The sequence below is a fragment of the Uloborus diversus genome, chromosome 8, assembly GCF_026930045.1.
Source record: "Uloborus diversus isolate 005 chromosome 8, Udiv.v.3.1, whole genome shotgun sequence".
Taxonomy (NCBI): domain Eukaryota; kingdom Metazoa; phylum Arthropoda; class Arachnida; order Araneae; family Uloboridae; genus Uloborus; species Uloborus diversus.
In genome coordinates this window covers 55,998,648-56,142,826 of record NC_072738.1, presented here as the reverse complement: position 1 = coordinate 56,142,826, position 144,179 = coordinate 55,998,648, and the positions used below count along the sequence as shown (strand labels likewise).

The following is a 144,179-nucleotide window of genomic DNA, read 5'->3' as shown; positions in this document are numbered from 1 at the left end:
TTTGTTAAAGGCTTTGTTCTTAAAGAATCGTGTTCGGAAGAAATGAGAACGAAGAGCATCAAAATTAGCAGCATCTGATAAAGCACCACCTAATCTGCATCGGCCGGGAATCGAACCCGGGTCGCCAGCTTGGGAGGCGAGCATTCTGCCGCTGAACCACCGATGCGACGTCAGCGGTTTGTTAAAGGCTTTGTTCTTAAAGAAATGAGAACAGCGAGAATAGGACATCAAAATGAGCATCATCTGATAAAGCACCACCTAATCTGCATCGGCCGGGAATCGAACCCGGGTCGCACGCTTTGGAGGCGAGCATTCTGCCACTGAACCACCGAAGCGACGTCAGCGGTTTATTAAAGGCTTTGTTCTTAAAGAATCGTGTTCAGAAGAAATGAGAACGAAGAGCATAGGGCATCAAAATGAGCATCATCTGATAAAGCATCACCTAATCTGCATCGGCCGGGAATCGAACCCGGGTCGCACGCTTGGGAGGTGAGCATTCTGCCACTGAACCACCGATGTGACGTCAGCGGTTTGTTAAAGGCTTTGTTCTTAAAGAATCGTGTTCAGAAGAAATTTGAACGAAGAGCATTGGGCATCAAAATGAGCATCATCTGATAAAGCATAACCTAATCTGCATCGGCCGGGAATCGAACCCGGGTCGCACGCTTGGGAGGCGAGCATTCTGCCACTGAACCACCGATGCGACGTCAGCGGTTTATTAATGGCTTTGTTCTTAAAGAATCGTGTTCAAAAGAAATGAGAACGAAGAGCATTGGGCATCAAAATGAGCATCATCTGATAAAGCATAACCTAATCTGCATCGGCCGGGAATCGAACCCGGGTCGCACGCTTGGGAGGTGAGCATTCTGCCTCTGAACCACCGATGTGACGTCAGCGGTTTGTTAAAGGCTTTGTTCTTAAAGAATCGTGTTCAGAAGAAATGAGAACGAAGAGCATCAAAATTAGCAGCATCTGATAAAGCACCACCGAATCTGCATCTGCCGGGAATCGAACCCGGGTCGCCCGCTTGGGAGGCGAGCATTCTGCCACTGAACCACCGATGCGACGTCAGCGGTTTATTAAAGGCTTTGTTCTTAAAGAAATGAGAACAGCGAGAATAGGACATCAAAATGAGCAGCACCCGATAAAAAACCACTAATCAGCATCGGCCGAGAATCGAACCCGGGTCGGCCGCGTGGGAGGGGAGCATTCTGCCACTGAACCACCGATGCGACGTCAGCGGTTTGTTAAAGGCTTTGTTCTTAAATAATCGTGTTCGGAAGAAATGAGAACGAAGAACATCAAAATTAGCAGCATCTGATAAAACACCACCTAACCTGCATCTGCCGGTAATCGAACCCGGGTCGCCCGCTTGGGAGGCGAGCATTCTGCCGCTGAACCACCGATGCGACGTCAGCGGTTTGTTAAAGACTTTGTTCTTAAAGAAATGAGAACAGCGAGAATAGGAAATCAAAATGAGCAGCACCCGATAAAGCACCACCTAATCTGCATCGGCCGGGAATCGAACCCGGGTCGCACGCTTGGGAGGCGAGCATTCTGCCACTGAAACACCGATGCGACGTCAGCGGTTTATTAAAGGCTTTGTTCTTGAAGAATCGTGTTCAGAAGAAATGAGAACGAAGAGCATAGGGCATCAAAATGAGCATCATCTGATAACGCACCACCTAATCTGCATCGGCCGGGAATCGAACCCGGGTCGCACGCTAGGGAGGCGAGAATTCTGCCACTGAACCACCGATGTGACGTCAGCGGTTTGTTAAAGGCTTTGTTCTTGAAGAATCGTGCTCAGAAGAAATGAGAACGAAGAGCATAGGGCAGCAAAAAGAGCATCATCTGATAAAGCACAACCCAATCTGCATCGGCCGGGAATCGAACCCGGGTCGCACGCTTGGGAGGCGAGCATTCTGCCACTGAACCACCGAAGCGACGTCAGCGGTTTATTAAAGGCTTTGTTCTTAAAGAATCGTGTTCAGAAGAAATGAGAACGAAGAGCATAGGGCATCAAAATGAGCATCATCTGATAAAGCATCACCTAATCTGCATCGGCCGGGAATCGAACCCGGGTCGCACGCTTGGGAGGTGAGCATTCTGCCTCTGAACCACCGATGTGACGTCAGCGGTTTGTTAAAGGCTTTGTTCTTAAAGAATCGTGTTCAGAAGAAATGAGAACGAAGAGCATTGGGCATCAAAATGAGCATCATCTGATAAAGCATCACCTAATCTGCATCGGCCGGGAATCGAACCCGGGTCACACGCTTGGGAGGCGAGCATTCTGCCACTGAACCACCGATGCGACGTCAGCGGTTTATTAAAGGCTTTGTTCTTAAAGAATCGTGTTCAGAAGAAATGAGAACGAAGAGCATAGGGCATCAAAATGAGCATCATCTGATAAAGCATCACCTAATCTGCATCGGCCGGGAATCGAACCCGGGTCGCACGCTTGGGAGGTGAGCATTCTGCCACTGAACCACCGATGTGACGTCAGCGGTTTGTTAAAGGCTTTGTTCTTAAAGAATCGTGTTCAGAAGAAATTTGAACGAAGAGCATTGGGCACCAAAATGAGCATCATCTGATAAAGCATAACCTAATCTGCATCGGCCGGGAATCGAACCCGGGTCGCACGCTTGGGTGGCGAGGATTCTGCCACTGAACCACCGATGCGACATCAGCGGTTAATTAAAGGCTTTGTTCTTAAAGAATCGTGTTCAAAAGAAATGAGAACGAAGAGCATTGGGCATCAAAATGAGCATCATCTGATAAAGCATAACCTAATCTGCATCGGCCGGGAATCGAACCCGGGTCGCACGCTTGGGAGGTGAGCATTCTGCCTCTGAACCACCGATGTGACGTCAGCGGTTTGTTAAAGGCTTTGTTCTTAAAGAATCGTGTTCAAAAGAAATGAGAACGAAGAGCATTGGGCATCAAAATGAGCATCATCTGATAAAGCATCACCTAATCTGCATCGGCCGGGAATCGAACCCGGGTCGCACGCTTGGGAGGCGAGCATTATGCCACTAAACCACAGATGCGACGACAGAGGTTTATTAAAGGCTTTGTTCTTAAAGAATCGTGTTCAGAAGAAATGAGAACGAAGAGCATCAAAATGAGCATCATCTGATAACGCACCACCTAATCTGCATCGACGGGGAATCGAACCCGGGTCGCCCGATTGGGAGGCGAGCATTCTGCCACTGAACCACCGATGCGACGTCAGCGGTTTATTGAAGACTTTGTTCTTAAAGAATCGGGTTCAGAAGAAATGAGAACGAAGAGCATAGGGTATCAAAATGAGCATCATCAGATAAAGCACCACCTAATCTGCATCGGCCGGGAATCGAACCCGGGTCGCCCGCTTGGGAGGCGAGCATTCTGCCACTGAACCACCGATGCGACAACAACGGTTTATTAAAGACTTTGTTCTTAAAGAATCTTCTTCGGAAGAAATGAGAACGAAGAGCATAGGGCATCAAAATGAGCAGCATCTGGTAAAGCACCACCTAAACTGAATTGGCCCGGAATTGAACCCGGGACGCACGCTTGGGAGGGGAGTATTCTGCCACTGAACCACCGATGCGACGTCAGCGGCTTGTTAAAGGCTTGGTCTTAAAGAATCGTGTTCAGAAGAAATGAGAACAGCGAGAATAGGACATCAAAATGAGCACTACCCGATAAAGCACCACCTTATCTGCATCGGCCAAAAATCGAACCCGGGTCGCCCGCTTGGGAGGCGAGCATTCTGCCACTGAACCACCATTGCGACGTCAGCGGTTTATTAAAGGCTTTGTTCTTGAAGAATCGTGTTCAGAAGAAATGAGAACGAAGAGCATAGGGCATCAAAATGAGCATCATCTGATAATGCACCACCTAATCTGCATCGGCCGGGAATCAAACCCGGGTCGCACGCTTGGGAGGCGAGCATTCTGCCACTGAACCACCGATGCGACGTCAGCGGTTTATTAAAGGCTTTGTTCTTGAAGAATCGTGTTCAGAAGAAATGAGAACGAAGAGCATAGGACATCAAAATGAGCAGCACCCGATAAAGCACCACCTTATCTGCATCGGCCAAAAATCGAACCCGGGTCGCCCGCTTGGGAGGCGAGCATTCTGCCACTGAACCACCGATGCGACGTCAGCGGTTTGTTAAAGGCTTTGTTCTTAAAAAATCGTGTTCGGAAGAAATGAGAACGAAGAGCATCAAAATGAACATCATCTGATAAAGCACCACCTGATCTGCATCGGCCGGGAATCGAACCCGGGTCGCCTGCTTGGGAGGCGAGCATTCTGCCACTGAACCACCGATGCGACGTCAGCGCTTTGTTAAAGGCTTTGTTCTTATAGTCCAGTCATTTAAGCTTAAATTAGGTAAGAATCTCGGAATTCGAGAAACCCAGCTGTAAGTCTGTAAATACTTGTATATTGACACCCTAAAAGTTGCCTCAAAACCTACATATGGTAGGGTGTACGCAACTGTTAAATTTCAAGGTCAAAGGCCACAAAAATCGGTTTTTTGCGCTTTTTTTTTTTTTTTTTTTTGTAAATATCTCATTTCCTATGGGTTTTTTGCTGTTTGTATTTATTATCAATATTGTAAAATACAAAATTCTCTACAAATTTTGTTTAAAAATTTTTTTTATACGGTAAATCGTTTTCGAGATAGAGGGCGGAGAGAGCGCGGTCACAGGATCACTTCAGGACAACCGGTGCCTCTGGTCGAAAACGCGCCATATATGGTTGATGAACTATCGATAAATCAATGATTATAAATATTTGTCAATTTTTATTATCTATTGTATGCTTTTTAAAAAGGGAAAAAATTCATTTTTAAAAGATTTTGAGAAACTGACAAATTTGGATGAACTAGCTGCAGCATTTGAGGAAGAAAATATTTCGGCCCAGAGATTATTAGAGAGTGGAACAAAAACTTTACTGGCAGTCTATAATGCTCCGAAATCTGTGAAAAGTCTCGATCATCTTCGTTAGATGCATTACGTCAAGTCTACAAAACTTAATAAACTTTTGCAGCTTTCATATATTCGACCAACAAGTGCAGCTTCTCATCAACATTTCAAACGTGTATATTATCAAGTTTAAACTTGGTCAGGGCATGATTTGGAACCCCAGGTATGGGGCTAAGGCAATGCGAAACGATTTTCTGGAGCCTATCATGACAATTTTACCACCTGCTTCAGAAGATTTGCTAAATAAAAATAAAACCTTATAAAACTAGGGTTTTCTGCAACTGCAAGAGTGGTTGTGATTCGCGATGCGGATGCAGGAAAGCGGACTTGCAATACTCTTTAGCGTGTGGCCAATGTAATGGGCAAGCTTGTCTCAATGCTCTACCATATCAGAGCAACAATAACGAAGATGGAACCTTTGACCCCGAAATCATGGAAGAACTTGAGACAAATGTCGTTGAAGACGATAATGAAGACCAGTTTGAAATTTACCAGCAGCCGGAAGACGACGAAGAAGAGGAAGAAGATGATCAAAATTATAAATTGTATCTTTTGTACCCTTTATTCCATTTTTTTACTTTTAACAAAAATAAATGTATTAAATGATATTTTTTAATAAAAAGAATAATTCATAATTTATTTGCTTTTTTTTCATCATGTAAGAAGTTATTAATATTAATTAGGTTGAAATTCAAATATAATTCCTATATTTTCATTAACAATTCTGCAATTACACGGGCAGGTAAGTGTTGTAAAGTAAATTAATACTGAATAAAAAGTGGATAGGTTAGGAAAAAATGATAAAATATAATATAATAGTTAATAAAAATTGACAAATATTTATAATCATTGATTTATCGGTAGTTCATCAACTATATATGCCGCTTTTTCGATCAGAGGCACCGGTTGACCTGAAGTGATCCTGTGACCGCGCGCTCTCCGCCCTCTATCTCGAAAACGATTTACCGTATAAAAAAATTTTTTATACAAAATTTGTAGAGAATTTTGTATTCTACAATATTGATAATAAATACAAACAGTAAAAAACCCATAGGAAATGAGATATTTACAAAAAAAAAAGCGCAAAAAACCGATTTTTGTGACCTTTGACCTTGAAATTTAACAGTTGCGTACACCCTACCATATGTAGGTTTTGAGGCAACTTTTAGGGTGTCAATATACAAGTATTTACAGACTTACAGCTGGGTATCTCGAATTCCGAGGTGAATTTACTATAATGACTGGACTATTAAAGATTCGTGTTCAGAAGAAATGAGAACGAAGAGCATAGGGCATCAAAATGAGCATCATCTGATAAAGCACCACCTAATCTGCATCGGCCTTGAATCGAACCCGGGTCGCCCGCTTGGGAGGCGAGCATTCTGCCGCTGAACCACCGATGCGACGTCAGCGGTTTGTTAAAGGCTTTGTTCTTATAGTCCAGTCATTTAAGCTTAAAACTTAAATGACTGGCTGTTTCCAATATAATAGCTTAATGGCCAAATAATGCCTTTGTTCAAAAATAGTGCTGGGAAAAATGAGGATGACGAGTAGAGCCTTTTCTTGGGAGGTGAACACTTAACCATTGAATTTTGGATTTAATTTAAAAAGTCATCAAAGGCTATTAAAATTTTCTCATTGAATCTAAGGTTTCTGACAGACGGATACTGCTTCGTATAGTTAAATTCAAGGCTTGCATACAAGAAAGTAATTTTTAGAGGATCCAAGTCAGTTCCTAGTGCTACTTATAAACAAATACCGGGAAGATAAAGAAAGTTCAAGTGACACTTGTATGGTTTTTAAAGTTCTTTTCACTTTCATAAGCAAATATTAAAATCAATTTTTAGTTTCTGTCTGAACAATGATAAACGCAGAAAAAGGATTTTCTTTTTTCAATACGAAAAAATTCTTAAATTATGGTGAGTGTGTCAACCGTTAAATACGGTGAAATTGGTTTCCTATAGGGTAGTGTAAGTTTTATTTTTTGTGTCATCAGGTCAATCTTCTGCTTTGTCCTTACTAAACCAAAAAAAAAAAAAAAAAAAATTACAGACATTCCCGTTTTCTCATTGCGCATGCCGTTTTCTTTTGTATAATGTTTTATTTTTCTTTAGTTTGTTATCCATGTTCATTACGGTTTTCCGTTTCCCCCTTCTCCTAGTTTTACTAAATGCCCTGCTCTAAAAATACAGCGTTCGGAAAAAAGTGAATGAACAGCATGACATCCGAAGGAGCAATATTTGATACAACCCCACCCAAAAGCTTCATCGGACGAAAATAAAACCTGGATCTCCCACTGGGAAGGCGAGCATTCTGCCATTTTAACCACCGATGCGACGAAAAAGATTAAAATTGCCCGAAATCATTATATATCCTCAATCGTAAATTAAAATTAATAAAATGCTCAATTCGTGGGCTGAACACTACATCTTGTTAACTTGAAGTTAGGAAAAATAGAGTGTCTCAGTTTTATTAAATCTTTTTCGTTAAAATAGAAGACATAAATACCTCTTATTATTTAAAATTTAGAAATTTTAGTTTAAAAACAATAAAACCAAGTCTTCACATTTCCCCCAAATCGTAGAGAAACATTCATTTTTGAAATTTTCTTCGAAACAGTGGAAAAAAAAAAAAACTCAATTGCAGTTACTTTGTTTTGGTCGTAGCTAGATAATATAGACGCAAGCGTGCACGGCGTGCGCCGATACATTTGATGCTGTGCAGATATATTTGCTGTAGAAATGTGCATTCACTGAAAATTGTTAATAATATCCATATTAAACACTGATTAATTTTCAAAATTTGAAGATAAATTAATGAAAAATGCTAATTTTTACTTTCTCGAATACATGATTGAAAGCAAAAGGCATTTTCCTAATAAAAGTTTTACCTACCCACTGCATCTTGATTTCCATTCCTACAGATATAGCCCAGTAAATTTAGGATTTTTCGCACCACAAATTTATAATTCTGAACTATTTTTAGAATTAGTTAATCATAGCATGTAGAGTAAATCCTAAAAAGTCCCCTAAGATCCCATGTGAGCTTCCATCCAAAATGGCGGATCAAAGATGACCGCCTAGTAGTTTTTGTTTTCCTTATAACTCGGTCAAAAATAAAGATTTTTCAGTTCTAAAAAAAACCTGTATGCTCTAAAAGTAATACTGTTTCGATATATACTCTAAAATCACCAATAAAAAATTTTAAACAATTGTTTTGATATCAAAAACTAAAATTTCTATTTTCTACTTAATATGCAGCAGGACGAAAAAGTTACTAAAATAAAATTTTTTTTATTGTATTCTTTTTAAAATATGAACTGCAAAATGATTGATATATTCCATTTATTGAATAATCAAGTAGCTTTTATTCCATTTCTGAAAGAAATCTTGCTATTTCTAGCTTTGGATTGAGAATATGATAAGAGAAAAAAAGTGACCTTATAATGAATTTTCAAAAAAATTGCAGAATATCATTTATTTAGTACTTTAAAAATTGACACATAATATCTTTTTGAAAAGCATGTAAAATATATAAAAAGAAGATAATAATATCAGTAAAAATCTACAGAAAAAAAAGCATCAACTTTCAATATCATCATCCTCATCTTCGAAATTGTGCACAGAAGTTGAATTTTTACATGTTTCAAATAACAATGCATGCAAAACTTGGAACGTTAAAGGTCTGCGTTTTCATTGGCATCTAGATCACACTCTCACATAATTACTGTTAATTTGTAGTCACAAAACATTAAATGCGGAATTCCTCCGGAAGCTTCGGGAAGTGACAAAGCATTGTGAACAATCCACCTCCTTTCATAACACAGCCAACTTTAATTGGATTCTTGTTTTTCTTAAGCCACTGTTGTACTATTGGATAAACACAAAATGGATGCTGTGAAGCAACTGCACTTGTGGGTGGAAGAGTTGCCAAGCTTTAAATTTTGAAGAAGAAGTTTTGGCTACTTAATTATTATAGCAGTTTCATCGTAAGATGTCTAGAGAATTAAGTGTTACTCCCATCAAAAAGATGTTTCAGCAACACTTCTACAATCTGGGTGACCTTTTCTGGATGGACCAGGCTGAAAATTACTGATATGTGAGATCAGAGAAAGCAGTTTGAGATTTTCCTTCAGCAACTTGAAAGCTCAAATTTACCCTTTCTGAATATAGCTGACGTGGAGTCGGAGTCACATCCTGTGGCTGCGTGGAGCAAAAGAAGAGGATCCTTCAAGGGACCGAAGGATTCTTGTACTTTTAATATATTGTAACATTTTTCTTTGTATTAAATTGGTTTGGGGGTAAAAAATACAGTGATGTTAAAGGCATACCTCTTTCACTTAGAATCGAGAGCAGATCTGTATCAGTACCTATTACTGCGACTGGTCTGGAGCTGTTCTGGCATGTTTTTATCGCAACTAAGCAAATTAATACATTGGCATCCTTATCCACTTGCACAACAGTCATTCCTCCTAATCGGAAGTATTCCATAATAATTTGAATTAATCTTGTTTTGTTCTCAGAATTCCGCAAAAAGTTAGTCTATAAAGTTGTTCAAACTACATTTTCTTCAAAAAGCAGTAGTCTCAGACATTTATTTCGAAAATGTCTTTGATTCTTCCCAATGTTAGTTAGTAATGCATCAGCGTATCCATTAAAAACCACTGCTTCACATAAAAAGAAGTTTTTCTGAAGACACCTGAAGTATTTGAGGAATATGTCTGTTTATTATAGGTCTGACTCGTCCCAAGGCAATGAGTGCATAAGAAATCCTTCATCTCTACTGGATAAAGAGATTGGTGGTGGGTGGCTTAACAAAATGCTCTACTAATTCAATGATGGCTGCCACGATTGTGTTTTATCCTTTCACAGAGAAACCCAACCAAAAAGTGAGGGTAGTTGAGGGATTAATTCACATTTGAGATATCTCGTAAATCATCGTTTGATTTGAAAACAGCAGTATCCTGGTCAAAACCTGTGGAAGACTGAACAAAACGCTCATTTCTTAATAATATTCCCTTTTTTCTTCTGAAGTTTAACTTCCCCAAAAGAACTTTCTAAAATTGAAGGCAGTGATCTTTCAACGACATTTTTTCCATTGTCACATAATTGTATGGAAACATAATGTAAAAAAAAATCACTCTTGAGTAACTATTTGCAACCTAAAATGTACAAAAAATACCATTTTGAGATAACAGTGATTTTTTTTATTAAAAAAAAAGAAGTTTTGAACGATTTTTGTCGAATTTCTATCGTTGCAGTGAGTTTTTTTTTTTTTTTTTTTTTTTTTTTTAATTCATTTAATATTACAAAAGGAATTTGGTGCCACTTTGCAATTTATGGTTGTTTCAGACAGCTAAACAGATCAGCATTAAATTTTCATACCGAAAATTTTGCATTTCAGACAAAAAACACAGTTCAGGGGAAGCTGCTGTACCCACGGGCGGTTGTACCTACGTACGTTGGTCGGGAAATTCCAGGTATTGTTGAGAGGGATCCTAATTGGGGTTCAACTTGTGCGTCACAACCCTCTCCGATATCCCAGAAAGTTTCAACGCTATCAAACGAACATTTAAGATTCTATCACATTTTTTCAGTTTTAGTAGGATCTAAGTAAAAGAAAAAAACATGAACAATTTCTTGTTTTTTACTTCGTCGTAGATTGCATTATTCATTTTTGTTGTAGGTATCATGATTCCCTATATTTTAAAGGTTTTGTTTCTGATTTTTAATGTTGTAAAACTGAGGTCTTATCGATGTGAATGCTTTGAAAAACCAAAATGGCATGCCATTGTACCCAAGGACACACAACCATGTGTACCCACGAACAGCAATTTTTATTCTCCTTGGGTCACACCTGAGTCATCTTACAATGTGAAGTACCTCAAAATGGTGCCAAAATTTGCTTTTAACAATGAAGATGAATTTGAAGTACGACTTGAAAATATAGTGTTGAAGTTAACCACCACACCTGTTGTAGGATCTACAGAGCGTCAATCCCACCTGTTTTTATTTGAAGTCAACTTTTCTAGATTTTTTTTTTTTTTTTTGGTTTAATCTAAACTGAGTTTTTTTTGTGATGGGTTAATTTTGGTTAAAGGTTTCAATTTGCATATAAACTGAAGTTATTATGTAAGTACATAGAGAGTCATGCTATCATGAATCTAGTTATGTTTTTGTTTAAAAACATATTAATTATTCATAACATCATTAACTCTCTTAAGACTTGTAACTTTTTAAAAGAATTCACTGGCGTTAAAAATTAAGGAAAATTGAAAAGAATTGAAAAAAAAAACCTTCGATTACTTTTTAAAGTTTAATTTCTGTTGGATATGTTATTTAACGTTATTTCCAATGGATGTTTGAAATATTTCAATATAAAAGAGCTTATGAAAACGCATTGAGTATAAATTAGTTTCTCAGACCTATTTATATATTATTGTTTTATATGTCTATGGGTACAAAGGCACCTGTCCGCGAGGTGAACAAATTGTTTTTGAGAGGTTGATTTTTTTTTTTTTTTTTTTTTTTTTTGAGGTTGAAAGCTTTGAGAAATTTACCTGACAAAAATTGTTAAATTAGATGATAATTTGTAGTATCTGCCAGAAAACTTTTCCGATCGATTATCCATTCCCAGAGACCAGCAAAAACTGAAAAGTAAATTTTGTCCGTGGGTACAGCAGCTTCCCCTACAGATCATATATGTTTATAATTTTTTATGGGGAAATGTCGGTAAAACACAAGCACCAATTCAATCATACATAGAATTTTTTTGAAACTGAAAAATAACAACTATTGACTAATGTATGAGGGAAAATATTTTTTAAAAAATACCCCAAAAAATGTTTAAAAAATATTTATTTTAATAGCTTATTTTAATAGCTGCTGCATGTTACATGGAACACAGAAATTTCAGTTTTTGGTGTCAAAACAAGTGTTAGAAATTTTTATTGGTTATTTTAAGTTATGTATCGGAACAATATTACTTCTAGAGCCTGCGGTTTTTTTTTTCTTTTTTTTTTCTTTCACAACTGAAATTTTTTTTTATTTTTGACCGAGTTATAAAGAAAACAAAAAGTACTAAGCGGCCATTTTTGATCTGCCATTTTGGATAGAAGCTCACATGGGAACTAAGGGGACTTTTCAGGATTTGTTCTACACATGTTCAGGAACTAATCCTGAAAAATTCAGCTAATTATGCCTTTGTGGCGCATCGACCCTATTTTTGACCTAAATTTACTTGGCTAATAGTTTATATTTTTATCTCACTGTGGTATTTATTCATTCCACGGACTATTCTTACAGAAATAATTTGGGATGTGTTTCTTTTCTGGCAAGCTGTTGGGTTTCATTAGGGAATTTAAACTAAAATCGGGAATTCTCAAAATGTTTGTATCAATACATTTTAACCTTTTCACCGCCATATTTTTGAAAGTTATTTTGACCTTCCGCGCGAGATGCTGGGTTTCTATTGTATCGATATGAAAACATTTTCGTTTACTGAAAATATTTTTAACATTCTTTTCAATTTTATTTTCAAACATTATTTGACTGCTTTGGCAGTTAAGAAAGATGAAAATATCCTCAAATATATGATCGTGAAATGGGTTGTTTTTATAATCTGTGTTCACTAGAAATGCTACATGCATACATAAAATGGGCGCAATATATAGACTTAGCCACACATATTTCACATACATTATTGTCCAAGTCCTTGTTTATAAAAATTAGTAACTTAAAATTAGTAACTAACACCCATGATGGGGAGGAGGGTGCATATGACGCGAACTTAAGAGAGTGAAATTTTTAGGACGTAGTGTTGAAAAGGATTTTTTATTTCATTTTGAGGGAAGGGGGTGCACCACTGCCCTCGGGGGGATGGACATCCCGGAAAAATCAAACCATTTGTAGAATAAATACCCGTTTTAAATCTACAGCATCTTCAAAGTTCGTTTTCCTTAACTTGAAAGGTTTTTTTTTTTGTGATGAAAAGCAATCTTGCTTTAGAACAGCGTTTCCCAACCAGTGGTTTGCGAACCCCTGGTGGTTCACGAAAGATATAAAGGGTTTTCGCGAAAATGATATTGTGATGGAGGAAATTTAACATGTTCGTTTGAGATGAAGTCTCAAGCTCAAGCGTTTTTTGTTCATCATTTATTCATTTGTCTCTGTCACATTCGATACGTTTTGGATACAAATGTTAGAAAAATTACTGACATTCAATTTTGTAAATTTCAAGAGTTAAATGCGTCATTACAAGGCATGGGTTTTTACAATTTTCGTTGAGCATGATAGAATTGAGCCCGTATCGGAAAAATTCTACTTTTGAACGCAATATACACTGCTAGACATTAAAAATACAACACCAAGAAGAAATGGTCAGAAAGTGATGAAATTTGGAAAAAAGGACAGAAACAGCAAGGAATAATAAATGATCTTAATTTCAAAACGATAGGCAGAATACAGAGCGAGAACGGCGTCGACTCAGTAGGATGTAGGACCACCGCGGATAGCGATACACGAAGAAACACGTCTAGACAGAGAGTCAATAAGGGTGCGGATGGTGTCCAGAGGGATGGCTCTCCATTCCCTTTCAACCATTTGCCACAGTTCGTCTTCTGAACGAGGCAGAGACAAAGTCTGCAAACGACGTCCAATAAAACGCACACATGTTCGATTGGTGACAGGTCAGGAGAATATGGTGGCCAGGGAAGCATCTGTGTGCTTTGGAAAGCATGTTGGCAGATGCGAGCACTGTGTGGTCGGGCGTTATCCTGCTTAAAAATTGCATTAGGTAGCCCTTGAAGGTAAGGGATTGCCACCGGCCGCAGCACATTATCCAAGTATCGTTGGGCCGTCATAGTGCCCTGAATACGAACTAGAGGTGATATGGAATTGTACGCAATTGCGCCTCAAACCATTATGCCACGTTGTCGTGCGGTGGGACGTTCCACAGTTACTGCCGGATTAGATCTGTCTCCACGTCGACGCCACACATGTATGCGGCGGCTATCACTGCATAAACAGAATCGGGATTCATCTGAGAACACGATCGCCATTCTGTCATCCACGTCGCTCAGGTCCGGCACCATACTAAACGTTGCTGTATATATTGTGGGGTCAATGGCAGTCTTCTTAGCGGACGCCGTGATTGCAGACCATGTGTGACCAAACGACGGGAAATGGTTCTGGTTGACACGGGACACATTCAGAGTATCTTGAACCTGCTGCAGAATTGAGGAACAAGTGACTTGTGGGTCTGCTAATGCTTGTCGGTGGATGCGTCGATCCACGCGTTCTGACGTCACTCTAGCTGCCCCTGCACCCCTCAATCTTGTCACATTTCGTTGTTCCAACCATCTTCGGCACAGCCGATGCACCGTGCTCGCATCCATGTGGATATCAGCTCCGATTTGATGTACGGAACTCCCTCCCCTTTTCAGTCAGATCACCATACCCCTCGTAAAATCGTCTATCTGTTGGAAGTGCCTTCGTTGACGGCGGCCTTTCATTCTCTCGTGTTACACGTATCCTCTAAGACAAAAACAAAATTTCTTATATAATTCTCCAGTCAGAAATAACGACACGAATATTGCCCATTCTGCAAGTTCCGTCCCTTATATCTTACTTCACGTGCGTCGGAGAGTTGTACATTTCACATCATTTACATAGCTCGGTGATGTACGTCTACTCTAAAATTTGCATAAATTTCTGAACACTTCTTCTTGGTGTTGCATTTTCAATGTCGAGCAGTGTATTTCTTTCAATGGAAGCATGTCAATGCTTCAATTTTCTCCGTTTGATTGGAAAATTCGATTGAACTTGATAGAAACATTATTATGGATCATATGAGAGCGTTTGAAACATCTTAACTTTATTGTCCATGTTTAGTTTCTTCACCATTTGAGTGTGATGAAGAGCTATCACGCTTCGCCGAAAATGCGAGTGACACAATAAGTGCAATGGCGCTGCTGCTCATTGTTATAGTGATGTAATCACTTTGCAGCAAATTCCTCCCCATTCGTACGTCGTAAAAAAAAATTTACGAAATTTAAAAAGGAAATTTTGCGCTCTCTAAAAAAGGAACTCATGAATCTTGCGCAGAAAAACTCTCGTGTAATAAACGAGCATAAAAATACAGGGTGTCCGAAAAGTCCTTGACACATTTTAAAAATTCATAGAAAAGCAACAAATAGTCGTATCAATATGCGGTTTGAACTATAATACTTCGCATGTTCAAGATTTTTTTACGACAGCGTGAAAAAAAAGGAAAAAAAGAAAAATGGAAAAAAAAAGGAAAAGTAATTATTTGTAGTTTACGTAGACAGATGCATCGTCACAGAAACAAATTCTTACTGTGACGGTAGTGATTATTTATATCTACAATATTTTCTTTTCCTTTTTAGCCTACTTTCCCAGTAAAAGTCAGAAAAGAAGAAAAAAGCATGAAAGAAGGCTTAATGCATCTTAAAAATATCGCGAAAAACAAAAAAAAAAGTCAAAAATAAATAAAATAATTAAATAAATATTGAAAAATTAAAAATTGGAAAGTAGGGTATTGAGATGGGGAAAAATGTCTGTCCGGTCTGTCTGTCCCCCCCCCCCCCCCAATAACTTTTGAATGAATAGTCCGATTCGAACAAACTTTTTTTTTTGCTCGAAAGATCTCGGCGAGGACACCTCATTCCCATATTTCACTTTTTGATTTGAACTATTTTTTGATCAATTTTGAACAGTTTAAAAAAACTTAACATATTAGCGCCTACGGGGAAATTCAAGGCAATTCCGAACTGCGAGGCGAATTTGCTTCAAACAAACTTTGTAGGAAAAAGCTTTTGATGAAAAACTTGTATATAAAATATCTTTTTGATTTGAACAATTTTCTGCTTAATTTTGAACAGTTCAAATCCCTTAACATTAGCACCTACGGGGAAACTGAAAGTCAATGTAGATTCCGTACTTGAAGGCGGATTTACTTCAAACAAATTTTGTTGGAATTAGCTCTTGACGCCAAACTCCAGACATCGACTCCGAGAATTTAGGGGCACTTGACTCCGACTCCGACTCCTGTGTCCGACAATTAATCGGACTCCGACTCCACGACTTCGACTCTGACTTGGTAGCTTTGGCAAAAATTTATGCACGTAGGACAAATGACTGACTCCGATTCTTAGATATTCGACTCCGACTCCTTTACCCCAAAATGAGATTGACTCCAACTCCGCAGCTGAGACTGATGGTTTTGACTGTGAAATAATTATTGTTGATCTGACTTGTTTTTATTTTTACGCTAAAGTTTTAATTTAGGTATTAAGTTTTCGGCGAATAAACTCAAAGTCATCTATGTTTCTACATAAAGATATGCGCGGACGATTTTTTTTTTTTTTTTTAGACAATGAAAATTATTTCTTTAAGTTGACATTTAATTTTTTTATTTATTTTGGTAAGTGCATTAATTCATTTAAAAAATTGTCTTTGGCAACAGGGGAAAAAGAAACGATTTTTTTTTTTTGGTATGATGTATTTATTTTAATGGAGCTTATTAATTTTAATTATTGTTTTTTCGTTTTGAAAGCTGTTGAAAAATTTTTTTTTAATGGAAAATAGTGCATTAGCTGCTTTGCTTAAAAGTTGCTTCTATTTTATTCGTTCGGTTTTTTTTTTTTTTTTTTTTTTTTTTTTTTTTTTTTTTTTAGGGATGAGTGAGGAATATTTTATTCCTAGAAATCAGCTTAAAGTATTTTAAAAATATGTTTGAAAACATTTGCGATTTTAGCTATTTTTGAGAATATTGATCAGGTACTAGAAAGTAGTATGGGTATACGGGAAAGTAGGCTCGTTTAGTTCTAGACAGAACTTCTTGTTTTTTTACAAGGCCATAAAAAAATCTTGATCCTATGAAGTATTATGGCGGAAACCGCATATTGATAAGATAAATTGTTGCTTAGCTATGAATTTTAAAATGTGTCAAGGACTTTTCGGACGCCCTGTATTTTTGTTGGTAAAATTTACCGTTTATGTAATAACTGGAGTTAATTGCAGACGATTCTACAATTTTTCGAAAACAAAATGCAATAAAAAAAAATAACTATGCATTTTATTCCGCATTTTCGAATAAGGAAAAGAAAATTCTTCAGCACTCAAACGATAAATGTATCCTTATAAAACAACTAGATTTTACTAGAAGAAAAAATATTTAGTTAATCTGAGACATTTTCTCTAAAAGATATTTTTAAAGATCATTTTTTAATTGACGGATTTAGCGTTACGAATTAATGTACTTTTGTGACAGAAAAAGACAATTTAAAATTTTTACCCCTTTTGGACGAAGTTTCTATGGGAAAAATGAATTTAAAAATGGGAAAAATGAATTAAATGTTGAACCTAATGTAACAGTGAAACTGTCAGAGAAGACATTTGAGCCTAACTTTGATATTCTTTGTTCCACAATCATTCCATTAAGAAGTTTTTCAAAGTGGCAGAAATTCAAAGAATTATCGCTGAGCTTGTTTCGTTGAATGTTTTGTAATATTTTTTAACTATCATTTTAGCTTGTAGCAATATTTGTACTTCAAAATTTTGAAATTATTATTTTGTTTCCCAAAAAAAAAATATATAAAATAAATAAATAAAAAATAAAATAAAAATAAATGTAAAAAAAATATATATTAATTTGAATTTTTGGCATCTTGAATTCAAAATTATGTTTTACGCAATCACGAGCGTGTGTGTGTATGAATGCGCGTGTGTGTTTGTGTAGGCGCATGTATATGAACGCGCGCGTGTGTGTAGGCCTTCGTGTGTGTGTGTTTGTATGTAGGCATATGTGTTTGTGTCTGTGTGCAGGCATGAGTGTGTGTATGTGTATATGTGTTTGTGTCTGTGTGCAGGCATGAGTGTGTGTATGTGTATATGTGTGTGTAGGAGTGTGTGTTTGTGTCTGTGCGCAGGCATGAGTGTGTGTAGGCGTTTGTGCGTATGCGTGTGTGTGTAGGATATGGACGCAACCTGGAGACGGTTTTTGCAAGAGGAGCAGCATCTTGAGGCCGGTCGACGCGACGGTGGTGCTGGTGGGAAAATAAAATGATAGGAATTCAAAACAGTCAAATGAGAACAATAAGCAATCGTGATTGCTCAAAAAAAAAAAAAAAAAAAATCTTGCAAATTTTACTCTGTGTAGAGGGGGGGGGGGGGGGGGGGAGGTTGTCTCTTAGTACTTGGAGCACAAGCGGTTCACTAAACTCGTACTTATTTTGGAAGGGGTTCGCAAGACAAAAAAGGTTGGGAACCGCTGCTTTAGGCAATGAAGTCTCGCCCCGCCCCCTTCAAAATTTCCAACTTTCTTAAAACACCACCCTTTTCTCCCCCGAATGCCCGGTCCCCCCCCATTCTAGAAGCCTTGTAGGATTAGATAATTCATATGCAGTAGTAAATATTTTCTGCAATTTCCAGAATTGATTCATTGGTCAGCTATAATATTATTGGGATATGTTTACATAAAAATAAAAAAAAATTCTGAATAAAATATTATTTTCTGAAAGAAGTATTGCCTTTAAATTTCAAATTAAAACATCAAAATATTCACTAATTTTAGCAAGGTTAAATCGGTTTTATTTTTGAGTTAGGAGATGTTACCTGTAATGAAATTTGATAGTCAAACCATTATGTACTCTCCGTTTACCACCTTCGTTTGAGGAAGGAATCTCGAAAGCACAAAAGCGCATTTTAACCGTACGATTTGCAACACATCCATTTCAATGAGGCGTCTTTTCGTACGAAGTCGATAACGCTCTACAACTTTGTAATTCACTTTTTCCCCTATCTCGTAGCGTTTATGAGATACGAAAGCTAACTCTGCAGCTTGCTACCAGGTGGCGGTGTTAGCAGTCCTATTCGGTAGCGAATTAATTTTTCTTAGACACCACGTTTATAAAGATAGCAGCTGCCGTTCCGAAATTAAGAGGATATAACAAGGGACTTCAGTGGGTATACTGTATAATAATTTTAAATTTTGATAACAAAAACGTAATTCGCAAAAAAAAAAAAAAATGTAGTTTTTCCAACCACTGAGTTAGACAAAGGTTCTTTTTATCTCAGCATTTATTCTGTTTAGGCTTGTCATAAGCGAGGGATTATTGGATTTTTTTTATTTCCCTGCGAATATCTTCTCTTCTTCAAAAGGGGTTGAAGCAATGAAGATCTATGCATGAAGAAGGGAGATGACCGTTTTTAATTGCCCCTAGGTATAGCTTGACTAGAGGCCTTGAAGATGGTTTTCTTAAAAGAAAGCCAGGGTCGCATCGAGATCATCCATAGACCTACAATTAATGGGAGGTTTTTGAGAGATCACGATCAACAGTGTACTTCTCCCAATTGAGGCAGTGAGCAGCGAAGGGATGTAAGTGGATATTTTCAAGTTTTGAGTGAAGCGACTTTAAAGATAACATATTAGGTAGGCTTTCATTGATTTTTTTGCTAAATCATGGCATACAGCAGCAATTACCAGGGCTACTAGTACTATCTCTTGCCCCAAGACAGAGGAGGGGCTTACCTACCATTTGTACTGGTTATCTCCAAATTTTAACACTTATATCCCTTTGCTTCTCACTGAATAAATTGGCCTTTTTAAAGTTCCAATTTTTTTTCTTATTTATCTTAGTCTTCTGTTTCCACTTAAATTCTACCAATATGGGTAGATGGTCCCTGTAAAACTGTCCACTTGATCAGTTCTATTCAGCAAACTCTATGTAAAAGCAGCATCCCCCCCCCCCTCTGCCTGGAAGGTAACCACAAGGACCTATGACAACTTTGGCTCTCTAGTTTGTTTCGTAATTTAAGAGTCTCTCGTTTTAATTTTATTTTCGGAGCGAAATGCAATACCCGGCAAAAGTGGTCAACCTACAACCTCCGTTACGAAAATATTTTGAAGTTCTAAAGAAATCTCTAGATTTTCTATAAGAAAGAAGTCTTTAGAAAAGTTATATATAGTTGTTCTATAGAATACTAGAGGCGTGCACAGAAATTTTGAGCCCGTCACAACTGACTTTTACAAGCCCCACCTGCCCCCATTTCACCCTTCATTTAAAAAAATTTGGGCAGCACTCAGACTCAGGTTTGTGCCAACAGGTGTCCTCCCCCCCCCCCCTTGAAAATACTCTCTAGAGTTCCTTTCGAAAATTCCTTCCATTTCTATAAAATATTCTTTCTTTAGGCTCTATATGATTATATGATTTTCTATAGAAAAACTTCCAAAACAGCCAAAAAAAGAAAAAGCCCATAATTCTATGTTTTTTTTAACTGATTTCATAGAAAACCGGTCCAAAATTGTATAGGATTCTATGGATAATTTTTAGAATTCTATAGAAAACTTTTGTAAGGGCTAGACATTACAAATATGTATTTTTTTCCGAGTAACTGTCATGTGCGAAATATTGTATTAAAATTTCGAATGAAAACACTAAAATTATACATTAACACTAAAAATAAAATTTCAGTTAAGTTAAAAAGGTCATACTTCTCTGTTAGGTAATGCCCCCTTGCTTACAGTTGTCTTTAAAATGCAAGTTAAGTTCTATTAAGGGGGCAGATATGTCTCCTCTGGAGCTGAAAATGGGGTGCAAATGCAGTTCTCCGTAAGTTTGTCCTGCGACGATAGTCAAGGGAAGCGACCCAGAGGCAACCAAGTGTACTTTTGGCTTCTCCACCAGCCCTACCCAATTAACCAACCTCATTCACGACATATAGTGAAGCTCTCATAAGTTGAGCACGAACCTTGACAATGTTTACTTCTGTTTTAGCCAATAGGGAAAGGTAATTAATTGCTGCTGAGTTGAGTTGGGTTACTTTTGTAGTACTTTTACAAAAACTTTGCAACAAAAATCTGCTCCAATAACAAGTTAATTTTCACTGAAATCCCCAAAAACAGGAAAACATTGTCAAAGTGACAGCTCAACTAAACAGAGCTGCATTATACTTAAATAATGTGAATGAGAAACAAATTTCAACAATCTCTACCAAAATTTCAATGACATCCCATTTTTTGACAGTTTTGATGGAAAATGGTGATTTAGATGAGATAAGTTTGTTCTAAATGCGGTTAGTTGGTTACGGCTGGTTGAGAAACCCCAATTGTACTTGGTTGGCTCTAGGATGTGTGGTTCGAGTGACTGGCATGTCCTAAGGATTGCATTTGTACGCAATTCGAGCCCCATATCCAGCACCAACGAAGACATCTCTAACCGTTTCTTAAACCCTTTGGACTCAAGGAAGTTTTTTAGTGTAAAATCCATAGGCAATACGTGGATTTTTACGTAGATATGTCTAGAAGCCATGATGCCAATCAATGCAACCAAAAAATAAATTAAAAAAAATCTAAAAAAATAAATTTGTATTTTTGCTTAATTAGTTTTTTATTGCGTGCTATCGAAGAAATATTGTAAACTGAAAAGCAGATGATAAAATATTGCTGCACAATTACAGCAGAATGCTAATATTAGGCATAACATAGCATCAAAGAAACACAAAAATAAGCCCAAATTACAAAGAATTCTGCATGTAAAAGTCGACCGTGAATGATTAGGACATTTAAATTTAAAATGAAGTCCTTAAATATTGAAAAAAAAAAAAGAAAAGAAAAACCAAGTTTTTCAAAATAGTGCTTTATATTGTTTTTGTTTTCTCTTGACTTTTGTGTGACCAGGGCTATTTCTGGAACAATTATTACTTTTAGATTTAATATTTTGAAAAAGTAACAGCTGAAAGAATGTTTTTATTGCAAACTTTTAAAAATGAATTTGAAAAAATGATTTTCTAAAGAAAAAATAGAAGAATATTTCACCACTTGTATATTGTTGTTCTAATTTTTCCAATTTTAAGATAAGCTTAGTTTTTTTTTTTCCTTTTAAGGCCTGAAATCTACACAACCATTTTTTCTAAGTTGTGCGGATTCTTGACTCGCCACTGTAATAAAAATCTCTGATTTCTTACTCCCAATAAGAGATTACACTCCGTTAAGAGAAAATGCACTTTCTGAGGGATCAAATGTATATCCTTACCAACTTCTTACAGATTCTTCAATGTAATAACGACAAATCTACTAAAAATTTTCTACTAAATATAACAGATTTTTTTTTTACTGAACACTAGTTACAATAACAAACTCAAACAGCAGGGAAAGGAGGGGACCAAATTTTTCAAACAATCTTTATTTAGAGAATGTTCAATCTCTTACATGTAGTAAAGTAACAATATCTCATTTATCTATGCACACATTTATTTACATATGACACTTATGTAGCACTTAACACTTGCAGCAAGTTTCACAGAGAAGCTTGATTTGTATACGAAAATAAGCTGCTTCGTAACAAAAACAGAAATTATGTATTCATCTTAAGTCAAACTTACAAAAGAAAAATATATTACTGAAAACACACTGAGCAATTCAGGAATGCATTTTTGTCCATAGCTAACTGATAAAGCAACTTCTAGAATGCCTAAACTGAAATCAAAACAGTATTTTTCACAATACTGGCAGACGGTTTAACAAAGACGCAGATGCACTTCTAAAAGAATAGCAGTGTAGTCAACGGGTACAGTTGAGGAAGGCATCCTTTCGCTCTTTAATTTTAATGTTTTTTAATATCATTAAATTCTTATGCATAAAAGTTCCCTAGGGTGGTTCAAAAAAACTTTTTTCAGCAAGAGTCCTGAACACCCCCTATTTTTTTTAGACTTACTAATAGTATTATGCTGCAATAGTTTTAGCTTCTTACTCAAATTTTAAGAGGGTGCTCAATGACCCCTTAATTTTACCGTTAGACGTAGCTTAGAAAATGGCACTAAGTTAGTAACATTTAATTTCCCCAGCTGTTTTTTTGTAAATAATTATTTTATTGCAATGTATATGCATATTACTCCTGTGTATTATAATATATAGCATTGTTTCTTCAGTTCAATGTATTTTTTAACCCCCTCCCCATACTTATGACGTTTGGAGGAGGGGGTTGAGCACCCTCTTTCAGTTGAAGTAGGAAGCTAAAATACTTCCAGTATATACTATCCACAAGTATAAAAATATTGAGGGGTGTCCTGTTATCCAGGAGAAATTTTTTTACATGTATTTTTGAACCATCCTATGGTTCCCTCCATCTTTTTTTCCAAGACTACATCACTGAGAATAACAAAGCATATTAAAAAAAAAAGGCACAAAATTAATAACCATAAGTTTGTACTCTACGATATATTTAAAAAAAAACTCAGAATAAATTAGTTCGTGTAATGTTTTCTAACTAGACATTAATGAAATAAAGGTTTAACAGAATTTTTGAAAATAAAACCAGACACACTTATAAAAGCCATAAATTCAGGAAAACAAACCAAACGAAGTCGGAATAATTTTTAAAATGAAATTACAAAAAGGTACATGTTCCCTCTATTTCTTTAAATTTAAAAATTAATTAATTAATTAAAAGGTGAATTTCTTCTACGTTGATGTTTACAACTCAACCAAAATTATCAATAAAAGGGGGGGTGGGGGAATGATTGTGTTTATCAAAGTACAGTTATGATAATAACTATTTCAAGACCTTTATACCTCAAGAAAAAAAACGGCAGTAATTCCACAAAAGCATTACAGATTAATGATACAATTTTATGTTCAATAAAATAAAAAGTTAGATAGGTTTGGTTTGGAACAAGTGAGTCTGATCTTATGTTTGTTCTAATATAGGACTTTTTTTTACTAAGGGCAAAAATTTAATGACTAAAGTATGAGATCTACAAAGTTAACGATAAAAAATACTGGCCGTGGAAAGACTAAATAACTATAATAATCAGAGCGGTCGATTGGGACTGAAAAGTGGGTGGGGGGAAGGGTGATTAAAAGAAATAGGACTTTTAACTGCAGCAAAGAGAGAGAGAGAGATAAGGACAAAAATTTTGCAAGGGATAATTTTGAGAGCAGATGAGTGGTAATTGATGTAAATCTAGCAACTTAACTCATGTTTTATTAAGATTTTGATGAATTTTGTACAGCCTTACAAACTTGCCTTAAAGAAACACTTACACATGAATTAGACTTACATCATTTATCCCAAAAGATTTTGAGAGTCACAAACACTTGGCAATAATTTCTTGAATAAGTATGGCTTGTTTTTTAAGTAAAATAATTCAGTTACTAATATCTAAACAGTGAATACATGACCTAAAAGTTACTGCTTGTGGTAAATGATGTTTCGTAAAAAGATGCAGCAAAGTAAAACAAATAATTATGTTCTGAAAATTTTAACATTTTTGCTTTTTTTTATAATTTTGGTTCCTAAGTTGGAAAATATAATAAATAAATGAACCATAAGTGGGGGGGGGAGGGATCGCCGCCACTGATTAATATTTGGTATTGTAGAATTTAATTTCTAAATAACATTCAAATAAATATAATGACAATGTAAAAGTTTTCTTCCAAAAGAATAAAAGGAATAAACTGTAACTTTGTGAGTGTGCTTGAAAGCAAATAGACATACAAAAAGAAATATAACTTTTATTGAGGGATAGAACAGAATATTCAATTAACCAAAATGGCACAAATGAAAACTGATATTTTTAACAATTATTAATTAAACAAGCTAAATTAAACCATTAGGCGTGTTGGAAATGTTAAAAAATCTCCCAAAAATAAAGCAATAGAATAGAAACATGCTGTACTTTTCCCTCTACACAAAAAATGTCCATTTATTCCTTTCTCTGCGCTTAAGCTTTCTGCATAAAAGATATAAAAAATGTGAAGTAGGAAGACTTGGTAGTGAGATGTTGTTTTGTAAACTTCCAAAGTTTGCTGCTGATGGATAAAACAATATGGTAAAGTTGCTTTTAATTAGGGGGGGGGGGAAACTGGCGAAGAAAAAAAAGTTCAATCGAAATCTATGCAACACCACACTTAGATAGAAACCGAGGAAGCACCTTTTACGAATGATGCTAAATTTAAAGTTCACTATTCACGAACCCGACTCCGATGAAGGTTTATGAGAGCACAAAACCAGCTTTTACAATAAAACATAAAAAAATGTTTAGTCGTAAAACAGCTGCCACATTACTTAATGAAAGAAACATTTAATTGTTAAATACAGTTTAAGGCTTTCACGGCTGGCGACAATATGAGGAGATACACATTTCCGGGCTTATTGGCCGTGGTCTAATTGGAGTAGAAATTCCAGACGTTTCGGCTTGCTTTGCTGCAGCCATCATCAGTGGTTTGATGTTTGGCGAGACTGATTCCTGGCTTCGGGGGGCTCCGGTATTTAAGCAAACTGCTGCTGGTCCTGATTGGGAGGCATTCTCAAGCCGCTGGTGGAACAAGGTTCCTGATTGGATGAGATTCAAGCCGCTGGGTGATCCTGGTACCTGATTGGTGGGTTTCACAAGCCGTGGTGGCTGCCGGTTTCTGATTGGATGTGACCACAGTATGTTTTAGACTGTTGTGGCGAGTGGATCTAAGGGCAGGTTGCCATGTTTTTGGTAAGTTGAAATTCTCCTCTTTTCTGTTGAAATTAAAGGGATGTTTGAAAATTTCTATAGCTTCGTGATGAGACGGGCAAAGTAATGAGATGTTGTAGCCAAGATTTCTGTGTCTTTAAAGGCTTGGGGGGCCTTGAGAACGCCTCCCAATCAGGACCAGCAGCAGTTTGCTTAAATACCGGAGCCACCGAAGCCAGGAATCAGTCTCACGAAACTCAAACCACTGATGATGGCTGCAGCAAAGCAAGCCGAAACGTCTGGAATTTCTACTCCATTAGACCACGGCCAATAAGGCCCGGAAATGTTATCTCCTCACATTTAATTGTTGTTGCTCAGGCAAAATAGAACTATTTTAAGCAATTTATTTGTTTTAGATACTTAAAAACGTAAAAGTTAAAGTTAGTTCAAGGTACATAGGATATTTTTGAAAGAAAATAACAATAAGTCACTGAATAAAAACATTCTAAAAGTCATATAACAAAAATTAAAATATTTCTTTTAGTTACCATGTTTAAAAAGTTAAGACAGCTGCACTTCAATCAAAAATAGCAGGCATTTAATCAAAAAGCAAATGACTTAATATAGTTTTCAGAAACAAAAATGACCTCAAATCATTTAGCTGTAAACTAATAGTAATGCAGTTAAACTATTGTATATGAGAAATTAAGATATTCACTCTGCAAATATTAACAAAACTCAGTTTTTTTTTTTTTTTTTTTTTAATGTTCAAAAGATGGTTTACAGTTTAAAAGAATGTATGTGCAAGTTTTCTTTCCAGATATAAACAAAGCAGAATGGGAACAATTGTAAGGAGTGAGGACACTACCAATCTTAACTTATTCACCAAATTCCAAGCCACGCTTACTCTTTTGACACTAGGTGGCAGGGCTGCACGGGGGTCACTCAAAACTTCCGGCGGAAGTCTTATTTGTATTGCTTCTTACGACGAATTGCTCTGTTTAGGTATCTGTAATTTGATTGAATTTTTTTAATTAATCATGAATTTCAAAGGCGCAAAATTTTCGTAAAAAGAGGGGATGTGTTCTGCTTTCGGGTACAGCAATGAGGACAGGAAGCAAATAAGATGTCAGAAATAAAGATGTTCAATTTCTAAAGGTCCTGATCGACGAATCAAAGCCAATGCTTTAAAGCGAAAGGATTGAATCTTAATGAATATTATGTAGTAAACAGACTTTGTGCGAGGTATTTATGAGCTGGAAACATTCACCTTAATTTCATCAGCTATGTATTTTTACTGTAATGTGTGAAGATCCTATATTGATCTATATTAAATTGATTATTAGAAAAACTCAACCTGAACAATTTTTTATTTGCTTCCTGCAAAGCTGAAAGTTTCCAGTGTTTTGACGGGTTTCGAACAGTTTGATTTGTGTGATTAAAATAAAGAACCACTATTCATTACATCATGAGAAAAAAACTTCCCATAGCTCGAACTATCAATAACTCGAACCATTTAGCCCGTCTCTTGGGACTTCGAGTTATTGACGAGTTATTAGGCGCTCTAATTGTAAACAAATTTAGATATTCGACAATCGGTAAACAAAACACATTAATTAAAGTTATAGTATAGTATCATAGTACAGCTAATTGGTATTACATTCAAAGCAATTTTAACGCAGGAGAAAGCACTCGGAGATTAAATTTAAATTTTGTTATCTTTCAATTTTTTTTTATGCCTATCAATCTTGCTACAGAAGCAAGTTGATTAAACAAAAAAAAAGTGATGAACAAATATGTAATAAAATATATTAAATATCAAACCTGAAAATTAGGTAGCAACTGTAATAAGTGTGTGTGAACTGAAAAGCTACAACAGGAGAATTGATTGAATATGACACCAAAACTCCCTGTCATAGCCATTCTGTGTGAACACAGTGCAGAAAAGCTTCCATCTTTAAAAAAATAGCTTCAACTTAAGAATAGGAATTACAATTCACAACGTACTTGCAATCCAGTAGATTTGTGATTCTTGAAAGCAGACTTTGTATCAACTTTATTTCTGTTTAGGAGGTATTCATAAATGCTTATCATTGAAATCGCGGTAATGATCGACAAACGAAGACTCTTTTTTTTTTCCTTATTTTCTGTATTTAAAGGATCAGGAAAATCAGATCCGTTGATCGACATTTTTTGAGAATAGCAAAGCCTATTATACTCATTTCATGCATTAAAATACGCAAAAGACATGATTCTACCTAGAACTGAAAGAAAACAAAATTGCCTGAACACTGTAAACATCAATCGTTAGCAATAGATTCGCCATCCCATCTACTAAAGGATCGGTAAGGTCACAGCCATTGAAAGATAATTTTTAACAATAACTAAGTTTGTCTTTCTTATTTAATGCATTGAAATACGCAGAAGCCATTATTCTGCTTTTTAAAGAAGCACAACAAAATCGCTTTCGCTATGAACACCTATCTCTAGCAATGGAGATTGGCGCTTAACCGGAAATAAGACTCGCTACTTCCGGTCTACGTCAGTGGTTTGTTTGTTTATTTAGGATATTTGGTGAATAAGCTTTAAAGGGCAATCAGGAACAAACTAATAAATGTTTCTCAATAACTTGGATTGCTCTAGAAGTCAAAAACCAATACATAATTTAAAAAATACTATAATATTTTGAAATGTGTTTTCCATATGTGCGACAAATTTTAATTGACAAATATTCAATTGGTCCAAATTGTGTAATTAAAAAAAATATTTTCAAAATTAACGATATTTTAAGTATAGTGACAAAATAACTTTCTTATAAACTTAGTAAAAAATGTGTTTCAACAGCAAAGAGTGGAATAGTTGCTTAAATAACTTAAACATACTGTAAAACTATATTAATACCAAAGAAACACTGCATGGGGGGAAACAAAACTTTGAAAATGCTTCTGACACCATTCCTGTTGATTCTTAAGTGAAATGACCCCCTGAATCCAGGTATGACAATCGTTTTTCTTCACCATACACTCTTTTTGGGGATAGCTACCCCTGCATGTTTTCAGTTTTTGACAATTTTATAGCCATTACCGTATATACTCGCATATAAGTCGATCTCGCATATAAATCCACCCCTCCACTTTTAGGAGAAAAATCCTGAAAAAATTGAAAACCCACGCATACGTATAGTCTCTACTTTTGGAAAAACAAGAGCTTTTTGCTGTTAATTTTGAATTTAAACATTGTAAAAAGGAGGAAAATGAAATGTAATGAACATTTTTATGTTAAAAATTGTCCGATTTTTATTCTTTTGCACAAAAAAGGGTTCACTTTTGCGATTACGGTTTTGGTTAAGGGTTAAATTTCGCTGTTGCAATTTTTTCCCCCTGTTGCTTTTATTTTGATTTTATATCAATAAAATTTAATGCAGTAGTCATATCATATTATTTTTAAAAAATACGCAAATAATTCGTGATTATCTGTAAAATTCCCGAATAAGGCGATCCCCATACTTTTTGCATAATCGGCCATTTACTGTAATTATTTATTTTTTATTTCACATCGCCCCGAGAGCCCCCTGCTCCTGTCACTTGTCGTTACTCTTTATTTCACAGTCAGACCATGTAAAATCATAGCCAAATGCTTAAGTATTTACTTCTTTAGCATCTGCTTAAAAGGGATAGATTGAAATCAGGAAAATGTTCACGCTTTCAAATGTTTCTTTCTAAGAAAAAATCGGAAATTTCTTTGGGAATTTCTGTCTCACGTATAAGTTGACCCCCGAACTTAAAACATCATATTTTGTAATAAATTTCTCGAATTGTACGTGAGTATATACAGTACTTTGTTTTGGAGGCGAAGGTAGCATTATATTAACCATTGACATCTTTCTCAAAGGCTAAAGATCTGAAAAATTTTCAAACATGAATATTTGCAGAAAGGAGGGAGATTTATGGGGATATTCCTCTCATAATCAAAAATCCTTATTTTTCAGTGTAAAACCAGAGCATTGGTCTCACTCCTATGAGCTTCGTATACAAAAAGAATTCCTGATTGTAAAAAATGATTTAAAAAAAAAAACTTGGAAGCATTGTACATTGCATACGAGTCCCATTGCAGATCTTTAGCAGAAAAACTTCCCATATTAATTACATATCTTCAAGTTACATTCATAGCTACATCAAAGATTAAAAATGAAATTAAGTTTGTTTATAATATAGCACTAATGTTAATATATATTTCTGAGGATGCAATTGTCACAACCATTTTTTTGCACTTCTTAATAATATCAAGAATTATTATATTCAAACCAAATAATGGCTATGAAACTGTCGAAACGAGAAAAAAATGGGGAGGGGGGGGGGAGAGGCTAAACACAAAAAGTTGAAGGGTGACAGGGGAAAACATTGGTAATATTTGGAATCAGGGGGTCATTTTACATGAGATCATCAGCAAGAATGGTCTCAAACACATTTTCAAAGTCTTCTTCTTTTCATTCTTTTTTTTTTTACAGCCCAGTGCAAATAGTTATGTACAAAATGTACATAAAAATGTACATAAATGTACACAAAAATAAATATTTTACACAATCAAATAGACAAAGAGCATTATTTCGTAAGTTAAGTACTTATACAATAAAATACTGACTTTTCCTCCATCAGATTTCAAATGAATGTTACTTAACGACTTGAAAAAGTTCGATAACTATGCAGTTTGCTTAAAACAAACTACAAGGAAACAAAACCAAATACTTAAAAAAAATCATTAAGCTCATTAAACAAATTCAGTAATGGAATGAATTTAAAAATGCTCACATGAAATATTACTGCCTAAATCCAAACTGTTAAGAATAAAGGAATTGTAAATGCAAGCATATATAAGCTTAAATTCATTAATAAAAAAAGTCTAACCAGGTCAAAAATCAATCTGATTGGGGTAAATTTATCAAGTGTAAAGATGCATTATTAAGATACATAATTTAACCCATAACAAGAGGTAACTTTTCACATTAAAATGAAAAGTAGAAAATAAAATAAATAAATAAACAAGTATGGCCTTCATTGAGATTAACTAGACATGGCACAAAGCTTTTATTGAGTCATTTTTATACAAATAGTTCAAACAAAATTGTTTTCAAATGAAAAATGCTATTTCAAATTAAAAAAAATATATAGTTGAAAAAATAAACAATATATTTTATGTTTTAAGATAATGATGTATTGAACGCAGAAAAAAGAGAAAAAAAAAAAAAAAAAAAAACAAGAGCATTTAACTTAACTTGGAGCTCTTATTAACATGAAAACTATTTTTCAGAACTGTTTTCTATGATTAATGAAGTAATTAGAATTTGATTTTAGACTGAGTTCACGGCACCAATTTAAACAAATGGCTAGACCTAAAATAAATAACCCATGATTTTAAAAGCATTACAATTAATTTTTGGCTGATTTTTCTTCCTTCCAGAGATGCATTTGAAGATGATACATACATTAAAATCGGACATAATTATGACTATGATGGAATGGTAAGAAGTTTGAACAACTTCATGCTATTTAAAAACATAACTTAAGTTTTAGATTAATTTTAAACATTAATTGTAAAAATAACATAAACAATTTTAAAATAAAGATAAAAACTGTCTTTCAAAAAGGTTACAACTTAATGTGTGCAATAAACCAATGCTAAACATAATTTAGTGTTGAAAATAGAAAGAATATATATATATATATATATATATATATATATATATATATATATATATATATATATATATATATATATATATATATATATATGTATGTATTTATTTATTTGGGGCTGTACTTTCAGTCTTCTTATGTTATGAATGTCCATAAAAAATTTCAGACTTTTCTTGTTCATGAATAAATTAGCTCTGCAGCCTTTGATTATTTGTATACAAGGAAAACATAGCAAAAGTCGTTAAATAAATATTATCACAAGTTAGTAAAAACACATTTAATGTACAAATGGCAAAAACCAACACAGCACCAATAGCAGAAGCATCAACAAAATGCTAAAACTTTGAGAATTCAAATTTTTTGAACAGCACACAGATAGATGAAAATTTTTTTAAAAATGCTTTTCTTTATTACATAAAAACAAAAGCAAGAGACTGATGAAGAAATCATCTGTATAAAAGCTTTAAACTGTACAGAATGTTGTTCATAAAAAACTCTTGTGCATTCGAAGTTTCATACATACCAAGCACTACTGGGTCAACCAGTTTTGGCGAAAACCAAGCCAAAATAATGTATATCTCCTTTGTTAATTTACAATTATTCGATTCGATTCAGCATTATTGGCACACTTTAAGACTAAGGCATATGTGATTAGGTATTTTCTCATGAGCAGTAAAATATTCAAATTTTAACAAGAATTTCAAAAGAATTCTTTCCTTGGTGGAATAACCTTTTTTCCAGCCCATAGACTATTTGGAATTGTGAAGGCATCAATGGTAACAGTTAAATGCTTGGTCTGTATTTCACTAAAACACTTTCCTCCAGAGTTGTATCTGAAATAATTAATAAAGAATGTTTCAGTTATAGTGTATGGAGCATAAATCATTCAAAAATTATTTTCATTACCATATCTAAAGATTTTTTTTTTTGGGGGGGGGGGGGGGGTATAGAACTTTAAGTTGGCAACACTGTTTGATATGTGCGCCATTTTGATAGCTGTTACTTGTTTTGTGTTTAGTTAGGTTTGCCATTTCATCATGAATAGACAACAAGACAGTGCAACATGCCACAGAGCGCGTGTCACAATTGATTTATTGAAAGAAACCGGGTGAACGAATAATTTCACGTAATGGACCAGTGAATTGACCTGCAATATCATGCGATTTAACACTGCTGAACCCATATTTTGTGGCATTATGTGAAGTCTTTGGTTTACATCAATAAGCCACAGACGATTGACGTCTTGGAAGAGAATATTCACCAAGTTATCACTGATATATGGCCTCCATTGCTGCAAAAAGTGAGAAAATTGAACTTCCCAATTGAACTTTCTCCGAGCCAGCCACAGTGGCCATATGACAGAAATCATATTTAAATAAAAATGCCAAAGAATCATCTTTCAAATAAAGCAAAATTCATGGCAATTAACACCATTTAACTATGTTTTATTTGAACCTAAAGTTCTACACTTCTAAAAAAAACACCCTTTACTTTGACATTGATCTGGTTAGCTTTTAAAGGGTTAGTAAGAATTATAATAGCATAATTTAATTCAAAACAACTTAACTTGAAATGCAGAAACATGTTAGAAGTTTTTTTATTTCTTATGGATAATAAAAAATATAATTTTGCAGGGGCATTTTAAGAATTTTCCTGATAGGCAGGGCCACGCCGCACAGTGGTTCGAAACGATAAAAAAAGCGGAAAAAATTCAATAACTTTGAATATTTTCAAAAAATGCTTTGGAAAATTGTTAAAATTGTTGCATGGTAATATTTATCTTCATGCTTGCTGATCGTATTCACTGCGAAACCCCCGATTTTACGTCCCTCGAATCTACGTTTTTCCCCACATTTTACGGTTTTTATCATCAGGTTCCAGTTTTTTCCGTATACTAATAATATTAATTTAACCCGGATGGAAAGCTTGTTATTTATGAATTTCCCGCATTTTAGGTTTTTCCCTTGGCAGTTAAAAAAAGAGAAAAAATGTTTTAAAATTAAACAACGAGTTTTCTTCTGTACATTTTTAAACATAATCCGCTCTGTTGAAAGTTAATCCATGAAAACAGAAACGCTTCTGCTCCATTCGTAGCTGACCTTATGGACTTTTCGGCCGCCAATGAAGTTGAACAAGAAGAAGGGGAAACACAACTTGTCTCTTCTTTCAATACTGCATTTAAGAGCTTAATAATAGTGAAAGGGGGCTTCAGTGACCGAGCGGTCTGATTGACTACTTGACATTGGCACACTTGAGGCTCGTTTCGGTTGCATCCTCCATTCTTTGTGATGTAAATTCTTCCATGTGTTGTTTATACGTGTAATAAAAATATATCACGCGTAAGGGAGACATGGCATTCAGATTGTAGACCTCATCAAAATATAACTGTGCAATTAAGCACCAAAAGAAAGAAAGAAAGAATAGTGAAAGACTATTTTCTTTATCATAAAGACCAGGAAAAAACTTTGCAAAGTGTTCCAATCCTGGAAGATGCTGTATTTACTTTGGATTCAATAACTCATTATTACTGACTATTTTCAAACTAAACGCCCGAATTCGTTACTTAATGTGTTAGAATGATCTTAACTGGTGTGTATAATAGTGTTCTTTTCGTAAAATATCGCATTTTTACATTTTATAAGCGTCTTCGTATCAACCTTTATAACTATTTTTGTTTCCTTATCTGATTTTATCTTTTTATACATTTCTCGTATTTTACGTTTTCCCATATTTTATTTTTTTATATTTGAATTGACGTTTTCCCATATTTTATGTATTTTGTTTGATTCAGGCCTCTGAGAAATGTGAAATCGGGGTTTCTCTGTAATTCAAATTCATTTCTGCTTTTAGAGAAAAATATAAATTAAATCAGTCGTATGCCACACGCAAGGTTTATTTATTGCAATTGATACCCTCGATCAATATTTTCTCGCAATGTTGACAAACTGAAAACAGCTTTATACTAGAATGATTTCGAAAAGGAAATCAGAAATTTCAAATGTTTAATGATTTTCTAATTTCATTGTTTTATGAACAGAATGGTTATTTAACTTTTTATTTAGAATTCTGTATGAGTTTTAAAAATTTTTCTCAAAAAAAAAAAACTTTTAAAAATTTTGTCTAAAAATATGTATCTTTTTTAAAGTCAAACGGGTCCGAAAATTGTTATTTTCAGGTTACTACTGCATTGCATGTGAAATAATGCTCCAAATTAAGCCATAACAACGTAAACCTGTTTTTAAAAAATCCTGTACATTTATTGATGAATGTTTCAAAAGCCCCAACTTTCGGAAACAGTAAACAAACGTTTTTAGGCTCTCCTGCAAAGTAGTGAAACTGTGACATACGTTAGTCTGGAGCATGTCAAATTTGATGACCAATTTCTTTGATAAAAAAGCAATTAACCCCCGTCATATCATTACGAGTTATTTTCTAACTTACTATATTGGTATTCGTAAATGGCGAAGATCAAACAAAAACATCTGCCATGACTGCAGTCGCAGGTGGTCGCAGCTTAAATGTTGTTTATTTACAGGAAGGATTAAACTATTGATATATGAAAATTTTAGCTCACCGGAAGCCGCCGATAAAAGTATATTCCACAATACTTTTCATTAAATTTTTAAGAAAATAATGTTTTTTTATTTCAGGTAGTTTTCAATTTTGATGAATTTTTAATTTTTAACTATGATGTAATATGCATCCCATAAGTGAAAAACCAATCAGAAATGACTCTTATTAAATTCTAGTCCTCCTTATTGAACGTATGAATTAAAACTGAAGTATAAGGCGTACCTCCGAAAAAAAGTAAAAACATAATTGTTCAACAATTTCAGCTTATTTTTGTAAAAACGATTTTTTTTTCAAAAAACTCTTATGCAGTAAGTTACTACAACTCAAGGGCTAAGTAATAACGGCATGAAATATTTTTTATCTTAAAACTTAAAAATGGCTATTTTTCCGCCCTTGAACCACTGTGCGCCAGAGTCAAAAAGGCGCTGAGCACTGCCGATGAAAAAAGTTCCAAATGGGGGGGGGGGGGGGATTTGCAACCGAAAGATTTTTTTATCTTTCCATTAAATAAATGGTGGCAGCGAAATTATACTGCTCAATGAAACAAGTTCTCCGTTTTGATGCCTATCTAACAGGAAAATGTATTGCCTTGTAAACTGCTATTCAACAGTGCAAGCTTTTACACTGAAAATACTTGATGCTAATTAATGCCTACATTAGCATGTTTCTTTCTTCTGTGGAGCCGTGAATGCTTTTTCGGTGTGTCTCTGGTTGAACATTCAAGGCGCATCAAATTCGCTATTCCCTATTTTAGTCACTGAACTCGAAATAACTTCGAGACATGAAGTTTAAATGTACACTGTATTCCAAAACTAAATGCTTGCCATGTTCCAATTTTCAGGTATACAGAAAACCAGAGGAAAATTTTTCATCAGTTCATTACGTCTTCCAATTTGATTTATTTTTTCAAATAAAAAAATGTGAAGAGTACCACCATCATTTTGAACTATATTTGGTATGTATTAATAGTTCGTATTTTTACTTTAACGATTTAAGATATATAGTAAATCTAGTGTCAATAGGGGGTAGGGATGCACCTCGCATTGAAACCGAATGTGTTACTAAAAAGGGATTTCAGTGCATATGAAAAGTTTCCACGAGTAACATCAGTCGATTAATAAAGATTTCAACTTCCTGTATTTTACCCGTGAAGTGCTTTATGATATTCTTAATCACTTAAATAGGAAAATGTAAACATATTTCATTTCTAATGTTCTAATCTTCAAACTACAGCTTATAAAATGTCGAGGGAAAATCTTCGTTATTTTTAATAAATGTTTAAATTAAAAATTTCCATGTTGCAGATTATTAGTAAGCTAATTAAGTCCCAACCACATTTCTCTTTCTTTCATTTCCCTCCTCATTTTTTTAACCCCTATCCAAATGAGAAAAGTTCCAAAATTCCTGTTTCAAAAAATTGCCGGGACCATAACTTTACTAAAAATGGTCTGCAATTGCGTTTTTAAGACTTTAAATTCGAAAAATGTTCAGGTAGGGGACTCCTTAACCTTGTTATATCACCAAAGAATGACGAAAATTGAGTTTTTAAAATTACAATATAAATAATAAAATAAAAAAAAACCTCTGATACCTTTTTCCTAATGTCATTATGAACCTCTAAAATCCTTGTTTTTAGGACTTTCAATTCAAAACATTGGGAGGGGACGCTTATCGATCAGAAACTTCCTGAGCCCTATTACTTTTTCTAACGACAACAAGTACGGTCTATAATGGCGTTTTTAAGACATCAATTTCGGAAAATATTGGAGAGGTTCTCTGAACATTTTCTCTCCCTTTCATCTCCAAAAATCGCATAAAACTGCGCGTTTAGAACTAAATTTCGAAAAATTTCCGGTGGAGAACTCCTGGAGCCACTATTTCAAACTACTTGTATTCAAGTAATGACTGACCATATGCTAAATCAGAGGTTTTATCAGCTTTCTCTCTCTCTCTTTTTCGAACAATCTGACTCTGAGACAGCCGAAAAGTTTCAAAATTGTCTCCTAAATAGTTTAAACAAAACAGGAAAAGTTATTCTAATTCATATCTTTTTTTAATGACTGATATATGACTCTTTAATAAAAAATATTTTTTGGAGGTACCTGAAAGTATGACTCTTACGGCCATATGTTTCATATGTTCTAACATTTTAACCTAGCGCAAAATGTTTGCACATTTTTTTTTGAATAAACGTATTTTTGCCCACATTATCTTTGTTTACGAAACCTCACTTCAGGTGTTAACCATATTTTCCTCGAACGTCATTCCATAAAGGCGCTCAAAAGACATTTGCACGACGGCGGCGATCTTGCTTGGCGCGGGCCTGCTGATAGGGCATACCTTTAAAAATGACTTCTAATTTAATGCTCTTAAACTCAAAGATTTAGCATTGTGCTGTTAAACTTTAGTTGTTCCATTTTTTAAATTTTGAGACATGTTAATAACTATGTCTTCAACCTTATTTTTTCTTTTAATCAATGGATGTTTGAATCAAAATTTAGCTTTAAATGATAGGGAAAGGTGAAAACAGTGCCTAATTACTTTAATACAGTAAATAATTTCAGTAATAATACAGTAATTAATTGTTGAAAAGTTATAAAATTATTACATTTTCATGAAATGTTAATGAAATGCATGGAGATTTTGCTTTTGGTAAAATTAATTTTTAATAATATTTAATTCATTGTATCACTTTTGATATACAGTGAGTCAGTTTTTTTTCAATCAATGGATGTTTGAATCAAAATTTAGCGTTATATTATAGGGAAAGGTCGGTGAAAACAGTAATAATTTTAATACAGTGCAAATAATTTCACAACACTGCTGAAAAATTATTATATTTTCATGAAATTTTTATGAACTTTTTGAAGATTGGTTTGGTAAAATTAATTTTAAATACCATTTGATTCAATGTATCGTTTTAGATATACACTGAAATACAGATTTAAACATTTTTAAAGGGACTGGGATTTTTAAAAAAAATGTAAAATACGGAAAAACATAAAATATGTGAAGTACATGGCAGCAAAATTAGTTTCATGACCTGATGAAAAATGTATAAATGCGAGATAAACATAGATTTTGGGGGAATAAAACTGGGATTTCACAGAATTCATTTAACAAATTTCAACACATTTGATGCTTTAAAAAAAGTGTAAAAGGGAAAGGAAAGGGATTTTAAAGAAGTTATAACACATATTTGTAAACAACTGACACTTACTTATAATACCTGTCCATCATTTTATCTGTAATATTTTTTGGTCCTATACCGAACAATTTTAAAACCTCTTCCCTTTCAGGATTGTACGTATATATAGCTCTAAACTGGCATCCTGCATCTCGAAACAGTATTAAGAAATGCTTGCTTTCAGACCTGTTGATTTCCTAAAGAATAAATTGCAAAAAAAAAAACATTTTTGAATGCATGAAATCAAATAAATAATGAATAATTTAATTATGATAATAGCAATCATGCATGTTTCAATACTTAGAGATGTAAAAATGCAAAAATACATTAATCAAAGTAAATAAGCAAGTTGAATATACTGAAAGGAAAAGAAAGAACCATTTAAATGAGAAAAGACCCATAAGTGGTGCAAGTCCACGCCCCCCCCCTCCTCAAAAAAAAAAAAAAAAAAAAAAAAAAATTCTATGAAAAAAAACTATCTTTTGATTGTAGCAGGTGTCTGCTGTGTATAATAGCAAAACAATGTTGTCTTTCAGATGGCACATTTTTTTTTTTTATTCTACAGACATTTGAAGTTATTGGATGAATAAATTTGATCAAATACTCTAGTTAAAAAACCACATATAAAACTAAAAAAGTTCCATAAGTTTAAATAAAAGATTTTGAGCTTTAAGATGAAATGTCTTAGTTTTCACAATCCGTCAAATCAATCTATAAGCGAAAGTTCAGAACAGTATGCATGACAGATGTCCAGGGCATGGCACAAAAACATACATATTTTCACCAAAACACACAGCTATGTTCGTTCTCCTAAACCGAGACTTAAGTGCCAATTTGCGCATGCGTCAGGTCTGCTGTGATTTTATCAAAATAGGGAGGGAAACCCAGAAGTAAAAGGTTCAAAAACAGCAAATGCGAGCGGTAAGTGTTCATCCTCAACCTATCGCCCCTTTTTGAAATGGAATCTGTCCTCAGTGGTAGTCTTTGCTTTCGAGAACGGACAGTATTTCTTTTGATAATAACTAGAGATAAAGGGTTAAGTAAATATAATTGTTGGATACATTCCAAAAAGTCATACGCTGGCCAAGCTTGGAGTCAATTACGAGGGAATGTAATCGATTACGATTATGATTACGAGCACAAAAAAAGGAGGATTACAATTACGATTATAATCCTCTGACAAAACGTAATTATGATTACAGCAACTATCTGATTATGCAGAAAATGTAATCGATTACAATTATAATATGCCGATTATGATTTTGGTTACAATTACAGACTTATAATATATATATATATATATATATATATATATATATATATATATATATATATCATTCATTTGCATCAACAACGTAATAGTTGAAAATTATAATTTTTTAATTAATATTGAAGAGAACATTGTAACTACCGGGTAGTACTAACTTAAAGATTATTTATTTTGAATTATTGCGCTGTTGCAGGAAAAGAGCAACCCTATGAAAGATTAAAAAAAACATCTAGAAAATTCAAATTCCGTACAGTACACAACACTGCAATGACTGTACATTGTGTACAGGTATAGACACACTCTCATTCAAATGTATATACAGTGCATATTGCTTTTGACTCAGCTGTTCATTCTTTGAGAAGTGAAGAATTTCCAGCAATCTTTGAACAGGAGCTGATTATGCAAAAACTGAAAATTTTTTCAGTAGTATTATTTTTAGCAAAAGGGTACATATGAGTGCTAGATTCCTACAACTCTATAGGATCAATTGTATGATCATTTGATAAGCTATTTGCGCATGCTTTGATTTCATTCTTGAATCAATCACTTACTAAAGAAATTGCGCTTTTACAAGTACTAAAAGGTTTAAATTTAACAATCATAAAAAGTAAGATTGGGCATAACACGTTTTGCCATGGATTCCACTTTTTAGTCATAAAGCTTTTTTTTTTGCATAAATGAGTATTTTATAATAATATTGGTGTATCTAAGTTTTAACGTAGGAGTGAAGTGCAATTATTCTGATTCTCACTTTAAAAAAGTAGCATAAAAAGATAAATAAATTTCAAACTTTGTGTTAAAATAATTCCTTGATTGCAATAAAATGTAAAATTTTTTTACAAAAACTATCAATGCAAACTTTTTTCTTTCATACATACTCATTAACTAGAGATAATATCAGTTGTAAACATACAAAACATACATTTAAGAAGAAACTATGCAAGAAATTATTTTGAAAACAAAAAAAAAAAAATCTTATTCACCAGGGTTTAGATTAGATGTCATGTAGCAAAAAATAAAGGCAATACATACATAAGAGCGTTTAAAGAATCACTAAAACACAAATGCGAATTTGAGTTTTTTTTTTTTTTTTTGACAAAATCTGCTTTTAGTCATTCACTACTTTCTCATGAAAGTATAAAAAAAAAAACCAAAAGCTTGCTTTTAATTATATTACTGAACATAACCCAGCTTAGTGACTCTAGGTTTCATACAGCATGGTTTTACACAGCACAATATTGATTTTTCACATCTCATCAATCATTTTGTAACATGTAGAGCAACAAAAACTGGGAATTAAAAAAGGTCCCTTAATGAACTCCAGAATCTTTTCCTATTTTATAATCATGTTTTTCACACAGATTTAAAGAACAGCAATATTAATTTTAGCACAAAATTTGCAAAAATAATTTCAGATGTTCTTCTGGATTACCTAGAATTTTTTTATGGAAGCAAAAAGAAGAAATAACGGATTAAAAACATTCAACTAAGTTTACACACGCAATGTTTGAATGGTTTGGCGTCTTTCATCAATTAACTACTTCTTTTTTCTTGCAATTTTTGTACTGCACTTAAACGATATTTCATCCTGCATTAAGTGGCAGTCTTTCAACATTTGCTATTGATTTCTCATACAGCTTACTATTCTCTAAACTGTAGACAATGCAAAGCAGACTATGCAAAAAATTACAACGCTATTTCTCCTGATTTTGTGTTACTTTAACATGTTTTGTTTAGAAAAAGATATTTCTTTCATTTTGTTCAAAGAAAAAAAAATTAAGTTAAGAAAACTACCAAATTAGCTAATTTGGCTACTACAAACAATAATTTTAATAACATTAGGCGAAACTTTTTAAATCTCCTGAAAATTCTCCGATTTTTTAAGTTATAATTAAAATTTCTCTGAGAATTCCTTGATTTGCAGGTGTCCCAGGTTGAGTTACCACTCTGTCTAAGAGCTACATGTATATATTTTTGTAAAAGGAAAGAAACACAAAAAAATAAAATGAAGTTAAGCAAGAAAAATTTAGCCAGTTCTCAAAGATATTTACAGTGCTGTGAGAAATAAAGAAACATCAGTTAGTAACATTTACCTCTATAACTTTTTTCTTTGTGTCTGCATTAACTGCACCAGCTAATACTGTATTTATAGCATTGATAATTATATTTCGATTAGATTTAGCAGTTGGCTTCACAAACAGCTTAGGGCCGGTATAATCGCCAGCAGCCGCCGAAGAGCCATTGGAAGCTGTGTCTGAAGCACCATCACTCGATGGACCACTACCTTCTGGAAGCTGTAAATTGGTATGCCGAGGAGGAAAGAAGTGGTTTGGACTTTTTGGTCGATCATGAGATGATGCTGACGTACTGGCACTATTTAAGGAATCCAAATCAAATTCTTGCATGTCTTTCACAGAAACTAGGGGAAAAAAGGCAACTCAGTTCAAGTTTGCAAAAAAAAAAGACAGATACTTTAAGCCTCAATCTCTCAAAAATTAAAACACTTAACGAGCAAAAACCGGTACAAAGCAAACAAAACAGGGGATCAGAAGTAAAGGGGTCAGCTGTTTTCTCCCCAGGTTTTGAGAAATTAGTGTATTTACATATACGTGGGCATGGGTTTTGTTGTTTTAGGATATAATGTGCATAGAGTATGTACCCTTTGTCTCCCCACGTAAAATTTTAAAACAACCCCATTCAATATGAAACATCCTGTATTTAATCGGAAACTTAAACATTGCTACATTACATACTTTTCACCATAACAACACATGAGAGCAAATAAAGAAAGACTGCAAAAGTAAGGTGTTTTAATCTCGAAAATGTAAGACAAATTGCAAGCACCCCATAAAAATATTTAGAAGGGTGCTTGGGCACTGCAATACTTTCAAAGTTGATGCTGAAGGCACAACTAGAAGTTTGGATTATTAAGGCCCCACACTAAATATCTTGCAAATATTTCAAGAACCAGATTTTATGGTAGATAATTAAGTAGCTTTAATATAAAATGATATAAAAATACATGCTGTAACAAAACTTACCAGGAAAAATTTGTGAATTTCTTTTATTAGCTGCACTGCAGCCCATAGAAACTAAGGATGCTAAATCACTGTTCATATGTACATAAGCAGACTTTGGTCGTGGTTTGGATTCCCTCCTACAGTTCAATGATAATAAAAAAAGTTGAACAAATCAAAATCAATATAAAAACATAATTCTGAAAATGTAAGTATACAATCATCTTTTCATTCTTGAACACTGTTAATAAAAGGGGGGAAATATGAACATTTAATATTAGCAATAATATCTGATCACTTGCACAAAGTCTGAAGAAAAAAAGTGGAAAATGATTAAGATGACTAAGAACAATATTATCTGAGTTGTGATCTTTTAATAATAAGAATTGTAAAACATTGCAACTTTCTTTTCTCCTTCTTCTTTTCTTAAAATTAGAGACTTACCGAGTACTTGGTAACTACTCAATACTCGGCCAATTTGCCGAGTACTCTATAAAAATTGAATATTGTCCAAGACAAATACTAAAATTTATATTAAAAAAAAAGAGCAAGCATTATATTCTGCAATCATTTACAATTAAAATTTATAAGTCAAATTTAAAATTTGAGAATAATGAAGTTTGTAATGCTTCAATGGAATAAATCTTTATTTTAATGTCCCCAAAGTTAATAAAACTTATTTATTAAAAATTATGCAAAAAAGGTAAATATAGAAAATATGAAATTTTTATATTCAAAATGGATTTTTGCTACAAACAAAAATTAGTTATAAAAAATATAAAAATACCTTTGCTTAAAAAATAAAAGGAAATCGAACAACGTTAAAAGCACAGTGCGGGAACACTGCAGACACGTGTTTTGGCGTTACAAGGAATTCTTTTTTCAATGCACAAATAATTTTAAGGATTTAAAGGCATCCGACAAAAGTCGGATTTTTTTGTTGAATGTCTTTACATTCTTTAGCTCACATGTTATGCACTGAAAAAGACGTTCCTTGTAGGGGGGGGGGCAGAAACAACGTGTCTGCAGTGTTCCTGCACATTTCTTTCATCTGCTTTTGAAAATTATTTATGTTTGCCGGACTAGAACTATAACTGATTGGTATGTAATTTGTTTTAATTCCAACTTGATTAATCATACCTTTTATTTATTTATTTTTAATTTTAAAAATAATTTTTTTGTAAATTTTTTTAACACAAACAAAATTATTTTTATAATGCAAATTAAATTTCAGCAGGAATTTGGTTTTAAAAACTATTATATGGACAAGGAGGTCTATATTACTATTCCAATAAGTTCAAAATTCATCACATGTGTGTCGGTGGTTCTTCTTAAAACATAATTGGTACTTGTTAACTCCGCCGAGTAGTGAAAGGCCGAGTACTCGGTACTCGGCCAAGGTGCTACTCGGTACGTCTCTACTTAAACTGTAAGTTGTAATTAGCCTTAGAAATAAGTTTTATGCAATATACCTATTGCAAAGGCCAATTGATAAGCAATATGCTTTATGAATAAGTTTCATGTCATTTTGAACAACTAAAAACCTTGTTCTGTGCCTTTCTGCACTTGAGTATGAGAAATTATTTGAATTGGAACTATTTTGGATATTTTACTGCATTGCACTAAAACAACATAATTATTGGAAACAAATCAAAGAATTCTTTTAATTAAAGTAAATAAATAAATTAACAAATAATAAAAAAAGCAAAAACATGCTTTATAATAAAAATTTAGAAGATTATGTTGAAATTCATAAACGTCGTACTCATTCTAGTTAAATAATAAAATTTAGATAATGACAATTTTAATCCCATTTAATTTAAAGATCAAGTGAATTGACATAATTTTTTACATTGAAAGAACTGTCAAAAGCTCACGGTTTACTCATGTTGCAGCAATGATAATCTGAAATGTTTTCTTGCACTTTGTTTTACATTTTGACTGATAAATAATTATAAAATGAGAAATTATTAGGAAAAACTGTGGAGATGCAGATTTATTTTCATATAAAATTGCTGTTCACATCAAGTAAATATTAATAAAATTAATATCACAAGACTTTTTGTTTGAATAATTCATTAACTTATTTTTCACTTTCAAGGCAGTACCTGCTCGGACAAAACAAGTGCTTAATTTATTTTAAAAATATCCAAATGGCAAAATAGATTTAATTTAATAAATGACTCAAAAACACATTAAAACTGGAAAGATATTTTTGGAGAAACTAACAGGAATAATGTTATTTACTATAAATAACACATTATAAAATACAAACACTGCATTGGGTAACTATTTTACTATATACAGTATAACTTCGATTTAACGATTTCCTCAATTTAATAATGCATTTCACTGGTCCGGATTTGACAGCACTGAATGTCTACGTCGATTTAGCGATAGCCTTGATTTAACGATAAATTTTTCCAGTTCCTTGACAACCGTTAAATCGGGGTTACACTGTACTACTAAAAGATGCACCAGAATATGGAAGCATTTTTGAAAAAGATTTTTTTTTAAGTGACTAACAGCCATGCATAACTAGAGTTCACTGCAACTTCTGCATCCTACCTGTTTGGTTTTAAAGAAGATAATTGATTTCTAATCTCCACAACAGGTTTTGTAAAGTTGGCACTAAGTCGATTATTATTCTTCTTAACTTGATCACTGAAGATAAGGGGGTATTGGAATTATACAAAAAATTAAATAATTAAAAAATAAATAACAGCAAATAAGCATTGTAACTGAAAAAACTGTTTAAATAATGAAAATAGCATTTCAACCATTTTTCAAGCATTACTAAAATAAATTCTTATAGAAAAAATACAGATATAATCATTAAATATTGTTTTAATTTGTCTAAAAGTCTTTTTTTTTATACTTGCAGGCAAATGAAAAAGCAAAAATAAAATACAAACGAAACAAATAAAATAAACATATATAAAATAATTTGAATGAATAAGCTCATTTTTCTCAAACACCTTTTAATATTTTCCTCCATTTTTAAACAAATCTAAAAAAGTATGTTTAAAAAAAAGTTTAAAATTCAATGCACTTTGTGAAAGTTTTTAAACATAAAACCTAAATTTAAGTTACATTTTATGTCACTTTTTGATATTTCATTTTGGAAGAGTTTCCTACATTTTTCCCCTATAAAACTAAATCAACTTTATCAAAATGCAAAATAATGTACTTTTTTCCTCTATATTAAATAAAAGTACCACCAAAGAAATTGTGAAAGGATGTCTGTGGCGACCTGCTTACAAAAGACACTATAGCACCTACAACCCCGAAATTTTGTACAAAATTACTTCAAGCCCTGGGGGTTTGCACCTGGAATTTTTTATTTTAAAGTTCGAATTAGTTTTTCGGTAATTAACTTTTTTGAGCTAAACTTTTACGTATTAAAGGGATGAAAAGTCACCAGACCCTGTAACATCCTACGTGGTTGAAAGGGATCTTTTTTTCTGCATCAAATAAAGCTTGATCCGATTTTCTCAATTAATTAGAACAGCAGATATCAGGGTTTCTATTCAAGCGAAAAGTCCTAGGCTCAACTCAATTCCAGCCCAAAGGTAAAGAGCAAAATACATACTGGAGATTACAAATTTGAAAGCTCCTTTTCAAGCTTCCAAAACGGCCATTTTGCAATACTCAGGCCCCCCTTAGCTCCTATAGCTGAGCGTACAAGTTCATTTGGTACCCGGGAAAGGGATGCCCATCAAAGCACTTTTTTAAAATTTTAATATCTCGGTTATGCTTCTTTTTGTCTTCGGGTGGGAGCAAGATTGTGTTCTAACTATGAGCTCTTTATTTAAATTCTATTTTCTACGATAGGAAGAGGGAGACTCGTAATACGATTATTAATCTGATTCTCTCGAAACCGAACAATTTAAATCTTTGCGAATCAAATAAGATTGCGAAGCAATCTTCGAGAGTTGGTGAGCATCAGCAATCAGGGGAAGGAATCCCTTAGTTTTTAAAAACAAATATAAAACTTTCAGAAAACACATCCTTTTCTTTTCTGGAAAAAACAAATAAAGGCTCACAAGGGTTTTGGATTGACAAATTTCTTCACAAGCTGCCAAGCGCGTCATTCGGAACTTTTAAAGAGAAGGGGAAACTCAATGTCAATCATATCAAATTTCCAAAAACAGTCACATATGAGTAATTACATTAAGTTTTTAAAGCCAGGAATACAATCGTACCCTCCTGACCTCCAAGAAGACTGGCTTGCTAGTAATACGAAACTCTTTAGTAAATCTCCTGAAAACTCTTCAAATATATACATTCGGACCTCCAAATATCGAAGTAGTAAATTGTCGGAAAAAAATTCGATATATAGATGTTTCGATACATAGAAACGATCTTATTTTATCTTAAAAGTCTCATAAAACATTAAAATTAAAGCTAATTTACGTGTATGAAACCCATTTTGTAATAGATACTTTTTTTTCGGATTAAAAAAAAGTTAGTAATTAAAAAAATAACATAAATTACATTTTTGTGCCTTCATACATCTTCATTCTTCTCCAATTCAACTTGATCCGAAACATTAGGGGATTTTCGTTTTGACAACGTAATAGAAAGAAAAGTAAAAAATCAATCTGCTTAACTTGAATGATTTTTACTGCAGCTAAAAAGACCAGGAATGATAATCAACAGACAAAAGGGAGAACTTGAAATGGATTTTACAATGTTACTGGTTACAACTAAGATTTGAAATAAACTTGAGGGAATTTAAGAACTCCAGAACGAAACAACGATCTATCTACAAACCTCTCAACCCCAGATTCCTTATGAGTTTCGTAGCAGCCTTTAGCGAACATAATTTTCCCCCTAACCTTCATTTTTCCTGAGACAAACGGTCTAAAGTGGGAAAAAATTATACGAATGTCCCGAAAAAAAAATCCATATATAGAAACAATTTTTCTATGTAATGAACAAAGAAATTTGCTAGTATTTCGATGTACAGAAAATTTCGATATGTGGAAGTTCGATATATGGAGGTTCGACTGTATTTAGTCATTTTTGATATTGCTATTAATTTAACTAGGAAAATTAACTGAGCTATTAGTGAAAACTTTTAACATACAACATGACTTTTTGTACATAGCAGTATGTTTCGAGTGAGTAAGGAAGAAACATGCAATTATTAATCAAGGGTTGATCAGATTTATTTTAATGGCTTATTGATTTTTTTTTTCAAATTCCCTTCATTTTAACAATTTTTTAAACATTTGTTTTTGTCAATCTAGGACCGTGAAATTGAATATACAGAGTGCAATACTTGGTGACAAAATAAGGAAAATTGGAAATAAAATCAAATTTTCAAACTTGTTGCATGCAAAAGAAATGCTAACACTTAGTTAATCTAATTCAATACAAAATGCTTCTCATGCAGTTGAACATTGAATAGTATTACAAACTCAAAGCAATTTTATAAAACCTGCTTTCTAGAAATGCATGGCTGTTAACATAGTATTGGATGAGAAGGTTAAAGATGAAAACATACATGAAAGAAGTCAATGAAGAAAATACAATTCAGAATATAACAAACGTAATGTAAAAGGCATTTCAAGAAAAATGGACATGATCTCACATGGGGGGGGGGGGAACAATAACAAATGGTAATGTTGTTTACTTTCAAATAAGCATATAGCATACCATAAAAACACATATATAAGATACTGTTTAGTTATTAAAATACAGTTAACACTTGCAAAACAATATAACTTTTCAATGCATCATTCTACCTTCCCATGGTAGAATATCCGAATAATCACTTCTTATTGGCCAGTTTCAAAATATTCGCCATTTGAGAAAAAAAAATCTTCACATTTAAAAAATATTTTTATGTGAAAAATGTACCAATACAGTTATGGATGTAAAACTGAGCCACCAACATCTAAAGTAAATATATTAATAATACACAGAGGTAAAAGAAACCATCAAGAAATCGACAGAAATTTTAAACCAAAATTGCTGCATTCCTGACTCTCTTTTCATTTAAATTTCACTACAGTCAAACCTGCCTACCTCGAAAACCTGTGTATGGTGAAACCTGTGTAAGTTGACCACTTGTGGTGCACTATTTTAGTGGTAAACTTATAGAGATTGAACTATACAATATAATTCTGTGCCTAAAAATGCAGTCAACTTAGACAGGTAGTCCACTTGCAAGGGTGGTCAACTATACAGGTTTTACTGTATCTCAAAAAACTGAATATCTCAAATTTTTTTAATTTCCCATGTTTTTTCCTGCTTTTCCTGAATATTTCATGCATAAAACTTCTATTTCTCAAAGTTCAAAATTTGCTTACACGGAAATTTGAAGTATAAGCTTGTTTTCTTATCACTGTAAAAAGAACAAAAGTAGACAAGAGTAGGCTCTAAAATGAGAAATAATGGAGGACAATACACAGCTTCGGTCAGGGAGAGTGGGAGGGGAGTGACAGAGTGAAAGCAAGGTGCAGACACTGACTGGCCCACAATATTTTATTTTTTTTTGCAAAGTAAAGTGAAAGAGTAGGGGGCGGGTAGTAGAAGGAAGAACCAAAAGCAGAATTTACAGTGATTGGGAAAATAAAGAGTTGTAGCTGAAACAAAAACTGTCAATCATCAAACTTTGTTGACAGATTTTTTTTTTCATTGATATGTATTATGGTATTGCATTAAATCATTATGAACTGTTTAATTTATTTTATTTTTTGTATATTATATTTTCACTTAGCTCACTGACAGTGTACATATAGCTTGAACAACTCATAGTCGCTAGATTTAAATGCAAAGATCAAAACCTGTCTTTCTCAAAAAAAATTTCTGAACCCTTGACATTCGAGGTAGACATTGTTGTCTTATCCATAATTTAATTAGCGAACTGACCATCCGCAACTACGAGTTCCAAGAAGTTAGCTGATTTTCCAGTCTGTTTCTAACTCTTCCAGGTGTATATTGGTAAAGGATGTGGACATGCGTTTCTGTTCAAGCTGAACTCACTAAGACGTTTCCTCTTCATTGCTTTACATGATTGTGTGTCTCAAAAATGCGTGCCATCAAGCATTTTAGCTAGGGTATCCTATTATTAACCTCGATTTTTTAAAACTTTGTATATATAATGTATATATTTTACTTTATTACTGTCATTACTATTATATTTCAAAGAAAAGGGAGAAAAAGAGAAAGCCCGTCGTAGTATCTCGAGTACTCTTGCTACAACCGGTTTGCTCTTTTACATAATATGCCTTTTATTGTAACTCTTTTCGTCACTATTATATTATATTATTCCAGTTTTACATACTTAATTTCCAAAATGAAAGCCAATTTTTGGCCTTTCTTCTCATCCTCTTCTGTAAACATCGGTGGAAGAAACAAATACGCGTATTAGGTTTCACTAAGCCGTTTCTTCCTCTTTTTTGAAAATGTTGTTATTAGGCATGTTTGGCGTTACCATCAGGCATTTCAACTTGGATATATGCAACCTTTTAACCAAGAGTCTTTTTACTATAAGTATTTTTGTATATTTACTTTTCTGTTAATATTTTTATTTTATATGAGGATATATATGTAACAGTATTCTCTCTCATTAATTCCTAGTTACTTGGCCCCAATATAGCACTTTGAACCTATTAATTTTCAAGCCTTTTCCAACTTATATATATGTTTTTTTTATATATATGTGTATATATATGTATATATGTGTGTGTATGTATGTATGTATGTATATGTATATATATATATATATATATATGTATATGTGCATATATATATATATATATATATATATGTATGTGTGTGTATAGGTATGTGCGTATATGCGATATGTATATGTATTTCAAGTTTTCCCTTCAGTTTCTTTCCCTCCCCCTCAACCACCATGGTACCTTCACCGGTTAAGCTAGAAATGGCAGGTACGAAGGTATCATTGGTTTAAAATAAAAATAAAATAAAAAAATAAAACCACAATGCTCTAAATTTCTAACAACTTTTTGCATGCTTCAAAATGCAATGCAAACCATTTAACATACCTTGTCCTAGACTTTGCATGAAATTTCCCTTCTTTATGTGGAATAATTCCCTCTTTTTCAAGCTCTTCTTGTATTTTCCTTTGTCTATATTGCTCAAGGATTGCTTCCCTTCTCCGTTTTTCTTCTTCCCTCTTTTTCTCTTGGTATTCCTGCTTTTTCCTTTGAATTCAAGTTTGTGTAAGTTCTAAAAACATCCTCATACACAAAATGTATACATTTAAAGGATGATAGAATTCAAATAATTATCAGGAACTCTCTCAAAATTTCAGCTTTGACCAAAAGGCATTTTATATTTTAGAAACATTAAACTTCAGGTTTATGATTTATTAATTAATACTATTACTGTTATTATTTTTTAAACTAATTTAGTACAAATCTTTACATGTAACCAAAAATATTGATGCATTATATCTTTCTAATTTGAAATGTCAATTAATATGCATACAACAGCTAAAACTTATGACAAAGAAATGAATTCTAATTTTAAGTGATTAAGTATTTTTTCAATAATCGACTCATACAATAGTAGAGTTAGCCATTCTATGTGTCATGTACGACTGCACGCAATACGTATGTACGTAGTTCTATCTAGATATTTCCAAAATGCAAGAAATCTCAGACTTATTAGTTGGGAAACTGCTCTCCAGAGTTAATTTTACAATGATTTTTTTTTGTTTTTACAATGAGCTTCAATGAAAAAACCACAGAAATAGGGTGAAACAGGCGAAGGCTTGCTCCTCCCCAGACCCAGTACTGAAAGTTAGTAGGTCTTCACTGCTCTGCCAAGAAAAATTTTCTGCGGGAAAGTACTTTTTCCTACGCACTGTGGCAAATGATTGCTAACCAGCTGTGGCAAAATCTGTCACATTTTTAATCTGGCCCCCAGATTGAGGAGTTTTGATAAAAGAATCATCTCATACACAACACACTTTTCAGTCTTTTTTTTTTCTTTTGAAAAAGTGATAAATTCTATTTTCCCTCATATTGCCAAGCATTTGGATACACATAAAATAATATTTCATTAAAAGTAATGTTTACGTTTGAGAAGAACTACTGAATTTAAGAAATTAGCACAAGAGACAATTTGCAAAAATATTGCAGGTACATGTTTTGGGGCTGACAAGATACCAGTTTACAGATGTGAGCTGAGTAACAAATCCAAAAAGATCTCTGAAACACCTGTCTGTAATATTATTGCCACCTGTGTTTTTAGATTTATTTTCTCAATCACCACTTTTAATGACTGATTACTATGTTAATAGCATATGTAAATGTTTTGTTGCAAGTAAATGCTAAGTTATGAAAATCAAGGATTTCTCTTTTTTGAGGAATAAGATGTTCAAAACTTACATCTGCTATTAGTTTCTTTTGTTTTTTTCTCCTGTTATACAAACTATTGAATCATTTGGACAGATTATACTTATATTTTACCCTTTATTTATTGGTTTTTTAAAACACTTTTACAACATCTTATTTCTTGGTATCCATCAAGTTTTCAAAGGGAGAACAGCTCATGCTGCCATAACAACATAAATATAATTCAATCATAATCAAAATTAAGAAATACGATTAAATGAAATGCATAAATTTGGAAAGAAACAGTCAATCAGTTTTTGGAAACAACAATTTTAACTCCACAACTGGGGATTAAATATTACAAAAACACCTTTGGTGTACTGATTTTCCATTACAACAAAAGAACATTGAACAAAAATAAATGTTGGTAATCAGAATATTTCATGTGCAAACAATATTAGAACAATACCCTATAAAAATATAGGTTCTAAAATACCTCATTCAAAAATATCAGCTTAACTTTGCCAGTCATTATTACTACTTTAGCTCAAAAAGCCACACATAATAGGCAATGCAAGTAGCATGAGAAGTTTAAAAGATCATGCAGCTTAGAAGCAGCAATATGGAAAACATATAAAACAATACCTTTCTTCCTCTTTTAACCTAGCATACTCCTGCTCTTTCTGTGCTCTTTTTCTCTCATATTCAGCTTTTCTTTGAATAGATAAGTTCATAATCATTTCCTTTTTACGTGCCATTTCTGTTTCAGTATCCTATAATAGAAACAAGGAAATAAATGTTTTATTAATGTAGAAAAAAAAAACAATATTAATCAAACTAAGCATAGTGAGTTATATGCAATACACTGCACGACTTGAAAGTCAGTTGAAATGTGGAATTCCAATAATTCATACAACAATTACACACGATAGGAGTGCAACAAAAATCTAATTACAATTTAGTATTTTGACTATTGAGTTACTTTAGCAAAAAATTAGTTCTTACGTAAAATTCAGATTAAAGGAAGAAATTCTGAATTGTACAAAGTAAATGAAGCCCGAAATTTCATTTTAATAAGCATAGAAATTAGGAGGGAAAAATTTGGAGGAAGGAAAAAAGAGGAACATTGCTCAGTGTTACCATAATTCTTACCACACATTTGGTTTTAATTCAGGTGGACTTAAAATGAATTCCCATCTTCAAAGAGTCTTGATTTTTTTACTTTCCTACCTCATTTTGAAGATTTGAACAATTTAAACATGAAAAAGAGTTTAATTATTTACTTTTCATAAATGTGAGAAACATTAGCTATTTCTTTGGTTTAGTAGATCTAAGCATGTTACTTTTTTATTTCACGCATTTTTGATAGATTTCCAACATTTTTGTAGACTAATTTTTATATTGGTTACTATATTATACTTATATATTAAGATATACAGTATAACTTTGATTTTACAATACCCGATTTAACAATTTCCTCAATTTAATAATACATTCCACTGGTCTAGATTTAAGTGCACGAAATGTTGCTCCTCGATTTAATGATATGCTTGATTTCATAATAACTTTTTCCGGTCCCTTGACAATCGTTAAATAAGGGTTATATGGTATTGGTTTAGTCAAAAAGCAGGATATTCAGAGTTAAAAAGGTGGTCCTTATACCTGAAAAGATTTGCTTACATTGTTCCTCATAATTTATGCCTTATTCTGTATTTTGTTTTATGTGCCTAAAATGTGTGTACCTGAATTGTGACAGCACTGGATGTTCTAAGGATGTCTAGCTAGTGCCTATGATGTAACTGCCCCTTGTGGTTTGGTGGTTAGGGCAGCTGTCTTTCCCCCAAATAACCCAGGCTCAATCGTATGGGACGAACCTATTACATGTTCTACACTAAAACCAAACCTAGTGACACGACAGCTCATGGGAGTCAAGGCCTACTGTGTCTATCTCGGTCTTCCTGATCAAGGGCTCCGGGGTGCTAGGCAGATGTTCCGGTTAGGTCGTCAGCCGAACGAGGAACCCCCAATGTTTAGTTCCCAAGTACGCTTGGTACTCATTTTATGGACCCATTAAAGGGATGAATGGCTGAGTCAACCATACCCAACCCAGGAAAAGAACCCGGAAATATTATCCTGTGGCCAGGCAGCGCGAAGTGATACCACTGAGCCACTGCACTAGCATGTTCTACATACTGTATGACAATCCTCAGGCATCACACTAAAGGGTAAGGAAGGCTGTAAGGGAGATGTTGGAAAAAATTACCTGCAAAATTATTTGCAAATTAACTTTAAAATCCAAATGGACAGTATTACATTAACTTTTACTAGTTACAAATTTTACTGTCTGCAGACCATATACAAGTGCTAGAAAAGTAAAATAATAGTAAAAAAAAGATTTAAAGCAAAAATTAAATTACTGCTTTGAATAACTGTTTAAATTTTTGATAAGTATTGCAAACTAAATTAAATTTAAGATCTAAACACAGACAGAGCCAAACAAAGAAGCTCATAAATACAGTCAAATCTTGATACATCAAACTTTCTCATATTGGAAATTTTTGTGCATCAAACTTTTAGAAGAACTCCATGTTCAATTCATTGAAAAACTGTTTCCCTATATCAAAAAAAAAAAAAAAAAATCTATGAATTGAAATGTTTGTCAAGACTCACTGGTTGATTTTATTCCAGTTTAGACTGTTTGCATCACAAAAATTACAGTTAAGAGAAAAAGTAAATTTCGTTAACCCCACAAATCAGCTAGGATTGAGGAATGGACAAGCAAGTGGTTATTTTATTCCAGAATTCATAAAATTTTTATAGTTGTTTTCAAATTTTGGACGGAGCCTGTCCTGTAAAAAACATTTTTAAATATTTCTTTTGCCTGATGATTGTTTGTCATCCCAAAATTTGCTTATTTTCAGCGAAAATCTGTAAACATTTTCTTGCCAACAAAAAGTATAAGACGTCTGAAGCAATATGTCCAGGACTCAAATTTGCAAAAAATGTTTCTGATGAGGTTTTTTATAGACTGCATAATTTTTTAAAATTTAAACTTGTTACAAAACTGTCAAGACATTCATGGTTTTTTTTTTTTAGAAAAAAATACATTTCAGATCAATGTAATCACTGCTTAGGATTTTTTTTTCTTGACAAGTTTCTAGTATACTCAATATTATTTTTCCCTATAAATTTATTTTTCAATTCTTAACTTGCATACAATGTGATTCGCATATGGATTAGAAACAGAGTTTTAATGTAAAAAAAATTTCTTCAATTTTAATGCGCTTGAATTAATTATGACAAAATAAAGATCCCTGTATATATTGAAATTTCCATACATCAAATTTTTTCCCAGCACTCTGGTACTTCAATATATGTAAGTTTGTCTGTATTCACAACTAACAATTTGGAGAAAAAAGTTTAAAAACTTGCAATAAAATTTTATGTTGCAAAAGTTTTTACTCATTTCATGACATCTTATTCAGCTTAAGGAATTTGAAAACCCGTCTTTTTCTACAGTAAATGCAAAAATAATGAAAGAAAATTAACACTTGAAATCTGAGGGTTACATTTCATATGATAATTGCAGGATTATTGTAATGAGCTAATTTGTCAGTGAGAAATTATGTTAACAGAAATAAGATTTAATGAAAAAAAATTATATAACTTACATGTACAAAAAAGGACTTCTAAGTGAAGAAAGCAATTTTTTTTTTTTTTTTTACACATTATTCAAGAAATCTTTTCAATCTAATTCAAATGTTTAAATGTTACACAACAAACAAGTGCATCAGAATTTCATACTAGATGAAGTTAATCTGAGATTGCTCGCACGACCAAAACGAACGGGAGTGCTTGCACAGGGTATCTCATACTCGAGGATGTTTTAGTATTTTTGAGTTCAATTTTTTTTTTCAAAAAGGTTGAAAATACAAATAAGAGAAAAGAGTATAATTATAAAATACTTCTTAAAAGAATTGCATTCAATTTCTACATTTTTTAGCAAATGCATGCAAATATGGTCCATGCAAATGTTTTTGTCACATTTTTCACACACAAATTTGTTTTTTGTCTTTCATATTGTGGCTTTTAGTACAGCTTTTGTATGTTGACTTTGCTTTTTTAGCAGGGGATGCAATGTCTTCATGCTTTAGTTCAGAACTGTAGCAGAAATACTCGCGCAGGTTATGATACACCCTTAGAAGTCAACTCCAACGAAACTAATTTTAGAATGTCCCCAGTTTCTACCCCTTCAAGGTTATGACCTATGGGTCAGCTACTCAAGGAATCGTCCACTTCCAAAAAAAAGGTGGGGAGAAATTTGATTAAAAGCGAAGATGTGGGTATGTCATACCCTGTGCGAGCAATCTCGGGTTAAAAAATGTAAGTTTTTAAAAAGTTTAAAGCAGATAAATAGGTAAAAGAACAGCATAAAAATTGACAGCTGTATAACTGAGATAGCTCTGAAACTGACACATAAATGAAATAAAAAAACACTAAATTCTTATATCTTTTTGTTTTAGACTTCTAGAATTGACATATGACAAACAAAGATGCATAAAAGAGATGACACATAAATGAGATTACTGAATACTTTTGAATCAACTATTTCACATGATTGCAAAGTTAAAGAACTAATTATTAATTTGGATGATATGTGTCAAAAACCATTTTAAATGACAATTCATTTTAGATACTAATATTTCGTTACAGCAGGGCTGCCAAGAACCAAAATGGGCTGCACTAAACCATGGCCTCGGGCCATGATCATTATCGTGCCAGTCATTAATGAAAAAATAAAGGACACTGCTTTAAAAAAAAAAAAAACCGTATTTTTGCCAACTATGCTGCATGCAGACATGCACTGTACTACACTACTAAGTCGTAATAATTAAACTATTCCTAAACTTCAGCCATTTGATTTTCAAAAGAAATAATCAAGTTGAAAGAAAAATAGGCATTTTAAGTGTTGCTTCAACCTCTAAAATAATTTACAACAAGACAAATTATTTTTAAAAATTACAACAGCTAACACATGATCAGAAAACAGCATACCGGATCTGGATGCACCAAATCAGCACCAATAACAAAACCAAAAGCATTAGAATCTTCAGTAACTTCTTTTGGCACTTTTTTGTCAGATATGATTTTTGGCACCACAGAAGAATCTGAAGTGATTTTTACATTTTTAAATACTTTATGTTTTGTTTTCTTTACCTCTTTTTCAATAGGAATATAAAACCCTTTCTTCTCCTCCTTTGACTTTTTGGGGAAATAATGTTCATCACATTTAGGATCTGGAACACTAGGTAATACAATGTGAATCTCATTAGATGGTTTAGACTTTCCCGGCTTTTTTGAATAATCATTTGATATGGCAACAGTGTTTTCAGTAGGCAACATTTTGCTTGATGGGGCTATGCTTGACCGTAAATGTGAAGCAGTTTGTTTTTGATATTTTTCTGGTTTATATACTTTAGAATACAGTTCTTCAGGAGCAGGTGTACTTGTTAGATTAGAACAAGGAGGCAAAGAAAATGAAGGTTCTAAATCAGAGTTGTGATGATTGAAAGACTTGGGAGTAGATATTATACCAGATGGTTCAACAAAAATATTTCGTTTTAATAAAAATGAGGATTCATCAAAATTCAAACTAATAGGGCCCCTACTTCTCGGAGAATTCAGATCACTGTTTGATGAATTTCCATGAAGAAAGAAATGAGAACCATCATCAATACTATCTTTCATGAGGTTTTCAACCTGTTCTTGTTGAAGTGATATTCTAGAAATATCAGCCTGTAAATCTGTAAGACTAGTATTTAGCTGCTCAATAGAAGTTTGAAGATCAATGTTTATTGTGTCACTATCATCGGTAGACGCTGCTCCTAAATCATTAGCATTATCTGTTATAGTAAGTTGCTCAATTGCATCAATATGGTGAAGCCATTTTTTTTGCACACTGTCAAGATCCTCTGCAATTTCTTGCATAGACATTCTTTTCACCATAGTGGATGAGTTAGTAATTGTAGCCACAGATATTTCTTGTGGTGGTAGAAAATCAACTTCTGTTACTTCTTTGCCAGTACCACTATCAGGTGTACCAGCTTCTGCATTAGGATTCTTACTAACAGCTTGTAAGAAAGCAGTTTTTAATAGTTTTTGCCGCTGCTTTTTCCACATTAATTCCATGCGCTTTTTTTTCAATTCTATTTTTCTCTTTTTTTCCTCTAGTCTCATTTTAATATTGCACAATTGCACATTTAATAAGTTATCAACTGCTTCTGTAGGCGTTTCATGACCAGAGTCTGTCTGCGGAAAATTTGAGCTTACAGCATGTTGTTGCTGCCATGTTGTTGTGTTTGGCAAAGCAGCAAAAGTGGTTTTTTTGGCTTCAACGTCTGTCTTTTTGGTAACTGGAGATGAAGGGGTTTTCTCTTTGTCCATCATTTCTTTTTCATGAGGAGTATATACAATGTTAATGGAGTGACTACTGTTATCCCTCAATTTTGAAAGTTGTGCAAAGCTAGTAGTAGAAAAATTATTTTTAGAGTCTATATCACTTAAACAAATTCCTGAGCTCTGTGAACTTGCAGATCCTGGAATACTTTCACCAGCCTGACTTTTAGGAGAAAACTTTTCAGGACTAGCATTCCTCCATTTTTTATTCTCTGATACATTAGTGGCTGATATAGATCTTAACGGAACATCACTATTTGCAAGTTGATTATAATAATCTTCAAGGCTTTTCCGTCCTCTGCTCTGCTCTTGAACACCATTGAAGACATGGCTTCCACTGTGTAGAAGACCCTCACTAAACTTGCGAAGTCCATAGCCTGTACTTTCCCTTTGAGGAGAGTTCTGAGAAAATGCATCTGTTCTTGCATTATGGCACACATTCTTGTTTAGGCACAACTCTTCAGTACTGCGTGTAGAAGGATGAGATAGATTGCTACTGGCACTTTCTCCTTCAGCGGCAGGCCTTGTCAGTTCTTGACAAACATGCCTAAGAATGAAAGGGAAAAATTATTGTAATACAAACTATAATAGTTAATAAATTTGTACCTCAGAGCCAGACTGACGTAGGTCCGAAAATTGCGATTTTCTCTTTATTAGTGCATTGTATGTAGATGCCTATTCGGTATCGGGCAGACGTAATCTTTATATATTAAAAAAATAGTAACGTCAAAGAAATTGAGCAAGGAAGTCTGTGGCGGGTCTGAGTCCAGGACACCTCATAGCACCTACAGCCATCAAATTTAGCATGAAACTACTTCAAGTCTCGGGGGTTTGCATCTGGGCTTTTTTATTTTTGATTTTGAATTAGTTTTTTTATATAGTGAAGCACCGTTTATTCGTTTTTGAAGAGACTATGAAAAAAGCGTACAAACGAAAAAACGTATAATAGGTATAGGTTAATGTGTATTACACTTAGTAGGGATGAATTTCAAAAACGTATAAAAGAGAAACGTATAAACGGTGCTTCATTGTAATTATTTTTTTATGCTAAAATGTCACGTAAATAACCTATTAACAAGATGAAAGATTTCCCACACCCCTTAACATTGTATGTCGTTCAAAAGAGATTATTTTTCTGTGCCAAATAAAGCTTGTTCGAACTTTCTCAATTAAATAGAACAACATACATAAGGGTTTCTGTTTTAACAGAAAATCCTAGGCTCAACCCAATTCAAGTCCTTACCTAAAGAGCAAAGATATTAGTAGAGACTAGAGTGCGAGCTCGAAGAAGGGAATCCAAGCCCAAAACTGAAAACAGGATTTGGGCTTGGACTCAAGCTAAGATATTCAATTGTCAATCTCCAAACAAACATTTTCTTACTGTGAGAAAAAGAAAGGAACATTTAAATCAGTTCAATGTGAAAATTTAACAAAAAAACACCAGAAAATAAATTAACACTTATTTATAATATTTTTGTTTTTTGCAATTACTATTACAATATGTCACACAGTACTGCATTTGAAGTGGAGCATTTTGAGAAAATTTAGAAACTTCTGTTAATGAAGAACATTTGAAATAACATTTTTCCTTACCAGAGAGATCATGCCAGACTGTAGAGGCTCGGTTTTTGATACAAGAAAGTTAGTTTCCTACAGGCTCGGATTTCGATCTGAGACAATATCACCCGTGCTCAGGCGGGCTCATTTACAAGTTTTAGGGCTCGGGCGAGCTCAGCTCTCAAAAATGAGCCCGAACTCATCTCTACTAGAGACCACGAATTTGAAAGCGACTTTTCAAACGTACAAACTGCCGTTTTACAATGCTCAGGAGCCCCTAAACACCTAAAGCTCTGCAAGTTAGTACAAGTTAGTTTAAAATCCGTGAAAGGGGTGCTTTTTGTTCCAAACGGAACTCATAACACATTTTTAATCTAATTCTTTCTAATTGACGATTTAAATCTTTTTGAATCAAATAAGATTGAGAAGCAATCTTCGAGGGTTGGTGAGCTCCAGCGAGCAGAGTGGGGAGTCCCCTAGTTTTTTTAAAAAAATATTCTTTTCCAATTTTTTACTGGGGTAAAAAAAGGGAGCTTCCCTTCCTTTGCATGCGCCAGAAAAGTTATTCCTCTCTCCTGTAAAATTACCATAATGTGACTTACGTCCTTCTGGATCTGAGGTACAGAAACTACTGGATTAAATAAAATGTATAATGATTCAACATATGAAAAGTATTAATAAAATGTGACATCACTACTGAATCTATCTATTCATACAACATGAAATGGATGGTTTTGAATAAAACAAACACAAAAGTGATGAGCAGCCACAGGCTTTCGGCCAGCAAAGCTGGTCCTAGTCAAAGCATCATTAGCTAAAAGGAAGAAACAGTTGTTGATTTCCGTATCTTAATCAGTCAAAACTTTTTATGTTCAGCAGTGCAGTATGAAAAAAACAAAAAAAAACAACAGAATATAGAGTTTCATCAACAATGCCTATTTCACATAATTTTAAGGAGGCTTTTTACATTTATACAGAAGTTCAGTGAGAGTTCATTTGGCTTTATCCACTTACGAAACATATTAACATATTGGGGGTGGAGAGGGGGTTTCAAGGGGGCAAACTAGCAGGGATGCGGTGATTAATCGGTAAAAAAAAAATATTTCCCAAAATAATTTCTTTAAGCATACCTTCAACAAGAAACTGTGGTGAATACATTTGTTAACAATAAATAAGTAATTTTCTGCAAGCATTACTATAACATGTAGTATGAATGTGTGCAAAGTTAAAACAAAACAAATAGCTTAGAAAGTGCGCAAAACGGAATGACATATTAAAGGATCATCTCTTAAGTTTTTGTTAGGATACTCAAAGCAGCTTTTGATAACACATTTTTCCTCAGTTATTTTGTTCCTTACAGCTATACACATGATCCCATCATAAATTTTACAACTTACTCTATAAACTATTGCTTTTTTATTAAACAAAACATTAGTTATTATTAGATATCATTCCAGTCAAGAAAAAATACAAACATTCTTTATTATTATTATTATTTCAAACTAATGGTTGAAATAATGTCCTTCTCAATTTTTTTTTTCTGTTTTGAATAAATATACACAATACACATGTATATAATGAAACAACATTTTTCATACATCACTACTTTTCTTCTTTAGCATAGTACTTCTAGATAATCTTATAATTCTTATAACAAATAAAAGGTTTGAATTAAATGGCACCAAATAGTTAAAAAATAAATTTAAAGTGCTCATAAATTAACCTGCTGACCATAGGCAACTTCCTAATATTTTAAAATTTTTGTGTCTAGTTGACATAATGTAATTTTATTAACAATGATATGAAAATTGACTCAAAGAAATTGGATGAAATTTTGAAATTTTTTTGGGAAAATTAGGAAAGTGGAGAAACATAAACCATCTCTCAGAAATAAACTATAAACTATTTGTAAAGTTCAAATTATAAGAGAAAAACATGATGGTTAAATTAGTAGTGAAAAAAAATCATTATGGTCACTAATAGGCTCTGCCGATTAATCAACCCACTATTAACAGCCAATTAATCAGTAATTGGCCCCAATTTGCTTATCAACTACTAGGCTAAGAAATAAGACTTTCAAATTCAGATAATGATTCCAAGTTTAAAATTCTAAATATGTACACAGAAAAATTTGATAAATACCTAGGGCTTGCAGATATCGACTCTCCAGAATCTACAAAAGGTAAGTTTGGACTTTTCCACCCATTAACCAATTTAGCTGAATTTGTCCTTTGTAGTTGATTAGGTCCCAAATCTTCTGAAAAAGAAAGACCTATATATTAGTATTACAATTTAGCTTTGTCACAACACTTCACATAAATAATGTACACTTACACACCACATTAACTTCCTTATTAGAAAGATAACTTAGTTTTATATGAGCTCCAGGTCAGGTAAAAGTAATATTACAAAAAGAAATTGCTCACTTTGAAAATCAAAATATAGCTAGTTATGTAATACTATCATACACAAAATATTAAAATAAAAGCATACTTGCATGAGCATATAAATATAAATTTTCATTAAAAAGATATAAATAAAAATAGATTTAAAAAATGAATTGGAATGAAGAAAAAAGAGATTATAATTATGGCTGAAATAAAATGTTATAAGTAAAAATTATGATGCTTTGAAGATGGAATTAGAAACAGTTGCAAGAGATGTTGAGAATCATATACAGTCGAATTAGCTCATAACAAGCTCCAAGGAATTTTGACATTTGCTCGTTATAACCAACTGCTCGTAACAAAGGAGTGTGAGAAAAGAAAAATCATAAAATTCATTTCTACTTGCTGTGCATTTTGATTTCTGCACAGTGCCAAAGAAGCTGGTTAATTTGCTTTGAACTGTCTTATTGCTTCTTTCTTGCGTTATTATTTTTGAGGAATAATCATGGTTGAAAAACCTCATCATTTGCACACTTGGCTTGGAAACAGATTGAAGTTTCTCGGGATATCAAAAGCCATCGACTATTAAGAGGACTGATCAGCTTCAAATTCTTCACATTAAGTTGCTGTTATTATTGTTGCTTCCATCATCTGCATTAGCTCAAATTTGAGTTACAATATTCCTGGAAGTATATCTTGGGAAGCAATAACATTGGTGTCAACTTTTATGTAACTTTACCTTTTTGATACTTCTCTGCTCCACAAATTAAATGAAGCCCATCACTATTTGCTCCCATAATTTTTTATTTATCACGAACTTTCAATAGACTTTGGAATTTCAAAGGAATGTACCAAGCAAAAAAAAAAAAAGCTTGGCTGAAAGTCAACAGAAATATTATAAATCACAAAACTATTGCTCATTTTAAGCGAGGTTTGCTCATTTAAGCAAGTTATGCTCCTATAGACTTAGTGCAGATTGTCCCAACCAAATCTTTTTGGTTTCCTAGCTAAATACGGGCCGGTTATAAGGGAGTTTGACTGTACTTTCTCTAGCTTACAGGATAAAATGTTTTCAGAGAAAACATGCATTTTTCACAAGAATTGTCAAGGTCAATGTTTTAAGAAAATAAAATTGCAACCTTTTGAACTAATCGTTGCACATGCTTCTGAAAATTCGAATTAAAACAAAATGTTACATGCTGAGCTACTATTATAGCTAAAAAACTAGAAAATTGCCCGTCAAGAAATGACGAGTGACAATTCCTTCTACATTTGAACAAGCAATTGCCTGTTGGTGATATTTTGATAGTTGAAATTTTAACCCCAACTCCACTGGATGAACCCTTAACTCCAGTAGATAGCGCTCATTGTTGACTCCTTTTTTGTTTCTTCATTCTCCTAAAATGGCAGTCTTACCAGTAAAACATTTAAGATACCTTATCCAGTTCCGCCTCATCAAAATAAAGCTTTTCCCTGCATGTCAAACATTACCAAAAAATATTATCAAATGATCATGCCCTGGAGAGAGTTTCATTGTTGATGACATCAGGAGCATTACTTGATCATTTGCTATTATACATATGACTATAATTAATGCAACATAATGATTTTCACATCCCATTGCCATCCAAAATGTTTTTGCTTTCATTTAGACCTATTTTATTTTCCAAAACCATCGTAATTTTAAGATAAACACTATTAAGATAAAAATTAATGATAATTTTTATGAGTGGTAGTAGCTTGACTTGACTCAGAGACATAAGGATTGAAATGTTCAAGTGGGCAATGCAAAATGACAAGTGTGCAAGTTTCACTACACCACATAAAATACATGAGTTAAAGTATTGCTCAACACAAAATTATTATCGTCTTCACGGTAGACTTGCATATTAAACAAAACGAGCAAGTCTCATAGAAGCTGATACAATCGAATATAGAAATGAGTTAAAAGAAGGAGCTTTGGATTAAAAGCATGAAAATGAGAAAAAAATGCGCAAATTTTATGTCTAATTGCTATAATTAGGTACATATGTACTAGAATCAAAATCCCATGACCAATTGTCAGTTTCCATGACTTTTGAGCATTTTTTAATAAAAATCTTGATTTTTCATGACATCCTTTCGAGCATGGTCGAAACCCACAACTTTCCATAATTTGTTATAACTTGCCACCTTTTAGAAATAAGCATCCGTAAGCTTTTAGGTTAATGCTATTACCTCATCTACAAAAAAATATTTTTATTTGTTATATGCATAACAATTTAAGAAAATAGGTAAAGAGTAATGAATGCAAAATACTGATGTTTTAATGTCCTATAAGTATTTAATGAGTTGGGTAATTAGTGGGCCAAGGGTTGTCATCAGTTTTTGGAGGAAGAAATTGCAATGCGGAATGCAAGCCCCCCCCCCCCCTCCAACCCAAAAAAATAATAAAATAATTTTCCTTTTGTAATAAAATATCACATTAAAAAACATCTGTTAAAAACATAAAGTTCAAAATGTTGAGATAATTTGCACTTTTTTATGCGAAGATTCAGCTGTTGGTCGATCTAAAAAGAATTCCTGTCAACTAATTTGCGGATAAAATACTTCCAAATTGATTTTTTGCATGATACAATGTAGTGCTAGCATAGAAAGGAATTAAGTTTTTAAATTGTTCTAAATTATTTAACACTATAGAAAGACTGGTTTACTAATTAACTATTAATTTTAAGAATCCACTAAAAATTGTAAATATTATTTTAAAATAAACTTACCATTGGATAAGTTTGATTTCCTTGCTAGTGTTCTTTCATTTAACCTTTCTTTGCTACTATATGTCCTTCCTTTATTGCTAAAATTAAGAGTAAACAAAAATCAGACACAAAATAAGGGTCAAAATTGTAAACAAATCAGCTTCAAATTTAATTAAAGGATTAGTTCAGTCTGTTTGATGTACTAAAATGTTCTGTATTTAGTCTGCTTTTAAAGTATTTTCAGAGAAAGCAAGCAATCAGCAGGCTAGAAGAAATACATTACAAAGAGTTCGGACAAAAAAAAAAAAAAAAAAAAGACTAATGCAGTCAAACTTGCTTATAGCAAGCATTCTTTTAACGAGAACTCGGATTTAGTGAAGAAATCAAAAAGATTTGGTTGGTACAATATTAAATCTATGGAAACAAAACTCGCATTTAATGGGCAAACCCTGCTTAAAGCGAGCAATAATTTTGTAATTCATGAAATGTTTGTTGATTTCCTCCTCAGAAAAGATCATTCTATTTTTGGAAAAAAATCCATTAACATTTAGAACTCAATCGAAAGTTAGAGATAAGACATAAATGATGAGAACAAGTGATGATACAACCTTTTTTTTTTTTTTTGAAGTTCGTGGAGTAGAGCGGTAATATACATTTGTTGAAGAGAATGTTATTATAATTTCGGAGCTACACTCTGGAGGATATTGTAGCTAAAAGTCAAGAGAGGAAAAAAATGAAAGCAACAACCATATTGACAAATGTGAAGAATTTGAAGTTAAATAGCGCTCGACATATTGGACTCCTAAAGTGCAGAAAAAGTGCAAACTACTTTGAAGTCATGGATGCAAATGACATTTTTTTTTTTTTTTGACCCCACATTCCACAAAAACAATAACAAGAAAGAGGCAATAAAACAGTTCAAATCAAATAACCAACTTCTTTGGTAGTGCATAGAAATATAAAAATCACAAAGCAAGAAGGTATAAGTTTTTGTGTTTTTTTTCTGGTAAAAGGAGAAAATATCGCAGTCCCTTCGTGCGCGTTATAAGCGAGTTCGACTGTAATAATAACCAACATATTTCTTCAACATTGTTTGGATTTACATATACAAAATTGGTAATGTAACACAATATGGTAATTGTAAAAATAAATGTATATAATTATTACATGCGGGATATACAATACATAGCACTGTACAGGTTACAGAAAATTCCAGAAACTACAAATGATCTAAATTAACATTCCCAGAAAAAAGCAAGTTGGTGCAAATAAATCAAAATTTTCAACTCAATAGACACAGAAAAAATATGAAGAATAAAATAATAGAAATATTATAGATATTGATGAATTTGTTTCTTTCAAATACAGAAAACATGAATACATCCCTATTTCTTAATGACAGTCAACAAGATTTTTTTTTCAGGGGATCTTTGGAAGAAAAACAATCTTTAGCTTCTGTGTTTATTAACTCAATAGTGAGTCATAATATGTGACCAATAAAAATTGTGAAATCTTAAAAGCCAGGGGAAATTTTTGTTTGCCAGACAAATCCTTTCTCAGGGTTTATAGAAAAAGAGTAATCTGGATTCTGGAAGATGGTTGTTCTGAAAGAGTTTGTTGCCAAAGTATCTTCTTATTGGGACTCAGGAGTTGTTGAACCCTGGTCATAATATAACTCGAGACTGTTTGTGACTTTTTGTTTGGGACACTCATATAGGTCATAAAAATTGTAGGCATAACAAATGTTACATAACTTACTTTTGAAAAAAATCACTCAAACAGAAATATGTACAAGCTCATTAAAACATGTACAAGCTTAAAAATTATTTGCAAACAATGGGATGCAATGAAATCAATGCATCAATTGTTCATTCAAAAATATTAAGGCTGGGATTGTATCTCACCTAGATCTAATATCAGGCAAACTTGAAGTGGACCCACCATAGGAATCGGCTCTTAAATTTGGTATAGGACTACAGAGTACTTGACTTTTATGACTTGGGAAGTTGCTTAGGGACTTTGAATCTGAAAAGGAAGGTAAAAGGAAAGTTTTTTTTTTTAATTAATTTTCTAGAAAATTTTATTAATTCAAAAGTCTAACAAACAGGAAAAAATAAAGACATAATGGCACAAAAAATTTTTTGGAACATTTGTATACTGGACTCCTGGTTAGTGTTTGGAAAATATTAGTTACTCTGTATAAAACTATGCTCTTCATCCACAAATTTAATCATTTTCATGTGTTGAAATGAGTTTGTAGCTTCAATAGTCGAAATTACCATTTTATAAATTCTACAAGCAAAAGATATGCATGCATTCTTTACATAAACATCCATAAGTGAAACTCTGTATACAAGTAAATCTGCATTTGTGTAAGTCTTATCTTTTAAATAATTTTATGATTTAGTGTCTAGTTTTACAAAAAAATCGAAACAAATTTTTCAGTTTTTTAATTAATAAAATAATTTGTTTTGCAACTTTTAGAACAGAAAACTAATTTTTTCCCTGAAGTAAACCCACACACTTCTGCCATTAAGTTATAAATAAATGATCTACAAAACAATACACACCTCCCTCAATCAAGTGGGGTAGGATTAATAGATTTGAACATCTCTCAAAGCAATGCATATTTTTCAATTTCTTATTTTTACTTATTAATCTAAACACCATGGTGTGGATGTTGTCATAATGCAGAAAAAATATGACTGTTTAAGAAAACATCATACAAAATAATTTTTATAGCAGAAAAAGATGGAAAGGAATTGGAAAACTAACCAAAAAGATGTTTTTACAACTTTAATGAAGAAGCAATACATCAAATTAAAAATTTGAAAAAAAAAAAGAAAAAAAAAAAAACAAGATTAAGAAATAATAAATTTGTTGCAAAATTTTAACTTTTTATAGAAAAAAAATGTAGTGCTCTTCACTAAAAATGATAAATCTTATGCATCCTTAGTTACAGATCAAAGACTTTATAATAGCTGACAGAAAGCTTTATTCTTCAGGAAAACTCAAAGTACAAAATGAAAATTTCTATTTAAGAACCAAAAAAAAAAAAAGACAAACTTGAAATGCTTGATTTTACAGGTTTGAATTCAGTTGCTGAACTAACAACATTAGTTGCTGAACTAACATTAAATCTGTTAAAAATTTAAACCTACACGCATACAAGAAAAAAAAGAGATGCAAGCAAAAAAGTATTTAAATTAACTTTATAAGGAAAATAAATAAGTGATGATCATTTATAGTTCAGAAAGATTCTACGAAATAGCCAAGAGAAAATCACAGGTTTAGAATAGATTAAAGTAACTTTTTGAATAGTGTAATGCTGGGTAGATATATCTGTACTAGGACTGGGCGATGCATCACCAAAAACCAGTGTGCCTCCTGCATCGTTAAACGGTTTAGAATTCTTCTCTACACTGATGCATGAATACCACTCCGATGTACAGACACCGGTCCAGGGTTGCTGCAATTTTAATCTCTAATTTTAATTAGCAGTGTGCTAATCCAATCTGGTGTAACAATGAAGGTAAGAAGAGTTAGACCTTCATTTTTCTCAAAACATGTAAGAATTGCACATGTGCTCTTTGTTATAGATGAAAGATATGCTGATGAATAAATTTATAATATAGTCACTTGCCACAAAAAAGCAAAGTAGCAACACAAAATGCAACATGTATTTTGATGTTACAAGAACTGGAGTTCCTAGCACAGATGTAACACGGGTCATGGGATGATGTTAACTCATAGTGCCACCGACCCCCTTCCCCCCAAAAAACTTTATAAATGTTTTATGTTAATATGAAATTTATATATAATTTTCAGAAACAACTCAGTTCTATTTTTGTGGCATAAAAAAAATTTGGAAGACAAATATAAACTGCAAATCCATTTTATGCAAAATTTATCCTAGATTATATATGTAAATATATTTTATACTTTGTATATATTTTGTAAAACTTAAACAAGTTTAATTAAAAATAAAAATAAAACCTTACATCGTACCGTGATGCATTGCTACATCGCGATGTAATGTTGGCGATGTATCACGAAGTAGAAACTCCTACATCACCCAGCCCTAACCTGTACTAACAAGTGAATCTACATCATATGAGCAACAAAGTTGCGTTGCAACATTCTTGATATAATGATACATAATGTTAAATATTTTCAAAGTACAGAATTTTAACAAAAGACCATTTGAATAACATTAAATATGTTTCTTAAATTTCCGATCAGTAAGAACTGCTTTTAATTCATGTGAAACAATTTTTGTGAAATTAATCAAGAATAAATTAATAAAAATTCTTCTCAGAGCTAAAAATATTGCATCATAAAATAATAATTGTTATTACCAACACTATACTAATACTACTTTTTGAGGTTTTGGAATTTATACTTCGAAAATCAAAAAGTTTGCTTTATTAACATTTTTCTTTTAAACATTGATAGCTTATTTAATTCATTAAACTAAGAAACTTACTTTCTAAGGGAAGATGACTAGGTTCTTTTACAGCTGCTTTCTTTTTTAGCGTAACACAGCTCGCTCTGAAGATGCAGAACATATATAACAAATCTGAGATGAGGGCTAAAACATTTTCCTTTATAGAAGAATGAAGATAAAGAAGGTCTTCTAACGTTAAAAAAATGATTTCTTTTGGCAATACCTCAGAACAAAACTTTTTTATTAGCTGTAAATTATAAATACTGTCTCCTAAACTCATTGGATCATTCCAACATATATCTAAAAAGGAAAACAAAAGTTTAAAAATTGTTTGATAATATGAAACAACTTTGTTATAAAAATATAGAACTTATTATTAAAATAGGTACTGTTTAAGGGGGAAAATGAAAAATAAACAAAATAGTTTAAGTTTAGTTTTACCTAAAAAAAAAAACTTTAAAGCATTCACAGGTTTTTCTTTCTTTTTTTTTTAAGTTTTACTAGGGAGGCCAAAAACCACTTAGGACAAAAGAGTCAATATTAGAATTTATAGCTGCATATAAAAAAGTTAGGTGGAGTTTTTTTTTCTTAGAAACGTACATAAATGTGTATATGTTGCATTGAAAAACTGAACTGGTGAATGTCAACATTTACACAGTACATAAAGAGAAGGGAAAAAGATCAAATATTTCAACTTGCGATGTTTTATACAAAATAAGCTTTAAAAATATTATAATCATTTAAAATATTACAACTTTTTGTTTGGGAAAGGAAATATTTAACGTATGACATTGCAAGAAAAGATTTAATGTCTGACAATAAAATAAAGCAGTAACAGAAATATTGGCACCAGACAAGATTTTTGTATACTAGAATCAAGTGTGATGAATGTTATAATCTATCAATATTTCAACGTGTGAAATTACAACTTGCAATGTAATATTTCAGAAAAAGTTCTTAAAAAATGATCTAATCATTTCATACGTTACAAAAGTTTTTTTGGGAGGAAAGAAAATATTTGATGTGTGACATTAAAATAGAGCATTAACAGAAAAATTTGCCCAGGCAAGATTTTTTAAATGTTAAGAAGGGTATAATTAAACTACCTTAAATTGAAATAAGTGATGAGAATAACCATGATACATTGAGATATCAAGTCATAAAGAATTAAAGACTCTTGATTCAGAAAATACTCATAACCAATCATGAGCCCGTTGCAACAATACAAAACCTCTTGGAAAAAGGAGTAAAGATACAAAAAATTGAAGATTAACTACTAAGTACTGAAACATTAATCAGATAGAGAAAGTTTTTCTTCAAATATGAACTCTATTTTTATAGCAATTAAAGTAGAGTCCCGAAAATTCGAGTCTTAAAAGTCCAAGGCTGTATTTGATCCGAGGTATCTAGAAGTTAAAAGTTGGTGGATAATAGGAAAATACTGATATTTTTCAAGCTACAATACATTTAATGTTTATTTTAGATACAGAATGCATTTAAAAAAATATATTAGTTAAAAATTAAAATTGAGCTAATTTAAATTTTACATGAATAAATTTTATGATCAATTTATTATTTTTCAATCTATGATTTAAAAAAGATTTTTTGTTAACACAATATGCAAAATATTATACATAAACCATTTTTTCACAAAAGGCTTTTTTTGCTTCCAAATATTACAATTTTAAGAAGCATTCCTTCGAGTTATAAATGAAACTGAAATTAATAACTTTGGTTGTGTTGCAATTTTTTTACTTAACACTACCTGGGGGACCTTACCTATGGGAGTTTTTATATAATAGAGTTATTGGCAATTTTTTTACGCAAAATATTTCTCAAAATGAGCATTTCAGAGAAAAATGTTATCAGATATTCGTTTACTAAAACTTTTGTATTACTAATGCTACAGTAAATATGAGTTGATTAGATTAGATCCTATCAGCTTTAGCATATTTTTGAACACTTTAAGACACTTTCAGATCCTTTTTGGGACAGTTTTAGACAGTAAAAACCACCTTTCCTGCTAAAAACCAACTTACCTACAAAACCCCAACCCTAGTTTAAGCAAATAAAAACTTGACTTTTTTTTTTATACAAATAGAGGAAGAATTTTACACACTGAAAAAAATAGAAGCAAAAATTGGTGAAATGGCAAAATATTTTCATTCTTTAACTTAAAAAAAAAAAACTAATTACACTCAGAACAAAAACTGCTGCTCGAAATCGTGATCTATACAGAAATGTAGGGATACATTGTTTTGAAAAAGTTTTAATTTTAAAGCCTTTATTTATTTTTCTTCCAACAACTCCACATTTTAGAGCTTTCCATATAGTTCAACATTAGAAAGTAATAATTAAGCATTATTTAAAACAGTTATAAAATTAAAAATGTCAGAAATATGTGTAGAATTACCTTGCCACCTTAAGTAAGTAGGACAGTAATAACTAATAACAGCAGCAAGACAACATCCATCACTAATATCTGAAATGTCTTTTAAAATGGGGATTTTCGGTAATTTTGTCTGCTGAAAATAAAAATAGAATAAAAATACTAACTTCTAATATTATAAAATTGTTCCAAAATCACTAATCATAATACCATCTAAATATTCAACATCTGAAGATGAAAATTCTTGGCTGCCAGCAGTCAAATGGTTATTAAATCTGATCTTTAAAGTAATTTATCAAAAATTCAACTTGAAAAATATACTTAATACGATAAAAAGAGTTAAAAAATTAGAAAATTCAGTTTTCTCTCTCTTTTTTTTTTGGACAACATCACAGCTAATAACATTAAGGCGAGTATAGTTACAAAGAAAATAGGCATAGGGAATAAAATTCAAAGTTTCAGTTAGTTTTTGGGAGGGAGATTCCTCACTAAGCATTATATACCTCCATCCAGACAATTTTTACGGAAGGGATCTGTGAAATTTCGGCATGGACCCTGCCATCCTGGTCTGAATTTCAGCCCTTGAGGCAATATACTCTTATTTGATCATTAAAAGGAAAAAAAACATAAGCAAACTTTCTTTGTTCTATTATATTAAAAATACTCTTACAGTTGATTATGTGTCTCAAATTGTAACTCGATGCTTTTTCTTGTCCAACCAATGCAATGAATGTCCCGAACATTTCACTTTTACTTGAGAACTTCAAATAAATAATCAGCAATATATGTGTGTAAGTGTTTCGCGTAAGTGTGATCTACACAAAAAATCTGAAAACAAATACAATGCCAAATTTTTTTTTAAAAAAGGGCGGGGGGGGGGGGGGGGAGCATGAAATAGTATTTTACCCAAAATTAAAATACAGAGAAACAAAAAAAAAAAAAAAAAAAGAGAGAGAGAGAGAGAGAGAGAGAGAGAGAAAATACAACATTCAGGTTTGCACAAAAGAACTTTTTAAAAATAAAATACAGTAGACCCTCGTTTTACGCGGGGGTTATGTTCCCCAGAAATGCCGCGTAAATTGAAACCTAATACTAGTGTTAAATTAGGGGTTTGGTTCCGTAGATAACAAAAAAATTCATTCTAGTGATGACTAATTGTATAATAAGTTTAATGTGTACTTATATAGACTTTTATGCACAACATGCATAAAGAAAACATAAATTAATTTCGTGTTCTGTTTATAAAGAGGAGCTGGCTATGATAGTCTTTTGGCAGTCATTAAGAATTTTTCTCTGTAATTCTTTGCAGAGCTGTAACGCATCCATGATCACTTGCGTCATTTCCATGATAGAATCTTCCTTGACTAACAAATCAGAAAAATAATTTCTGTTGTCTAGGAATGGCTCAAAATTTTCAACGTGAATGTTTTTGGTTGTGTGTCACGGACATCGGTATCCTCATTGGTTTTGGCCTCCTTTGTCACTTCTAAAAGCTCTTCTTTCAGTGAGTTCTTATCTGTGTGAGTTTATTAAGTTTACTTCTGGAAAAAGCTCTGGAATCAATTGCATAAAATGTTTCCAGTGGTCCAAGCTCGATTATTAGCACGCCGAAATGCAGTTGATTATGCGTAATCTGCAATCTTCGGATTTTGAAAGAGGGGAAAGTTTTACCTGGTTGCATTGCCGCATCCACATAAAACCGAAACTAATCCACGTAAAATAAAATAAAGGTGTCAAATACAATTAAATTATACAATTCTTGAAGATATATATAAATGTTAAAATAATTTTACTACAACATATATTTAAGAACTCATCATTCCATGAATAGATGTTGATGGATTTAAATAGTATCTAAATATTATTTTTTAAGTGTTTAATACAAGAGTTTGCGCTTTTAAATTACCAAACTGCCAAATTGAAATGATAAAAGTTATCATAAAAATGTGATTTTGTCTAAATTTCAGCAAACTTTAGAGCATTCAGGTGATTGGAAGACATTAACCAATTTTAATTCTTTTTTAACCTTTTTCTTTAAAAAAATTAAAAATTATGAAGATTTCATAAAAGAAATTAATGTTATCTTGACAGGAAAAGTTTGAAATGAATAAAAATAGGCAATAATATCACTAGTGAAATTAATATTAAAAGCGAAACCCTCAGCAGTGGTTTTGTTGGTTCTTCCGAGTTTGTTTTTTACAGATCCTCAGGCAAATGGTCAAAGGAAGTTGCTTCTAGACAAAGGAAACATTATTAATCAATGAGAAGATTAAAAAATACTCTTCAGCTAATAAAACAAGGTTCAGCATTAGTCAATATGCTCAATATGTTCAGTATTTCAAGTTTGAATATGAAACAGGTGCATATACCTTATTGACCTACAAAAAACCAGGGCTGTGGAATCGGAGGGAAAACAATCGATTCTGACTGTTGGAATTTTAAATTCCCCACTTGGACTTTTTTACCCCAAAATCAGTCAGATTCCCCAATTGTGTAGAAGAAAACAGTTAGTACATTTTTAGTAATTGATTAAAACATAATACAAAAAATAAATCATAAGTGAAAAAATACCTCATCCACACTGCATTCAGATTTAATTTCCTGTTCAAGTGCTTTACAACATTTATTTATCCATAAAATACCTGCTTCTTCAGCATTTCTAGGCATCTCGCTTTTCACATCAACTACAGTAAGTTTCCTAAATTATTGAGAAATATTTGACAGGTTAGATTGGTTCTCACTAAATAAAGCTCAGAAAGTGCTACTCTCAATAAAACAAGATTTGAAATTTCTATACCTCACAACATCAACTATTTTTTCTGGAATTAAAACTTCTTTGATAAAGAGGAACATGATGCCATCAATTACAGCCATGTGAGCAGTCTAAAAACAGATTGACATATTTTATTCAAATTATTTATTCATAGGTTTTTAAATTTATATATATATATATATATATATATATATATATATATATATATATATATATATATATATATATATATATATATATATATATATACACACACACATATAGTTAAGCAAACTTTGGCAAAGGAATTTTTTTTTTCTTCATTGAAATGAAAATCATGACTTGTTAAAACTGTGTGCAAGCTCAAATCTATAAACACATTTTTATGATTGCACATTCCATGTACATCAAAAATGTAAATTTGAAATACAGTATAAGTTTGATTTAACAATTTCCTCAATTTAATGATACATATCACTGGTCCGGATTTAATTACATTGAATGTCTATGCCCCTCGATTTACGATATCCTTGATTTAACAATCACTTTTCCTAGTCTCTTGACAATTGTTAAATCAGGGTTATACTGTACTAAAATTAAAGTTACAGCTAACAATACTTGGAAACTTTTCAAAATAGTTATTGTGTGGTTTTAATTGATCTAAAATGTGAGATTTGCTTTAAAGGCATTTACTTCATTAGATTAGTTGCTACATTAAGATTAATTGTAACTAAAATTTAACCTGTATAATGTACAAGTAAAATTTAATAAATTTTAAAATGGACAAATAATGAGAGGATTAATAAGAGAAATCTGATTAAATTAAAAACAAGAAAACATCTTCAAAGTCAAAAAAACTCTTACCAATCTTATGGGGGCAGTTTGAACCAAGATTGTTTCCGTAAGCGAGGCTTCTCTTGTTTCCGTTAAACACACACCTCCTCTCAACAAAGCTTGAATTATTCCTTGATGATCAAGGTTGTGATAGTTAGGATCAGAAAAAATATTGACTAGGGCTAGGCAGTACAATTCAGCAGTGGCAAGGGAGTGAACAATCTTTGGCTTTAATCTACGGATATTCTACAAAAAATAAATATTATTACTGAATCTGGTAAATTATTTTACCATAGACATAACAAGGCATGTATGCATGAAAAATTATTAGTTATGATTTGATTCGTAAATTTTAATTTTTTAATCAAAGAAAAGCATTATTATAATGCACACTATCTGAAACAAGCAATGAATCTTCTGAAAGTGTACCTTTAATGAAATACAGTAAACTCCAGAATATCCATGACCTTTCACAATTAAAAAGAAAAAAAAAAGGATCGGCTCTGATTAATTAAAAATAGAGATGTGCACACATTTTAACTTCAGTGCAAAAACTTTTTTTTTAGACATTCCCTTTTACTTTCTTCCTCCTCCCTTTCCAAAGACGTCAAATTTCAAAGGTCCACCGAAATCTGACAAGTTGAAACCTGATTTTTAGACCTACACTAGTTACTGCTTCAGATCTACACTAATTACTGCTACTCTCTACCAGTTGGGCTGCTTTGCCGTTTTACGCAAACGTAGAGCATGTGCTAGTTGCAAGGGAAGATGTTGACTTGGCCATATTAGATTTAGGCACGGTGTTGTTTGTGATCAGGTCAAGCATGTTAAAGTAAACCGCTGGTCTTTTCATATATTTTTATTTTAAGTTGCTTTTAATGTTTTTTGTTAAAAAATAAATGTTATTGTTTTAAAGTGTTTTTTTCATATACGAATTTTCAATTAATCACTGCTAAATATTGACTAAATGATATCAGATGTCTACAGCATTTGTTAAGACAACAATAATTACTCCCTCAAATCTACACCACTTACTGATTTTTAGATCTACCGTAGTTACTGAAATCTACACTACTTACTGATTTTTAGATCTACTGTAGTTACTGAAATCTACACTACTTGCGCACATAAACGAGTGATCAGATTAGTCTTGAAAAAATTCTACTCCTCTCCCGTCTTTTTGGTGTAACCTAGTTTAATCTGTAGCAATTAATCTGTTTGTGCCATTTGCTTGCTTATATGTGTAATTTGTTTGCAATAATGAGCAATTCTTTTATAGTTTTACGTACATTTTGTACATACAGTAAATCCTGTCTACAACGATACTGTTGGGACCTAAAAAAATATTGTTATAGACAAGTTATCATTATAGACATAGACAGGTTTATTGTTATAGACAGTATCATTATACACAGGTTTCAATGTACACTGTTTTCATTTTAGCTAGACTTTGAATGTGTGCGAGTGTTATAGATCTTTTAAAGTCATTGTATACACTAACAAAAACTTTAATACTGCACTATGTTCACTGCATCATGTTTTATGTACAATACAATCATTTTTTTAAGTAAAATACACTCTTTTATCATCTTTACCCCTCCCCTAAACCTTTTTTCTGGTTATCTACGATCTTTGTTATCCGCGGTACCTGTGCCACCTAATTCTGCGGATAATCGGGAGTATGCTGTATATCGTCGCCTTAGAGCAGCAGCAAGATATCTTCGTGTTATTTCTGGAATTAGATATCTTACTATTGCTCGGAGGCAACCATATACAGCAGCCACCTACATTTGATGATCAATTTTTGAAGGCAGCAATATATTCCACTTGGGAGTGAATGTTGGGTTCTCTACAGGGCCCACAAAGACCTTTTATTGATTTTTTAAAGAAAAATTTTTAAGAAAATATTTTGGACCAATAAAAGAAGACAATTATTGGAGAATAGCTTATAACCATCAAATTTACAAAAAGTATGGTGAATTTATGAAGGCACCTCGTATTAGGTGGCTGGGCCACATATTTCGGTACGAAGATGCGTTACCCCTTCCCCACAAAAAGAGTCACCTTCTCCAACGTTGAAGGAAAACACCGAAGAGGGAGACCCCCAATCAGATGGCTGGATGGGGTAGAAAAGGACTTAAAAGTAGTAAGAGGAAACCGATGGAGAGCCATTGCATGGGATAGGGTTAGGTGGGGAAAACTTGGAGAGTCAGTCTTGGCCAGCAACTGGCTGTGGTACCAGCGAGGGAGAATATATTCCACTAAACTAGTCAAAGTGAAATGTTCTTTAGGAGAGATTGGAGAACCTACTATTTGTGACTGGTTTTCTTAAAATCAAAAAAATTTCTAGCTTTTTTTTCTCTTTACACATTAACCATGAATAGTTAAAATTTTTAAAGAATTTAGAATATTTTATACTTTTCAGGGTTTAAAGAAGAATCAGGAAACAAGTTTGTCTGATGATGTTGTTCACAGGGTTGTTTCATTTAAAACAAATGCTTTTTTATTTTTATTTTGTAAACCATGCTGGTTTTTTTCAAAAGCCAAATCTTTTCCTCCAAAATTTCACACATTATTTGAGAGCAAAAAATAAGAAGGGAGCTTACTCTGAATTACGTTGCCCAGTTTGAGTCGACTGATGCCCTGAACGTCTTAGGATTGGAAATGTGTTGTTGTAGCACCACTTACAAATAAAGAAATATGTGGTCGCCACTTTTGGCGGCTAAGATTTGATTTTTTGGTTGCCATTTTGAATGAATTCGCCAGTAGGTGACTGGCGACTGCAAACCAAGAGCTTTACTATAGCTTAATTTTCATGAGAAAAACTGTGGATAAGCAAAAGAATCGGATCTAAGCTAGACTATCCCCTCGGCAATGAAAAAAAAAAGAATCATTAAAATTAGTCCACTAAGTAAGATGCTGTGAGATGACAAAAAAAAAGTACATACCAGTATGAATTGATAACCACCTTTTTTTTTTTCAAAGTCGGTTAAAAGAAGGGGCATTTATTTTTTGTAAATGTGGTGTGGTTCATTAAAATGAATGAAACACCAATTTGCAGTTCTTTTTAACACATGCACGTTCATCCCTGTAGCTGGCTGTATATGTTTCAAAATGTTTAAACATATGTCCCCCAAGTTGAGTTAGTGAAAATGACAGGTAATTGCACTGTGCAAGCAAAAGATACAAATCATAAAATATAGAAAGCAACGTAAATCTACTCATTAAATGAAAAATGTAATATTTTATACCATTCCACGTTTATCTTAGCAAATAATTATGTACAGATTATAAATAGTTGAATTGTAACTTACATCATGGTCTCTATAAAAAGGCTCTCTTAAATCATTAGGAATATCACCGTTAAAAGCCTTTGATAGCAACCAGAGAATTGAAGCTTTTTCTTTGGCCTGAAATAAAATGTACAAAAATATTAATGTTTGCAAATTCATAAGCAAAAATTTAACTTCAAAAAATTTCATTGGCTACTTTTAAAATATTAACAATGACAATTAGGGCTGGATAATTATACCAATATTCTGCCATAAATCAATATGATATATATTTATTAAAGCAGTAACGATTTCTAGATTTCAAGTCGTCAAACAGGACTTAATTATGAACCAATTGAAATAATATGACATAGAAATCTTTACTAATAATAAAGCTCAAAGTCTCTCTGTCTGGATGTCTGTAGGATGTCATAGCGCCCAGACTGTTCGGCCTATTTTTATGAAACTTGGCACAAAGTTAGTTTGCAGCATGAGGGTGTGCACCTCGAAGCGATTTTTCGAAAATTCGGTTTTGTTTTTTTTCTATTTCAATTTTAAGAACGCTTTCCGGAACAAAATTATTATAAGATTTGACAAGTAAATTACGAAATTATTATGACGTTGAATGGGGAGAGCGAATGAACATAGCCAATTGGCCAGAAATTCATCATTCATTATTTGTAAATATACAGGCGAACCAAATGACCTTTTAATTTTCAATTACGGGCAAAGCCGTGCGGGTACCACTAGTCCATAATAATCCTTCTCAGTTCTGTATGATATATGGCAACTCTTTCAGATTTCTCAGAAGTTTTACAGATTTTCACATCTTTTTCCCATTATGAGCAAAAATCTTCAGGCTTTTTAGTGTTTTGTATGAAAGAAAAAAATGTATCTTGCCAATCACGGCATAAAAGAGACTTTTGTGAAATGTGGCTCCATGTTATAGCTATTGAGAAAGTTGATATAAAAAATCCACTATGTAGATGACGCCTGGCAAGTCTTTAGGGAATGGAACCCAAGCGAGCCTCCCCCGTTTCAATTGGGTGAATAAAACCATCAAAACATTACCGATAAAATACCAATACTATGTTAGCTTGGAAAACCACTGAACCTTCTGCCAAAAAAAACCCTTTACATCATTTATCGATACATTGGAACGAAAATATTTGAATTCGAGCACATGTACCCTTTTCGTCCCAAATCCGACCATTTCATTGATATGACTGGTGAAACGTAGATTTTGGAGTTAGGGTACAATAGGACTATTTTTTTCTGGAAATATCGGGTTTTGTAGAAATCAGAAAAAACTTCCATCTCTGAATTCATGTGCACTCCCCCTCTCAAAAAAATTACCCCCCCTAATGAAACTAAAATCCTTTTACAGGGTTCGTACTCAATTTCAGAAATAAAATGAAGGAGTTTTGAAGGAGTAAAATGAGATTTTGAAGGAGTACTAATGAGCTGTCCCTGAATGATGTCGCTCTTTTATTCATCCTGGTGGTACCAAAAGGTCATTTGGTTCGCCTGTATAGTAACAAATAATGGATGATGAATTTCTTACCAATTTTCTATGTTAATCTGCTCACCCTTGTTATGGTAATTTGCTTGTCCATATTATGGAAATTTGCTTGCCTACGTTATGATAATTAGCTTGATAAAATGCTCTTAAAACGGGGCTAGAAAAAAAATCGCTTCGAGGTGCTCACCAGTATGTTATAAACACATTTTGTGCCTAATTTCATGAAAATCGGCCGAACGGTCTAGGCTTTATGCATGCAAAAGACAGAGATCCAGAGACACAGACTTTCAGCTTTATTATTAGTAAAGATATTTGACTCCCTTCCCCTTTGTCAAAGTGTCACACTTCACTTTACTACTCCTCTTGTCACCATGTTATAATATATTGTTATAATAACTATGTAATGTCACATTTTGGTCTCTCTCTCTCTCTCTTCCTCTAGTCACAATTTAATGAACCTGTGTCTGCCTCAAGCATGACATCACTTGTGGATGTGGAGTGGATGACCCTTTTTACAATATCATAACTGCGATTTACTACACAATTTTTTTTAACACAATCACTTAAAGTAAATCTACTTATGTATTTTTAAATATTTAAATAATAATTAAACAAATTGATTTTTGCGGCTGAAAGTGAAAGAAAAGCAATATTTATAAAACTTGAAAAAATAACCAAGATCCATTTAAGCATGTTTTACTTCACTCATGAAATGTCTTAGTCATCTAATATTTTCACCTTCAACTTTTATAACTTCTATGCTCAATTTGTAAATCACATCTTTATGAAAAAATAAATATATGAAATTACTACATCAAAATTGTAATTATACCTTTGCCCTTGTGACGATCTTAAATTGTTGTCGATTGAAGTATTTTAAATCACTGTCACAGAGGAAAATTATGCAGTCTTGAACTAAAAAAGAAGGAGTTTTGAAGGAGTTAAAACCAAAATGAAGGAGTTTGAAGGGTCCTTTAGAAAAATTTCCTGAATGAAGGAGTATTGGAGGAGTTTTGAAGGAGCGTACGAACCCTGTTTTAACACACCCTTTGTAAAAATTTTAATAATTTAGTCCTGTGCAACGATCCCCCCCCTCTCCCTCATGCCTTATCCATTATTACTAAATTAAATTGCTGGAATATTTACTTATCAAGATGCTCAATGGCTTTTTTTTTTTTTTTTTTTGTAGATCTTAATAAGCAGATAATATAGCCAGGAGTGCCCCTCCCCCCTCCCCAAGTGTGATGACCCTCTCAATTTTACTGGGCATTTTAACGCAAGAAAAATCTGATTCCCAACAGAAAAAAGACTAAAATCCTTTTAAAGTAGCTCCTCTAAAAATTTCAAAGGGTAAGTCACATGCCCCCCCCCCCGGGGGATGCCACCTTTAACTATTACTGTCAGACATGAAAGTGCCAGATAGGAATAAAAGCTGAATTCAATGTGGATTGACTATTATTGCAATAAGAATGATCACATTTAGAATTAGATACATAAATCAGGATGTTATGAACTGCACTGAAAATGCTTTCAAAAATGCACAGTGAAATGAATTATTGAGACGAATTACAAATTACCGATGCGTTAAATATAAGAAAGAAAATAGAGAAGAAAAATAAATAAATTATTAAAATAAATACTAAAATGGGAAGATTACAGATAGCATATGTTAAAAAAATAGCTTTCAACTTTCAAAAGAAATTAAATGCTTGCAGGATACAAAGGATTGAACTCTCAAACATGGCGGGTCATTTTCGGCGATGCACGTGTTCGATGTTGGCATATTTCCAAAACTAATTTCTTTTTCATTTATGTGTGTTTGAAATAATGAAAATTCATTTAAACTACAGCAACTACTTTATAAAAGTTTTCTCCATTCACATTTTCAATCACAATTTCTTGACAGATTTGGATTAATCTCAGAAACACCCAAAAAACCTTTAAAAAAGCGAACTTCCGCGAAAACGCGGAAAATTTTCAGGTCATTATTCTAATATTAATTTAATGTTAGAATAGATTGCTGAAATATTTGCTTATCAAGATGTCTGACGAATTTTCTCTATTGCAAATGCTTTACTTATGTAATGTGCATTGAATTTATGTCATGTGTATCCCCTCCCCCCTCTTGCGCTGTGTAAGTAGGGCAAAACGCAAATTCTGAGGAGACGAGAACATTTAGGTACTAAACAAATTCTTTCTTCATACACAAATTCAGTGTAACATGTCTTCTGGATTATTCTTCATTTGAAAGATCTAGTTGATGAAACATTTTATCAGTCGTCCCGGCGACCTGGCACTCGGTCTTAGTCGGATCCTAGAGGAAGGCTTTAAAAATAGAGAAATTGCGAATCAAAGTTATTTCTCTATCTTCTAATTACTGTATTACTCGACCAAAACAGTTTATGTTATAAAAACAAGGCTGTATAAGAAAATCTACGGAAAATATTACACAGTAAAATCGCAGTTTTCCGGGAATTTGTGCGACTTTTTATATTGCGTTACTTTTTTTTTTACAAAACTGTGCTGTTTAGTTACAACAGTTGCAAGTTAACAAAAAGGAATGTTTCAAGTTTGCCCTCCAAAGTTTCTATATTTAAAATTTTCTACGCCAAATTTTTTCATACTTTACGTAAAAGTTTTTTAAAAATATCGAAAAATTTGCATTGATTTTCAAATTAGAAGTAGGTGAGATTGTTGGGTACATTTTTACCAGCAATACACCGACCATTCATCACATTATTATATGGGAAAGCTTTCTACAATTCAAAAAACAAGCCAAGTGTACACCTACTTAACCTACTTTTTGCGAAGTATTAAATTACGCAAGATTTTACTTATTCAAAAATTGTTTAGAACATTACTTGGGAAGCTACGTTGCTTATGAACAACATTTTTGTTGCATGTTAAAAAACTATTAGGCCCTTTCTTTTACCTCAATATATAATGTCTTATTCATATGATAACAATTAACTTAAGTTTTAGAAACAAATAATACTTTGAAAAAATAACTGTGATAACTTTTCCTCTTCAGTTTAAATAACAAGTTATGACGCAAATAAGCAGTTTTCAAAGTTGTGCATATAAATAGCTATTAAACTAGATAACTATATTTGTGTATAAATATCAGGTTCATTCAAAATAATATTTACATCGAATTTGCTTTTAAAGAAAAGAGGAAAACAACGAAACATCGCATGATGTTTTAAAAAAATCCATATTTGACAGAAGAATCGAATTCTTGAAAAATCAACATTCAAATGCTATTTACTATACACAAATGTCTGAAAATAGCAAAGTAAAGAAAAATAATTGAAATGTTAGTAAGGCGAACAAACATAATTATCTTCCTTTGATATTTCTTCATTTACTCTCTCTTTTTACTTACAACTTACGAAAAAAAGCATAAGTGCATTTATTTGTTTAACACTTTGTTTTATTTTGTGAGCCAGATAATAAAAAACTCATAAAAATTTCTTTTGATGCAAAATGCATTAAAATATTCTTTCAAAAATTTTTGGCATCATCAACCAAAATTATTAGCAGAACGAGATTTTTTGTTCAGAACAGAAATGGAGCAGCTGAAAGAAAAAAAAAAAGAAAAAAAAACCCGGAAAATCGGCGGGGGGGGGGGGGGGGCTTGCAGCTTGTATTATCGAACAACTTCGATAATACAAGCTGCAAGATAATTTAATTTCAATATGCACCAAAGTATTATGAGGTACTTTTTTCATTGAAACTAAATAAATACACAGGGCCGAATAAAATCAATAACATCAATTAGTGAAAACGTTTAATGAAAAATCTCAAATATTTTCGTTCAGTGTGTGTGCTTATATGTGAGTACACATGTACATTAATTAAAAAAATATAAAAAAATGATTTAGTGATTTATAAAAATTAAACCTTCCTTCAAAAACTGCCGAATAATTAATGGACTAATTTGGATAATTTTTGGTGCTTTGAAAACTTAAAAATCAACTATCAGTTAGAAAACAAAAAGGTCTTTTAATAGTAAAATGTTTAAGAAGGATAAAATTAATTGATACACAGAATTGAACTGTACATAGTTAACAGTGCGCTAGATAGGGGATGTCAATTCCTTTCCAATAATATGCAGATCCAGTTTCTGATTTCAGAGGGGGATTTCGTACAGTCGGACCTCCATATATCGAAGTAGCAAATTGCCGGAAAAGAAATCGATATATAGGAGTTTCGATACATAGAAACGATCTCATTTTATCCTAAAAATCTTCTAAAGCATTAAAATTAAAGCTAATTTTCGTGTATGAAATCCAATTTCTAATTTATAAGAGCATCGGATTGAATGCAAGTTAATAATTAAAAATATAACAGAAATTACATTTTTGTGCCATTATACATCTTCATTGTTCGGCAATTATTTTGATCCGCAACATAGGTGATTTTCGTTTTGACAATGTAATCGAGAGAAAAGTAAAAAATCAATCTACTTAACGTGAATGATTTTTAATGCAGCTAAAAAGACTAGGAATGATAATCAACAGACAAAAGGGATAACTTGAAACTGATTTCACAAAGTTAATGGTTACAACTAAGATTTGAAATAAACTTGAGGGAATTTAAGAACTCCAGAACGGAACAACAACCTATCTACACCCCCCTCAACCCCAGATTCCTTATGAGTTAGGTAGCAATGTTCAAATTAGTGAACATATTCCCCCCCCCCCTAACCTTCATTTTTCATGAGACAAAAAAAAAAAAAAAAAATCTACGAATGTCTCTAAAAAAATCGATGTATAGAGAATTTTTCGATGTATAGAAACAATTTTTCTATGTAATGAACACAGAAATTTGCTGGGATTTCGATATATAGAAAATTTTGATATGTGGAAATTCGATATACGGAGGTTTGACTGTATCATTAAAAAGAGGGGAGGGGTCAAAGTGAAATTTTTGGGCACAAATAGGGGGTCTCTGACGAATATTTTGAAAATAAACCCCGAAAATGCAGCTGTAGACCACTTAGACTTGGTCTCTTAGGGGAGGGGGTCATGACCTCCCCTCCACCTCGGATCACGCTGGGCTCCAATGTAAACGTTACTTCTTGAGACACCTAGTTACAGTTCTGCAGTTGGGGAGAGGGGCCGGAATATTTGGAATTTTAATTTAAAAATAACATAAAAGCAATTATATTGCTTTCAAACCACCTTTTCAGGCGAGTCACCCCAATTCCCAAGGTTAGTCCCAGAAACAATTGTTTCCAACTACAGCACTACCTCTAGTTCGGGTAAATCTAAACTGGCAGCAATGCGAAGGCTATGCAGATCCTAATCTCACCGTACAAACACTACCAGGTTCGGTTTGCCAAAACTATTGTTATAGGAACTTTTTCCCAATATAATGATGTTGCGATTCTTCACTAATACCCTTTATAACTACATTTTTATAACAAAAATAATCATCCAAACATTTTTTCTCTTTTCTTCTTTTTTTTTATTTTTTATTTTTTTAATAACAAAACATCGAAGAAACATCGAACGCAAAGCATCGATGTACGGAAAAATATCGACTGAAGTGTTAGCAAAAACACGCTACTTTGAAAACATCAACTTTGATGTCGCATCACATACAAATATTAACTTAATTATTTATGTTCTCATTGGTTTTCAGCTTGAACCAAGATGTTTTTTTCACTAGTTAGAAAAGAAAAAACATTTTTTTTAAAGGTTTTCACAAGTCTGTTAGTTTATTTGCTAAACGTAACATTCAACTAATTCTAACTAGTGTCAAGAAAATAATACATAATATAATTTTAGCTTTTTAACAGTAAAATAAGAAATAATTCTAATATTAATAACTATATTAATAATAATAATAATAAATAATAATTACCTCAGTCAAAAATCGCAAGAACCATATATACAAAAAAAAGAAAGAAAGAAAGAAAAAGCTTGTTGCAAATAATTAAATCTTGAAAATATTGAGCGTAAGTAGGCTTGCAAGATTTCTGAAATGCTCAATCGAGACACCGGACCTGCCCCCCCCCCCCCCGCCCCCTCCTTCCCTTCCAGCATTGCAAGTATTCAAGAGGGCACACAGCCTTGCTTGGTTTTTAGGGTGTTTTATGGGGCAGTTCATTCTCAAAGATATGAATACATGGTTTCTAATTATGAACCTAAAACAGGGGTACTTAGAAATGACAAAAGCAGACAAATTTCCTACATATTAATATTTACAAGTTCTTTTAGTAAGAAGAAACAATTTGAAGGACAAATAAAAATTGAACAATATTTGCATACTTTTTATTGGCTAGGACTATTTTTAAAAATTATTTTTTGGTTTTAATCTTGTTGTAAAAATTCTTACAAGCTAGTCTGATATTAATTTTACACATCAATGTTCAAAAAAGAAAGTAATTATCCTAAATATTCATTCGCAGTAAATTATTTTTAGACTTTTTTGGTCATCTACAATCTAACTTATCGTTTTCCGGGACGCGAAGAAAACCAGCCAGGACACCGGGATTTTGTCTGTAAACCGGGACGTTTGGCAAGCCAAAGTATAAGAGTCAGGATTTCTCCCCATTCCCTCTTTTTCTTTCTTTTTTTTTTTTTTTTTTTTTTTTTTTTGTAACATTTTTCAGCATCAAACGAACACGTTAAAAATATTTTAAATGTTTATAAAAGTTTAGTAGAAATGAACTTCTCACGAATTACGAACAAAAAAAAAATAAATAAATAAATAAAATAAAATAATAATAATAATAGTAAAAATAAAACTAACCATTAGCTTTAAAAGCGGGCCTTCTATCAAAATTCCCCAAATTCAAAAATTATTTTTCCACTAATATTTTCATAAAATGAATCGACTTCCTCTGATATTTTTGTCTCTTGAAATTTTTTTTTCTTCCCCAAATAGCCAAATTTTCTTATAAAATTCCCTAACTTTTTTTTTTTCTTCCCATTTTCGCTTTTTTTTTTTTTTTTGTCTTCTTTATCTTTTTATTTTTACTAATAATAAAGCTGAAAGTCTCTCTATCAGGATCTCTGTAACGTGCATAGCACCTAGACCGTTCGACCGATTTTCATGAAATTTGACAGAGAATTAATTTGTAGCATGGGGGTGTGCACCTTTAAGCGATTTTTCGAAAATAAGATTTTGTTCTTTTTTTATTTTAATTTTAAGAACATTTTCCCGAGCAAAATTATCATAAGATGGACGACTAAATTATCAAGTTATCATGATGTGGAAACGTAACGTGTTCAAACCAATTGGCGAAAAATTCATCATGCATTATTTGTAACTATACAGGGGAACCAAAATACCTTTTAATTTTCTACTACGGGCAAAGCCGTGCGGGTGCCACTAGTCATAAATACAAGAGCCTGACCGAGAGATAAGAAATAACCAAATATTTTTTTTTCTACTCGCATTTACTATTCTGCTTCTGTATGTAAATTTAAACTATGACTTGTATATATTTATATATATCCAAGAACATTCTTCATCACACTTTTTTTTGCCTGTTTCACGTATCAATTAGTTACTCACGCAGGACTATTAATGCGAATTCCGTAGCATAATATTCCACATAATGCGAAATGCGAATTCTATCAAGTTGAGCAAAGTTAAACCAACGCTGTTTGATACAAACAATGTAACTACCAGATGTCAAGACGCGAATTTAAATACGAAAAAAAAAAAATTCCGGAAGTTTTTTTTCCCCAGGTTTTCCACAAAAAATTCCCCTCAAAACCCATTTCCCCAAAATTTCCCCAGAGAGCACCAGATTTCCCCAAAATGGCGAAATTTCCCCCAATCTGGCAACACTGCCCACTAGCAAAAAAGAAGTATACTTTAGAGAATATATTTAAATCAAATTGGCGATCGTTGTAACGGAAGTTTTAGAAAGTTTACGAACTTTCATTGAAAGAACTAACGCATATGCTCGTGTATGAATTGCGCAATTAAGAGCCATTGTCTGTAAGGATCAGGCAGGTTGTGACTGTTGACATTTTTAATTTTCTTTATTTTTGCAAATGTTGTTCCTTATCATGAATGTAATGTTTGTGCAAAATATGAGCTTTGTCTGCCTTACCGTTTTTGGAAAATAAAATTTTTTAATTTAGGGGGCGTGGCACATTTTTGCGTGTTTTTCAAATTTGCAGATTTTAAAGTTCTTGTTGCTTTAAGCGCCCATATAATGACATGGATTTTTAAATTCTATACTATTATATGGTCTTCTTAGATACTATTACAGCTGTCAAATCGCTGTCACTACGAGGGCGACAGCCACAAACTCCGTTTAAAAATGACCGAAAATGAATTTTTTTACTACATTCAATGTCAATTTTCTCAAAGCGCCTTCATGATGACACCAACGTTTTTACATAAATTCCTAGATACACTTGCATACATCAAAAATATGTAATAAAATTGGTGTCACTATAAGGGCGCCAGAAGATATTTGAACTTTTATGTGACAAATTTCACAAAAATGCAAATGTTTAAAACCTAACTACTACTCTCGCCCTCATAGCAGAGATCTAAAACTAATTAAGTTTGATAACCAACATGTTCATCTAACATATGAACTAAAAAGATCGGTGTCACTCCTATTACTTTCGAAAATATAATCATTCGAAATTAGTACGTTATGGAGTTATTTAAAAAAAGACTTTTCTAGTTCGAATGGCTTTTCGCACGGTTTGTTTTGAACTTTAATATAAAATTACAGTAGTGACACCTAAAATAATATGTCTCTAATGCTTTTTATAAAAAAAAAGCTTTATAAAAAGCAATAGAAACACAGTAAATCGATATAGGTACAGATGGACGTATTGTGTAATGTGCATTATAAGCTAAAATAGTCGTACTAATATTCATATTTTTTCAACCATACTAATTTTTTTATCTTTTATTTACATTAAAAATGCAACTATTTACAACATAATGTCTTAAATAGTTATAAACATAATATATTATGTAACGAGCATTCAGAATCTGAAACATAATTTGAGGATGATGTAGACTAAAACAAAGAAAACATAAAAAATCAAATCACCCAGTTTCAGAAAGACAGTCATCTCTTATTGATATCTGGTAATTTTGTAGCACTAAAGCTTGGGAAAACATGGTATCCCGGAGAAGTAGTAGAAATTGACCATTTGCTTATCTGAATACAACTAGCCCCCTCATAGCAGAGATCTGAAACTAATTAACCAACATGTTTGTCTAACATTTGCACTAATAAAATTAGTGTCACTCCTACTACTTTTGGAAATATAATCATTCGAAGCTAGCATGTTTTGGTGTATTTTTTTCATTTATTTTTTTTTTTAATTTATTTTATTTGTTTATTTATGTATTTTGTTAATTTACTCTTATCACACCCAGATAGTGTTTTTGACCATATATTTATTTTTAATTTATTAAAAAGAATTAACGTTTAAAATAAACCAGTGGCGCACACAAGGGAGGGGTCCAGGGGGTCCGGACCCCTCCCATAGGTCTTGCTCCCCCCCCCCCCTTGATTACGATTCTATGTATTTCGTCCGTTTAATAATTTCAAACGAAGGTAACAGTAATTTCAGTTGTAATAAGTAAAAAATAAAATCTTAAAAAATTAAGATTTTTAAAAATAATGTTTATTTTTGCAACAAATTGCCTAAAACAAAAGAATGGTGATTATCAGTGGTTGGAAGTAGCGCGCTACAAGTAGCGACGCTACTGTAGTAGCTACATTTTTTTAGTAGTTTGTAGTGTAGCGCACTACTTTTTTAAAAAAGTAGAGTAGCGAGTAGTTCGCTACAAAAAAAAAAGTAGTTTGTAGCGATTTCTGGAAACTACTTTTGAATCAAGTTTAAAAAAAAACGCATTTTCAAACGAATCTGACTGGTGAAAGTCTTACGCGAGTAAAAGTTGCACCAATCAGGTTCGTAAGACTGAAAAATTCGAGCTGACCTCTAACATATAATTTTGACGTCATGTGTTGTATCTGTTTGACGCCATTACTTTGTTTGGCATAGAAACTTTCACATTTTCCCAATATTCGCCTTGAATAGAGCATGGCTTAAAAAGAAAGAAACGATTTTTTTCCCGTTTCCTGCAAACTTTGCCCGTTAAGCAAAAAGCTTTCGGTATTAATGCCATTTGCACATGCAGTCGAACTAATATTTAGTACCCAAGAAAGAAGGTGATATAAGCCCTGCGCTTCCGTTAAGAAAATTTTCGTGTAGCGGGTGAGGAAATATAAGTTCCTTTAAAATTAACTCATATAATGAAAATTTAAGTTTTTCTCTTTTGTTGATGCACTTCATCATCTAAATCAATTTTATGTATATGTATGTCTAGTCTATGTAAAATTTAAATTAAATTACGATTGGATTTATCTCAAATTCAAGTAGCCGAGTTGCTCTTCTTGAATGAAATACTACTGTCAGGAAAGGATTAAAAATTTGAAGGTTGAACTCCTTCCACTTTTAAATCCTTTCTTGCAGGGAATATTCGTGCAATTGGTAAAAAATGTTTCGATTGACGAATCGTTTCAGTAAAGGAAGAAAGAATAAATAATTTATAGCAATATTCCATGTTCAAATGAGCCAATATATCAATCTGAAAATTTTGTTAATTTTTTCATTCAATCTCAAACGGTGTGTATGTGTATGTTATTTATTTATTTAATTTTTAAAAAGTAGCGAAGTAGCGACTACATTTCAAAAGTAGTTTGTAGTTGCTACATTTTGAAAAAAGTAGTTGTAGTTGTAGTTAACTACATTTGTGCTAAAGTAGTTGTAGTTGTAGTTCGCTACAAAAAAAATGTAGTTTTTCCAACCACTGGTGATTATACATGAATACACTGTAATAACTAGGGCTCGACCGATGGCATTTTTTGGCCGATGGGCCGATGCCGATTGTTGGCCGATTGTTCAAAGATGGCCGATGGCCGATTGCCGATTGTTTTCCTCCAAATGGCCGATTGCCGATGGCCGATGCCTTTGGCCGATGGAAAAAAAAATAACGGAATTAAATTGATAAGGTTGTCAGGGATTCAAAGGATCATTTATTTATTTCACTTTGCTTCCTTTCTACACACAAGGACTTGTAATCCAAAAAAAAAAATCAAATTTCGACCTAATTTCTATTTTACGATCACCCATTTAAACTTCACAAGTTTTTTCCACACATCTGTACACGTATATGTACCAAAGAACATAAAGATGACCAAAAATATACATTTTGAACACTTCCTCATTTAATTATCGCAAGTTCTCTTGTGATGTTTTCATACACGTAAACTTGCGTCACTCAGAGACGTTATGAAATAGTAAGTTGAAAACTCATACGTGTGTAGTCTAAAATTTCGAGGACAAGCAGTATAAAACCTTACCCTGAATAGTTCACATTATCGAAGCACATCTATCTACAAAATAATCACCTTCAACGACTATGCACTTCTGCCAACGTTCGTATAGCTTTTAGAAGTACTCCTGGCAGTCATTTTTCGCAACCTACTGTAAGTAAGGCCTCTTGCGCTGCTGCTTTAACTTCATCGTGGGGAAAAAGGCGACTTTCATGTTGAGGATGCACGGTTTGATTGCTCAATGCTCTGATATGACAAACAAATAACGTAACGTTTCGTCGGACTTAGCTCCGTGTGACTCTTACCTGTTCCCAGAAAAAAAAAACATTTGCATGGACGTCGCTTTCTTCCGTCAGGAGAAGATAAAGCTGCATCATAGTAGGTTGCGAAAAAGGCTTCCAGGACTGTTCCCAAAAGTTATATGAACACTGGCAGAAGTACATAGTCCCTCAAGGTGAGCCTTTGAAGGTGGATGTGCTTCGGTAATGCGAACAATTCTGGGTAAAGTTGTATACAGCTTGTCCCTGAAATTTTGGATCGTACTACGTACAATCTAACTAGGATGTAGTTATGCTTCTCTTTTTTGACTGTTGTATGATGATAGAGGAAGAACAACAGCCAAAAAGAAAAAAAAGAAAAACAAAGACACTGTTTAATAACCAACTCATTTGTTTTTTTAAATTGAACATATAACTAAGATTTCAGCAATATTGTAATAATGTATGAATTATGCACATTATACATAGTTTAAAAACTTTAAATTATGTTGTTTAATCATTCAAAAAAAAATTAGAATAAAAATATGAAACCGTCAACAAATTACGCAATTAAAGTGGAAAGATTGCACGTAGACATTTTTTAGTCATGAAATTAAACAAAAAAAGGTAACAGATAAATTACAATGTTATATCATAATAGGAATATTTTTATACTTAAAATTTATGAATGGAAAAATTTGCATTTTTCATAAAAGCTATAACAGTGACATAAATTTTTCTGAAGAAAGAAATAGGCATGAAAAGAGTGAGGTTCTTAAAACGTTGCTACAATAAACAAACTCGATATTTACTCCCAGTTAATAATAAATGAATACATATGCTACTTGATCTGATGTTTGCACACATAATATTGAACAATTTGATTGTTTAAAATCTTTTATGAAGCACTGAAGCACTACAAACAAGTTCAAATTAAATTTTTCAATTTAACAATAATTTGCTGAAATTTAAAAAATTGCTTACTAGAAAATCCTTGAAACTTTTCTATAACTTATTATTAAAAATATGATGAAAACAAAAATAGCTTATTCATTGATTTTATAAAAATACATGAAAATAGTTACTTACAATGGAAAAAATCGATCGCTATAAATAATGCAAAAAAGATGGCGCATTACGAAATAAAGATGAATCAAGAATGAGAAATATGCAAAATGACATTTCTTGAGCAAAATAAATAATCGTTAAATTTATAAGAAATGCTTTGAACGACGAGGGAAGGATGGGGGGGGGGGGGGGTCACCCGGTGATTTTGGAGTAACTCACAACAATAAACTTCGTTCCCAACTTCGGCCTCATTTGTTTAGTTCAGAACCGTTACCACCAACGCCTCGGATGAGTTTCTGAATCGAATTCAGCACTTCCGAAGAAAAAAATTCAAAATTCCGAACTATGTCTCCATTCAAAACGTCTTTAATCAATGTCTTACATTAATGCTCTAAATTCTTCCTAAACAATAGATTAAGTTTAAAAAAAAATCTCTAATTTTATGAATGGTGTTCGTTTTAAACAACTCGGAAGTACAACTAGAGTTTAATTTCAGGAATACAGGGAGGGGAGGGGGGCAAGCAAGTGTTCTAAAAATTACCATCGGTTCAACAGGAATCCAACAAAATGGCACAAAAACCGGTTTTGCCATCTCGTATTTGCTTCCATGGTCTCCAATTCGGCAATATACACTCTATAACAAAAAAAATCGACGCATCAAGAAGCAATCATCCGATTGCTTTGAAATTTTGTATGCATGATTGTTTTGAACAGATGTGAAAATGATTAAAATTTGGTGTCCAATGAGTAAATAGTTTGATCTCCAGCGCATCGAAACTGCGCATCAAAGAGATGTATATAAAGAGCAGTTCTGCAACAGTTGTTAAAACTTTCGGTTTGAATGCGATTCAGATTACCTTTCAACAACCTAAAAATGCCTCGCCGCATGGTTTGTGCTCATTACGAGCAAACGTCAGAGTTTAAACGAGGTCATATCATTGGATTGAAAGAGGCCGGTTGGTCAAATCGGAGAATCGCTCGTCATTTGAGTCGAAGCGATGCGGTGTTCGAAGATGCTGGCAAGGATGGTTGGAAAATAGCAGAGTTCAGCGTCCGGATGTTAGCGGTCGACCTAGGGTCACAACAAATCATAGTGACAGAATGATTGTCTGATCAGCTGTCACAGCACTTTCTTCATGTCTATGAACCATCAGACATCCAACCCAAACACCAGTGTCCATCATGACCCTTTACAGATGGTTGGGACAACGAAATCAACACGAAATCTACGCTTGCGCCGACCGTTACGCCACCTGCCACTGACGCCTACATACTGACGAGCCAGATTACAGTATGCCTGGCTAGATCAGGTTGGAAGGGTGCCGACTGGGGACGTATAGTCTTTAGCGACGAATACCGCTTCCAACTGTGTCATGACGATCATCGAAGACGTGTTTGGACACACCCAGGGCAGAGGGGGGATCCTGGTTTCACTTTTGCACGCCACACTGGCCCTCAACAAGGCATTAAGGTCTCAGGTGCCATTTCCTTTGATAACTGGACCCCTTTGGTCGTAATTAGAGGTACACTTACTGCACAGTGATACGTCGACGACATCCTAAGACCTATTTCGTTGCCCTTCCTTTTTCAGTACCCTCGGCTGGTTTTCAGCAGGACAATGCCAGGTAACATACGGCATGTGTTGCTATGAACTGTCTGCAAGCTTGTCAAACTCTTCCGTGGCCAGCAAGATCGTCAGATCTCTCTCCCATCGAGCATTACTGGGATATGATGGGATGGTGATGCAAAGAATGTTGATAACCTCGTCTGACAAAATTGGAGCGAATTTGGTCGGAAATACCGCAGGACGGGAGCTTTATCGGTGTTTCCCACGTCGTGAATCCGCTTGTATCTAGGCTAGAGGCGGGTCAATACCTTACTGAACTTGTCACTGTAACTCTGACATAAATTATTCAATTGTTCTAAGAATTTAATCATTTACTATTCTGTGCATTGTCTTCCTATCCACCAATTTTCGTCTCAATCGGATCACTCCTTCTTGGTGCGTCGATTTTTTTGTGATAGAGTGTGTCACCAAATGATCGTCAGTCTGAGTCGCTATATTAGTTTTGTATTGAAATAGGTAATTAATAGCCACAAAAAATGAGTAAATAGGCTTTTTAGAACACCGATCGAAAACAAAAAGGGAAATGCACAACTGGAACGTACGCACACCCCCATATCCCAAATTTAACCTTCTACAGCTTGCCATTTTTGAGTTATGACTTATGAGAGATACATACGTACATCCAGCCGCAAGAAACAACGCAATAATTAACTTGTTTGGTACCTGAATACAGTATTAAAAACTCTTTCATGGGTGACCAAAATAGAAATTCATACTTAAGTTTAAGTAAACAATTTTATATGAAAACAATAACTCCGTTTACTTTGCATTAAAAAGTAAAACAGCAAAGGTCTATTTTTTTTCGAAAACATCGGCCAATTCCATCGGCTTTTCGATATTTTTAAGGCCGATGGGCCGATGTTTCCTGCAAGTTAGCATCGGCCGCCGATGCCGATGCCGATGGCTAAATTGTTGAACCATCGGCGCCGATGCATCGGCCAGGCCGATGCATCGGTCGAGTCCTAGTAATAACCATGTTTTTAGTTTTGTAATTACAGATTAAAATGAGATTTTATGAACTTCTATAATCATATAGTGATTCTACAATGATGAATTTGCTTTGCTTAATCATTTTTTAATTGCGAGAAAACTAAATGCTTAAATTATTTTGCATTCTGGTAATTTCTTTATGTATATTTCATTAAATAATGCTAATTATTTATTCAATAGTTTTTTTTTTACTGTTTTTTGTTCTGGATAATCGATTAAATCAAGTCAATATGTTTGACGGTATATTGGGGTGTGAGATGAGAGTGAGGTTTGGACCCTCCCCTTACAAAATTCTTGTGTGCGCCACTGACATAAACAGCTTTGGGATGTAAGATCGTCTTTATCTTGAATAGAAAATGCTCGTTTTGATATAGGTACAGGTGGATCTATTGTGCATAATATGTTTAGATCAGCGATTCCCAACCCATAGGCCGCGGCCCAGAAGTGGGCCGCGAACAGCATGTTACTGGGCCGTGGACACTGGTCAAGAATCTAAACCAAGATAAAACTTGGGGTATTAATTTCAAAATTTTTTCGAAAATTCTCTAATTAGATATACCGTCACTCAGAAACTCTCCCTTGCTCATCACAATAAGGAACTTCGGGATTAAGGATTTTCATATTTTCTAGAAACTTTCCCCTATAATTGAAGGCGAGATCTAATGAATCAGAAACTTCTTTTATGAAAATTGCCAAATAAACTAGTATTAGCTTCAAGTTAAAAATGCCTCTCCTTTGCTGAACTGCATGACTAACTATTGAATCGAGGCACTTCAGGGGCTTTTCGACAACCTACCTACTTGAATGAGACTTGTCATTGCAGTTAAAACGAACTGATGTGTGCATCACATGACTTCCTTTTACTCCAATTTAATGTCTGTTTCCCATTATTGGCAGTTTTAATATGATTCAATAGTTTACTCTCTAAATATCACCAACGGTGGCCAAATCGAAACCAGATTTAAAAATAAATAAATAAATAAATAAAATCGCCAAATTGTCGTCAAGTTGGCGACAAAACTTGGCGACCAAAAACTGGCGATATATCGCCAAGTGTCGACAAATTATAACACCACTTGAGTTTAAATCGAAATTAACAATGATTTCCCCCCCCCCTCCAAAAGGGACAAAAGATCCCCCTTTTGAGCATCCGAATGCAACCAAAAAGGAAGGTGCACAACTAGACCCCACTAGAAGTCTATGTACCAAATTTCAACTTTCTAGGACATTCCGTTCTTGAGTTATGCGACATACATACACACGTACACACATACACACATATGCACATACATACGTACATACAGACGTCACGAGAAAACTGGTTGTAATTAACTCGGGGATCGTCAAAATGGAGATTTCGGGTGTCTGTACGTTCCTGGGCACATACCCACGTGTGGTCGGGTTATAAAAAAATTCAATATTCATCTGGGGGTGAGCAAAATGGAAATTAAGGCCGATTTTTTGGGTGAATTTCTTTTCGCGAATACAATACTTCCTTTTTTGTAAAAGGAAGTAAAAATAATAATAATGTAGAAATGCATTGAATGTTGCGAATTATTTGTGACTAAAACTATCTAGTTTCAATCCAGATATCAAAGTCATTCTGAAAATTGTTCTTGTACAATATAGTTATATCTGTGGTGTGACATAAGGGGAGAAGCGGATTAACGTGTCCAGAACTCTTTTTTCAACTCACTTTCAGTCCTAATACGGTATATTATTTACATTTAAGGACAGTTATGAACCGCCCCCCCCCCCACGCACCACAGAAAGTTTTGGCTGTGCAAGTAATGTACAGTAGTTAGTGGGCCTCAATCGCGTTTTTTACGAAACTGGTGGGCCGCACACTCAAAAAGGTTGGGAACCGCTGGTTTAGATTATCATACCAATAATCGCCTTTTTTCCGGTCAAATTAATTTATTTATTCCAATCCTTCTTGTCATGCATTTGACCTTTACTTTCAAATGGTCAACTTCTACTATTTCTTCGGGATACCATGTTTTCCCAAGCTTTAATGCTACAAAATTACCAGATATCAATAAGAGTTGACCGTCTTTCTGAAACTGGGTGATTTGATTTTTTACGTTTTCTTTGTTTTAGTCTACGTCATCCTCAAATTATGTTTCAGATTCTGAATGCTCGCTATATAATACATTATGTTTATAACTATTTAAGATATTATGTTATAAATAGTTGCATTTTTAAAATAAATAACAGATAAAAAATTAGTATGATTGAAAAATATGAATATTAGTACGACTATTTTAGCCTATGATGCACATTACACAATACGTTCATCTGTACCTATATCAATTTACTGTGTTTCTGATGCTTTTTATAAAGCTTTTTTTTATAAAAAGCATTAGAAACATATTATTTTAGGTGTCACTACTGTAATTGTATATTAAAGTTTAAAACAAACCGTGCAAAAAGCCATTCGAATTAGAAAAGTCTTTTTTTAAATATCTCCATAACATACTAATTTCGAACGATCATATTTTCGAAAGTAATAGGAGTGACACCGTTTTTTTTTAGTTCATATGTTAGACGAACATGTGGGTTATCAAACTTAATTAGTTTCAGATCTCTGCGATGAGGGCGAGAGTAGTAGTTAGGTTTTAAACATTTGCATTTTTGTGAAATTCATCACATAAAAGTTCCAATATCTTCTGGCGCCCTTATAGTGACACCAATTTTATTACATATTTCTGATGTATGCAAGTGTAGCTAGGAATTTATGTAAAAACGTTGGTGTCATCATGAAGGCGCTTTGAGAAAATTGGCATTGAATGTAGTAAAAAAATTCATTTTCGGTCATTTTTAAACGGAATTCGTGGCCGTCGCCCTAGTAGTGACACCGATTTGAATGCTGTAATAGTTTCTAAGAAGACCATATAATAGTATAGAATTTAAAAATCCAAATCATTATAGGGGCGCTTAAAGCAACAAGAACTTTAAAATCTGCAAATTTGAAAAACGCGCAAAAATGTGCCACGCCCCCTAAATTTAAAACTTTAATTCCTAAAAAACGGTAAGGCAGACAAAGCTCGTATTTTGCACAAACATTACATTCCTGATAAGGAACAACATATGTGAAAATAAGAAAAATTTAAAATGTCAACTATCACAAATGCCGTAAACTGCCTGATTCTTACAGACAATGGCTCTTAAGTACAAAATACAAGGTTCAAAGATCGACTTATAAATGTGAAGCAAATTTCCCGTAATTATTCCAACAGCAACAATAGGAAATCTGGACCTTTTCCCCAAATTTGCACCAACCATTTTAAATGAAGACTTATAAAAAAATAAGCCCTTGCACATTCTGGTATAATCTCACATTGCTAGAAAGTTAATTAAGACGTTTATGATGCAATTACGTGAGAAGTGGGGGAAACGCCGAATTTTTTAAAATATAAATTACGAAATTATCATTACGTGGAATTGTAACATGGGCACAAGCCAATTGGCGATAAAATTCACCATACATTATTTGTACAGGGGGCATTCCACGGTATTTTTGACATTATGTAGAGCCCGTAACGTGACCTTTTTTTGCCATAACTTTTTAATTTACCGTTTGATTTGCAAATTATTTTATTTTGAGCTGGTGTGTTGGTAGGAAAAGATCAAAATAAAATAATATGCTAATCAAACAATAAATTAAAAAGTTATGGCAAAAAAGGTCACGTTACGGACTCTACATAAATGTCAAAAATACCGTGGAATGCCCCACAGGCGAACCAAAAGACCTTTTAATTTTCTATTACGGGCAAAGTCGTGCGGGTACCACTAGTGAGGAATAAAAAAGTTCTAGCTTAAGTACATGACGGACGCAGCAACCCCCCCCCCCCTCGGAACTCTCCGAAGTAAGCACACTACACATTATTAAAAACATACAGAACAGTGAATAAATAAGTTCTAAAGAAAAAAAACGTAAAAATATATTTTAAAAAAAAGATTTAACCGGGCCAATTTTTTTTTTTTTTTTTTTTTTTTTTTTGCGTGAGCCGAGAGAGAGAGGGGGGGGGGGGGAGTCTACGGAGTTAGCAATTTTTTCGTAGGGGTCCGCGGAGGTCTGAACTTAGGGAACTTCTGTACTAGGTGATAATAAAGCTCTGTATGCGAAGCTAAAGTAGCGACATGCGCAGTCGTCTGCCATTTTGGGTCTTACCACTACTTGCTCCCTATCTCGACAATAGAGAAATACCGAGTTTCGCTTCTTAAAATGAGTCTTTTTATTGTGAAAGTTAACAAATTTCAAATCTTAACCTAAATAATTGATAATATACATACAAAAATGCTAAATTTTATATTGGTAAAAAAATTTCAATTATTAATTTGCATATTAGTAAATAAGTGCTTTGAAAGAATTTTCGATCATGTTGAAAAATAATTTCATTTTCATTTCATTTTTTTAATAAAGTATTATTTACACGCTCTGTATTTTGAGTAAAAACTTAGCACTCTGGAAAATGAAGAGACACGCAGTTAGAATGTTAAAATATCACATTTGAATTTTTTACTTTTTTAAATTTAAACTGTTAAGTATTCTGAATGTTCACTGTTCTAAATTTCAACACTCCACTAAAAGATGTCATACGGATTTTTAAGGAAGGACGTATTTTTACGCCTTAAAAAAAAAAGAAGAAAGGGGGGGAAAAAAAGCTGTATCGGCCGAGAGACAGCATAGGCTGGCTTTCTCTGTTGAAAGACCATTCTCCGTATAATAGTCTGTGGTAGTGAAAAAAATAAATAAAGCATGTTTTTAGAAGAAGAGAAGAAAAGGTAAGTTCGATGCTCCTTCGAAATCTTAACGGAAACACCGAAATAGCTTTAACATTCAGCTTGCATCACTTAAAAAAGCCTCGGAAAAGCTGCTCTGTTTACATTGTACGCGAAAGAGGATGAAAACGATAACTTTTATTTACAGTCTTGAAAAATGCCCCCATTACGAAAAAAAGTGATGAATCACGTGGAAGGTATTGATCCGGCAAACTTTTTTTATTATCAAATTTTGACGGATTTTCATGTTTTAAGAGGTACTGAATGCCGTTCGATCATTTTTGAAAAATGTTTGTGTGTTTTGTGAGCGTGGCTGTACGAGGGAGAACAGTTTTTGAGGCTGTAAGTCAAAAAGTAATGCAAAATGTTGAACAAACACCGGTACACAAATGGGCTCCAAATGGCAGCTGGTGCTGATTAGGTTGGGTGAACTCAAGTACTACCCCCCCCCTCCCGTAAAAACTCCTCAAACTACATAACAAAATCATTGAAATCAATTTAAAAAAAAAAAACATTTTAAAAGTTTCCTTTACATTATTTTCAGTTTTAGAATATGTTGTTATCCAAAATTTTCGGAAACGGGAACCAAAAATTTTCAGAAATTTCGCATTACAAACAACTCTGCAAAGGGATGGTGCAGTTGAATATTTTTTTTTTTTCGTTAAGTGTTTCAATTTTACGTCCTTAGAAGTAATACTATGATTTAAACCAAACTGGACATAAAAAGGACTGGTATGAGCAGCAGAGTTCATTATATTTTTGTCTTAATCGCTCCAATGTGCCTAGTGCAATCGAAAGGTTGTCTCGTTTGTTTGCATGATTGTTCTAACTTAAAAACTGATACAAGGAATCCAACCACCAAAATAGTCAAAATAATCAAAAATAGATGGACCTTGCTGAAACTGATGCTGATTAGATTATGCTCTAATCGTTGCAAGGGGCAGATTAGGGTTGCTAAAACTATTTCATGCATCGGTCCCCTAGCAAAATCCCACTAAATTCTTAGAAAAAAAATCTCTTTTTTTTTTCTTTTTTAAATTTTTATGTCAATGGATAGCTGAATATAATTTTACAGCCAGTTTATATTCAGTTAAGCAATGTAGAGTGCTACTTGAATAATTCAATGTTGAAGGATAAGCATCCTAATTCATTCAAAAAGTACCATTCATTTCATAGGACAATGGTTCTCAAACTTTTCTGATTCGGCGACCCTTTGAAGAATTAGAATTTTCTAGCGGCACCCTAATCTGTCTCTTTTATATACTACAGATTAATACTTTGCGGCACCCCTCCCCTTTCTCTGGGGCACTTCGGGGTGCAGTGGCACATACTTTGGGAACCCCTGGTATAAAGGAAAGTAAATGATGATCATTTTTCATTTTCGTCATTTGACTCCTAAATCGTTAGCATTTTGTCATCTATTCATTAATAGCAATGAGGTTCCTAGTCCGGAGCACGAAGAGTTTCGTGGCCTAAAACGTTTGAGAACAGTTGATTCTACATAGCTTATGCTAAGCATGCCTTAACAACTTCTCCCAACATTTTTTTTTTCTCCCAAGCCGGGCAACTTCTGAAAAATATCAAATGGCAGTTGAGTCACTTCGAAGAAAACGTGGAAGATTTTTGATTTTCCAAAAACATGCGAGTTTGTAGTTTTTTTCTCTTTTCTTTTCAGAAATGGAAATCTTCGACAAACATATAATTTTAAAATTTTTTTTATCAAAGTCGGCTTACATCTGGCTAAATTGAAAAGCTTGCAGGTAAGAAGAAATAAAGAAAGAGAGCTTGCACAACGGACATTTTAATTAAAGGGTTTCTTTGCATAACCCGACTTTCTTTTCTCTCCCTTTCTCTCAGTTTCCTGCTCGACGCTTTTTTTTTTTTTTTTTTTTGTATATACATTTACTCAAAATGTTTCCCCAACATGTACGAGATAGATTTTCTACCCAAAATTAAAAAGGTAATTGGTGACGTGGTCGGCTTTAAAAACATCTACGATAAAAAATATTGTGAAATGATTCCACTGCTACAAATAGTGAAATCATTTCATCTTACTTTAAAAGCATCTACAATGAGAAATAGTGTGAAATGATTTCGCTATTATTCCATTGCTAAAATTATGCGAAATATTAAGTAATAAAGCCGGGAAGAACAACAAATAGAACAATATAATACCCTTGTTAAGAATCTGTAAGAGCGTGAAAATTGTGTTGACTGGTTCTAAGAGTCAAAAGATGCTTTTTTTTTCCATTACTGTGCACGAAATTATAATTAATTTTTTTATTGATGCAAAAATATTTCAAAACAGGCAAAACAGAGAACATTTGTGCCGAATCATACACATGTGCCTATCAAATAAAATCACAACACAAATAATAACGATCATCAATTGCGTTTTTTTTTAATAGCTAAAATTCTAAAACAACTACAAACACAGAAAACAAATATATGAAAAGCAGCTGTATGCACCAGTAAGGTCTGCAAGAGAGCTTTCGGACACAGCAGGACAAATGACGAGATGGTCAGCATATATGATCGGGTGCAAGTGTTTTGGTGGGAGACAGTCATGGCCAGTGACCCCGAGCCTAAACTCAGCCACCATTTTATGCCTTGATCAATTTGTAACTGATGATATATGAGGCAGTGAGAAGCAAAGGGATGTAAGTGACAAAACTAAAAATTTGGAGAGTACAAATAGTAGTGGACCTCTCCTCTGTCTTGGGGCAAGAGATGGTACTAGTAGTCCTGGTAGTTGCTGCTATACTGCATGGTTTAGAAAAAAAATCAATGAAAGTCTACCTAAGACGTTATCTTTATATGTGTTTAGTGATGTGGATCGGGTAAATACCCAGTGGGTAGGTAAATATTTTTTGGGTATTTACCCGGGTATTTACCAAAGGCCAGGGTAAATACCCAAAAACTGGGTATTTTACAAAAAAAAAAAAAAAAAAAAATTCAAAAAGTGAGTTGGAATTTTTTTAAAAAAATCTAAATATGAAATAATTGGTAAAACTGATACATACATATGTATTATACAGTTTATAACATTTTTTATTGGAAGACTTGATGAAATTATGAAAGAAACATATCATGAACCAAAGAATCTTTCTTTTCAATGTCATAATTGGACAAGTATAAGCAATTCAATGATAGACTTCGGGATTTCAAAATCACAATCTAGGTTAGTCATATCCAAAATGAAAAAAAAAAAAAAAGGTAAGCATGAGGGATGCTTGGAAGAATTTACTGAGAAGTTATTAAGACTATGATGTTATTCATTTATTTATATTATTGCTGTTTAAGTGATAACGTGGCAAATATAGAAACAGTTTTCACATTAATAAGCAAAAATCAAAATCAAAATATTGTTTTCTGTTGCCTTGCTCATTTGCATTTGCTCCCCGGTACTTCATGATGAAAATTTATTCGAACTATTTTTAATACACCCAATTAGTGATGTAGGGTGGGAAGGCAAATATTTTTTTGGGTATTTCCCCTCAGGGTAAATCCCCTAGTAATTGCGCATTTTGCCAAAAAAAAAAAAAAATTAAGTGGTATCAAAAGGTGATAATTTTCTTTTTAAAACAGTTAAAACTGTCTTTTTAAAACTTAAAACTGTTTTTACAACTGTAAAATGAAAGATTAAAAATATAAAAATTTATATATTATAATTTTTTTTAATTAAAGGTGTAATGAAATCTTATCAAAAAAACTGTCAGAATTTAGAATGAACTATTCTAAAACTTAAATAGGATGGCAGGATAATGCAATTTTTTAAGGGGTAAAAGCAAAGGGATTTAAGTTTACATAGATGGCGCTAGCGCAATTTACCGCTATTTGTTATATATTATATTTATTTGTTTTCTCCGCTTTTAATTTTTAATGCTTTCGACCTTCGATAGTTGGCAGTAGCCAGAAGACCGAAATTATGCTTACTGGGATCATTTTGCTCTGTGTTAGAAGGGAGAACGCGATAGGTATTTAGTATTTAGGAGGCGTTAGTTTGTCACTCACTTTGTATTTGTACGGGTAAAACTTTAAATTTTGCTTTGAAAAGTGAAAAACAAAAAAAGAAAGATGGGGACATTGATTAAGCATATCCAACGCATTTAATGTGAATATCATATTAGATTGCTAAGTTGTTTCACACAATAATTCTTTAAATATGTGATCAAAATAAAATTTTTGGGCAAAATTTTATTGTTTTGTATGGTTGGTTATGTATATATATAGTGGAATACAGACAGAAAAGTATTTTAGTTGAATATAAATTTTTGAAATAAATACCCGGGTAAATACCCATTTTGGGTATTTACCCGGGTATGGGTATTTACCCCTAAAAATAAATACCCAGGTATTTTACATCACTATATGTGTTGTACTCAAAACTCAAAAATGTCCATTTACATCCGTTTGTTTCCACTGTCTCATATTAGCTTTACCAAGACTTTTGAATTGTTCTCAAGTGCAAGGTTCTTTTTGAACTCCTCAGGGGTTCTCAAACTTTTCTCATTCGCGGCACCCTTTGAAGAATTCACTTTTTGAGCACCTTAGCCTATCTCTATTTTTTTTATACATACTAATATAATCACTGGCACTTCGTACCACCCCTCGCCTCTGGCTGAGGCACCCTAGGGTCGGCACCGACTTTGAGAATCCCAGTCATAGGGAGTTCATTCTATAAGAAATCTATGACACTGGAAGACGTTTGAGTTATTCAAGTTGCACTATCTAAGAAGGCAAGATTTAATCAGAATAACAATTTTTAAAAAAATCAATAAGAGGACAATTTCCCGTAATCTTCGAAATAAACTGCACACAATATTGGAAAATACCTATTTAGTTGAAAAATTATAAAGCATAAAGGAAAAATTTATATTACAGTAAAAAAGGAATGATAATTAAGAAATAAAAATTTAATTTAATGAGAAAGGTGAGCTTGATGTTGAGCTGTCAATAAAGGATATGTTTTAAATGTACTTAAAATTATTTGTAAAGCATTTAATCTATTTCTAGATTTCCATAACTACTTTTTCAAGTTATTAAACAGACTTCGCTAAATATGAGAATGGGATTGCAAAAGGTATAAAACCTCGAAAATGTCCTTTAGTTCCGAAATATTTTAGGTCTCTTTGATAGATGGCTATTGAAATTGAGAGCCATTTTAAAATGATATCGGTACAGCGATCCCGAATTTCATTTCTTTAAACATTTGGACTACGATCTAAGTTTATTTAATTTAAATTCGATTTGTATTTTGATTGATAAATCGAACCCTTAATCCCAAAAGGTTCATTCAAAACTTTATTAAAACTTGAAAATTTATTATGAACTCCGGGAGTCGGTATCGACCACTTTGGGAAGCCTTGGGGTAGACTAATAATGTGCTATGCAAGGACGCCCCGATGAGGGGTCACGGGTGGCAGGGTTTGAAAATATGATATTTTCCAAAAAACCCCGAAAATATCCGATATTTTGATACATATCCGATACTTTCAATTAGCACAAACTAAAGTCTTTAAAATAGCAAATGCATCCTCAAATCATTCTTTATTTTGTTAATAAGTAAACTTAAAATTAATGTTTCTTTCATTATTTATATCTAATATTTCATTTTACATTTCTATCAATTTTAATGGATTTAATTTAGCATTTGCTGTTTTACTCATTTTTTTTTTCTGTTAGCTATTTTTACTGTTATATGACTCAGAAATAAATAATATATATTAGTCAGTGCACAGTCATGAGACAATTTCATTTTTTCTGAGCGATGTTTATTACTTAGTTATGCCCTTTTAATCTGAATTAAAATAGTTACATTACAAAAAAATTTATGAATATAAAATACAAATAAAAAAGGAATATTATACTAATTTGTTATATTAATGATGTATTAATACATCATAAAAATATAGTTCATAACTTTTTGGTTTTGTTTAACAGTAAATGAACAATATTACTATGATTAATGTAATTTTTATATTGAAAATACCGTATTTGAAAGAATAACTATCGAAAATATCAAAACATCATGATATTTTCAAAATAAATATCGGATATATATCGTGGAATATATCATGATATATATCGACTGATATATATCAGCGAAACCTGACTGGTGGTTACTGTTACTTTACCTCCTAAAATTTTTCCTCATTCGGCAAATTTTGTCTGACGATTCGGCAATCTGGGGACATAATTGCAATATTCAATTTTTAAATGCCCGCATGTCCTTCTTCATTCCTCTGCTAGCTACACTGTTATAACCAGAGGTTCCAGACGAGTGAATATATTCCCCCTAAGGTGAAAGCATGGTGACCAAGGGTGCCATACTGGCCAGGAAGTAAAGCAGAGGTGCGAAAGTAGCAGACAGTCGTAGACAGGGGTGCCAAAACAGCAAGCAATCGCTAAATGACTTGCTGGCGCATGCGCTTCCGGCATACATTCACCATTCAACCACTTCAATATGGCGGACAAATGATAGGTTGCACAACGCGTGGCTTCTACGTCTTTCACATTGAATGAAGTACACTATTGGATTAAATCTCAACTTTTGTAGGATAATTCTTTAAAATAACAAGTAAGTACAGCTTTTGATCACTTTGTAGCTTTTAGGGCTTTCAAACATAGTTAAAAGTACGTTTCATGCTTTTCAGTTACCGTTAGTCCGTTACGATACCGTAGTACCGTTAGTTGTTTATTTTCAGGTTACCGTTACTGTCGTGAAAATTCCATCATTCACACACAAAACGCTACTAAATGTATCTATCATTATTTTCTTGGGTACTCGATAAGCAACATTTAATCACCGAAATAGTAACCGCAATGATATTTTCAATAATCAACAAGTGAGAACCTAAATAAAAATGATTCTTGTATTTCGTGTAGCGAGCGCAAAAAATAAAAAAGAAATCTCTCTCCGTCTATCTTTTTCTTTTGCTTTTTCGTTCAAGTGTTTGAATTGAATCATTTCCTGTTAGCGGTTATTCGATAGTGTTAGGAATTTCTTTAAATTTTTAACTGTCGAAAAATTTTATGCGCATTTTATTTTATTGTTATTTTGATTGAAATTTTGAACGTTTGAGAAACGATTTTGTTTTTCCGTAACTTTAATATCCCAGAATATTTTTGGCTGTTCATGTAAATAATTCATAAGTACATCTACACTTTACTTTCGGTGCGGTTATTTCTCACAAATGATCATTAACTTAACTATGATTATTCAAATAATTACTCGTCTTTAACTTTAAATATATTTGTGACAACTCTTTGATAAAAAAAAAAAAAAAAAAAAAAAAACTCATCAGTACGCAGAATTTTTTCACAAGTTTTTTACCGAGAGTTATTATAATTATTATTTATTTTATTTATTTTTAAGAAAAGGATAAAAATTTCACAGGTCCGCAATGTCTTTCATTTGTTTTTACCGACCCGTGGGTCAAAAGAGGTTGAGAAACACTGATATAGAGAACGATCAGATGAATTAAAGCAATGAGCACTTCTTAACTATGTTGAAAACTCTGAAATATGGTCAAATGCTGTAATTACAAGTTTTAATCATTTCCAGTACTGAATTCATGCAATGTGAAAAGTGTGCAAAACGTAGACTATCATGAATCAAAACAAAACTATTAAAAAAAGAAAAATACACATCTGTATTCAAAAACGCACACAATACGGGGGAGGGGGGAGGATCAACAGTAAGGGTGCCATTTCTCTCTCCGAAGGTTCATTCTTTTCACCCCGGCTGCCTATTTTTTAAAAGGTGCCTGTTTTTCACCCTAGTTAGAGGTGCAATTTCGGCTCCGTATGAGGTGCCGCTGTGAACAAGCGTTTCACCCCTGAAAGGTGCCGAATGCAACCTGTAGTTTTAACAGTGTACCAGTTTATTTTCTTTCTACGTTTGATGCTACCGAATTTGGTTTTCCCGCCATTACTGTCTGTTGAGTAGGCGTGGCTTACAGCGGCGGATTTACGACCGTCCAATGAGCAATGCCGCTCGACTATTCCCATCACTGAAGGTGGAAATTGCTTGTTTCAGCTGAAGTTCCATTTCAAAACTTTGCGAATTTTCATTTGAATAATTATTGTCACTCTTTCCCTCCTTTGCCGCTCAATAATTTTTATTATTGATTGAAGTTTTCTCTAGAGACGTGGGCCTAACCTGCGATCTTCAAGATTTATGTGGTAGGCAATTCTCCTAATTTATTAGGTCTAGCTTACTATATTGCTTAACTGTTAAGTTTTTAACTGAGACTGATCAAAAGGGCCATTAAGCTCTACCATCAATGACGCCCGCCTGCGGCGGGCGCGCCATTCGAATGAAGTCCTTCTTCATTAGATGTGCGCAAACCCGTATTTTATCAATCGACAAAAAGTGAAGTTCCATTCGACAAGTTAAGGATTTCCGTCCTCCCAAAAATTTTAGTTCGGTGCGCCCCTGATCATGTGTTATTGTCAATTGGTATGACTGCTATATCTTAAGTAATAGGGCAAGGATTCAAAGAAATTCGGTACACAAATGCACCTCAATGAGAATTGGGTCGTTTCCAAAAATTTAAAAGTTTTTTTTTTTCTGAAAGAGCATGCTTAAAAACATAGAATCTGACCATTTTTTAAATAATTTGTTTAAGTTTAATATTTTTAAAAAATTACTTAAATCGGCGCTCTTTCAATGTTTATGCTTCTGTCCGATGACATCACAAATGATGAAATGCCATTCTGTTTCGCCATTCACAGAGCAAAATATTTAATTCACATCTTTACTCACGTGTATTGGCAACGATATGGTAGATAGCAAGCGTAGAGCGCAATTTTAATTCGCTTCTTGATTATCATAACGTGGAATCGCGGGGAAAGATGCGGCAAAGTGCATCATTTGTGACGTCATTAAGACCACGTCTTGTTTCAAAAATCGGACATTTTAAAAAATTAATTAAAAAATAACTGTTGGGATATTTTCTAGGCCCATGCTTTTTTTTTTTGCTTATTCTATCGATTTCAGTGACAAAAAGTACTATTTTTGACTGAAGGAAACAACTAAATTGGTAATGGTTAGTTTTGGCACTAACCGCAACAAAGGGCGCGGCAAATCAAAAGCTGCACTAATTAGCTTGAAAAAAGTTGCACATTTATATGTAGAAATTACACGTTAAATAAATATCAAAAGTTGTTCCTTTGACTAACAAGCAACTTTTAACGTTATTAATGCGAAAAGAACTATATGGGTCATTTTCCCTAAACAGCGCAATTTGGACAGGGCAAGGAATGGCATTCCCTGTGCCAGGGGAACGACACTTAGAGGAAATAATGTGTTTTACTGACGATATTATAATTTATGTGGGAAAAGGAAACACTACTTTTATGAAATTGAAAAAGATAAAATGTCGTAGTGTCCAAAAAGTAGTTATTGTGGTTATTTATTTCCCTTACATTTTACAGGGGAAGGACGACAGGGGAATGACAAAAAATAAAGTTAACTTATATATTGTCATAACTGCAAACAACAAATATCAATGTCACTTAAAGTAAGGGGGGAAACTCTATACAAACAAGAGTCAATCATTCATTGAGCGATTATTACAAAATTAAATGAATTATCAAAGACAGGGTAATGACAGTCATTAAAAATACTCATCAAGATTTAACTTGAGATCACCCGAATAATACTCGACACCGTGTATTTATTCAAAAAGAACTAATTAAGATTATTTCTATAATGAGACCAGAATTCAAAGATTAAATTATGAGTTAATACAACTATTACCAGGTGTGAGAAATTCATTCCATTCCTCGACAGGGGAATGACAAAAAATCAAAGGACATTTTTTACTATTTTTTTTAAATAGTTCAAACCTTGAAAAATTTTTATTTTTCTATTTTACAACTTTGCATAACACTTGTTAAGAGGTTAAACAACAATTTCTGTACAAATATGCATGGCTTCCTGAATCTTTAGAGCTGATTTTGCTTTAAGGTGGAGGTAGGGACACACAGGGGAATGACATTTATCATGTCAAAAAATTATTTAAATGTATAATAATAATGGAGTGTTTGTTTTAACTTATTTTACAAACATAAAAACATTTTGTTAAAACATTCTAGAAACAGTTTTATTTCTATACTAGTTAGTTTGTTATTTTTGGAGCAAGGACAAGAATTTAGCAGTTTAGAGAAAATGACCCATATTATTTTTCACCGAAAAAAAATTAATTAATATCAATCTTGATCGGATCAATTGGGACAGATTTAGCAAAATTGCTGGTAAAGCAAAAGAGTAAGGATAAATCGAAAGACATGAAAATATTGAATCAAAATGTAAGTACTTCTATTACGCACAGCGATTCATAATTGAAATATACCAAATTGAACTGGAGGATTTTTTTTTTTTAATTACACACTACAAGCAGTCACTACTTCTAAATGAATAGGCGATTTTTTTCCCCCTTTCTCTCATAGAAAGAAAATGTACAGCTGAAGCATACACTTGAAACTCGATTAAGCGGAGACCAAGTAAAATGAAGCTTACACAGTATTCAAAAGCTGTGGGATAAATAAATGTCGATTGCTATGAATTACAATGACAGGAATCATTTTTTGCGAATTGTTTGACACAAGTAAACAGGGTTTAAAGGAAAAATGCTACACACGTGATCAATGGAAGGGCGAAATGTATCGTAACCGCTTCAGTTATCACATCTTAATTTAATCAATAATTACTGCCTTAAAGATGATGTGGGACATAAATGTCTTCAAATTTCAATTTACAGTAAACTCTCGATTATCCGCGAGCGGCTTATCCGCTGGGCGGATTACGCGCGAGTCAATCGACAATCAGGAACATGTATTTTAGCAAGAAAAAGCAAATACCAATAGCTGCTTTTTGTCGAAAATTATAAATTTAAACTCAGTCGTTTTTGTTTTATTTATTGTGCTTTCTTCATCGTTACTTGTTTCTTATTGATGTTAAGTTCTTTTTTGCCAAAATACAAACATTTTTACTGTGCTGTATGTATTTTCACTGTTTGTAAAAAGCATCATGCATTAGCACAGCTAAGTTTTGAGGAAAAACAAGTTTTACCTTATTTTCCCCTCATTTTAGCCTTTTTGCGGTTTATCCGCGATTCTTACTATCCGCGACACTTGTGCCACCGAATTCCACGGACAATCGAGAGTTAACTGTAATTTTATAAATTATCAACAGGTCTATGAAAGTAGTTCAGCTTTAAAATCAAGTTAATTAGTTTATCAAGTTAATTAGTTCGAGGACATCACCACGAGAACTAAGAAAATGGTAAGTGCATTGTGGCCAATCATTATCCAGATAACAGCTACAATGACATGAAATTCCTTTCGTACTCTTTCAGGTCAGGCTTGACCCAGCTAAAGTCACTAGCGGAGCTAAGATTTCTCTGGGGGAGTCATAACAACCTAGAAAGGATTTTCTCTTGAGGGTTGTTTGTCATTCAGTTCTTACACGTGGAAAAATTAACCTACTAGGGTTGTTAATATGGTTTAGAACCAAGGGTACGTCAAGGAGGATTTTGAATCCCTCTCTCGCTGCACCAGTTGCTAGTTAAAAATGGAACATGATACATCATCAAATTCACTTGGTAGGTGATATGAGAATGCACCATGTTTCATTTTCAAAAAGAAAATATTATTTTTAAGGAATTATCTGTCATGTTGCTGATTTTAGTAGATACTGGCTGACCACAGCTGAACTAATCCAAAACACAATAGATTTTTTAAAAAAACGGTATAAATAACAATAGCGAGAGAAAATTTCATTAAATGAGAGCTTTTAAAAAATCCAGTACATACCCTTATTTGTCGCTTAATAATCTTAGCCCTTTGCCTCCTGCTCAATGTACTACTGCAGTCACTGTTAGCACTACAACAAGACATTTCACTCACATCGCGGTGGCGAGAGGAAGATTTCTTCAGGCGAGACACCTTCATTCGCACCTTGTCTAAGTAATCTCTAGACATGGACAGCCTACATCGACTTTGCAGCTTATCCACGTAGAGCCAATTGTAGACGTAAGCGTGTTGCCGTGCCAGTATCGTCGCGATCTTCTCTCCTTTGTCGAGGCCGCGTGCGGCATCAGACGGCACTTTGGGTGGCCAGCGGGAATACACTTTCTGCTGGAGATTCAGACTCGACAATGACCACTCGCTGCAGTCCGAATCACAGCCATCCTCGTAACGACACGGCCGAATCTGCCTTCGAATGCAGGGACAGTCACTGGCATCGCGGACTTCTTTCCTTCTGTCTTTGTGTCCCCGAACAACTTGGCTGGTGCAACCGATGCATCCTTGGTGCTCTGCCAAACTGCGCCGGAAAGAACTTTTCGAGGAGCGCTTGTTCGACCCCGTGCGACTGTGCCTGTTGACATACTTGAGATCCGTCGTCTTGAAGGCATCAACAATCTCAATCAAATGGTGATGATTCACCTGTTGCTGTTGCTTGTGCTTAGCAAACAGCCACTGGGAACCGTACTTGGAGCCCCAGAAGTCCCTCCGCTCGATTTTCTCATCACTTCCCGGATTGCTTAGGACAGACACAGTCCCTCTGGCCTTTTTCTTCTTATTCTTCGATCTCTTCTTCTTCCAGTACCGACGTATTTTCTTCCACAGTACATACTTTAAATAATAAGTGAATGAATATCGTTTCTTTTTGTACGGAGTCACAGATCGCCATGCGCGTGGCTTCTTCGTGGTCCCCTTACATTTCATAATATACGGCGATGGTACATAAGTAGGAAGCATCACGTTGTAATAAAACATCTTCTCTCAATTTTCCCAAAAAGATAAACTTTTTTTTTCCACTAACTCACAAAAAACGGGTGAACTGCAAAATAATCAACACGGGTTGAAATAATACTGACCGCATCTGTCAAACAAATAGTTCCCATCCATACGAAATTTTCAACAAAACAAAACTAGTTCTCACGCATTATCACTATTTCACCTACATCACATTGGAGTGCAATTGCAACAAGAATGCAAAGCCGTTCTGCAAGGAAATACTTAGCACTTTAAATGGAGTATTAGTATCACTCTTCAATGTGTTCTCAAGTCAGGTCAAATGGAAGCGGTAATTCTCTTGATTCCACATTTCAAATGGGTTGAAAGTCGTGTAAACAGCGGCGTAACGCATCTTACACACACTAACCGTAACACAAGTCTTAAATTTCACGTAAAACAGAAAATTAAAAAAAGTCCAACGGTTTCGCAAACAGATGAAGCATGAAGCAGTGAACTTGTTAATGAATCCTGTCGTTTTTATTTTTCTTTCGCTCTTTTTAGAAATACAAGATTTCGGCCGAACATGTCACACGAATATTTTCACAATAAAAATTTCTGGTCTTTAATCAACACACCGATTTCGATCTAAAGTCGTACATAACTTATGTTTCAGAAAATCTTCTGGAAAATCATTATTCTTTTTTCTTTTTTCTAACAACAACAAAAAAAAAAGCACTTTTTTAACCCTCAAGAGAAATTGAGATTGATCAGTGGCAATCACAATGTGACCACAATTAAACAGCAATCGCGGTTAAAACTGGTGTAACAGCTTGGAGAAGTTGTTTCTCAATACAAACTTGCAACACGACCGAAAAGATGCACAACACATACACCGCTTGCGATCAAAACTATAACTCTGCACGTGTTTCGTCACACCCTAAAGATGAAAATATTGGAGAGGAAACAATTAAAAAACATTCGCCCTCCGCACAAGCGGCAAAGCGAGAAAGAACTGAGCCATCCCAAAACTTGATTCAGAGAAAAAGTGGAAGAGATGGATGCTCCACCTGGCGCCCAAACTTGGCCTCGGGTAAAACCTCTCGGCCTGGTTGAGCGGAAATGTATTGCGGGGGAAACGATTTGCTTGCTCTTCTCCTCTGAGTTTTTTTTTTTTTTAAATCTCAACTCAATTGTAAGTAAGGATGGTAACCTGCACAAAAATTTCTTTAATACAGGGCTGCGACATTAAAATTTTAAGGGGGCGTGTTTTGAGGGAATTTTCTTTTTTTTTTGGGGGGGGGGGGGCGAGGCTCTTGCTCTTGAGGGGGTCTTCACGATATTTACGGGGGGGGGCTGCTCTTAGGGGTGAGCACTCCTGTTTAGTATACGGTTTTGTTGGTACAACTGGTATTTGTGAAGAAAACTTTTTTTTGTGTGTATTCATTAAAAGAACAAAAAGAAAAAAAAAGGATTCTGTTATCAATACATTCTTTGTTTTTACAAGTGCAAAAGTATTATGAAGACTGCAATTTTCAAAATATAATTAAATGAGTAAAAATGAAACCTAAACTCATTCTCTGCATGAATAAGATTTTACAACAACCCAATAAGCATTTTTCCAAAACTATGAAGGTTTCAGGACCCAAAACATTTTTTAAATAAAGACAAGGGAAATTCAAGTGTTTTCAGACTTTAAATCTTAAATGAAATGTACTGTCAATAACTGCTTTATATATATATATATATATATATATATATAAAAGAATCATGAAGATCTTCCATCTTCCAAAATTAGCAAGGATTTTTTGAGACGTCTTTCTACTTTAAAAAAGGGTGTTATTAGGGTGCAAGAGAACAATATTGCAGTATTATTTGCTTTAATAATAACAATGAAAAGATGCGTTTTTTTGTCTGCCAGTGCTTTAAAAGTAGCATAATAATAACGATGAATTAATAATAACGATAAGTAACAGCTGCCATGCCATATACAGGACAAATTGCAGTTTTGTATACATAGTAGAATGTAGGAAATCGTATATTGAATTAGACATACGACATTGATGACAAAACATTGATATTTGAAATAAATAAATAAATAAATAAAATAAGAAAAAAATCAATAATACTTTTCATCGCCCAAAAACATTGATGTTCTAAAATATAAATATATTTTCTGAAATGTACAGTAATCTCTAACAAATGCTTTTACAGGAGAATTGAACTCATTAGGCAGAGTTTCAATCAATTTAAAAATAAGATTTTCGAATTGCATGATGGTATTAAGGAGATAGTGTTAAGGAGTTGTGATTAAGTATTTTGAAATTGGTAATACAATTAAATACTACTTGATGCATATGGTTAAAATATTTTTTTTTGGATCGGTATAAAAGTAATAGAACCAATTTAGAAACACCTTTCAAATTTGCATCTGAATAAAACAAACATTATAAAGTGAAATATGGAGCGATTAGGTGGTATTTATCAAACTAGACAGCACGAAAAAAAAGTATAACTTGAGTATTTATACTTTTACTAGTAGGGATAGAATTATTTTAACGCACAACTGCTTGCCAGCGGCTTTGCAGAAAAATAAGTCCGCTAATTTTTTTCCAAGTCCAATGATTCCTTGTCTTTAGCTAAAAAAAACTACAGAACTTTTTAAAACATAACTGATGCCACGATCCACTAATTAATGGTGTAACTTTCAATTACAACTAATGTATTTTTATCACCATTCCTTTATGATACTTTTGTTCAAATATAAAACATCGAATCTAATGCATATATGGTAAAAATATTGATGTTCCCAAAACATTGATATCGAACCCAATGTTTCGAATTTGATATATCATATGTCATTATAATTTTCACTTATTCGAAGAAAATATAATTTATTAATAGTAGAATTAACGCTCGAGTCCAATGCCTAAAACCTAGCGCCAAAACTAGAATTAAAAAGAAATTTCAGTGTTCGGCAAGGACGGGCCCAGAAAATATTCGAGGAGGGGCGATTGTTTTCATATACTTACCCTTTTATAAATTTCCAAACCTCTGTCTCCCTAGCGTCATGGAAGATCGCCTCAAATTAAGTTTTTTTTTTAGTTTGGAACTTCTATTTCCAAAAAAAAAGGTCATCAAAGGTGTCCTATAATTGCTCTTTTTGGACCTCAATTTAAAAAACTTTTTAGAGGAGAGCTCTCAAAACCTATCGTATGTCATCTAAGATATTCAAAAATTGGGTTTTTGGAATATCAAAAAACTTCCTGTGCAAAGTTCCGATCCCTGTCACTGAAGTGTTAAGAGATGTACCACAATTAAGTTTTCAAGACTACCATTCTGAAAAATCCCGGGGAAGAGCTTTTTTTTTCGTAACATTATTGAAGATGGTATCTAAAACTACCATTTTCGAACTTCATTTGCCAAAAGAGAATTCCTACATCTCGGCTCAAGTAGGGGGCGATCGAGCCCCCCCCCCCCCCCCTCTTGTGTCCGTCCTTGGTGTTCGCCCAAACTTAGCCTAGAGTAAAACCGATCAAGATTAAAGTAAAGACGATAAGTGACGCTTCAACACGTTAAAGAAACAACATTATCTTTCAACCAAAATCTATCTGCTCTCAATTCAGTTAATGAAAATCACAATTCCTCCAAGTTGTCAACTCCGACCACAACATAAAATATACCACAAAAAAAAAAAAAAAAAAGCCAGCAAGCAAAACTAATAGGAATTTCAAACCTTCTACAAATTCAGGATTTTGTTTTGGATAAATTATAGATGCTCTCAAACCAAAGAAAAAAAAAACACTACTTTTGTCCTGTGATTGAATTTAGCAATAATTTATGAACTCCTCAAAAAAATACTTTTATTCATCAGAAGTTATTTTAGCTACTTCGATAATGCTGCGAATCTTTAAATGAGAACTCCAAATGACCTTTCAAAGAAACGTTGATTAAAAGCAGGATGAAATAGAATGTTCCCACCCTGTTCCAGCACTAAGTTCTGAAGAAAAAATAAAAACCAGAGTGAAAGTGTACAGGTACACAATACAAAGCGACGACTTACCACCTTAAATAAACGCAGAGTTAGGCATTACGGCTGTTGTATGCATGTCCAACAATTATTTTTATTCTTTTTAATGGCAGCAGTCAACCAAGCGTGACGATTAACGAATCAAACACGGCTTCTTCCCCTGCAGCGTTCAAGAAACTTTGCAGCTTCCAAGAAATTTGATTTAGAACAGAGAATGTAGCTATAAACAACTGGATTCAGGGCAAGGAAAATTAAGTATCACAGGAATAAAATAGGCAAATTCTGTTTTGAATATGAAATTGTTTCACTAGAGCGAGCAAATAAATTAGAATGTATGGAAAACAAACAAAAAGTAAAAAGATTTAGTTTTTCACAATGAATGGTATTGATGATGCCAAATCGTTACGCATAAGCATAATCGGTGTAGTTTAAGTAAATAAACAAAATCAAAAATTAAAATTAACAATCACATTAAACACACAATTGATCCAACCAGATATAATTCCAATTAGAAAAGCTCCGAACTATTTTTGAAGGGCGAAGGAGGGGGAGGGGATCCTCCCAACAAAATGAAACTCATATTTTTACCGAACTATAAAATAGTACGAGCCACCACCACCAACCTAATGAGATGAGACATACTCGTATACAATACATATTGAAACATATAGCGAAAAACAATCACAGTATTTTTTCAGATGATTGAAATTCAGTAATTAATATTGTTTACGCAAATAACAAAGACAAAGTTTGAGGGGCAGCAAGCAATGGTCCGACGGATACGCATGATACATTGCGACCCACAACAAATCGTACATCCAGTTCAATACTGTATTACTGAAAATTTTTAATTTTTAATTTAATGACTGTATTGCAGTGCTAACATGTTGGACTTGGAAATAAGAACAATAAAACTTAACAGCTGTACATATTTATATTAAACTTCATCCCTAGGGGTCTGTATTTAATTTCTAAGTCTAACATGTTAGCACAGCAATACCACCCCATTATATATATATATATATATATATATATATATATATATATATATATATATATATATATATATATATATATATATATATATATATATATATATATATATATATAAATTTGAAATTTTGGCATCTTCAATTCAAATTGTGTTTTTCGCAATCACGAGCGTGTGTGTGTAGGAATGCGCGTGTGTGTTTGTGTAGGCGCATGTGTGTGCTTTTGTGTAGGCGCGTGTGTGTGTGTATGTATGCATGTGTGTGCGTGTTGTGTATGCAGTGCTGTGTGTGTACGCGCGCGCGCGTGTGTGTGCATGTAGGCATATGTGTTTGTGTCTGTATGCAGGCATGAGTGTGTGTATGTAGGAGTGTATTTTTGTGTCTGTGCGCAGGCATGAGAGTATGTAGGCGTGTGTGTGTGTAGGATATGGATGCAACCTGGAGACGGTTTTCGCAAGAGGAGCAGCATCGTGAGGCCGGCCGACGCGACGGTGGTGCTGGCAGAGGGTGCTGGCGATAAAATAAAATCATAGGAATTCAAAACAGTCAAATGAGAACAATAAGCAATCGTGACTGCTCAAAAAAAAAAAAAAAAAAAAAAAATTGAACTTTGACATCTTGAATTCAAATTATATTTTTCGCAATCACGAGTGTGTGTGTGTGTGTGTATGGTGGTGTGTGTGGGGGGGGGGTATGTTTGTGTAAGTGCGGTTTATGTATGAGTGTGTAGGCATGTGTGTGTGTGTGGGTAGTTGTGCGTATGTGTGTTTGTGTGGGGGGGGGTATCTGTACGCGTGGGTAGTTGTGTGTATGTGTAGGTGTGTGCATGTGTTTGTGTGTCTGTATGTATGCGTGTGTATATGTCTTTGTGTGTGTAGGTGTATGTGTAGATGTACGTGTGTGTAGGTGTATGCATGTGTGTGTAGGTGTATGTGTAAGTGTAGGCAAGTAAGTGACGCAACCTGGAGACGGTTTTCGCTAGAGGAGCAGCATCGTGAGGCGGTCGGCCGGTTGACGGTGGTGCTGCAGAGGGTGCTGGCGGGAAAATAAAATGATAGCACATCAAAACAGTCAAGTGAGAACAATAAGCAATCGTGATTTCTCAACAAAAAAAAAACTGCACTAATGGCGGTATTGAACTGGTTGTACGAAATAAATAGTAGCGAACTAAAAAAAAAAAAAGTGTTGGTCCACATGACAACTATTTTACAGGGACACTTAAGATTATTGAATACTAGCTGTACTCGCACAGCGACGCCAGTACCTTTAAAAATCGAAAATTTCCATGATCAAATTGGCACTATTCCTGATATTCACCCCTAAAACAAATTTTTATTATATTTGAATTTTAGGGAAATTTTTTTTTTTTAAGTTTAAATTTTGAAATGACATTATTCGACAATTTTAAGGAAGAAAAAAAAAGTTTTTTTTTTGGAAACAGCAAATAGGGAGGAATGTCGGAGCTTTTTGCCTTTCTAAATGGCGTGACACTAATGATATTGGACGAACTCCAAATAGATTGTACAAACTCTTGATTTCCGTGTATCTAATGCTTCCGCTTTTTTCGAACCGTCATTCAACCATAATTTCAGCTCTAAATATGACAAAGACTGAAATGCATAGTTACCATGTAAACGATATCATTCTATGAAACTGGAAAAAAAATTCTTTTGGCAGAAAAATTCGAATTAATGTTATAACACATTGGGGTTAATATGAGAGAAGTAAACGACAAAATCGATTCAAGAGGTTATCTTCAACTGAAATAACTCACGGGAAAAAATTGCGCAATTAAGCTTAAAACAATATTTTAGCAATAACAAGAGAGCTTGCCACAAAAGTCATTTTTTTTCTACCGAAAAAAAGAGATGTAATCAATTTCAAATCACTACAATTCCGTTTATTTGTTTTCTCATATTTTATGAAAAACACGAAGATGTCACAAAGTAAAATAACTTTTACTCAGAAATCATTGCAATCACATAAATATAATTTTTAATTATTTCTTACTAAATTTTTAAGATACAAAAATTTTTTTATACCTTATTTTTTTCTAAATAGTACTTTCATTATTTTAACTAAAAGCCCAGGATGTTTTTACACTATGAACAATCATGATTTAGCTTATAAATGGGGGGAAGGAGGGAGTTACAGATTTTTGGAAGTAATGGATTGAACGAAAATTTAAATCACTTAAGGAGTTTATAATCTCTAAATATAAAGCGCTTAAATTTAAAAAATGAATATTTTAATAATAGTCAAAAAATTCCTTCAAGTATTTTAGTAGTATTATACACAGAAACGAAATATACGATAGTTAAGTTTTAATATTCTGGTATACATGCGCTTATTAAATGCACATTATTACACACGCAAACGCACACACATTCAAAAAAAAATTTAGCATACACAGAAACAAAATAAAGGATATTTTGGTGCGTTAATATGGTCACACCCATGTTTATTACATGTACATTATTAAGCACGCAAACACACATACGCATTCAAAAATTATTTTTTACGTATGGGAGGCATTGAGAAATGAAGAGAAATATTGTCAAAAAATGATTTCTGAAAACCATTTTCTGGTACGACAACCTATTACTCTTAATTGAAAAAAAAAAACACCAAGGCACAAATGAGGTATTCAAAAACAGAAAAATTGAAGGCATTTTCCACCCTACATCTCTGATTTCACACATGCCTTAGTAAATCAACCGACAAACTGGTTATGAGGTCATCCCAGGGGTCATCCGCGTTCTTATTCATGGGTCCAGATTTTGTGGAAAAAAATGATATACCTTTAAAAAGAAAAATCAAACAGGAAAGAAAAAAGAAACGTATCATAAAGAGCATTTTTAGTTATCAGTTTTATTTGAGGTCCTTCTGATGACCGGTAGAACTTTTAACTAAGAATGAAGTTTACGCACAAAATTTAGACCTTAAAATCTAAAAGGAATTTTTTTTTCTTTAAACAGACGTATTGTTTTTAGTTAAGAGCAGAAAAGTTAGGAGAAAGTCATGTTTACGAGAAATTTTGAAAAAGGACCGAAATTTGAAAAGGATACAAAATTTGGTGAAGAGGCTGTTTTTACAATGCGAAATTTTGTGGAAGGGTCGTTCTTACGGCACAGACTTTTATGAAGAGGCCGCCCACAAAACAGACCCAATTCATATCTGGATCCCCTCCAGAAACGATCGAAACCTTAATCGCTAGTTTTAATTTCTTATGAAAGAAGTGCAAAAGCCTTCTTCAGAACCTAGTCTTCAGAACTTAGGAATGGTCCACAACTGATGTGGTGACAAAGGCGGGGGAAGGGGTCAAATATGCTGAAAATAAGAGTGGCATCAATAATGGACAGCCCCGTATTTTAATTCAAATTGCCAGAATCCCATCGGATAAGGGAAAATTCACACAAAACTAAAAAAGAAACAAGTGCTGAGCTCCAGTGCAAATAATGAAGTTTTGAAAGCCACTAATATAAGGACTAAGTAAAAAGCCCCATTTCGAACGACCCGCTCAATGCATCCGTTAAGTCCGATTGCTTCTCTCTTTTAAGTACTCACAGCGGTCCATCTTGACCTTACCATAAACGCCAACTTGTGACAGTAACATCACGAATGCAATCAAGATAGCGGTCATCCTATCTCGGCAATGAAGAGATCCAGAACCACCGAGCGTGACTATGTCAATGCAATGTCAGGGTGACATCTAATTGGACATTGTGATGTTTCCATACGGTCAAGTTGGATACAATACCACCAGGAGCCACTTTCGGAATTTTCAAGCGAAACATTGTGACGGTAACGCTACGTCTCCCACCTCTTCAGAGTCATGGAATGATACTAAGCGAATCAGGATTGAAATTTTGATGATGCAAAGAACTGTTATTAGCAGAGCAAAGCATGTTTTTCGAATGAAGAGAAGTCATTTAATGCATGTGGAAATAGGTACATCTTCTGAAGTAGATTTCTTCTGAGGTTAGAGTTCAACACTTAATTTGGATACGAAGGGGAAGACATGTGAACAACTTGATGTTAGAGCGGATATTTGTTTTCATGAATACACAATTTCAAGAACATCCACGACTTTACAAACTAATTATGGGTCTGATTATTTTCTTATTTCACAGTCAGTAAGCGTAGAGATTTTAGGAATATGTTGGGGGAAAAAAAAAACTTATCAAGAAGAGTAGAAGATACATCGTACATATGTGTATAATTTTATACTTTATGTTTTAAGTAGGACAGATAAGCTCTAGGGGTAATTACGTCGTAGCATAGCCTATTAAGGCATTTACGCCAAAAAGAAAACATTAGAACCAGTCAGAAGTAGCTATAATAATCAACTGTGAAACACCAAAGGGACACGGACAAATAGTAATATTAATTCCAGATCCCGCAATTCGATAATTATTTTAAAAGAATACGAGACACAAGTCTCTCAGTAATAAAAGTTTTAATTTTTGTATCTTATTAAAATATTACACAGTAAAATTTTCTCTTTAATTTTTTTTTCCAGGATGGCAGTAACTCCGTACCCTCTTTTCCCTTCCTTTAAAATTTTTCAACGACTACTGTTGATTCTCTGAACTCGGCATATATGTCATACAAAGATCTATTCTATGCTGACATTTTTCTCCTCTTTTCTTTCTTTCTTTCTTTTTTTTTCTTTTTTTTTGGCAGAAAATTGTATTTGAACGAAGTCTTCTGGAGGAAATAAAAATTTTCTGAACCAAACGTTAATCTACTTAACACACAACAAAACTGCTAACGGCCTTTTTTTTTATGATGCCACAAACATGAAATGTCAGAAATACTTCACCACTAAAGTCATCACTATTGAGATAGATATCAGAATTAAGAAACCAAATAACCTTCAAGTTGCTTATCGGAAAGATGGAGGGTATGTCATACTGTTCTATGAGACATTCAGCCAAAAATACATAATTCTCACCAAGAGTAAGAACACGCCAACAATGGAAACTTTCGGAGATTGAATTTTGAAAGACGCTGGGTATGGATGGAACAATGCAAAAAAATCATCAGTTACTATCCAAACTGTTCCAGTCCGTCACTTTGGAGATAACAGCGGAATCGCTTACAAAAAATACCACCTTCAAGAAGCGGAGCAAATTCGGTGTTCACGCAAAAGCCACACGAATGCTAATGATTGAAATCTACACTCGCGTTTCACTAGGGAAAATTATGGCTATCATCAAAACGTTACTTTAACACGGAAGCAGAAAATGATGGGTAGAATTGATATCATACACAAACGGTACTCTTTTATATTTTAGGTTCATTTGCGGCGATACTTTGATGATCATCAAGGAGGTATCATTACGGGCGGGATTTGCGCATGGATTATGGCTTCCTTGAGAAATATTGATTTATTTGGAATATAAAGAGTTATTATACAGTAAAGGATCGTTATTAAGTCAGGTGGATGTTAAGGGAAAAAAAAGTTGTTTCTTTTGCTATATTCCCAGCTACAATCACTCACCCAACTTTCATTTGAACCGTTAAGTAATAATATCGGGATATCATTAGATGTGATTGATGTGAAAAATCAACGTAAATAAAGCACATATGAAAAAAAAAAAAATGATTGTTTGAGCTATATTTACATGGGTTTTTCATTTCAATCAATCTTTAGCAAAATTTTACATTTATCATTAGAAGTATTTGAGATTTGCAAACATAAGCGGCAACTAAAGTTGGTAAGAGAAAGTGACAAACAACTTCTACAATTGATATAAACAAAGTTAAATAAGTTATACAGAATAATATAGATTTTATTCAACAAAAAATATTTCAGTTCAGTTCTGACCAGTAACTATAATGAAGGGCGTCAAAATTAACACAAGACAAGGATTTATGTGTCTTTTAAAAAAATAATAATAACAATAACTCGGCAGTTGCACAAATAATTACAGTCAGTGTAAGCTAAACATTTTTTCACCTCAAGAAGAATAATGAAACTATCCTCATCCTAAAGAAAAAAAAAACATATGCTCCTTATTTTTTTTTAAATTTAATATAATTTATTTTATTTATTTATTTATTTATTTTGTCTATTTATACAATATAAATGTGTGTTTACAATCACACTTTTCTCAAACAAAAAATTCTGCAGCATACAGAAGTTGTATGAATTATTCAAGCGGAAATACGAAAACACCTATTTAACGTCCCTCCTCAAAAATAGTTCATTGTCAGCATTCACTGGCTGTGAAATTACATTCCATTCAGAATCGAAGAGAGGAAGACATATTTCATGAGTTCTGAGAACAGTAACATCAATTTGAAAAAGACATGAAATCTGTTTTCGAAACAGTAAGAAATACACTTGGTAAATCAAGTATTTTTATTTTCAAAAAAATCATAGCAATCCAAATTAAAAAAAAAAGAAATAATATTCAAAAACCTAAGGGCACGATTTAAAAAAAAATGAAAATATGAAATTAGTTGTTTGAAATTGAGTATCACTAAACTCGATGAAATATGACAGGTTGCTGAGGGGAAAAAATACCCACTTCGTCTCAGAAAGGTAGTCACATTTCAATACTTTTGTAGTGATTACTGGTGCTGATCAATGGCGCCCTGATGGGAGGTCGCGCGATTTCACTGTGACCTCCCAAAAATTTCCTTATTCGGAAAACTTTGTCGGACGGATCGGCAAAATTATCATTACTCGGTAAATTTTGTGCAACGATTCGGCAACATTGGTAGATCAATCCCGCAGTGAGAAATTCCGCCCTCCCAAAAATTTAACTTCGGAGCGCCCCTGGCACCCATGATTTTATGTTTTTGTTTTAAGAGATTTCAGGGTGCTATGCTATCAAGTAACAGCATTTACTTATCAAGTAACAACATTTACTTATTCCTTCCCTCCTTAAATCGGCAGTGAATTAATTTGAAAAATCCAGAGTTCACACACTGGATTTTTGAACACAATATGCTACTGACTTAAGGAGGGGATGCTTAATTTGAGAAGTAAATTTTGTTGATTGGTAATAAAGCACCCTGAAATCTGAAAAATATTTAAATTAATCATAAAAGCATCAGTATCATTAGTTAGAACAAAAAGTATTCAAATGCAGTAACTCAATTCGGACAATTTTTTTAGATCAAATGTAGTGAAAAATTTGGAACAAAAATTTCGGCCAAAGCCATCATTTTGGGATGGAGTGAGCAACATTTCTCCAAACTGTTGGGTTGGAGAAAAAGAGCTGCTAGTATGTTCATCTAGTGGCAGAAGGGATCTCTAACCACTAAAAAAATTCTTTGATAAACCATCGGGAAAATCTGAAAAACTGTGAACGGTCGCTTGTGATAGAACCATTACCCCAAAAATAGTTCAAAATGAAAAATAGAGCAGTATGACCCAAGTTATTTAATATTTCTACAGAGTGCCGAACTTTTATGCAATCATATTTCGTTAATTTTCTACCCAATTTTTATGTTCGGGAGGACAAAGTTTCGAAGAACTCCACGTGATGCCAAAAGCTCCCTACCCCACCCCCTCCTGACTGACCATACCACAAATAAACTAGTATGTTGTGGCCATCACGAAACTTTCTTCTATATATTTTTTTTTTTCTGATCCCTCCCCATGCTTGACGAGGAAGCAATATTCCAAACAAATAAAAATTACACATGCAAAAACTTGAAGACCATCCCAATTCGGAACTCCAGCGCTCGAATACGCTACCTTGCGGTGATTTACAAAACTGCAAATGAAACTAAAACATTGCCACGTTGTGTTCCACGTGTGTCTGTTGACGTAAACACAGGCAGTTTGTTCTTAGTATTTATTAACGCAATCGATGTGTCTTAGTTTGCTTTCAGCTATAGAAATTAATTCGTCCCTTAGTAGTATTCTCGAGCTTCTCAAAATAATGTTGGTTTTCATTATTTCCTTAATAATTGGTGAAAGCGAAAATTCTGGATTAACAAACTTGGATAACGTTATACAAGGTAAAAAATTTTATTGTTTTGTATGAATTTGTAAGAATATGGGGTTTTTTTTAATCTTAAATTAATTAAACTTACCATATTTTACAGCAGCATTTAGTTGGAATGGACAGTATGCAAAATATTTTCTTGAATATATTATCGTAGAACAAAATGAATAACCGAGAAAGAATTTACTTTATTCCTTTTATTCTCAGCTGAAAGGTTTCGCCAAATTTGTTTAGGGTTATAGTTTTAGTATAGTGCGAGCAAAGTAGCCTTGGCGAGATTTCGCGTTTTTAGTTAAACCATTTTTAATTTTTATCATGAGTGGAATAAAATGGTAGTAAGATTACAGAATTCGATAAGTGAAAAGAAATAATGGTCAATCAACTGAAAAGAAAACTACCACCATATATCCGTGAGAATTTTGTTGATGATTTGCATAACATGACACAATTAAATCGTAACTCAGAAATTAGAAAAATCGAAACAGAAAATTTTTAAATTAACCGATTCGGGAATTCAAGAGAAATAACTCAGCTACAAATGGAAAACAATAAGCGCTAGCCAAGCAAGGCAAAAAAGTATCATCTTCTTTCGATAACAATTTGTAATGTCATATTGAATTTTCCAGCATTAATTGTTATTCTTGTCAGGCCACAATTATTATTTAGTTTTATCAAGAATTGATAAATATCGAATTCAACATCGTGGAAATAGCTGCTTAGAACTACGAACTACGTAGTTTGCATTAATCTTTGACGTTTAGTAATGCTTCTTGAATTCTCATTTCTTTCTACGTGGGCCAGAATATCCACAAGACTTTGAAAATTAATTTTAAAAGAATAAAGCGAAAAAATTATACGTACGAACAAAAATCACAACACTTTTAGCATTTTTTTCGTTACCATGTGCGTTTGTTTTAGTTTTTAAGTCCGCCATTAGACAGTGACTTCAGTGCCCCCTATAGTTCGTTGGAGTTGCGACTGTCTGAATTATTGCAAAAGCAAAGCAAAGAGCGAAAATTGAAAGTTATTTTAAAAGCCTTGCTTGAATTAATTACAAATATTTTATTTGTTAACAAACATAAGATGGCAACAGTTAAAAATTTTAAATCATTGAGATAATATTTCCGATCATTTCCATACAATTAAAATCACGAAAAATACGGAGACGGCAATCTATTACGATTTCTCTTTCTTATTGTTGCATTAATAAAGCTATTTTTATTTGCAAAAAAAAAAAAAAATCAAAAACTCTTGGAGCGATTGGCGTCAAAATTGAACCAAAGCCTGTTTACATATGGATTCACATATGTTCCAAATTTCAACCAGAACGTAGCAATACTTCTTGAGATAGGGCACTCACAAAGGAAAAAAAGAACGGGCGATTGCGCTACCCTCTTTTTAGCTGTTGACACCAAAATAAAATCAGCTCTTATACCCACTAAGGGCCACTTGCCGATAAATTTTTCTTTCATTCCGTTCATTATTTCTTGAGATACAGCAGTCACAATTGACGACAAAAAACGTTCTACATCTCAACCCCCGTTTGAGTTATTGACACCAAAATTGAATCAACACCTGTACTTGTTAATGGCAACATATGGACCAAATTTTGTTTGATTCCGCCAGTTACTTCCTGAGGAATAGCAAGCACGCGTAACTCAAAAAACGTTCCGTTGCTCCACCCCCCTTGGAGGAATTTGCGCCAAAAACCAATGGGCACAAGTTCACATAGGAGCACATATGTGTACCGAATTTCGTTCGATTTCATGCGGTAGTTATTGCTGCAGAGCGGCCACAAAAAACTGGTCACACACAGACGTGACACACACACATACACACATACACACACACAGACAGACAGACATTTTCCAAAAATAGTCGAAATGGACTCAGCACACCTCAAAACGTTCGAATCCGTCAAAATTCGAAATTCGAAAATTTGCACGAATCCAATACTTTCTTCTATATATTAGATATAGAAAAAAGTAAAAACAAAAGAAATCATTCTTTCACATACCAAATATTTTATTTCAACAACATATTTTCCTCCCACACCACCGCATCCATTGCCAAGTCAAGGCAAAGACGCTTAAGATTCCACTAAATCGAAACCAACCACAAAATTAACATTCGTGGAGCATACATTGGGCACGCGTGCAAGGAACAACTCGGGAGCCGCCCTGGGAAAGGAAATGGCATTCAATACCCACGTCGAAAACAGAGGAATGCAGACAAGTTACACCCTCACGCTAAGAAATATCGAACCGTTGTACAGAACAAAATGTTTTCGTGTGTTCTGGTTTCGAAATGGAATCCCAATTTGCATGAAAAAGTGTTACAGTCATCTATGGTTTTACCCGAGTTCGAATTTAGTTCACGATTCCGATTTAACGCAGAAAGTATGCAAAAAATACTTTCTATTTCAGTAATAGAAGTAAGTTCAGGTGTTTTGTGTCAACTGATGCCTTGAAACAATTATTTCCTGTTATGCAAAAACTTTATTTGGGCATTAACTACGTATCACGTTAAATTTGCTATGTATTTGTAGTTTTTGGACGAATATCCTACATAATTTTAGAAACTAACAAAAACCTATTGAAATCCCTATAAGCAGCTCCAAGGGTGAAGTATGAAAATACTAATATTAAACGAGAAAAACACACTAAAGGTATAACCAGTGGTGTCCCCATAGGCCATATTCCATAAACGCCGTTGTGATGATATAATCACAAACATTTTTTAGACATATAGCGTATACCCTCAAGCTTCATAAATTTCCATATAATGACATACTATATGTGATCACACACACAATTTGTGCGTAATGCATTACCTGGAGTATATCCCCAGAAAAATTGATGGGAACATCACTGGGTATAACCTCTTCAAAATACATGCAATAGACCAATAGCGTAGCTCAGCCTTAGTTACTTGATGCTCTTCAAAATATTTCAAATATTTTCCCATTTCCATTCCATGTCGAATTATGTTTTTTGAGTTTCGCGACAGAATAAATATAGCTTGAGAAGAACTAAATCTATAAAATGACATTTTATTGAAAACAATGTATTTTTGTTAAAAATACTAATGATGCCAAAATGAGGAAAGGATATTTTTGCAATTGGGATCTGCATGCCAAAATTTAGTGCTGGTGAATTATGTTCAGGGCGACACAAGGCAACTGCAAAAAGCTTTCCCCACGATAATAACGGAAACAGAAGAAATAGGAAAGTTTATAAAAGGCTGGGGACAGCAAGTACTTAAGTTGAAAGAGACAAGTTTTTATATGTAACAATTAAAAAAAAAATTCTTAGCAAACGGCAATTAGTTTTAGTACAGCAGAGTATATTTTTTAGTAGTATACGGCAATTTAGGAATCGTAACGTACGCTCGAGTGGCCTCACTTTTTGAAACGGATCAGGTTTTGTATGCTCCTATATGGAACCATTTTTTCTAATTTATTGAAATCGTGCATTTCAAGCAAGGACATAGCTAAATGAGGGGGTGGAAAAAAAGAGTTAAACACCTCTCAAAACTCAATATAATGATCTTGTTCAAACTGAAAAGGAAAATACTGCTTATTTCCTCCTTGATGTAAAGTAACCTAGTAGTGAAATTGCAACGAAAATAGTTTTAAGAAATGTTTGGGCAAGGAAAGAAATGAAAAATTCACAGAAAAATAAATATGGCTATTTGCATAGATTTCAAACAATCAATCTTAAAAAAAAAAAAAGGAAAGAAAATAGAACAATATTCTGTCGAATCTGGAAAGCACGGATCAAAATGATTTAAGTTCAATTGAAAAATTGACCAATAAAAGGAAAAGAACTATTTAACGACAACCAAACTGTAAAAATCTATAACCCAAAAATAACATAGCATAGCCAAAGGCGTAATGGGTGGTGCGAGGAAAAAATTCCGAATTGAATTCCTACCCATACAATGTTAGGAGGCAGAACCAACGATATCTTTTAGTATTTAAGAAACGAAAAAAGAATAAGAAAGATGATAAGCTTTACAGGTAATGGAAGATAAGTGAAAAGAGTAACCTAAATCCAGCTGATGCCGAGATAGAAGGTGGATGATTAACAATCATGAAATAGAGAAGGGCAGGTTCATTTATGGGCCTGGCCTCAAATTACGCGGTTTTGGAGCTATTCACGATGCAATCGACAATGGCAAGTGAAATTGTTAAAAAGTATTTGCTCAAAGATGGAGATAAAAGAAAATTACTTTATTCTTCTTCTTTTCTTTCAATGACCCGATGGCCCATGAGTTATTTTTTCCCTTCGGATACAATAAACAGGAAATACTAATTAGTAAAATGGTAACGAATTCCAGCAGATTGGGAACTTTTTTCATTGCCTATAAGCACATGCCAAATGCGAAAAGGGAACTCGATGATGTGTATAAAGCAGACGTGGTTGTCTGCTGAGTCCATTAGACTCCTGTGCAAACAATGTTGCACACTTACTCAAACCCACAAGAAATCGAAACGCGTTCGACTATTGGTCGATTGCAATCGATCTTTTAGGCATCTTAAGTATAGAGCAATGCACACCTTTCTTGTTGTCAGCTTATTCCATTAACTAACAAAGATGGGTAATATTTGCGTGGTTGTCGATGCAACGACGAATTATCATCAAAGACATAGTTACGTCGAAAGTCATAGTGATTTTACCCCATTAAACCTGGCATATATTCTTTGCTACATTTATAATGTTAACAGCAGATAAGAGTACTGAAGGACAAATGTGATTGTTCCGCAAGTTTAGAATTTTTTGGCATGACATGAAATTGAAATGTATAAAAAAATTAAGTATAAAACATATGGAATCTTAACCTTTTCTAATATTCCATAGGAAAGCATTGAAAATAACCATAGAATACAGCCATTAGCCGTTTATTTTATATAAAAATGTGCGGCAGAAAATATACTAGATTTTCTTGATTAGACAATTCATCCTGAAATATGGACGCCAATTATCATTAAAAGCAAGTTATTTCAGACAGTTCGAACTGTTTAGTAAACAGCGAACGGCAACATAAATAAATTCCATTCACAATTACTAATAATACATATGTCACACCCTCCACTTCTTTACTTAATTAAGGAATAAAACATATCCTCCCCATAAGAATGCCATGTTCGAAGTAGCATTACCAGTTATTAATCAGTTCCGCAAACATACATTGACGTTTCTTGGAGAATTAAGACATCTAGTACAGTTCATTTAGGAAGTTAACAATAAATCTCCAAAGGTTAGAAGTAGGAAACATTGGACATAATGTTTTGTGTGATTCAAAAAATACTGAGATAAGATTATGTTTAATTTTGGAAGCAATGTTAAGGGAAAGGTCATAATGAATTGTTGGTGATATGAATTACATTACCGTACATATAGAAATGAGCATTTTCTCCTTTCAACCCTAGCATTTTCAATGGCGCACCAATACAATAAACAGTCTTATTACAACAATGACAGGATTGAAAATATCACTTTTAATATATCTTGTCCTTAATTTTCTTAAAATAATTGCATAAAAATCTCAAGGAAGAAAGTAAGTATGTTTATAAAGGTTTCGGAGTATATAAACACAGATGGATAATAGTCTCGAAAATATGTATGGCATTATAGAAATGTTTTGCTAATAAATAAAGTTGAGGTAAAAATAAATAAATAAAATATAATTTACCTATAACAGTAAAATATAAATTAGCGAGTTGTTCAGTGTTTTACTACCGCTTTTGTATTTAAATTATGAATCTTATATTTTCCCACTTTTGTTTTTCAAGCTTAACATATGTTTCTGGGCCACTGAATATACTGAACTATTCAACTAGTCAACAAAAGATGTGTTAAGGAACTTTGGCCACTTTAGTCACCTCTCTTGAAAAGCAAAACATATCATAAATTAGACAAATGAAAAAAGAAATCTTTAGTATCAATGTATATCATCAACACATATATTTGATTCGTATCAGCTCTCTTACATGCACGCAACAGTGAGACAAGATATTCAGATCTTCTCACAGACGTCTTCCATAAACTTGCTCCACATAAAATAATGCATATAGGCAATTGGAGCACTAAGACGTCCATATTAACAGTCGCAAACGGAAAGCATCTCGCATAAACTTTTCAGCGATGTAATCCGAGATTTTATTGCTCATTAAAATAACGAAGCCCTAAGACACGCGAGCGAAGAGACGGTTCCGTGTGTATAACTGCATCTCAATCCCAGACGGTGGTAAATTCCGGAATATGGGTTAATTCGGTACATCCTGCAAAGAGAGAGAGAGGTGTCTAATGATGTCGATTACCCCTCCCAGAGTTTCACACGACAACCCCTTTCTTTAACTGTTTGTCACCAACCCGTGAGACGAATATTTGATTTCGAGACACAAGCGGTCATTGGTTGAACGGCCTAAGATGAGAGAGGGTTAATTCGAGGAGGCGGATAAATTGAAGCCATTAAAAAAGGGATGAGTTTGGGGTAGTAGAATGTTTAATAGTTTTCAATTATGTGTCATCACCTGTTGATGAAAACGCTTCATGATGTGTGACGATTAATTACTGGAAACGTATCTTTTTACCGTCTTAAAGATCTGTGACAAGATTAATAGCAATAGAGACACTAATAAAAATCATGATACATCCAACAGCAAACATTAGTGGAAATGAAACATCATGAGCAACGGGACGGAACTTTTTGTAAGATGGTTAACTTTTTGAAATCGATATGGAACAGGATTTGTACCAGAAGTGGTTTTCAGTAAATTTTGAGCAATAAGCATTTTATTCTGACAATACTAACAAGGCTAAAAATACATTAGCGCCTCGTATAGTCTTTGACGTCCAAAAAATTTGGTGATAGTTTGATATAATTTTCATGAATCTCAGTTATCCAATTATAGCCGGGATCGCCCCTTGTAAATTTTCGGTTTTTGGAACTGAATTATTTCCAGAAATTGGTACTATACAAATTCCACTGGAGAAATCATTGGTTCGGAGGGACCGTAACCATGTTTTCATCCCTGAATTATCAACTCAATATGTGTCTCGCACAAATGCAGTACCACATTGGCTTAAAAATGCTAATTTTTCATAACCGATTTTAAGCCATCAAATTAATTTTTCTTTTCATGTGAATCTTTAGCAATTTTCCCAAGAAGCTCTGGAAAAAATCTAGATTCTTTCTGAAAATTCTCAGCAGTGCAATAAACCACCTTGGCGTTTGTGTAGCGAGACAGAATAAATGCAGTTTGTAGTCTAAATATAATTTAGGGTTGCCATCCAAATTTTGCTTCAAAATAGTTGCTTTAGTAGCCTAAATTGTAAAAAAAAGTCGCCTAAATAGTCTCCTCAGCACCATGATTAAGTTGCTTTTTTCACCCATTTAGTTGCTTTTTCCAATATCTTTTAACTATTTACAAATTCAAAAAATACTTAGTGTAACAAAATCACACTACAGAAAATCTTAAAACATAGCTATTTGTAGTAAATGCAAAAAAAAAAAAAAAAATCAAAACTTAATTTCTTAGATCTAACATGTGTTTTAACATCATTCAACATTTTTTACTGGAACTACTACTTCAAAAAAGCAACCCTCAGAATAGTAATGAAGTTGATGTTTCCAATATTTTTTAAATACTTACAAATTCAAAAAATACATTGTGTCACACAATCAAAAGATGACTACCTATAGTAACTATAAGAAAATAAAAACTTATTTTTCCAAACATAATATTTTTTTTCAAGATTAACTTTTTCACATTATTTATACTTTTTGTTATCCATATCATTTTGCATGTGTCTTCAGGTGTTTTGTGAATATTGCCCCAAGTAGAAAAAAGGGCAATCAAGTTCTATAGGTGGTGCAAATTGGCTATAAAATAACTTTCAGTATTCGAAGAACGTTCTTCTTTGCATGAAAGTAAACTTTAAATAAAGTAACGCATCTTCTAGGGTCTGTGAGGCTTATTATATTTTTAAAAGTCCTACTTAAGGCAATATAAAAACTAAAGTGACGCATTAAAGTTTATAGTGTAAAAAATTAAGAATTCTTATGAAAAAAAATATTTCTTCAAAATCCTTAATTTTTGAAAAAAAGTATTATTTAAAATTCTTAGTAAAAGCATATAATAAATGATGTATTTTGTTCTCTTTTTCATTATTAATAAGTAAAAAATGTAAAACATATTCATGAGTCTTCAAAGTATTTAAGTTGGGGAGACAGTCAGACAGTATTGACATTTTCCCATGCATTTTAAATTTAAAATTGTCAATACATTTAAATGTTGATTTTTTTTTCAATGCTGATCGTTGATTTGTATACTTCAAAGTCTAGTCTTTTTTTTAAATTAAGAACTGTGAACTAAAATGAGACAGTTTTTTCATACTACTATTTAAATGTAATAATTAAGCAATAGCTATATAGGGAAAGTAATTAATGTAATAGGTAAAATGGCTTTTGAAATAAGCAAAGTAAACAACAAACTATAGTATAGGGGAGGGGGGCACATGTGAACATGGCACCATGACAACGTCAAGCAAAACATCTTAAAAAATTCTTAAATAATGGCAGGGCCAGTTCTACTTCTTAGCCTAACTTTTAGGGCAAGGACCCAGTTTATGTTCCTGTAGTGACAGGTTTTTTTTGTTTTAGCAGATGCTGACGTAATGTTATTAGACTTCTACATGTGAAAACACATTTTAAATTACCTAATAAGCTAAACTTAATTATTGCAAACCAATACATGAACATTCAAGTAAATTTATGACAGTTGTTAATTGTTAAATCACTTTTCATTTCATTTTTTTACATTTTAATGCTATTAGTGATCACTTGAAGCAGTTTCCAGCTAAAAGGAGTCAAATTTTCATTTTCATATGAATTTCTCCTAGAGTTCAATTTTTAGTTACGTTCATTTCTATGTGAACTTGAAAAAACAAGAAAATTAAATTAGAGTAGCTTTGAAAATATTTATTTTGGGAATAAATTTGAAGATAAACAAGTTTGCTAGCTTGACATTTCGATTTTGTACGAAAATACGTAACTAATAACAACTTAAGAACAAAGTTTTAAAAAAATTAAGAAATTATTGAAATAAAAACCAAAATAAATTGCCCTAAGATTGCATAATTTAAAATATCTAAGACCTTTTAAAATAGTTCAAACACTAACCGGATGCTAAAAGATTTAAATTTCGAACACGGCATGCAATTTTCGGCGAAGCACGTGTTCGACACTAGAATGTTAACAAACAAGAACGGCTTTAGTTTTTTGCCGTACAAATTAGGATAACTTAAGTCAAAGCACTGGAGATCATTATTAATAATGCAATTTTATTACAGAAAACGAAAATTGAGCTTTAGGGGGGAAAAAATCACAATGTGCATTATGTTTTTAGTTTTGGTTTCGCAGAACTTACGATTTTTTTTCGGGTAGGATGGTGGGAGGCATATTAAAGTAATTTTATCCTTTAAAAAAATGATAGTTTAACTTAAAAATTTGATTGATTTGAAAATTTTAAAATTTCCGAGAAAAATCGGGAAAAAAGTATTTAAAAACCAAGACAAAAACCGGCGATCTATCAGTAGATCGACGCGTTCGCCGCGGCAAAACACTATTGGCTGAAAACTGTATGATGAAATCTCCATAGTGTGTTAGAATGCAACTGGTTGGCTCAAAATCGTTCTTCCAAATTCTTTTTCAATAAATTTCATAAAATATGAAAAAATAGTCGCTTTTTATTGCAAAAAGTCGCCGTTTTTTTAAAAATAGTCGTTTTTGACCTGTTTTTTGCCAAAAAAGTTGCCATAGTCGCCTAAGGTAAGAAATAGTCGCAAAAGTCACCTTTTTAGTCGCCAATGGCAACCCTATAATTGCATGTCCTAAAATCCTAAAACATGTTACATCCTAAAAGTATTAAGTGTAATCAATTGTAACAACCTATTTAAAAAGGAGAGAGGATTATTTTATTTTAATTTATAAGAAACCCTTCCTCTAATCCCGTTTACTCAAGAAAGTTGCATATATTTGATTCTAAAATATTCATTACTGTCGAATGGAAAGACTTAGCTTGTGCCAGCATAGAGTGAGATTGTACCAAATCATAACTTATACAAAATACTAAATAACTAAACTTTCGCGAAAGATAAAGCACAGTGCAACACATTTCAAACCTTTCATCAGTTATAAAAACAACATACTCATCCTCACTTTTATAGTCACTTTACTTGACGGTATTCGAATAGTCAGCAATATGTGATGGAACCAGAGTTAAAACGATGTAATTATTTAACAAGAAAATGTAAATGAAAAACAATGAACATTACAATTTTTGGAAATTTTGTTCTTTTATCTCAGTCTTACTTCACATGAACTCTTTCTTTCAATTTTTTTTCTCTTCACAATTGAACAACTAATGTCATCTTCGTTCGTTTTGTACAATGACATTTGCATTCATTTCAATTCACTTTCAGCATTTTATAGATGGCGAGGATAATGAACGTCAAATGCATACGCACTTTACGACTAAGCCAATTTGGCAAGATCATTGGCAAATTCTTCAAGGAGTGAGCGGGATGTTATTTATGACACGTTGCTTTTGGAATGGAAGAAAAGTGTCTAGGATGCTATGAAATATTGAGCAGATTCAACGTATCAGCGATTTTCAAAGCTAATATTTTATTCCAGAACAAATTCAGTGAACAGGTTGAGGTGGAATCATTTATCGTGATATGCAATAGTAAAACTGCATGCGATCACAAGTAATAAATACTTCAATACAGAAGAATGGAAGACAAAACAGGTATTCAAATAAAAGATATCTAATTGACTCGATAGCATGTTTCTCCCGGAGAAACTCGACGAAAACAGAAAATTTCAAATAATTAATTCGACACTAACAAAATTTGAGAGCAATTCTATACTAAGAAGAAACACCATGCAACTTTTCCTGCTACATGCTCAACAGAATAATATTTTTATGTGGGCAGGCTATAAATTTGGGATGGACAAAAAGCTAGCAGAGAACGTTAGCAAAATAAAATGTTATTATTGATTGTTAACAGTGAAAAATGAGTACATAGTGTGATTGATATTAAAAGACAACAAGTTTGGCTATTCAAAATGCTAAAATTTTAAATTGAACATAAAACCGGTAAAATTAGACAACGAGGTACGAAATCAATCGTTACGGACCTTAAAAATAAAAAGCATAAAATTACTTAAATTAATGATTCCTTTTAGCATATCGAGATGAGATAACAAAATTGAAACTGAGTTATTCCACCTTCCTTCGTAGAAGATACATCGGGATACTGAAATCGTCGCGAGGGAGGGAGGATTATTGTAGGCTTTTTGGAAGTTAAATTTTCCAGAAAATTAGTAATACACAGTTTCAGAAATGAATCACTCACTTTCGAGAATTTTTCAATTGTAAGACAAACTTCATCATTTATAAAATTTCCTCCTTCACTGGCTCAGAAAAATTCATGCTCAAATCTAAAACTTTCATTATTTTGACGAAAAGTTTACTCGGAGAATTCGCGAAGACATTTCGCTTATTACGAAGAAAATTCTGTGAGACTAGAGCATGCGTTTCTGTGTGCAATATCATTTTAAATATTGAAGAAAGCATGACGTCTAAACCCTAATTTTTGGGAATATTTAATAATCATCGGTCAAAAATATAATCAATAAAAATGTATCTCATCTAACAATAATTCATGATCATTGCGACAAGTGCACTTTCAGTCCTGAAAAAACAAATACTGTTCTTATTCAAAGATTAGTAAAAAAAACCCGTATTTAGCCCACTTTTGGGTTTTTTAAAATTTTCTGAGAAGTTTTTAAAAAAATTAATTAATTCAAATACTTTTACAATTTAAACTTCTTTTTTATTTGTTCTTCACCACAGACAATGGACATAAAAAATGAATTTTGAACTTTAATAGTATTTCTTAACTCTTAAGGGCATTAAAAAAATACTTCAAAGATTTAAAAACATATATTTATCTTTTTTCTTTAACTGGTCAATGAATAACTCAAATTATCTTGACTAAGTCCTGTCACGTCTGATTTTTTCAATACTTGTAGATTGTACAGAGGAAACTACTCTAGCTAAAAGGCTTTGATGTGAATTATTTTCTGCAACCCAACATGTCGCAAATCTCGAATAAACAAGGTATTTTTTTAGAAATTAACAGGTTTTACAAACGGTCGGACAGAAAAGAGTAGGATGTACAGTATTTTCATTATCTTACGAAAAAGTTTAATATTTTTTACTCTGTACACAGAAATAGAAAAACAGGCAACATAAAATTTAAAGAAATGTCGTGATTCGTCGTCTTTTATACTTTTCTTCAGAAAACGCTGAATTTTAACTAGTTTTCCAGCTTTTTTTACTCCAAGACAATTTTTGCACTTTGTTCATATACTTACGCTACAATATGCTACAAGTACCCCACATTTTCCCTAAAAAAGACAAAAAAAAACCCCACATTTCTGTTAAAAAACCCAGCTTTAGTTGTTTTTTTTTATTCAAAAAACCCAAAAAACCCTGGGTCCATGGGCATTTTAAAAAAAAAAACCCGAGTTTTTGCCAACCCTGTTTCCCATTCCACCCTCCAACCAGAAATTTAGAAAAACCCTAGTCCAGGCGGTCCCCCCCCCCCCCCCCCCCGACTTTTTTACGTCTTCCTCTTGGTCTTCCAACAATAGGAGTTGCATTCAAGACTTTAAGGGCCATTGTCTCAGCAATCATTCTCAGAAGGCCCTCCTCATTCTACTTAAATTTAATGAATTGAATGATATCCTCATCTTAATAAACTTTATAGACCTTGGAATTATACCGTTTACACCTCATACTGTTCTCCAAAACTGCTCGAAAAATGGTTCTTAGAATCTTCCTTTCAAAGATCACCCAGGCTCGTTTTTTCCTCCCCCATTGTCTAAGTCCGCGTCGGTGATACATAGGTAAGATTGAGCATTCCTGCTGAAATTGCTAGCATGCTGAACACTAAATTCAAGAGTCAATTTAAGAAAAGGAAAATATTGCAGTCGTAGGAAAAAAAAGTAATAGAGTAAACTACTTTCACTGAAGGTATCAGTGCCCTGTATTAAAATGCTAGAATACAGAAGACACGCTATTATCCTACATTAAAAACATTTTAAAGAGGAAAAAAGTTTTAATTTTATGCGTATGACACCACAGACAACCATTATCATGCTTAACAGAGAGGTAAATTCTCATTGTTCGACAAATTGCTTTAACTTTAAAGCGGGGGGGAGGGGACTTCCCCACGTCAATTGCTGGACAATTACCTCATATCCATTTTGATCTACTCCGAACTCAAAGATATGCTGGTTAATATTCACTTCGAAATACATTACGTGCTTCAATAGGACTTATAATGAAGCCTTTTATAAAAAGAATTCATAGAAGAAAGAAATTACAGGAAGAGGCATGCGATAAAATATTCGATATCTGGAGTCGAGACACGGCGAATTCTTTTTTCTAACAGACGAGTCTTTTGAAACAGTTGGCAAAGAAAGAAGCTTTCTCACCCTAGGTCTGTTGGTTCCTTGACTATACAAAGAGAAAAGTTCAGTAAACTGAGGGCATTTGTTGTATCAGAGATGCTGAGAATGTTGTTTACAAAGTCTAAATTAGTACTTTCGTTCATATAAATTTTCCTTTTCTCGGGTAATATTAAGAGCACAGAAATGCCTTAATGTTTTTATGATGATTTTTTTTAATTATTATTATTATTTCCTTTAGATTGTACTTAAAGGCATCAACTTCGTTTTCAAATCTCAAAGAATATATTCAGGTGTCAGAGATTTTTTTTAGTTTTAAAAATATTTTCAAGTGTCAAAAAACCTTTTGAATTGGAGTTTTTTTTAGAGTTTAGATATTTTAAAACTTCAGACAATATTTTCATTGGTCTCAAATATATTTTAAACGAGGAGAAAAGTAAATTCAAAAATATTTTCGCCAGGGAGGAAAATAAATATTTTAAATGCAAAAAAAATCTTTAAATAATTTAAGTAGTTTATGTTTTCTTTTCTTTTTTTTTAAGCTGTTATTTTTTTTATAAATAGTTAATAATAAGTAATTTCGAAACTGATCACTTTTGCTATAGGAGTGTTGCTGAAAATCTACATTAGGAAATGTTTGCTTAAATCTCTAATAAAAAAAAAACTTCTGAACAAAAATTCATTCTAAATAACGAAGTTCAGCATTTTGCAGTCAAGAATTTTAACAGCAAGGGGTGCAAAAATGATTAACTCTAGTGCAAAATATACACATGCTATTTTTTTTTTTTTTTTCAAATTCGTTATTTAATTTCAGCTTTATTCGTTTTAACGCTTAAAAGGAATTCCTGTCCTTTTGTCACACAAATTATACACTTCCATTTTCAATAAATTATTTTAGGCAGCAGGTTTAAATGTAAGATTTTGTGGAAAAAGAAGGGTTTCTCAATAATTCCCCCCTCCCACTTCTTTTTTTTTCAACATTCAAAATAAATAAATAAATAAATAAAAATAAAATACTGATTATGTATCGGTAGAAAACGCAAGACGGAAAGAAAAGATATACCCCCCCCTCCCTGCTATGCTAGGAGTAGGTACTAAACTGGCCATATCGCAGACAGGAATAATTTCATTCTGTTAATGCTTTTGATATTATTAAAATTTTCTACATTGAATTTTCGATATTACTGGACCCTTCAATAACTTGTGGACTGCGGCTTTTTTTCTTCTTGAGTCCAGATACTCAGTTACAGTACTTCTAAGCATGACAAATGATCTAGCAACTACAGGAAATATCGGTCAAAAGCACACTAGATGCCCTGCTTCTCATATATAGCCCAGGAAATGCCGCCCAATATCAATGACAAATTGAAGAACTAGAAAGGGACCGCAAACAATTGCTCTCCATCCATTTCGTCAAGCAATTAGGAAACCACTCACAGATTCAATCGCATTTCTGTTCGAACAGGCAGAAGATATCGATCTCCATTAGGTTAAAAGGAGAGACAAAGCAAAACCAGCAATCAGCAATATTGGAACAGCTTCAGTTCATTTTCGGCAAAGCAAATTTGAAACTCAGCTATTTTATCGTTCAGTTAATCAAACAATACAAAGAATAGAGAATGATACAGTCCTGGAGCTGAACACCCTCCTCTCCTCACTCTAAAAGGATCATGTAGCTAGCCTGCTTTAATAATTTCAAGTATCAGTAGAGTCATCCAAGGTAACTTCAGAGGTATGTCCAGGATTTTTCACAGGTGCTAAGTTTTGTTACTTTCAAAAACATTTTGTGAAAAATCTTTTTTTTTTTCTTTTTTTGCGAACTTTTAAAATGCAAACCAAAACTAAGGTATCAATGAGATTTCCTATAATTTGCGTAATGTTTTACCAATAAATGTGTTTGTGAAAGGTCCGATTTGGTCAATAGAAATTCTGTGAAGGCTCCATTTTGATTAATCAGAATTGTGTAAAGGGTTCATTTTAACTAGTTGGATCTTTGTGAAGGGTCATTATTTCTCTGGACGGACCCTTGAACTTTGAGCCACAATTTCTCCATTTTTAAGTGAACCAATCCCATTTTAATAATGTTGTGGCATCTATTGACAGAAAACTGCAAAGAAAACGCCTCCAGTATTATAGAGTTATTGAAAATTAAGAAGCTATAAAAAAGATTTAAAATTAGTCACTAATCAGGTACAACGTTATTCTGCCACGTAGGGTAACGTTGAATCATGCGAAAAATGAGATACAGTCGACTCCCGCTGCAACGCAATTCAACTTACGCGAAATGGCTATAATGCGAATTTTTCGAATTTATAGCTACCGCGAATTCCTCGTCCACAACACGAAATGTTTTTGAAGGAAGTATCGGTTTCGTTTATTCTCTCTTAAATACTGATTCTGTGAATATTATTACATACGCTAAGCATCACAGACAGCGGAAGTTCCCACACCAAACTAGTCTACACATCGCGCTGTTAGTACATCAAATAAGAAATAACTACTCAGTATCTTTCATTTACCTTTTTTCATTCTACATATTAAAGTTAATGGCATATAATATGTAATGGCATCTTAGTACGCTGTTTCATCATAAGTTTGGGAAGATGGGAGGAAAAAATGGAAGTTTCTGACAAAAAAAAAAGGGTTCAGATTCTCTATATGCTTGAATAACTACCAAACGTCAATGGCAGCACGACACAAATATGAATGAATCTTCCATACATACAATTAAAAGGTCGAAACAAAAAGATATCCGTAAAAGTTCAGAACCTATAGTTTTAATATTGAAGCTTGTAGTGTAATGTTTAAGCAAAGTAAATATTATGAAAATGGAAGCCGCTCTTGTATTGTGGTTTAAAGATATTAAGAAGATGGGCTGTTGTCATAAATGGAAACATTTTAAAGGAAAGGCAAAGCAACCGTATTTTAAAATGTATTAAATAACAATTTGACAATAGAGCGTAAATCATTCCACTTTTTACTCATAAATATTATTACTAATCCACTGTACAGTACTGTTGTAGTGCAGCATTTTATTATTACTACACACTGTGCGTACCTTGTTGTTTTATTTAAGTCTTTGATCATTCATTTTGTGCAACTTAAAGTGTTTCATGTTGAATAAAACATTTTTTTTTTCCAATACAGTAAAAGTTTAGTTCTTTAAGTACGAAACTGTAATTTACAGTTGAGGAGTGCTTTAAAGCAGTTTGAGGGGTGTTTAAAGGAATTTGGCATGCTTCTAAAAAAAAAAAATGTATACCTACATTTTCCCACAATGCGAAATTTCGACTTACGCGAGGAGTCTTGGAATGCATCCCTCGTGTAAGTCGGGACTCGACTGTATAAAAGAAAGTATTTTAACGAAAGGGGTGAAACTTCGAACTAGAAAACCAACTTTTATAAATATTTTTAAAAACACTTCATTTTTTATTTCACTGCAACACTTGATTTCTATAAATTATTACACTGCACAGATACAATAACATCAAATCAACATGCAAGAACAGCTTCCGTAGAGTAACTTCAAAATCAAAATCATTGGATCACACCACGCACCATGGGTTTCCAAACTGAGTACTGCGAAGTGTCCATGGAATCATTCTATGTGTCAAGTAGGTGGGCTAAATAGGGCCAAATCGCTTTTCTTTCTTAAAACTGCTGAAAAGTACAATTGAAACCTACCCTTTCACTCAATTTAATTTTTTATGAGTCATCTGATAAATATAAAGCTGGATTCAGTTCAATCATAACAGCGGGATGGCCTTATTTGATTCATTAACCTTAATAATAGATACGGACTAGGATGCCGTGAGAAAATTCTTCAAAGTGTGCGAGTGGGAAAAGTTTGGGAACCCCTGGATTACACAATAAAGTTTATAGTTTCAAACTTATTTTGTACAATACAATGTTACATTATAACCTTGCCACAGTAAAATGCAAAGAAAAAAAAATGAAGTGGAGCAAAGCTAGCCCACATGGTTCAAAGTCATCTTTAATGACTGTAATGAATCAAACTTCATAATCAGTCGTCATCAACAGTTTTGGATTCCGAAAGCAGATTTTGGGAGAGGGTTGAAAAGGGTTTACATCATTGATTAAAAAGCCATCTAATCACTTCACACATCAATGTAAAAATAGTAAGTAAATAGTTATGGTACATGAATTCTGGATTACATCAGTCAGAATCAATTGAGAAGTGAGAGACACAGACATTAAGTTTGGTGCCAAATGATAGTTCTGACCTTTTCACGTATTAGCAATAACTAAAAAATGGCAATCAATAGACAAATTCTGAAAAAGTCAAGAAGATCCCACTTTCTTTGGAAGTGAAGCAAAACATAAGCTCAGAGAAAGTTGATTCTGTGCCCAAAACGTGCTTCAATAAGTTTAGTCATTAGTTAATTAAGAAAAATTGCGTGACCGAAAGAAATAGTCAGAAGCAGGTCATCAGCAGTGAATGTTTTTAGATTTAAGAATGTCTTCAGAAGTCTTGCAAGTCTATGTCATCAATGAGCAATTTTATAGAAATTTGGCATAAGGAATCACAAATACAAAACTACCATTGTGAAAGAAACTTCGCATCAGATAAAAAGATGTTTTAGGCGTGGCGTCATTTTAGCACGCAATTTAGCGGGAGCTTGCTGAGCTGATTTTTTACCGACAAAAAGGTAACGTCACTGTCGAAGCAACTTAGTACTACCAACCGACAGATTTATAGTTTTATTCTATAAGAAACCAACAAATAAAATCACTTTAAAAATTACATAAAAGTTTGTTGATGCAAATGCGACGCGATTGTTGAAGATAATTCTTGTCGAAAGATTCAAAAAACTTTTTTTAATACACACAGGGCAAATTAAAGAAAGTAACAAGTAACTTTTGAGAGAGATAAAAATATGGGTGCAGGCGGGAATGTTGTCCAGGTCTGCTTGCTATTAAGGAAAAATTCTTTGTCGGTTACATT

The 144,179-nt window shown here is 33.2% G+C and overlaps 1 protein-coding gene and 17 non-coding genes across 18 annotated transcripts; all 18 read right to left on the bottom strand.

Moving 5' to 3' along the window:
• Positions 1-95: 95 nt before the first annotated feature.
• On the bottom strand, positions 96-166 carry Trnag-ccc (transfer RNA glycine (anticodon CCC)). Its single transcript has one exon. It is a non-coding gene; the product is annotated as a tRNA-Gly (tRNA).
• A 98-nt stretch (positions 167-264) lies between these two features.
• On the bottom strand, positions 265-335 carry Trnaw-cca (transfer RNA tryptophan (anticodon CCA)). Its single transcript has one exon. It is a non-coding gene; the product is annotated as a tRNA-Trp (tRNA).
• Positions 336-448: 113 nt separating this feature from the next.
• On the bottom strand, positions 449-519 carry Trnag-ccc (transfer RNA glycine (anticodon CCC)). The gene has a single exon. It is a non-coding gene; the product is annotated as a tRNA-Gly (tRNA).
• Positions 520-632: 113 nt separating this feature from the next.
• Trnag-ccc (transfer RNA glycine (anticodon CCC)) lies at positions 633-703 on the bottom strand. Its single transcript has one exon. It is a non-coding gene; the product is annotated as a tRNA-Gly (tRNA).
• Positions 704-993: 290 nt separating this feature from the next.
• Positions 994-1,064, bottom strand: Trnag-ccc (transfer RNA glycine (anticodon CCC)). Its single transcript has one exon. It is a non-coding gene; the product is annotated as a tRNA-Gly (tRNA).
• Positions 1,065-1,507: 443 nt separating this feature from the next.
• On the bottom strand, positions 1,508-1,578 carry Trnag-ccc (transfer RNA glycine (anticodon CCC)). The gene has a single exon. It is a non-coding gene; the product is annotated as a tRNA-Gly (tRNA).
• Positions 1,579-1,691: 113 nt separating this feature from the next.
• Positions 1,692-1,762, bottom strand: Trnag-ccc (transfer RNA glycine (anticodon CCC)). Its single transcript has one exon. It is a non-coding gene; the product is annotated as a tRNA-Gly (tRNA).
• A 113-nt stretch (positions 1,763-1,875) lies between these two features.
• On the bottom strand, positions 1,876-1,946 carry Trnag-ccc (transfer RNA glycine (anticodon CCC)). Its single transcript has one exon. It is a non-coding gene; the product is annotated as a tRNA-Gly (tRNA).
• Positions 1,947-2,243: 297 nt separating this feature from the next.
• Trnag-ccc (transfer RNA glycine (anticodon CCC)) lies at positions 2,244-2,314 on the bottom strand. Its single transcript has one exon. It is a non-coding gene; the product is annotated as a tRNA-Gly (tRNA).
• Positions 2,315-2,427: 113 nt separating this feature from the next.
• Trnag-ccc (transfer RNA glycine (anticodon CCC)) lies at positions 2,428-2,498 on the bottom strand. Its single transcript has one exon. It is a non-coding gene; the product is annotated as a tRNA-Gly (tRNA).
• A 113-nt stretch (positions 2,499-2,611) lies between these two features.
• On the bottom strand, positions 2,612-2,682 carry Trnag-ccc (transfer RNA glycine (anticodon CCC)). Its single transcript has one exon. It is a non-coding gene; the product is annotated as a tRNA-Gly (tRNA).
• Positions 2,683-2,979: 297 nt separating this feature from the next.
• On the bottom strand, positions 2,980-3,050 carry Trnag-ccc (transfer RNA glycine (anticodon CCC)). The gene has a single exon. It is a non-coding gene; the product is annotated as a tRNA-Gly (tRNA).
• A 106-nt stretch (positions 3,051-3,156) lies between these two features.
• On the bottom strand, positions 3,157-3,227 carry Trnag-ccc (transfer RNA glycine (anticodon CCC)). The gene has a single exon. It is a non-coding gene; the product is annotated as a tRNA-Gly (tRNA).
• A 113-nt stretch (positions 3,228-3,340) lies between these two features.
• Trnag-ccc (transfer RNA glycine (anticodon CCC)) lies at positions 3,341-3,411 on the bottom strand. The gene has a single exon. It is a non-coding gene; the product is annotated as a tRNA-Gly (tRNA).
• Positions 3,412-3,891: 480 nt separating this feature from the next.
• Trnag-ccc (transfer RNA glycine (anticodon CCC)) lies at positions 3,892-3,962 on the bottom strand. The gene has a single exon. It is a non-coding gene; the product is annotated as a tRNA-Gly (tRNA).
• A 290-nt stretch (positions 3,963-4,252) lies between these two features.
• On the bottom strand, positions 4,253-4,323 carry Trnag-ccc (transfer RNA glycine (anticodon CCC)). Its single transcript has one exon. It is a non-coding gene; the product is annotated as a tRNA-Gly (tRNA).
• Positions 4,324-6,311: 1,988 nt separating this feature from the next.
• Positions 6,312-6,382, bottom strand: Trnag-ccc (transfer RNA glycine (anticodon CCC)). Its single transcript has one exon. It is a non-coding gene; the product is annotated as a tRNA-Gly (tRNA).
• Positions 6,383-31,734: 25,352 nt separating this feature from the next.
• Positions 31,735-112,661, bottom strand: LOC129228375 (calmodulin-regulated spectrin-associated protein 1-like). The gene is given in 21 exon segments (XM_054863052.1): positions 31,735-31,970; positions 37,931-38,094; positions 41,261-41,586; positions 42,209-42,324; positions 44,753-44,848; positions 50,209-50,367; positions 52,150-52,277; positions 56,560-57,050; positions 57,174-58,507; positions 61,660-61,774; positions 64,661-64,737; positions 66,544-66,664; positions 69,126-69,386; positions 71,500-71,611; positions 74,047-74,173; positions 74,273-74,358; positions 75,092-75,307; positions 78,376-78,471; positions 111,747-112,173; positions 112,175-112,247; positions 112,304-112,661. Coding segments are annotated over 21 exon segments (5,016 nt in total). The 3' UTR covers positions 31,735-31,837.
• Positions 112,662-144,179: the final 31,518 nt, after the last annotated feature.